Source organism: Gopherus flavomarginatus, chromosome 14, assembly GCF_025201925.1.
Source record: "Gopherus flavomarginatus isolate rGopFla2 chromosome 14, rGopFla2.mat.asm, whole genome shotgun sequence".
Classification (NCBI taxonomy): Eukaryota; Metazoa; Chordata; order Testudines; family Testudinidae; genus Gopherus; species Gopherus flavomarginatus.
In genome coordinates this window covers 2,505,250-2,627,145 of record NC_066630.1, presented here as the reverse complement: position 1 = coordinate 2,627,145, position 121,896 = coordinate 2,505,250, and the positions used below count along the sequence as shown (strand labels likewise).

At 52.2% G+C, this 121,896-nt stretch overlaps 3 protein-coding genes and 1 long non-coding RNA gene across 6 annotated transcripts in view; 2 read left to right on the top strand and 2 right to left on the bottom strand.

Moving 5' to 3' along the window:
* Positions 1-1,061: 1,061 nt before the first annotated feature.
* NOB1 (NIN1 (RPN12) binding protein 1 homolog) lies at positions 1,062-13,854 on the bottom strand. Of its 2 annotated transcripts, none has more exons than XM_050922298.1 (9): positions 13,752-13,854; positions 10,508-10,640; positions 8,541-8,674; positions 6,270-6,341; positions 4,154-4,297; positions 3,730-3,948; positions 2,758-2,855; positions 2,057-2,201; positions 1,062-1,734 (listed from the first exon to the last, which is right to left on the bottom strand). In XM_050922298.1, the coding sequence occupies exons 1-9, from the start codon at positions 13,851-13,853 to the stop codon at positions 1,465-1,467; spliced, it is 1,317 nt and encodes a 438-aa protein (XP_050778255.1). In that variant the 5' UTR covers position 13,854; the 3' UTR covers positions 1,062-1,464. The 2 variants fall into 2 exon arrangements, with proteins under 2 accessions (XP_050778255.1, XP_050778256.1); XM_050922299.1 differs by having other exon boundaries at positions 1,062-1,580.
* A 108-nt stretch (positions 13,855-13,962) lies between these two features.
* Positions 13,963-99,297, top strand: WWP2 (WW domain containing E3 ubiquitin protein ligase 2). Its single transcript, XM_050922312.1, has 24 exons — positions 13,963-14,060; positions 22,739-22,823; positions 24,783-24,930; positions 25,275-25,396; positions 34,489-34,626; positions 35,793-35,889; positions 52,699-52,817; positions 59,950-60,166; positions 71,572-71,661; positions 74,905-75,079; positions 79,372-79,426; positions 84,183-84,264; positions 85,021-85,149; positions 85,629-85,707; positions 85,818-85,889; positions 86,016-86,104; positions 88,550-88,709; positions 92,526-92,659; positions 92,977-93,117; positions 93,952-94,072; positions 94,555-94,659; positions 95,334-95,430; positions 97,231-97,303; positions 97,570-99,297. Exons 2-24 carry the CDS (start codon positions 22,754-22,756, stop codon positions 97,667-97,669), a joined length of 2,613 nt encoding a protein of 870 aa, XP_050778269.1. The 5' UTR covers positions 13,963-14,060; positions 22,739-22,753; the 3' UTR covers positions 97,670-99,297.
* On the top strand, positions 89,211-91,408 carry LOC127033983 (uncharacterized). Of its 2 annotated transcripts, none has more exons than XR_007769261.1 (3): positions 89,211-89,229; positions 90,608-90,670; positions 91,376-91,408. It is a non-coding gene; the product is annotated as an uncharacterized LOC127033983 (long non-coding RNA). The 2 variants fall into 2 exon arrangements; XR_007769262.1 differs by lacking the exon at positions 91,376-91,408 and adding an exon at positions 90,886-90,918.
* Positions 99,298-110,863: 11,566 nt separating the features above from the next.
* PSMD7 (proteasome 26S subunit, non-ATPase 7) overlaps positions 110,864-121,896 on the bottom strand; it is a 15,078-nt gene continuing 4,045 nt past the window's right edge. Inside the window, exons 3-7 of the mRNA XM_050922304.1 lie at positions 121,643-121,735; positions 120,492-120,589; positions 120,111-120,191; positions 112,294-112,385; positions 110,864-111,346 (exon numbers count right to left, since the gene is read on the bottom strand). Of these exons, the coding sequence (XP_050778261.1) occupies positions 110,908-111,346; positions 112,294-112,385; positions 120,111-120,191; positions 120,492-120,589; positions 121,643-121,735 (803 nt within the window). The 3' untranslated portion in view covers positions 110,864-110,907. The remainder of the gene's footprint in view (positions 111,347-112,293; positions 112,386-120,110; positions 120,192-120,491; positions 120,590-121,642; positions 121,736-121,896) is intronic.

Genomic DNA, 121,896 nt, shown 5'->3' with positions numbered 1-121,896 from the left:
GCTGATACCCAGATTAGCACCAGCATGTGGCTCTTGGTGAGACCGGGGGCTGGGTGGGGTGGTGGTGGTTAATAGGGAGGCTTGGTTCTGGGCACTCAGTGTCAAAACCTCTCCCCAGGATTTTATGCAAACAGTCACAACCTTTATTTCCCTCAACCACTCAGCCCATTCCCATCTGTCCCACTGCAGAACTGGGTGAGTCTCCAAGCCCTGCTCTACCTGAATATGGACCTTTTGCCTAATTTGCAGGAAGCTCTCCAGGGAAGGGAGCCAATGGCTTTATAACAGGTTCCTGAGGGTTCTGGCTGGCTGCTCATGATGCTGGTGCAGCTGTTTGCTCCAGTCTCACCATCTGGGAGTACTTGCCGAGTGTTTAAGATGTTAATGTGTCAAGGGTAAATATGAAGGAACAGACGTCAGCACCCAGCTTCTGCCCCTGGGTATGGGGCGAGGTTGCTGCTGTGGCACTGCAGGTAATGGCTATCAGGCCCAATGAGATGGGTGGCTATTGTCCATCCTATGCTGTGTGTACAGAGCACAGAATGTAGACAAGCTGCTTGGGTGTGTGCATGCAATGCTTAACTGTCAGTGGGGTTGTTCTTCCTGCAGTGAGACAGAAGATGGAGACGTGGCCCAGCCAGCACCAAGGGAAGCTGTTACCCCTAACTCTCCAGCAGGCTCCAGCATCAAACTATCTCAGCAGCTCACAGCTGGGAGCTGCAAGTCATGGAAAAGCATGTGGCTGCCTACTGCTGCACTCACTGGCTCCAGCAACAGCACGGGCAGCTGTGCTACCATGACCAGCAGGCCCCTTGTGCCTCAGTGTCAGTGGTAAGGGATCTGTAACAAGGACAATGTGTACATCAGACGCGACCACCCCGCTTGGTCTCTTAATGGGATCCTGAGCACCGGCTGCATTTCCAGCATCTTCAGGGAAGGGCCAAGTTCTACCCTTTACTACTTCCCACAGCTGGTTCAGTTCATACACATTGTGCCTGCACCTTATTGGAGTGTAGCCAACAGCTCCAGGCCCTTTTCAATTTGAAGTGAAACACATGGAATGCAATTCCCTTCTTTATTAAAAATGCTGAAGTGCCAGGCGTGGTTATACAGCTTGGGAGAAGCAGCAGGAGTGGATAACAGCCAGGTTTGCGTTCCAGATCCAGTTTGATGAAGTCCCACCTTCTTTCCTCCTGCAGCTCAGCATCCTCATCTCAGCGAATCACTTACCAGGCTCAATCCTGCTGCTCAGCCACAGGTGTCTCCTCGTTAGATGGCTGGCTGAGCACAGAAGCAGTGGCCCAAACCCCCTCTGAATCCAGCCAGCACAGCAAGTTTTGGAATTGCCCTGTGACAATTCTTATCCTTCTGAGACCAGACATGAAAATGTGGCATTGCTTATTGCCCGGAGTCAACAGCCCTTTCCTCATGATGCAGCCAGGTCACAGCGGAGTCCCCTCCCCTTCATCTCTTCCTCACAAACTTCTTGGTCGCTGCGTTGGGATTCATACGCCGCCGGCCCGCACCCAGAGCTGCATCCCGGATCTGCAGGTTGGCTGCACGGCTATAGATGTCATTTTCTGCGAAGGGAGAAACCCCTGCAATGTAATCTGGGTCAAAGACATTGGTTTTCTGCCTTGCTTTCCGGGAAAGCCGCTGCTGAGGAAAGTGCTGGTCCTCAACCAAGTGGGGGTTGCTGGCGTGTTTCCCCCCTTGGGGAGTAGGCAGTGAGTACTGTGGGAGAGAGTAAGAGTCGTTAAGGAGCAGAGTCCCCTTGCAAAGCCAGGATACTAGATGGAGGCCGGCCTGGTCCCTGTTGGTCTTAATCTGAGAAATTCCTTCCATGCAAACAAGTCATAGAACAAGTGAAACACACCCCTGTATTGTTTCACCACTGGCGTGTGAAAACATCCTCAGCAGGCCTCTGCGCCTGGGGCCCCAAGCCATTAACAGGAGACCAGGTGCTCTGATTCAACACTGCTATTACTACTAGGCTGTGTCATGACAGCAGACCAGCCAGTGTGTTGTGCCCAAGTCCCAATGATGAGCTACTCACCCGAAGCCCTCGTGTATTCAGGACTTTTGGGTTGCGAGAGAAGTGCATGTGGATGGTGCCATCAGCGCCCATGCTTACTGCAACCTTTTTCAGTGTCTTGTTGCCACAGTGCAGACAGAAGACCCTGGTCATGTCGGACGTCGTCCTAGAAAACAGAAGTGGCTCAATGCTCCAGTATCACAGGGTGGCTCCACAGGCTGCAGCACTCTCCACAAGCAGGATTCCAGCAACCAGCCCATCTGGGCTCAACATCCCAAACCCTGTTAAGAGGACGGAGCCAGGCCCCTGTGCACAAGATCCAGAAAGAGAAAAGCAACCCCTGGAGCTAGGTGATGCGCTGACTTCATGCACCTGTTTCTCATTACTGGAGTCTCAGGATCAAGGTCACATTCTGAATGAGTTTGAGTCCCAGCTTAACCCAGGACAGGCATTTATCCCCCAAATATACTGCACCACACAATTTGGATAAAGCAGCAGTCCCTGCCCAGAAGCAGCCCAGGACTAAGAGGATAGTACTGGTTAGGACTGAGATACTGGGGCTTAATTTTCTTGGGAAAGCTTCTTCCTGTCTGCACTCAGCTGTGTTGTTTAACATTTACATTGCACCACTCAGCTGGCTAAGCACCAATGACCCCCCAGCACCTCCCTGGCTAGAGCGACGCTGCTCTTCACTGGCAGGTTCCGATGCTTGTGACACGTACTTGAAGCAGCCATGACAGCGTAAGATGTAGCTTCTGGCTTGCCGGATCAGCATGCCATTCACTGCCAGCACATGGAGACCCATCTGGAGCAGAACATTCTGCAAGGAGAAGGAACAGCCATGGGGAAAACCCTGTAGGAGGAACCTCCAGGCAGCTCTTAGAGGCACCAATCAACCTACAGACAATGCACATTTACAGGATTGCAGCAAATGGCAGGCCTCAAACAGAGCCAGCTTTGTGGATGGCCTAAAGACAGTTCTGGGAGGAGTTGTATGGCTAAAGCAGGGGTGAGGCACTATTGCTCCCCAGTACAGCTAAAGACACTGACTGCAACCCTGGTGTCTTGTTACCGCAGTGTAGACAGAGTCCACAGGGGTCCAGCTAGGCCTGGAACCTCTCTGAGGCCAGTACCTGCTGCAGCAGAAGAAAGTTCAAGAAACCTGGTGTTGGGCAATTTATGCAATAAACTGCCCAGTGGGTGTGTGACTCTTCCTAACCCCTATTAGTTGGAGGTTATTTTATGCCCTAAAACCAGACATTGACTCTATTTACCTAGCTTGGGTAGGGCCATCTCTTCTTTAGAAGCTGACTAACTGAAATGCCATCTGCAGTGTGGCGACAGCCTTTGTTCGCCCCTTTTCTCATTGTGCAGGAAAGTGCATTACAGGGCAGTCGAGTGCAGATCTTTCTGGCATTTCACTCTTGTGCGGGGGGCTTTAGGCGTCTCCACTGACTCCATGTTAAAAACTGACCATTGATTCCTGCCCTTTCTGCCCAAGCCAGTGTCAGACCCAGGCACTTTGCTGGTTTGGAAAGCCCTAATGAATTACATGCCCTAGCTCTTCTCCTTTATCCGTTCTTTTGCTGACTTGCTCAGTGATGTCCAGCAGAGGCCGAATCTTCCCTTTGCAGAAGCCCTGCTGCTTTGGCTCCCATTCATCTAGGCAAGTTATAACTGCAGTCACTCCTTACCTGCATGGCAAAGTCTGTGGTCACGCAGCCAACCTGCACGTTGGCAGGAGCATCACCATGCCCCACATCCTGCTGGATCTGTTTGATGTTGTTGGGAGTTATCCAGCCTTCATTGTCATCACTGTCCCCTTCACTTCCATCCTCTCCAGCATTTTCCTGATCCTCCCCAGACTGGAGACTCACCGGTACCTCTGGGCTAATGGAAACGGTGTCAGCTTTCTGGAGGGTGAGAGACACTCGGTCAGTGTGGCCTATACAGCACCTAGGCAGGCGAGATGAGTGATGCCAGAGGAAGGGGGCACCAACATAACAGCCACAGGAGTGAGCCAGCAAGAGAATCCACAGAAACCAGGGAGCAAGGAGGCAGCAGTTGAAATGAGTTGGGCAAAGACTAGGGAATTAAAGAGCGCACACTGCCTCTCACCTGCAGCTCCTGCAAGTCCCCTTCAATGCTGGGCAGAGGGTTCCTCCAGTACAGGAAGGAGCCGAACTCTGGGCTCTCCTCTGCTGCTGCACGCAGGCCACTTTCAGATGCAGACAGACACAAATCTTCCTCCAGGTGCTTGGACTAGGTTTGAACAAATAGAAGTTAGTGGGACACATGAAAGTGCCTGCATGGTTGATCACTGGGGGGGAGGGCGTGGGGCTGGGTGTACGTGTGCGCCAACTCTGTCCCTCTCTTGGACTGCAGCTCCCTGGCATGGAAGGGTAGGGCTTTATTATGCACCGCAGGCTAGAGGCACAAATGAATGTGCCTATGTAGTAACATTGTTAATGTTCCTATTGTTAGTTAACTGTTCCCATTCTCAGTCAATTCCCCCAGGACATAAAACCTGTGCAAATGTTAAGGTCCCTACATTGCCAGAGTGATGTAGAGAATTATAAAGGACAGTAAGGAAGTGGTTCCCAAAATGGGGTTCGAGAACCCCTGGGGGTTCACAAAATGTTACAGGAGGTTCAGGGGACGGGGGATTCTCTAGTGGCGGACCATGCTGCCCAGGGTCCCTAGGGACAGCTCTGGGCCAGCAGCCCGGAGCCCCTGGACTTCTAAGAGCTAAGAGGATCAAAGCAAGCATGTCTCTCACACTGAGATTTAAACTTCAAGACTCCTTACAAGAAATGAAAAGGGAGGTGGATATTTTTTGCTGTTTTTAAAATTAAACAGGCAGCTAGTATTGTTTTTAAAGTTATTATGAAGAAGTAGTTTAAGCTTTGTTGTAACGTGTGTCGTTTGTCTGGACTGCTCAAGACCTGAATGCTTGCGTAGGAGGAACTTTGAGTTGGCTTCTTAAATACCTTCCTGCTGTTTCACATCTGATACTCCTTGATGAAATACAGGAGCCTAGTCTATAACAGGCTTATTCAAAATGATACAAGCTACGAAAGTGAGATCTTGGAAGACTGGTGCTGTTTTCATAATGTAATAAAAATACTGTAATTATAAGAAAGAACATAAGAATGGCCCTACTGGGTCAGACCAAGGGGCAATCTAGCACAGCATCCTGTCTTCCGACAGTGGCCAGTGCCAGGTGCCCCAGAGGGAATGAACAGAACAGGGAATCATCAAATGATCCACCCCCTGTTGCTCATTCCCAGCTTCTGGCAAACAGAGTCCAGGGACACTTAACAAATAGTGTGTAATAAGCATGTCATAAAAACAAGTTTTATATTTCCAAGATCACTGCTTTTATAATTTATACTCCGGTAAAAGATAAAATCCCTGGAAACATTCATTTTTAGGAGAGGGTTTGTGAGACTTGACATTTTAGTGAAAGGGGTTCACAGGTTGTTAAAGTTTGGGAACCACTGCAGTAAGGGAATCCTCAGCTAGAAAAGCATATGGGCTTTCTTGCTTTTTTCCTGTGCCAAAGTGGCACAATGGGGTTAGGTTACAGCTCAGGAATTATTTTACTTACCCATTTAAAAAAAAAAGACTTTGGGCAAATAAAACATTTAACAAACAGTCAATGTCAGGACAATCAAAACCAAGCCCTTCCCAAAGTACCCAGCCAGGTCCAGGCCAATGATTTGCAAAACTGTATGACTTTCATGTATGAAAGTCTGAGCAATTTAAAATGACTTTTTTTTTTTGGCTGTTTGGTGTTCTGTAATGTAATTTAAATGAAAAACCCTGCATTCCAGTTGCAATCCTGGAATTGGTCACCAAGTGTTTGTGACTTAACTTTCCTGTGTTTAGGAAATGCTGAATGGTTAGTTACTTTTTTCTGTACTGTAATTTAAATAAGTTACCAAAACAATTGAAACTGGTGTGATTATATTGCATTATTTTGACACAAAATATGCAGAATTTTTTTGCAGAATTTTGAATTTTTGGCGCAGAATCCCCCCAGGAGTATATTCTGCAATTGACTTGTGAAATTTCTGGACAAGTCCTGAACCGCCCTCTGCCTCAGTTTCCCCAGGATATAAAGATCTCTACCTACCCCACAGGAGAGGCTAAGCCTTCCTAAGTATGGAAGGCTCTTTTTCCCCCATGCTAGCACCTTTCATTGTAGGATACGAGAGCACTAAACAGTTACCCTGGAAGGGAGGTGGAACCCAGCGACATGAACAGGAGCCTCTGGATGCTGTATGGTGGAGCTCAGCTGAACCTGCAGGGGATTAAGAGTAAAGGTGAGTTTGGCAGGCAGAGCAGAATGTATGACTAGGGCTGCCCTGGGCTAGTTCCTAAGCCAGCAACACAGGGACGGCCTGGGGCATCTCTACAAATCCCTCCAACAATGGAGCTTAGTTGACTTTAACTGTTTTCCAAGCCAGAATGGAAGGTGTTGACTAGCAGGCAGCTGACTGCGCTTTAACTGATGGCTAGAAACAAACTGTTACAGCTCAGTGTTTAGTCCCCAGGATCTCTCAACTATGGAATGTTTACACTACAAGGCAACTTGGTTCATAAGCTGTGCCCCAGAACTTGCAGGTGAGGGATGGAGTGTGGGGGTGGAGGGCACACCTTGTGAATCCTCTTTGGTTTAAATCTGGGGTTTATGTAGCTCTGCTCTTTCATCCAGTATAAAGGAGCCAGAGTGACGTTGCAGATATTACCTGTAGTGTGGTCATAAAAAGTGACAGGCTTCTAACGGGTAAATCTTTGTGATTCCATAGTTTATTAACTGACAGCTGTTTATATGCATCACAATTATTTAATTTTTTGATCTATACATTCTATAGAAACTGGAATTATTTGGAGGCAGGATGGGGGAAAGGGGACTATAGCTATGGGGCCGATCCCGCAAGCTGTTTGTTCACCGTGGCTATTCGGGGGGGGGGGGGAAAGGAGGGGGCAGTACACGATCATGGAATTAAAGAACATATAACAATAGGTAATCACAAGGGGGCACAATTTTAATTCTGGCATGTTCTAACTTGTGTTTGAGTTTTACAATCTTAACATTCTTTAATGCAAGTTTATTAGATTACTCCGAGGGAATTCTGTGCCACTGCATGTGTGCATAATTAATAAGCTGTGCCTCTTTTTAATTTTTTTGCACAAAAAAAGTTTCTGCTAAGTTGCTGCTGTTCTGCCTTTTGCCCACCAGAGGGTGCTGTGCCAATAGAACACAGCAGCAGCTCCCAGCCAGCTAGGGGAAAGAGTCTGCAGAGCCGCCTTTGCAGCTGGCCAGGTCAGAAGACAGGGGCTGTGGATAGGGAGGGGGAAGTTCAGACTGGGGCTCATAAGGGGAAATGGGGGAGGACAAACTGGGGCACAGACTGAATGGGAGTGGAGGCATAAGGCCATGATGGGAGGGAGGTGCAGGGCCACATGGTGGTGGGGGAGGAGGTACAGAACTCCATAGGGACACAGGGTGGCTGGGTTGGAGTACAGACAGATGGGGATGTGGTAGAGCCCCAAAGGCATGGGGAGAGTGGATGTCTGAATGGATATGGAGGGACATATGTGCCTGACTGAATCTGAGACTAGGGGTCAGCCAGAGTCTGCATGGAGGAAGCTCCCTAACAGTCCCTTCCCACCCCCCACAAAACCTGTTCCATACATTTCCCACCCATACCCAACAACCCTCCAAGTTCACACCCTGGCTCCTTCCCAGCAATTTTCTTCCCTCTTTCTCATCTCCTCCATACCCTGACTCTTTCCAGCCTTGCACTGCTTCTGGGGGGTGTGGGAAAACCGTTTCTGCATTGTAGTTTAAATGAATTATTACCCAAAGTTCTGTATGAATACGCCTAATAAGGAATCTATTTGTCAAATGTTTTCTGAATTTTTTTGTTGTCTGTATTGTTACAGACATACTTGCTGACACATTTTGAAATAAATGACCAAAAATAATTAACATAAAAACTGGGTCAGACCAAAGGCCCATCCGGTCCAGTAGCCTGTCTTCTGACAATGGCCGATGCCAGGTGCCCCAGAGAGAATGAACAGGTAATCATCAAGTGATCCAGTCCCAGCTTCTGGCAAACAGAGGCTAGGGACTCCATCCTGGCTAATAGCCACTGATGGACCTATCCTCCATGAACTGAAACTGGTGTGATTATATTGTGTAATCAGATGTAATATTTTACATAAGTTCTCTAATGCAGCCAGATATTTCTTAAAACCAGAAGAGCTTTTTGGAGACCAGATAAAAAGGTGACATGGCACCAGGCCATGACAGTAGATGCAGACTGAATTTTACATCAAGAATTGGGATTAAACATCCCCCTCGCTTTTCTCATGACTATACACCCTCACCAAACACCTTTGAAAAGCCTATTCACTCATGAAGGCAGTAATCCTGAAGGACCTAACCAGCACTAGGGTAGTGGATTGGGTCTGTCACTCCAGGAGAGTTTACCTTTTTTTCTGGCTCTGTCTTCAGATGAGCCACCCCAACAGTCTCTGCCTCCAACTGGTAGGTCAGGGCTAGCACCTGAAGATCTGTGGCTGACAGACTGGGATAGTCACCTGTCTTTTTTGAAAATTCTGTCACTATAACAAAGGGAGAGTGCTGTCACTGGGGGATTCCACCAGGGCAAGTCCAACGCTTAGCAGACACATGGATACTAATGAGCGCTTTCACATGTTATACCAATTATATTAGACCAGTAAAAACCAGCAGGATCTTATTAAAGGAGACAAGACAAAGATGCCACATTTATTATGATAATTTGATTTATGACTAATAACTAATATCTTAATTCTTATACACACACACACACATTCACATTATACCTAATACCTACACACACCCACATTCATCAGGTGTTCTGCAGCTGCTGCACAGTTACCAGTCCTGAAGATAGCTTAAGTTCATGGCTTGATTTTGCAGCTTGGGTTCGTAGCTTGTGGCGGCTAACTGGCCAGGAAAGCCGGGCACAAGGCCGAGCTGGATCTCTGTTGGGCACGCACCGATGTTCTTCCATGTTGGCAGCAGAATGTTACCCAGAGTCTCTCATCTCACCCTTCTTTTTTATAGGCTTTTAGTTTGGATTCAAAGTCTATAGGTCTTGCTGTGTCATGCTGCCTCTGGGTTTAGATTGATCACCCATCAATTGCAGGCGTGACTTTCAGCCTTGAACCTGGCTTTGATCTTCCTTATGTTGTCCTTTTCTTTTTAGGGTGGATGCTTCTTACTTTGTTTAGGGCTGCTGTCTAGGTCTTCAGCCGTTGGTATTTGAACTTTATCTCATCAGGACAGGCTGGGGCTGGAGGTTGATTCAGTCATTCATACATACCTCATTCACACATCTAAACTAATAAGATTACAGCAGGGTTTGCAAAAATGAAGGTTGGAGGAAGCTTTTACAAAATGGAGTGAGTGTTTTAAAATGGGGTTTGAATTACAATATGGAACAGAAGTTACAGTGTAGGCAAGTGTAGTGAACGGTGAACAGAAGTTACATTAATAAAGTGAACAATTAAAAACAATTTAATTTATCAGTTCGACACACAGGCAATTAGAACTTTCAGAACAATACAAACACAGAGGTTGGGTAGGGGTACCTGTATAGGCTGCTCTGTCACTTGAACCATTCCCCTCTATTAAGAGGGTGGGGGCTATGGGAAGAATTCTCAAGGGCATTTTCTCTTTAAATCTCACCCTAAAAGCTTTTCTTGCAGGCCTCTGGGTAGCTCTATGTCAAAGGGTCTGTGCCACTCTATTAAAGAGCATTTATCTGCTGAGCTCAAGAATATTTGGAAAGAATCCAGACGTAGCATCACTTTTCTCTTGAAAAATGACAGTAAGGTTGTTTTAGGCTCAAGATGTAGATTTTAGTAGTAGCAGATCAAAGACTCCTACAATCTGTCATGCCTCTCCTCATCCATTACCGCCACTAGAATCATTTAGATGTGACAATGATCCCCTCTGTGGAATGTCTGAAATAAGTTCCATGAGAATAGTTTTATTTGAATGCTAACTTTCTCCCAGAGGGATTTCAACCCAAACGCCACAGCCCTGTGCTACTCCATGAGAACTAGGAAGCAAAAGTGATTAGAAACAGAAGTAAAACCGGACTATTCGGCTGTCCTGGGTGGGGTGGGAGATAGATTAACAGCATGAAGGGTGAGAGTATGATGGGACTCTTAAAACTGTTCATTTCAATCACAGGAGCAGGAGTTAATAAAGGAATGGGGCTTTCCTCCTGACAGTTGCTCTAAGACTATGGTTAACGGAATCCAGGCACACTTCCTATGACAAAAAAAAAATACCTATTCAGAGAAAAGCTGTACAAGTGCCAGGACGGGAAGGAAGGACACTGAGTTAGCAGCTGGCAGCTAAGCTAACACTCTACTAGTTGTCCCCGAGGCCAGCTCACCTACCTAGTTTAACATACTCAGGGAAGGGCTGTTTGAAGTGAAGCTCGTAGGGCAGCACGGCCAGTCGCCTCCTGGTTTCCTTGTCCCGGATTTCACTAACCACCTCCTTAATAGTGTAAACGTTTCTACCGAAGTCCTGTTGTATGAGACACACAAGAATTCCTGATATTAGGAACAGACAACTCACTCTGATTCCACGGCCAGAAGGCACATGGGGATGCCCATCCCCACAGATAGCACAGTGTGGTTCCAAAGCAGCCCCATACACAGTGCCCATCCCATGGAGCCAGGTGCTGAAACAGCCCAACCTCCCCCTGCCCCACAGATGGGAGAGTGGCTGCCAGGCTCAGGGAAGGCCTGGCTCCCCTGCTCGGGGAAGGCCTGGCTCCCCTGCTCTGTAGCTATTGCCTGAGACAGAAAGACAGTGTCTTGGTGGGGACACTGGATGATCAAGGCACTAAAGGAGCAGGCTGTTCTGAAGTGATTAGAAATCAAAGTAAAAACTGACTATTCTACTGTCCTGGGTGGAGTGGGGAGTAGATTAACAGCATGAATGGGGAGAGCTAAATGAATTCTTTGCATCAGCCTTCACTGCAGAGGATGTGAGGGAGCTTCCCACACCTGAGCTATTTTTTTAGGTGGCAAATCTGAAGAACTATCCCAGACTGAGATGTCATTAGAGGAAGTTTTGGAACAAATTGATAAATTAGACAGTAATAAGTTACCAGACCCAGATGATATTCACCCAAGAGTTCTGAAGAAACTAAAATATGAAATCACAGAACTATTAACTGTGGTATATCATCTATCACTTAAAGCAACATCTGTACAAGATGACTGGAGAGTAGATAATTGATACCAATGTTTAAAAAAGGCTCCAGAGGCGATCCTGGCAATTACAGGCCGGTAAGCCTAACATCAGTACCAGGCAACTTGATTGAAGCTATAATGAAGAACACAATTATCAGAAACATATATGAACATTATTTGTTGGGGAAGAGTCAACATGCCTTTTGTAAAGAGAAGTCATGCCTCATCAATCTCTTCGGACATGTCTATACTACCCACGGTTTCGGTGGGCAGCGATCGATCCAGCAGGGGTCGATTTATTGCATCTAGTCTAGATGCGATACATTGACCCTCGAGCGCTCTCCCGTTGACTCCTGCACTGCACTGCCGTGAGAGGCGCAGACAGAGTCGACGGGGGAGCAGCAGTTGACTCACTGCAATGAAGATATTGTGGTGAGTAGGTCTAAGTACATCGACTTCAGCTACGTTATTCACATAGCAGAAGTTGCGTAACTTAGATTGGTTCACCCCCTCCCCCCAGTATAGATCAGGCCTTAGAATTCTTTGAGAGAGTCACCATGGGGACAAGGGTGATTAGTGGATATAGTGTACTTTCAGAAAGCCTTTGACAAGGTTTCTCACCAAAGGCTCTTAAGCAAAATAAGTAGTCATGGAATAAGAGGGAAGGTCCTCTCATGGATCAGTACCTGGTTAAGAAACAGGAAACTAGACAGGAATAAATGGTCAGTTTTCAGAACAGAGAGAAGTAAATAGTGGGGTGCCCCAGGAGTCTGTAAAAAGGGATAAACAGTGAGTTTGCAAATGACATAAAAATACTCAAGATTGCAGTCTGCTGTGGACTTAGCTAAGAGTTACAAACGGATCTCACCAAACTGGATGAGTGGGCAACAAAATGGCAGACAATGGCAGATGAAATTCAGTGTCGATAAATGTAAAGTAATGCATATTGGAAAACATAATCCCAACTACACATACAAAAATGGGGTCCAAATTAGCTGTTACACCTCAAGAAAGATCTTGGAGTCAATGAGGGGTGGTTCTATAAAAACATTCACTCAATGTGCAGCAGCAGTCGAAAAAGTGAACAGAATGCTGGGAATCATTAAGAAAGGGTTAGATAATAAGACAGAAAATATCCTATGCCGCTATATAAATCCATGGTACGCCCACATCTTGAATACTGCATGCGGATGTAGTCACCCCATCTCAACAAAGATATGCTGGAATTGGAAAAGGTTCAGACAAGGACAACAAAAGATGATTACGGTAGGGAACAGCTTCTTTCTGAGGAGAGATTAAAAAGACTGGGCCTGTGCAGGGTGGAAAAGACACGACTCTGGAGAATGTGACCACGGGACGGGTCTTGACCCCCCGCCCCAGGCGTAGCTGGCCTGGGGAACCCCTCGCCGGGGCCCAAAGTATAAGTGGGTCAGAAGACGGAGTCGGCCGCTGGCACCTTGAAGACTAGCAGCTTTCAGCCGCTTTCGTGGGTAACCCCCCTTCTCCAGATAGCGGCCCCCGGCGGCTCTGTGGGCACAGACCAACCCGGCTCCCCCGAGACCTGGGGTCAGACTGGACCTCGGTGTGACGAACTGGGAATGTTCTTAAGGTTTTCTCTGAATACTGTGTTGGTGCCTCAGTGTCCCCATGGCAGTTCTTAAGTATCTGGCAGAGCAAAGGGCCAGTGCACCTAAATGCCTGACCCTCTGTCTCCTAGCAACTGATGGCCTGGGCCCCTCCTCTGCAAAGGTGCCAGCTGAAGGTGTTGGAGACAAAGAGGTCAGGTGACCTCCTGGCCCGGGAAAGGGGCTGAGCAGAGAGGAGGGGCTGGGAGGGGTTGTTAGTCTGGGGCTGGCTGGGGTCGAGGGTGGAGGGCAGACCTGGGGGGTCTGGCTCATTGCCCCCCAGAATGGACCCGGCCGAGGGGTCCGCTTCTCTGTACCTACAAGCTCTGTTTTAGACCCTGTTCCTGTCATCGAATAAACCTCTGTGTTACTGCCTGGCTGAGAGTCACGTCTGACTGCGAAGTGGGGGTGCAGAACCCGGTGGCTTCCCCAGGACCCCGCTGGGGCAGGCTCGCTGTGGGAAGCGCACGGAGGGGCAGAGGATGCTGAATGCTCCAAGGAGAGACCCAGGAGGTGAAGCCGTGTGAGCTTCTTGCCCTGAACAAGTCTGCTCCGAGGGAGAGGAGGCTCCCCAAAGTCCTGCCTGGCTTGGTGGGGAGCAGTTCCAGAGCATCGCCCGGGGACTCCGTGACACTCGGTAAGTTCCCGGGGGCTGGGCCTGCCCCGGCGCTGGCTGCCCCCAAAGCTCCGCACGGCGGGGGCCGGCCCAGCCCAGCCCGGCCCGGCCCAGCCCGGCCGTTCCCGCCTCCGGAGCTCCCCAGTAAGGCCCGGCGCGGGGAAGCGGCCCCCAGGCTCCGCCTCGCCGCAGGTACCTGGAGCGGCGCCCCGCGCAGAAAGGCCCCGGCGTCCGCCACGACGTGCTCCACCGCCGCCATCTTGGTCCTCGCGGGGTGCGCCGCGCTGCCCCACGGCATGCCGGGAGCAGTAGTGTTTGTGCGGCCGCGGTGCATGCTGGGATCGGCGCTGTTTCGTTGCCGTGGTGCACGCCGGAAGAACCAGGTTCTCTCAGGCCCCGCACGCAGCTGCCCTCGTGACACGTTTCCGGGCTGCGAGTCAGGTGGCGAGCCGGTGTCACATGATCGCGATCGCAGGAGCCGGAAGTGAAGGCGAAGCCGTCGCCGGTAAATATGGAGGGGGAAGGGGCGCGGGAGGTGGGCTCGGGTGCAGCTTGTTCCGCCCGCCCGGGCCCGGCCCGATTCCCCGCCCACGGGCCTCCTGCTCCGGCGAGTGTCGGGCCCGGGCAGGCCTAGGCGCCCCGCCGGGGGACGGAGGGAACCCCGGGCCTGGGAGCCGGGCGGAGCGCCCAGCCCAGCCCAGCCTGCTGGAGGGGCCGAGCCAGGGGCCGTTAACCGGACTGTCCTGGGTCCGGGTCCAGGGCCAGAGCGGCACCGGCTGCTGGTCGGCGGCCAAGGCCGAATCTGGGGCGCCCTGGGGGCCGCAGAGCGATTTCCGCTACCTCCGGTGCGATGGGGGAGGCTCTGCTACCCCCAGTGGCCACGGTGTTGGGGGCGCGGGGAGGTCTCGTCCCTTGTCCTCCCCCTGCAGCCTGTGGCTCCTCGGGGCTGCTGAACCGGGGTCTCCCTGCTGAGGTTTGTGTGGTGCCCCCTCCCGCCCAGCCTGCCGGCTTTGCTGTGGCAGGGGAGAGTCTCAGCGAGTCTTGGCGTCTCTGTGCCAGGCTTTGGGGCTGCTGTGCCTTCTAGGCAGCCTTGGTCCCAGCCCTTTGCTGAAGGAAGGGGTGGGCTAATAGAGAGGCTGTGACCCTCTCTCAGACAGGCAGTGAAAAGGAGCGTCCTGGAGTCTGAGCTCCATGGGGATAAGGTAGCAGTTAACACCGAACACCAGCTGACTGAGGCGGGTCCCATTTGAAAGCTTTAGTCTGACTAGGATACACATAGGCAGCTTGGCATCAGCATGTTGTATTGATCTCTCAGCCTCATGGCCTTTCCATCTCCTTGAATCTCAGCTGGGTTCTCCTTTCCCTTTGTTTCTCTGTGGTAGGTGAGCTCTCTACCTCACCCCAAAAGCAAATCACTCATCTGTCACTTGCTTTTCCTAATTAGTATGCATAGGTGGGTATTTTGCCAAATTAGGCTCTGCCATGCTTATTAGCCCTCTTTTCCCAAATATTGTGCTTGATCTGTTGCTGACCTTCATTCCTGGCTCAAATTCTATCTGTCTTTGGCCAGGGTAGCATTAGTTCATAGAGTATCAGGGTTGGAAGGGACTTCAGGAGGTATCTAGTCCAACCCCCTGCTCAAAGCAGGACCAATCCCCAGAAAGATTTTTGCCCCAGATCCCTGAATGACCCCCTCAAGGATTGAGCTCACAACCCTGGATTTAACAGGCTAATGCTCAAACCACTGAGCTATCCCTCCCCACAGAAGGAGTCTCCTATTACTCTGACCTCTGTTCCTCCATGAGAGAGCCACAGTCCTAAAACAGGAGTACTTGTGGCACCTTAGAGACTAACAAATTTATTTCAGCATAAGCTTTTGTGGGCTACAGCTCACTTCTTCGGATCGAAAGCTTATGCTGAAATAAATTTGTTAGTCTCTAAGGTGGCACAAGTACTCCTGTTTTAGGACTATGGCGCTCTCATGGCTGCTACTCTGAAACCAGTCCTAAAACAGTAGATGGTGCTGGTTCAACATGTGCATGAGTAGCTAGTAACTGGCAGCTTTGCAGTTCCTCTGTACAGAGCTGGGAGCTGTGCTGGCTGCCTGCCAACTTCTGTCCTATTTTGAGGCTAAGGGCTCCTCTTTTCAGGACTCACATGGCAGCAGACTTGGGGGAGGCAGCAGAAAAATAACTTAACGTCTTTCTTGCTTGTGGGCCCAATTTAAGAATATATGAACAGCCACAGAGGGTCAGACCAATGGTCAGTCTAGCCCAATATCCTGACTTTGATAGTATCAGTGTTTCAGGTCATGTACATTATAGGGTGGTTGGATTGATCCACCCCTATATTCCACTCCTAGCTTCTGGCAGTCAGAGCTTTAGGCTTGCCCCAAGCATGGGGTTGCATTCCTCACCATCTTGGGAAATAGCCATTGATGGACCTGTCGTCCCTGAACTTATCTAGTTCTTTTTTGAACCCTGTTATACTTTCATTGCCAGAGGATGTTGTGATGGCCAAGTTCCACAGGTTAATTGTGTGTTGTGTGGGAAAAATACTTTCTCTGGTTTATATTAAACCTACTGCCATTATTTTCATTGGGTGACCCCTGGTTTTTCTACTGTGAGAGAGGGTAAATAACACTCCCCTTCCCCCCCCATGTTAGTCATGATTTTATAGGCCTGTATCATATCCCCCTGATCCATCTCATTTCTAAGATGAGAACAGCACTCATCTCTCTAATCCAGGGGTAGGCAACCTATGGCACACATGCTGAAGGTGGCACATAAACTGATTTTCAGTGGCACTCACACTGCACTGGTCTGGGGAGCTCTGCATTTTAGTTTAATTTTAAATGAAGCTTCTTAAACATTTTAAAAACCTTATTTACTTTACATACAAAAATAGTTTAGTTATATATTATAGACTTATAGAGAGTGACCTTCTAAAAACATTAAAATGTTTTACTGGCACGCGAAACCTTAAATCAGAGTGAATAAGTGAAGACTCGGCACAGCACTTCTGAAAGATTGCCAACCCTTGCTCTAATCTTTCCTTGTATGGAAACCATTCCATAGCCTTGAACTTCTTTATTGCCCTTCTCTGAACCTTGTCCAGTTCCACTATATCCTTTTTGAGCTGGGGTGACCAGAACTGGGCACAGTATTTAAGTATTCTGAATCCTCAGATAGCTCCATGGCTGCTTCTCAGAGCTTCCACAGAAGTGGAATGAGTCCTGATTCATCTTCTCTATTTGTAGCCTTGCTGTTCCGAAACCCTGGGGACATCAATGAAATTGACACAAGGGGGTCAATTTAATTCTACTGTTCCTTGGGGAAAGTGCTAAGCAGCAAAGGCAGTCATTGGAGCTGTCTGCTGGGAGTGGAGGGGAGATGCAGCTGGAAGCTTGGGGAGTACTGGGGCAGCAGATATTCTTTGCCTCTCCTCCATTGCAGTAGCCAGGCAGCTTTTGAGTTGTGGTGGGGAGAGGGAAGAAAGGGAGTGAGGCCATCCCTCCTGGAAGCCGGTCAAGGTTTCAGATGTGACACTTCATTTACTTCCAAGCCAGAAGCTGCTCAGATTCCAGCCCTGCAGTAAGCAGGTGCTTGGGGTGGCCATGGGCAGGGGAGCACGCTCTGCTCTTTGGCGGTAGGTTCCTCACTCCCTCTCGGAGTGAAGGACGTGCTGCCGAAGACTGAAGTGGCGGCGGTAGAGCTCACGCCAATCGTGGCTTTTTTTGTTTGTTTGTTTGGTTTTTTTGCACTGCTTGGGGACGCAAAACCCCTGGAGCTGGCCCTGGTTGTATACCTGCCCTGGGCAGAGCCTGTGTATTCTGTGGTCATGGAATTTATTGCAGGCACCACACCCCACCCCAGCACTGTGCTCCAGAGTCTGAGTTCAATATGCAAATTTCTCTAGCCCCTCTGGCTGTGAAAAGCAGTGCTGCTGTCTGCAGGCATGGCAAGTCAGCTTGCATCAGTAGCCTTGAGAGTTGTGAACTGTCCCATTCATCTCAACAGTTCCTTAGCTTTTAAATCTACCAATGGCACGTTGATGTTGAGCTGTTTCACTGTTAATCATAGCAGCAGAAACATGCTCATTCCAATGTCACTTACTGTCTCAGGTGCCAAAAGCCCCCAGCTTTGCTCTGACATCTCTGGGCACTTACGTGTTCTCAGTAGAAAGCTTTGGTGCATGCTGAAAATGTAGCGGTGGCATAAAAACTATTGAACTTGGTTACCTCAATAGCTGCACTAACCCAGGTAATGCAATGGAAGAGAGAGGGTCAGGCAATGCTTACGACTAAGGTGACTAGGTGTCCGGTCAAAAAGGGACCCTGGTGGCTCCGTCACCACTGCAGACCGGGCCATTGAAAGTGCGGTCAGTAGTACTGCGGCGCTAAGGCAAGCTAGTCCCTACCTGTCCTGGGGCACCGCACTGTGCCCCAGAAGCGGCCAGCAGGTCTGACTCTGGGATGGGGTATGGGGCTCTGTGTGCTGGGGGTGGTGCCTGTGTGTGAGAGCGGCTCATGGAGCCTCCTGGCCCCCTTGCCTAGGACCCAGACCTGCTGGCTGCTTTCGGGGTGCATGCAGTGCCAGGGCAGTTAGGGAGCCTGCCATAGCCCTGCTGCTGATCAAGGTAAGCCTGTGCCCCAACCTCCTGCCCCAGCCCTGAGCCCCTCTCAAACCCAGAGCACCCTCCTTCACCCCAAAACCCTCATCCCTGTCCTCAGCCCAGAGCCTGTCACCCCCCCAGCCCAGAGCCCCTCCCACACTCTGAACCCCTCATCCCCACACCAAAGCCAGCACCCCCTCCTGCACCCCAACCCCGCCTAAATCTGCAGCCCCCTCCCACATTCCAAATCCCTCAGCCCCAACCTGGAGCCCCCTCCTGCACCCCAAACCCCTCATATCGAGCCCCAACCCAGAGCCCGCACCCAGCCGGAGCCCTCACCCCCTCCCACACCCCTACCCCAGCCCAGTGAAAGTGAGTGAGGGTTGGAGAGAGCGAGCCACCGAGGGAGGAGGAATGTAGTGAGCAGGGGATGGGACCTTGAGGAAGGGGTGGGGTTAGGGTGTTCGGTTTTGTGCGACTAGAAAGTTGGCGACCCTACTTCCGACGCGCCTTCAGGGCTAGAAGACCTGGGTTCCATTGTCCGCTCTGCTGCAGCCTTCCTGTGTGACCTTCTTAGTCACTTAGGCCTCGTCCACACCTGAGTCGTGTTGCACTTTACCTGTACTGCTATTGTCAAAGCAGTACAACCCCTTGGCATGTGCATGCAGGCAGATTTGTATAAAGGTGCTTTATAGCAGCAGAGCTATTCTGTGCTCAGATACTGCAGTAAGGAGGGGCTGAGCCTGGAAGTGTCTAGGATAGAAAGATACTGTGTGGATTGACTTCTTCACCTCCTGTGTAATTCCATGCAAGTTCTCATTCTGAATGTGCTAGGAGCTGCTGCAGAATGTCCACTACTGCAGCAGTGCACTGCTGAGAGCAGGCAGTGTTGCTGCGTGCAGCCTTCTTGCTAAACTGAAGCTAGGAATTCAATGCCAAATGCAGTGGCCTGTGCGCAGGCATTAGTTACGCATGTGCTTTATGCAGAGTAACTTGAATGGGATAGAGGGGCCAAAGCCTAGATCACAAGTGAGGGCCAGTTGGGTCCTCAGTCTTGTACATCCCAACCAGCTCATAACTTGGTGGCATTAGGGGTCTGCAAAGGGTTTGAACCTGGGATGAGATGCTGACTTAATATAAATATGTCTCCTTATCTAACCCTCTGCTCTGCACAACCACTAAAAAGCCCACAACGATCTCAGGGGAATGGAGGTTTGTCCTTGGCCAAAATGACCCCTTGCTTCTGTTGTGATGTGCCGCCTGGATGCTGTTTCCACCCCAGAGGTGGCTGTATTTTCGTGGTGCTCTGTGAACGTAGCTTGTGAAGTGCGTTGGGATCTGTCAGGGTGAACAGAGCTACAGACATAAAATGCTGTTGTAGTGTTGTCAGGCTGTTTCCTAAGTGTGCAAGTGCTGCTACTTGTGTTGGTCGTATGGGGCTATTTATAAAGACTTCTGGATAATCCAGGGTAGTTTTCACTTGCCTGAGCCATGCTGCAGAACTATCAATGAGAACAGAAAGATCCATGGCCCACAGAAAGAGCCACAGAAAATCCCAGTCTTTGGGACTTATTAGGGAGGGGCCATCCTGTGGGAGTCTTATCTGATGGGCTTGGGATCCAGCCAGTAGAGATCTCAGCAGTGAGCCTGGACCTATGAGGAGGCTGCCTTATGGAACTAAACCTTAATGAGAAAGACCTGGGCTGCTCCTGAGGGCTCCCGACACTCTCCCATGTGATGCTAGGCCCCTCATTTCCTCTGTAGTAACAGAGTATCACAGAATCATAGATGCATGCGTAGGACTGGAAGGGAGCTTGAGAGGTCGTCTAGTCCAGTCCCCTGCACTCAAGGCAGGACTATGTAATAACTAGACCAGAGGTTCTCAAACTGGTCCGCGGATAGTTCCCTCTAAGGTGCATGCCTAGGCGGCCGCACACAACACAGTGAAGGGCCACACACCTAACTAGTGGAGCCGCGCAGGTGTGGCTCCACTAATGAAGTGCCTGGACAAGATGCACATGTAAGGTGAGTTGGTGGCCTTGGTGGTAATAGGGGGTAGGTGGGAGGGGGCAGTGGGGTGAGAAGAGTAGGGTGGAGGGAATTTGGGACATGCAGGGCTGCAGCAGCCACAGAAAGAGGTAACTTTCCCCAGCTCCAGGGCTGCGGCTGCCGGGGAAAGATGGCCCTTCTTCCCAGCCCAGCTCGGCAGCTGCGGTGGGGGAGAGAGGGAGAGACCCCCCCCCCCTTCGCAGCGCCAGCTCGGGGGCTGCCACAGCGGGGGAGACAGAGCACATCCATCGCATTAGAAAAGTAAGACTACTGATATTAAAATATGAGTTGCGTGCTTTTGTTTGTAAAACAAAAAAAATTAATTATTAAGTTTTTTTTATATAACGCTTTTATCCAAAGCGGTTTACAATAGTTAGCTAACAATACAAACAACATTTGGAAAGATCATTAAGTGGTCCACCGAGACCCTCAGCAATTTTCAAGTGGTCTGCGAAAAAAAGTTTGAGAAGCGCTGAACTAGACCATTCCTTACAAGTGTTTGTCGTGTTAATCTTGTTTCTGTCGGGGCTTTCCTAAAGGATCCTCAAGCTGTTTAGTCACATACACTAGTCACGAACCAGCCAAATGCAGCCGCATCACTGTTCAGTGGTGTGGGGCAGAAAGTGAAGGCAACTGTATCCTCTTAACCCTGGGGGACGCCTCTCTCCCTGTGCCATGCTGTTAGAGTTATGATCCGATCACCCGTCATCAAAGGAGGGGCCTGCGGGCTGAGCAATTTCTGTACTTTGGAACGCTCTCCCTGAAAGGTCTGAACTAGCCTGAGTTTATTGCCCTTCCAGTTCCAGGCACTTTGCAAACCCCAGCTGCTGTGGGCATTGGCCACGGGCTGAGGGGAGTGGAGGTTGGGGGTTAAGCAGCCTGTGTCACTTGACTGGTGACTAAGTGAAGTTTGCAGGCTATGAGGAAGGGGAAGAGCTGCTGCTTTGGCTGGATCTACATTTATTCCGTGTTTAAAAGTCAAGGGCACGCAGAGCTTTCGACAGGAGCCCTGTGCGGTATGTATGAGACTGAAATGAAAAACCACCTGTTGAATATCCCTGAGTGTACTTATGGCAGTAGAATGTGGATCTGGAGTGGTTGTGCAGGGTAAAGGGTAGATGAGGAGACATCTTTCTATTAAGTCAGCATCTCTGTTCAGACTGGTGTGACCTCCTACTTTCATAGAATCTCAGGGTTGGAAGGGACCTCAGGAGGTTATCTAGTCCAACCCCTGCTCAAAGCAGGAGCAATCCCCAGACAGATTTTTGCCCCAGATCCCTAAATGGCCTCCTAAAGGACTGAACTCACAACCGTGGGTTTAGCAGGCCAATGCTCAAACCCCAGCTCAAAACTCCTGCCCAGACCAAAACAAACTGACAACTGGCCTCTTGCCAAAGGTGCCAGGGGCTCTCTAATGATCCCTGTTGTATTAATTTAGATGGAATAAATGGGCCAAAGGTGTTAACATAACCCTATCATTGTCCAACAAAAAACAGTGCTAAACAAGATATATAGAGACCTCACCCTGCTCACTTCCCGGCTAAAACGTTTTAACCTTTTATTAAAGAAAGAAAAGAAGGAAAACCAGTTAAGGGCCTGGGAATGTCAAGTATGAACTAAGGCTTCCAGCTGAACAATGTCCCTTGCTCCTGTACGCTGGAGAGAAACCCCCTGCCTGGTTCTCTTAGATGGCATCAAAGACGGTAGTACTGCACTGCCCTTGTGGGGAAAAGAGAAGCTAGCTGGGCTGGAGCTGCTGTTGTTGCTGTAGTCCAATCCTGGTTCATCCCAGGTGGTAGTTGGGATTTAGCTGGAGCTGGTCAGGGTGGCCATGTTATCTGGGTCCCACTCTCTGGTCCGGGCTGGTCAGGGCGTTTCTCAGGATTAGGATGACGAATGCCGAGAGTCCCAGGAGATGGTGAGAGTGGCAGCCATGATGGTGCAGCTCATTTCAGTAGCCTCTGTCTGTGCTTCTCTCTGCTCTATCAAGGACCCAGAAAAGGAGTAGGGTGTGGAATAGCCCATCCCTATATTGTTTGTCCAGCAATTAATCTTGATATCTGACACCGCAATGTTCGGTCGTTAATTTCTGGGTCCACATCTTCTGTTTTTACCAACCATGTTTTCAGCCTAGTGCTTGAATTATATGGCTCTTTATGGGGGCTTGTTTACACACACCCCCCCACATACACTCACTCACTCTCTCTCTCTGGCTCTCTTCCACTTCTTTAGAACGTTCTTTATGGAAAATAATTTGACCTACTTTGCATGGTAAATTCTTGAGCAGGCAGAAGTTGGAGACCAATTCTCACAACACCTGTAGAAGATGGCTGTGCCCATGCAGCAATATTGCTCCCCCAATACCACATGAAGGGGGTGGTTCACTGCTGGTCCATTGTTGAACTCCCGACCCACTGGGGTCTCCCATCCTGGTAGTGACAGGGTCCCTGGAGATCCAGCCCCGAGGTAGTGTGGCTGTAGCATGGAGCTGCACTAAGGTGTTGTGTGTCTGTTTTCCAGTCCCATGGTGATGACATGGCATCTGCTAGTTCCAGCAGGGCCATGGCAGGGCTGGCCTGTGAGAAGTCCCAGCTCACTGTGAAAGGTGAGTAGAGTTGCAGTGGGCACCCCGGGGGTTGTGAGGTGGGGAAGCGGGCACTCTGTCTAGGTCAGAAGCTTCTGGCCCTGCTGGGGAATGGGGATTTTCAAGTGTGGCTTGGCTTGTCCTAACTTCCTTCTCCAGCAGCCCAGGCAGCCTGTCAGTGACCACGTGCTCCCCAGAGGAGGGAGATTGCCCTAGTCCTGGACTTCTGAGCCTGTGGCTGGAGGGGAGTAGTTGTCGAATGAAGGCTGATATTGCACCAGTCCAGCCAGAGACGAGGTGTGCCCAGGAGAATGCAGGGTGTCATGCTGTCTGGAGCAGCCCGTGCCTGTGAGCGCCTACCTCTGGGGAGACTGTCAAAAACAGGACAGACACCCTCATAGGGTGCTCCACTCGCTGCTGGACTGGTGCCTTCTCCTGGCCACTCTGGGGTTAGCTCTTGAGGTCAACACCCCAGTCTGCGGTTTGCATGCTGTCACTCCAGCTGCGGTCTGCAGCTCCTCCGGCTCCAGGACCCTCAGTGTTGTCTTCGTGACTTAGCCCTCCAGCTAGGTGACCATGTTCCCCCTCCCGGGGTTCAGTCCATCAGCACTGCTAGGCAGTCTGCCCCTTCACTGCCCCGGCGCCACTTTCGCAGCAGCTAATAGGGGAACCAGGACTTGCCCTCATCTCTGGGTTCTCGTTCCTCCAGTCAGCAGTTCTGGGTTCGTGTCTCTGCCTTCCCTGGACTGCTTCCTACCTCTCCTGTTCCCCTTCTCTGTCTGGGTGTGCCAGCTCCCAGAACCCTCCTCCCTGCTGCCTGCCTTCCTAGCTGCCCCCAAACACTCCTCCCTCTTCCAGGGAGTGACTGCCCTTTCTCAGCAGCCCACTACCTAGCTTTACCGGCGCTGCCTGTTCCTGCACCCGGGAGCTTCTCTAATTAGCTGCCTCCAACCTAAAGCTCCCCTGTTTGCAGCTGAATTAGCTGACTGGGCCCACCTGGTCCGCTGAGCTGTTGCAGGGCTAGTGCGGGGATCTGACCCCATCACACCCCAACAGGTGGTGTGTTCTGTAACTAGATTTCACCAAGCCAATAACAAATGTGAACTTCTGAATCCTTATAAGTCTTACCGTGGAGAGACAGGAGCTGGCATCTGGCCCATCAGCGTCACACATGGACTTTACCCCAATGGTCCCGTGCAGCAGAGTGCAGATTAAAAGATGTCTTCTTCCTGGTGCTTCCCCCTGTTGGCAGCTCGTAGCCCCAGGCATGTGGAGAGTTGGGGGAGGAAGGATGGGGTCTTTCCATAGCATCCCCTGCTGTGAAGGGCTCATCCAGAGGAAAGCTGGTAACCAGCCTTCTAATCCCAGTCTCTGAGCTGGTCCTGCGGGCAGAGGCAGAGCCAGGGAGGGTAGCTCCTGGAGGGTGCATTCCCTACTGTCAAACCTTCAGCCTTTCGGGGCTTCCTCTGAAACTGGTGCTCGTGAACGGTGCCAGCCTGGAAGGTCTCCCTGCATGTGCCAGGCAATGTGAGCCTTGGGAGCTGGCTGGCTGCCTGCTCAGCTTTCCCCTTCGCCCTCTGTCCGGGCGCTGTCAGCGGTGGATGCCTTGGTCTCCGTGGCTTTAGGGGAGCTGGAGTGTGTGCAGAACTCTGTTAAGGCCACCAGGGGGCTCCAGATACCTGGAACTGCTTCCCTGACTTCTGTCTGCGCTTATTTTCACCGGCTCCTGTTCTTTATTCCCTTTTTGGGGTGCCCTTCAGGGTGGGGGGATTTCTGGGTCCCAGGAGGGGGCCTTGCCTTTCCCGGGTCTCCAGGCCATGTCTCCCTGTCTGGCCCATATGACCCGGCTGCCTGGAGTAAACCTTGGACCCTGGTTTCTTGGGCTGGCAGCTGCTGTGTGGTGTCTGGGCCTCTCTGGGTGGGGACAACTTGCCTATTGCCTGCAGCTGCGTGACTCTCTGCCTCTTCCCCCTCTCCTAGTTGTGTCAGTGAAGCCCAAGGTGCACAGCCGCCAGTCCCGGATCAACTCCTATGTGGAGGTGATGGTGGATGGACTTCCCAGTGAGACCAAGAAGACAGGGAAGCGGATTGGGAGCTCTGAGCTGCTCTGGAACGAGGTCCTCATCATGTAAGAGCCCCTGGGGACTCCAGGGGGCTGGGGCTAATGCAGGCACCCTAGAGCTGGCACTGAGCTCCCTACTTCTGCGCTGGGTCATGCTGCGTAAAGAAGCCTGGAACGTTTGCCACTGGCTGGAAGGGGCTTAGGGTGCACGCTGAGGTGTGCGGGTGAGAACACAGTCGCCAGATGGGTGCTGTGTTGGATGGAGTGCTAGTGGGGCCTAGGTGTCCCTAGGGCCTTGCCTTGGCCTCTTCTCTGCCCTCTGTGCCTGGCATGCCTGGTCCTGCTCTGCTAGGTTGGCATCAGAGAAGCAGGAGGGGAGATGACAGCCGTCCTCTTGGTCTGCCTTCCAGGAACGTCACAACTCAAAGCCACCTGGATCTGAAGGTCTGGAGCTGCCACACCCGGAGGAATGAGCTGCTGGGAACGGCTTCCATCAGCCTGTGTAATGTCCTGAAGAAGAATGGTGGGAAAAGTACGTATGCGTGGAAGCTACTCGGGGGGCCCTGATGCCTGGCCTGGCCTTTGCTTTCTTCCTGAGCTTAATTTCCCTGTCTGGAGAAAGCAGGGAGCGGCTTGTCATGGGGGCTGGGGCCTCCTCAGCTTCTGGCATTGGGCAGAATGCCCTGAGTGAGCGGCACCTGCCTTCCTGTGGTGCTACCATCTCACCAGCCAGCTCTGTCTGTTCCTGAGCTCACTCTACCTCGAACCTCCACTGTGGTCCTGCAAGATTTCCTGCCTCAGTAGGTGTGTGCCACGGAGAAGGAGTAGCTGAATCCCTGGCCCTGGGAGAGAACAAGGTGTCCTTGTGTGAGGCTGGGCGGTCCTGTTGGGCACTCGGGGCTAGTGTGTGATGGAAGCCATACCTTAATTGGCCAGGGTGCCACTGCCGGCAGGGAAACACAAACTTTGCAGCTATTTGCTGCCATTTGTGGTCACCAGAGTGTGGCCCGCGGTGGTGGCGGCTGCATAAAGACCTCCATTCAGGGCCTGGGCTGTGGTTGCAGCTGCGTGGGGCAGGAAAAGGTTTGCTCTGTCTCTTCCAAGCAAAGCTCAGCAGCTCTCGAAGGACAAACCTTGCATTGAGAGCCGAGAGGGGCCTCCTCTCCTCTGAGGGAGACAGCATGTAGCCAGACTCTCCCTTGTGCCAGGGGTTAGGCTGAGTTACTCCTGGGCATTGCCAGAGGTGAATGTCCCCAGCACACTCCCTGGGCAGCGTCGCCAGGAGCAGGCCCATGTACTCTGGATGGGATGGTGCGCTCTGCCCTCTGAATTGGGGGTGGGAATCACCAGGGGCTTTGTGGGACCCTCTGACATTCTGGATGCCTGTGACCCTGTCCCCCATGCATGGAGCTGGACAGTGCTGCTGGGCTGCGTGTGTTGGAGATGGTGGCTTGGTCTGGGTCTCAGCCTAGCAGGCCTGACCCACGGTCCTCAGCTGCTTCCCTGTTTGGCGGCCAGCCAGATGCCATACGTGTTCTCCTGGAGGTGCTGTCTGCTCGCGCCCTACCTATGCGCGCCCCTTTGCAGGGGCACAATCAGCCCTTTCAGTAGGCTGCGTCCCCAGGGGGCCATGTGGAAAATGAATGGAAAAGGCAACTGGCTGTTTCTGCTCATACTGAAAAAAGTGTCCAGTTTTTTTTTCCCCCTGACCTAGTGGGCTGTGAGGGGAGGAGTCTTAAAGCTACAGCACACAGCTGTGTCTGCAAGGGACTGCCTGGGAGCTGGAAGGTGCTCCTCTGAACTCTGGCCCAGAATGGAGGGCTCCGGGGCTCTCCCCTGGCTTGCCCATCCCCCTGCAAGTGTGGCTTCCCTGGGCTGAAGTTCCCTGGGAGTGCAGGGCCTTTGGAGAGGGGTCGTGTCCCCTGCTGGTCTGGGAGTGAGGAGTGGGTGGGGACAGGGCGGATCCAGTGCGGAGGTGCTGCAGTCACTGTGCTACAAGCTGGAATAGTGGCCACGGGGGCTGCCCCTGGGTCTGGGCACTGAGAGCTCTGCACAAAGTCGAGTTACTCTGGCTGTGTGGCGTGGGGCCCAGTGCCAGGCAGGTGTCCACATATGAGGGTGGGAATCTGAGCTGGTCACACTTACCCCCCACAGCCTCCCTACGAGGTGACCTGTGCTCCCGACCCAGTTAGTCCCACTGGTGTTCCCCAGCCGTCTGACACAGCCTAGGCCAGGGCTTGCTGTCCTAAGCCCACAAGCCAGCCTCTCCCTAGTGGGGGTACTGAAACGACACTCCACTTCTGCCACTTGTGCAGATCTTTGCAGAATGACCCTCCTGGTCCTTCCCTGTGTGCCTAGGTTAGCAGCGAAATAGTGAACTTTATTACCATTTAAATTATCGTTGTTAGGCTTCAGAGTCAACACACCACTAAGATGATTAGGGGCACTTCACTCCTCTCCAGGCTGACCTATCAGGCTGTCTGCAGACTCAGGCAGATACTGTGATAGTCACCATGTGGGTTCAAAGCTTTACCAAGGCTTTTTATAAGTTACTGATACGTACTTACAACCTTAACTGCATCTTAAAGTCTTTGGCTGGGTGTTTCCATAGTTTTTATTAGCTGCCAAGGACAAATGTTGGTCCCCTGGCTATGTATTCTCCAGCAGTATGTCAGTGTCATTCCCCCTCTACAAAGGTCATGGCAGCATGTCTAGATCTCCTGCATGCTGGAACTGTGCCCAAGCTCCCTCTGTCCCTCCAGATGGATGCTGGGAGCTTCAGAAACTGTAGGAAGAAACGGGCTTGTGTCTTTGGCAAAGAACCCGCCAGGCCTCGGCTTTCAGGCCAGGCAAATTGAATCCATTTGGCGCTAACAGACCAGGGTTCCTTTTCCAAAAACCTCATTTTTCAAACATGCTTCTCTCCCAACTGCCTTGGCAGGTTCCTCTGCAACGCTCTGCATGGCCTGTCCTCTGGCACGGTACGTCTGCGCCACAGCAGCCGGGGGGGACAGAGCGCTGGGGAAAAGAGGCCAAGTCATAGAAAACAAGTTGCAGCCTTCTGTGGAGCTGCTCCCAAGGGTCCTTTAAAACAGCTAATTTGCTATGGCCTAGCCCCCTGCCCCAGGCCTTTGCCGCTGTGCTGGAGAAGAGGCTCTTTGTTCTGATGCTGTGGTGACTCTAAGATGTGCTGCTGGTGCCGGGCAGGAGGAATGGCCCCGGGTGGCCTTGCTTTGGAGGCTTCATGGAAGCTGATGTGAGGCCATGCTGCCCCCCGCACCACCTTATGTTTGTACAATTCACTGAGCTGTGGACAGCAGGGCAAGCCCTGGAGTGCCTCGAACGTGTGAGGCTGCAGCCTGCAAATGAAAGCTCTTGTTTTTATTGCGTGCTGCTCAGGTTGCAAGTTACATCAACAGGCTCCTGTTTCTTGAGTGGCACCATCTGCCAGGATTTTACAGCTCCTGCAAAGCGCGCTCTTTGCTTTCCGTTCTGCACCTCAGGCAGAACCGCTGGAGCCGCAACCTCAAGGAATTTTTTCAGGAAGCCAGCAACAAACCCCCAGGCCTCTGGGAAGTTACAGTCGACCCCTCCTCATGAATGTGCTGTCAAAGAAGCTCGCTGAAGCAAAGGCTCTTTTAGCAGAGAATCATAAAAGCAAATCTGTAGCCTGCCTGAAATTAATGTTAAACAAGTCGGCTCTGTCAGCGCCTGTACAATAACTTTGTAAAAGCTGCTGTGCCAAACCGAAATGCCCCGGCAAAGGCCTTCGCTGAGCTTGCTTTGTGTTTCCTTCCAAATTCACTCCTGTTCTGCTCATGCTGCAGTGGGCCAGTGGGACTAGGCTGATATGCAGCTAACCCTGCTTTTTGGTGCATACCCTGGGCAGGGCCCAATTCTCTTTCCTGCGTGAAAGGCCACGCTCCCATCTCACTGCCTGTGGGCTGCACAGTGAAGGGGGGCCAAGTACCACCACTCTGGTACTTGGCCCTTCCATCCCCCATTCCTCTGTCATGCACATGGCTGTTCAGCAGGTAACCAGCTGCATCTTCTGAGGATGAGACGCAGGGGCTGGGTGCTTTACCCTTTGCTGCAGTGTTTTAGGACTAGTGGGTGATGGCCTCAGGCCACATCTACACTGCAATTAAAAACCTGTGGCTGGCCCAGGCTAAGAGGCTGTTTAATTGAAGTGTAGATGTTTGGGCTTGGGCTGGAGCCTGGGGTCTAGGACCCTGCCAGGTTTCTAGAGCTGCAGCCTGAGCCGGAGTGTCAATTAAACAGCCCCTTAGTCTCAGGACGCTGTCTGGGCAACCACAGACTTCAGGCCTGTTGTGATGTCAGCTCTCACCTGGTCTCCATGGTGTTACTGTGGCACTCGGCAACGTACACAGGTAAATTCTGGCTCCTCAGGTGCAGGTTGGCCACCCCGGGTTAATGGTTCAATCACAGGGTTTTAATGTCGTGCTGTCGAGAGCCGCAGGAGACACATTCAAGAGCCGCTTGCGGTTTGTGAGCCTCAGTCTGAGTATCACTGGTCTAAGGGATTTAGACCCGTTTTCCATTCAAGTGCTTAGCAAGCTCAGCATCTGCCGTTCCCTGAGAGGAGGTGGCTGGTCTGGTTTGATTACACTGGAATTGTTCTAGTTGAGGTAGGTCTGAGCACACAACAGTGTGGTAGGCACACCTGAAGGTAGGTAAATGGGCAGGAAATCCATGTATTGGAGGCTCCTGTCGGAAGGTCTCTGTCTAAGCCACCTTCCCTGTGGAGAAAAGGCCTCCAGGAGGAGCCCATCCCGCCCAAGCCCTGGTGGAAAGTTACCAGTTACCAGAGCTCCCTCAGTGTGGGCTCAACGCTGGAGCCTTTATCACACTTGCTGCTACCAGCCTTACTTCTTGGAACTGTAAATCCCATTAATGGGCTGGGAGGGAATTGCCAGCCAGCTCTCACTAAATGGGAGTGCTGATGCTGTGTGCAAGGCACTGGGAGCAGCTGAACTGAGACCTTATTCAGGACCTAATCACCCCTGGCCTCCTCCCAAAATACTAATAACCCCTCTGACATGCTGGCCGCTTGCTGGGACACAAGCTACCTTTGTGTTCACCCTTTGAGGGGACGCTCTGTTGGTGCAGCAGCGAGGTCCCTTTGTGCGTCCCGTGTGCCGAACGGGGACAGGGAATGGAAGGTTTTACTAGTGTTTATTTTCTTTTTAAAAAAAATAAAATAAAAAAAAGCTGGGTTGGAGGCAAGGAAGAGGAGGAAGCCGGCTGGGAGGTTCATGTTCACATCTTCCAGTTGGAGACACCTTGTCTTTGCTACTTGAGTAACTTCACACTTACGCTGAGACAGCCTTCACAATGAGGGCTTGTGTAGCCCGCAGAGCAGCGTGTGCTTTGCTGCTAGCTGCTCACAAAGGAGCGAGCCCTGGAGCGTGCTGGGCAGGCTTTCTCCACAGCTGGAGGGAAGCAGAGTTCTTATGGCAAGCAGTGACCGGTGAAAAGGAGTTCGCTGCTTTCTGCAGCACCTTCCATCTGAGGATCTCAAAGCACTCTGCACAGGCTAATGAAATGGTCTCCCCTGGGAGGCTCCTTTGTACAGATGGAGAAAGTGAGGCAGACCTGAGTGACTTGCCTGGAGTCATGCAGGGAGTGTGCAGCAGGGTCAGGAACAGAGCCCAGGGCTCATGGCTCCTAGACCTGTGTTTTACCCACAGGAAGATTTTCTGCTCATACTAAAAGCAAGCAGTTAGGAAAGGATTGTTCCGAGCTGAAGGATGCCAGTCAGCTACATAAAAACTTGAGGTGGTGCGCGCACAAAATCTGAGAGAGCATTACTCATCCTACTGCCCCATAGTGCCTGTCACCCCCTGCTGTCCCCAGGGGGCTGAGAGTTACAGAAAGTCTGTCAGAAAGGTGGGCCAGGAGACCTGCATGCAAATGGGCAGATCTCAGGCCTGGTTGCGTCCAGCACATGGGGTTTGTGGAAACCTGCGACAGCCATGGTGTAAGCAGGGGTCTTGTTCCTTCTGGATCTCAGAAGCGCCCGAATTGTGAATGGCAGAGTGGTTCAGGAGAGGAGGCCGGCTCAGTCTCGAACCAGGCTGGCCTGTTCTCTGCAGGGCTCTCAGACACTTTTGCCGATAGTAATACCCTCCTCAGGTCAGACGCAGCTAGAAGCCTGAGATTTCTTGTCAGACACTGGTTCTATTGCAAACAGATGTGTTGGAAAGCACTGCAAAGTCCAGGCTTCCCCCTGCCAGTGGGACCCCTCTCCTCAAGACAAGTGAAGCTGAGCTGGGAGCACCTGGGTCTGCTTGGCACTGGTGTGGGTTTGTCAAAGGACCCGAGTGCCCACAATTCCTATTGAAATCCATGGGCGCTGCAGCTGCTCAGGACCTCTGAAAATGGGGCTGCAGGATAGACAGTGCACCTAGCAGGGAGAGACCCCGAAGCATTTGTTGTTTGGCTCAGGCTTCAAGCCAGTGAGGAACTCCTCCAGCTACCCCCCAGATCTCCCCTTTCCTGGGTGAAGCCAGAGCAGATCAATTCCAGGAGCACCCACCAATATCTCCTAATCTGGCTCCATCTGTCCTTGCTGTGGTCCACTGTCAAGAGTCACCTGGGAACGTCTTATTCCTGTTTAGCTTTTCTGTTTTGCCCACCGTGGGGTCACCCCCTGTACAGACACTGAGTGAGTGACAGCGCCTCCCCAGAGCTCACAGCCTGATGCACTCCACAGGCAGCACTGCCTGCAGCACCGGGAGGTGATAAACCTGCTGCTGCTTTGGTCTGTCTTCCAGTGACTTGTTGCCTTTCCCTGGCTGCAGGGCTTGGCACTTAGTGGCACCAAATCTCATCCGAAGCCCTCGCTGCACTCCCCTCGCCACCTGGCTCTCTCCTCCAGAGGGCTCTCCAGCTTTGATGTCCTCTGCAAGTTCCACTACAGCTGCACTGACAATCTCCAAAACACCACCAAGCAGCTGCCCAAGGTGCTGGACCTGAGCGTGGCTGGGTGGTGAGAGCACGCCCTCCCCAGGATGGAGAGTGGCTGCTGGTACTGCACCTGTGCTTGCTTTAATACCATGCGATGCAGCGTTAATCTCTGGGAAGCTGAAATCCTTCTGGCCTGAGCTCCAGCTAGCTGGAGCAGCCACTGCCAGGTGCATTGCGGTTGGGGAAGAAGCAGCCCCTTGGGCTAGTTTGAAAAGCCCCAGGTCTCTCCCAGTCCAACTCCGGAGCTGGGTGTGGCCTGGGACGCGCTGGTCTTGTGATAGCCATTGACAGCTCCTGCATGTGCTGGAAAGGGCGGAGCTTCAGACAGGGACCTGGTTCAATTCTCAGCTCTGCCGTGGTCCACCTGTGTGACCTGGGGCAAGTCATTGATCCCTCTGCCTCCATTCCAGCTTCCTAGCTGAGGATGGTGCTGGGAGAATGGAGCCGAGGCTGCTCCTGGGTGAACCATGGGGACACTGGGCAGCATTCAGCCCACATGGGGGACCTCTCGGAAAGTTAACCGTGTGCACGCAGAGCTTGCACGCAAACCTGAGCTGTCAAAGGCAGGGAGCGCTGCTAGTGAGAGCCAGGCTGGAAGCCCAGGAACCAGCAGGCGCAACATGCGGAGCAGCTGTGAAAGCTTCTGCCTCTCTTAGCCCCTGCCAAGCTGCCTCATTCCTGAGCTGGAGACTGGCTGTCGGGGTACCAAGGGAGTGTTTCCCTCTCCTCCCACCACCTGGTTGGAGTCACCGGGCCCTGCCCTAGTGGCTACACCAGGAGGAAGCAGATTGCTAGAAAATGGTGCAGTTGTATCAGGATGAGTAGTTGTGTAGAATAAAAATATTATTTGAGCAAAGTAGTCGGGAGGCATCTGGGCTGGTGTCCCAGGCTGGGGCAGCCAAATGCTTGAGGCCTCCTCTATCTGAGCCGGGTGTTTCGAGCCCACTGGCCGTAGCTGGGCATTGTTGTTACTATTAAAATCCTGCCCCTTGGCAGGGACCTGGAGGCTGACTGTCATCTTGTCCTGGCTGGTCCAGTTCATCAAGAAGCCCCATAGTTTGGCAGAATTTGCACAGGCTCAGCTAGCCTGCTGTAGCAGGGGTTGTGGGAATGGGGGTGGTGGTGGTGCACAGCTGCCGCCTACCGTGTGCCTTGCTTTGGCTGGTGCTGTTAGCCCCTCACTCTCACAGGCACCATGGATTCGTCTTGTTGGTACGTGTGTAACGTAAGGCTCTGACTCCACCTTCTGAAGGGGTTGAGGGGATCTGCCCCAGGGGCCCAGAGGAACAGGGATCAGCTGGCTGACAGGCCTGTGTGTGAGATGGAGCAGAGGCCAGTTATAAGGGATGCCAGTGAATGTTGGCAGCTGCATGCTGTTCTCTTAGCCCCTGCTTTGTGCCTCCGCTGGTCGTTCAATTAGCTCATCAACTTCCTTTCCCCTGTACTGCCCTGCCCGGCTCCCCTGGCTCGGGGAGGGGAGAATGGAGAACTGTGTTTTCAGCTCTGGGCAAGGCTGAGGTGCTGTGCTCTGTGCCTGGCCACATTGTGCCTGCTGCAGCTGGTGGGACCTCGTCAACCTGCCAAGAGCCATTAGCTGTCAGATGAGGGGGGGAAGCAAAGCTGCAGGCCTGACGTGAGGCCGAATTGGGTCCTGCAGCCCCCTGGACCCGCGCACTGTGCTCTGAGGGCTGCTGTGCCGTGTCTCTAGTGTGCCCCTTGCTGGGGCTGGCTGGCCTGCCGGGCAGTCTCCAGAGGCTTGTGGCCAGGGCTGGAGCAGCCTGGCTCCTGTGGAGCTCGGCAGAGCGGGTCCTTGGGGTTGAGGAAGGGGATTTTCTTTCTCCACTTGCCTTGTCAGTCTCTTGGGTGGGGAGATGGTCCAACCCAAGGTGCTGCTGTCTGGTCTCCTCCAAAGTGACCGTGAGGGGCCCTCTCAAATGCTCCCAGAGCTGCGATTGGCTGGGCATGTGAGGGCCATTCCAGCACCCTGGTGACCTGATGTGTGCAGCTGTCGGTTCTTTCCGTGTTCCCAGCCACCGTCGGCCGTTCTCTTCTCCAAAGTGCCGGGCCTTTGCTGTCTGAATGAGTTATGATTACAAGCAGCTTGGTAGCTGGAGCTCTGCGCTCTGCTTCCACCGTTTCCCATACCCCTGAGATCCTGTCTTCTGTACTGAAAGCCACTGGGACCCCGTCTGGGTAATCTGCCTGGTATTGGTACATTGTGGCTTGCTCACAATGGGACGTGTACTGGCTCTGGCCCTTTAATCATCGGGAGGTAATGGCTTGGCTTGGACAGTGCAGGGGGAATGGCCCTGCCTCCTCTTGTGTGGGAAAGAAGAGGCCATGGCCCGTGGGCTGGGGACAGCCCTTGGTGGGAGCTGAGGGTCCGGCTTGGTTGGCTTAGCATTGCTGAGGCACTGGTGTGGTGTATATGGGTACTGGACCAGAGCCAGCCAGTGTCACAGCAGCTCCTGGCCCTGCTGGAAGCCGAGGAATTCATCTTTTCCTCCTCATGCCATGTGGCGAGAGCCTAAACCCCCATGGTGGGGGAGGGTGCGGAATCTAGAATTAGGTGAAACTTTTCAACTGGTGATGACTGTGGCTTGTCTCTTTCTCCCGGTCCCTCCATCTCCCCAGTGGAGAACACACAGCTGACCCTGAACCTGCAGACAGAGAACAAAGGCAGCGTTGTCTCAGGCGGAGAGCTGACGATTTTCCTGGACGGGCCAACTGTTGATCTGGGAAGCCTGCCTAATGGCAGTGCCGTGACAGAGGGTGAGTGCCGCCCATCTCCATGTGCAGGCCGCTGTTCTGAGCACGAGGTTGTGAGTGCAGGCGGTGGGGGGAGAAGGGCTGAGATCACAGCTGTAAGGACTTGTGAGCAAACATCTGAGAGCTAGGAGCCACCTCCTCTCCCAGGTAAGGCCCCCAGCTCAGCCTGGTAGAGCATCGTGCAGTCTGCCCAAAGGCCTGGCTCACCCTTGTGCTGATGGATTATCCCAAGGGCTAGTGGAATTGCCTCTGCCCTGGAGGGGAGCTGTGGGATCTGCAGGAAAAGGTCTCCTCCTCCCCCAGGGAAGTGAAGGGTGCAGCTGTTTTCTGGGGCCTCTACTGCTGCCTGGGTTCTGCATCCCCTCTCCCATCTCTCCTGGGCCTCGGGAGGCTGCGAACAGTTCGCTGTGAGCCTGGCCAGGCAGGGTTCCCTGTGGTGGGAGGGAGCAGAGCGGGATAATGCCTGGCAGAGTGAGGAGCTCAGCAATGCATGGGTGCGTTTGATATCAGGGCGTCTGGTTCTCTGTCATGTGCTGTGCTCGTTCAGCCCGCTCCCTGCCTGACATGAGCAGGGCTTCCTTGTGCTGCAGGATGTTCCCTGGGCTGATGCATTCACTGGCCACTTGTTCCAGGTTCCGAGCCACAGCAAGATACAGGTGGTATGAGAGAAAACCATCATACGGGGTGGCCTGAGAGCTTCGGCTTCTGAGAAGCCTGGAGAAGTGGGGGCTGCAGGTGAAGAATGAGGAACTTTGGCAGAGCTGTGTGTGCAGAGCCCAGGGCTGGCAGCGCTGACACTGGGTAGCCAGGCCTGGGGTAAAGGGGCATTGACAGAGTGGTGCTGTGGAAAGTAGCCTAACTCCACGGCTAGTAGCCCCCATCCCTTGGACCATCACTCTTCCAAATCCTCTGCAAGGCCCTGTGTGGAGACCCTCGGGGTATCCTGGGAACACCTGCCAATAGGTGCTTTCCCCAGGATTGGGGCCTTGATACATTGTATCAGATGCATTTGCAGGGTATTTTCGGCATGAGGGGCAAGTGTCCCCTGCATCCCAGTGTGCTGGGCTGTTCTCTCTCCAGATTCCCTCTTCGGGGGGCAGCCAGCCGCTCACGTGTCTCCTAGCCTGTCTCACACTCCTTTCTCCTTTTCCCACTTGTTTATTGTCCAGGGTCCCAGCTGCCTGGGAGGGATCCCAGCACTATGGCTCTGGCTACAGAGAGTAGAAACCAGCCCCCCAGCACAAACTGCTTTGGAGGTAGATCCAGGTAAGGGCCCCTCACTGATGACGCCTGTTGGTCCATTGATGGGAGCAGGAGGGGCTAGTTCTCAGATTCTGGGCAGGAGGCTGAGAAGTGAGGCTCAGCAGGAGCTTACAAAGGAGACCATTCAGTGAGCTCACCAAAGAGCATGCAGGATGTGTGTGGAAGGGAGGGGTGGCCCTGGCAGGGCTGGGTGGGGGAGCTGCCTGGCAGAGATGAGGCAGACGGGGTGGTCGTGGGGAGTGGAGGCTAGGAGTCTGCCTGACTGGGATGGCTGCCTGGCAGGGGAGAAATGACCTTATTGTAACCTGCCTCTGAGGAGGCTGTAGCAAATTCCTCCCCATGTATGCCCCCTCCCCTTGGACTGTTAGCCCTCTAGATATCCCTTTGTCTTTCCTGTGTTTGTACAGCACCCAGCACAATGGGGTCCCAGTGCCCTGTGGGCCTTGGGGCGCTTCCCTGGGAAATGCAGAAGGCTGCAGCTGAGGGCAGCTCGGGCTGGTTTACTCCTGCCCGGAGTTGGAAAAGGGCTCCAGCTGCGATCACCCGTGCTGGCTATGCCTCGCTGTCCTGTTCTGGCCTCGCTGCTCAGCTCCAGACAAATTATTTTGTTTTTACTGCCCAAGAAGTTTTTTTTTTTCTTGCGCTCCGGTGGCCAGGCCCTGCCAGGCGGCTAGGGGTGCGGAAGTGAAGTGGCTCTGCTCTGCTCTCTCTCACACTATGCCCGAGACCTGTCTGGGGCATGTTGATGTGCTGGCACGTGTGCAGCTTTGGCAGAGGAGGACGCAGTGAGGGTGCACTCTGCTGGCAGGCGGAGAGATGCTGTGGAAGGGGCCTGCTCCTTTGGTCCCCTCTAGCAGATCTGATCAGACCCTTATAGGCAGTTGCCCATGTCTGTCTCGGAGGCTGTGTGCAGCGTTTGGTTCCATACAGTAGGAAGGAGGCCTCTTTGCACAGTCTAGAGATCCAGAGGAGGAGCATCAGCCCCTGAGCTCTGCTAAAAAGCTGGCTTCATCCCTGTGTAATGTCTACATTTCCCTGGCTCAGGATGGGCAGGAGGCTCCCCGTGCTCAGCTCCTCCTCTGCTGGCCAGTGGGCACAGCTGCCAGGGGCAGGCCAAGGACCAGCCTGATGTTCTCTGGGCTTGTCTTATCTCTTCATTGCTTTGCTGTTAATGCTCGAGCCACTTATTAGCACTTTATACCCCCAGATCCTCCAAGCCAGTCTGACCCCATGGGAACCCACCCAAGGCTCCTGGCCAACCCACCATCCCCCTGTTGCTCTCCCCCTCTTTCCAAACCCACGTCTGAGCAGTGTCTTCTCTTGGTGGCCCCTTCATCCCAGTCCGCTGTTCAGCCTAGCCACGCCTCCTGCTGCAGTGTCACTCAATGGGGAAAGCGGCACAGTCTGAGGTTTCCTTGTTTGGAGCAGCAGAAACACCCATGGTTCAGGAGTGGGCTCGGCTCAGCCATGCCTGTAGCCTGCTGCCAGGATCCTGTATTGCTCGGTGTGGTTCCGTGCCATCTGCACTAACCATCCCTGCATCTAGCTAAGATTGAGTTGTAGGGAGGCAGAACATCATTACCCAAGCTGGAATACCCCAGCTCTCACATGGGATCGTTAATGAGCACAGAGGGCAAAGCCAGCAGCACAGCACCTCCCCACATCCTGCTGGCTGAATTGCTCACACCACTTCAGCACCTCTGGAGGTCTCCTGTCTACACGCTGGGCAGGCCACGCAGACGGGAAGAGGAGAATCTTGTACAGGCAGCTAATGCAGGTCTAGAATTCAGCACTAGTCAGGCACATGCAGCCACCAGGCTCACTTCCCAGCTCTAGATTCTCCTTAAGGCAGCACTGCCCCCTACTAACCGGGATGGATCACCCAGGCCAGGGTGCTAAACACGCAGTCGACCCAGGTCTGAGGCCTGGCCATCCAGAGTCAAGCTGCCTGCAGCCCTGACAGAAGAGCATCAATCTTAGGACCATGATCACCGCCTTAGCCTCTAGCCTTGTGTCCCTGGCTATGGAGCCCGGCCCCTGAAGCTTCCACTCCAGACAGGACTGGAATTGCTCCACCCTCATGGAAGGGGCAATGGCAGAGGTATGAGCACCCTCCTCACCACTCCTTGGGGCCCATGTGTACTCAGCACGTGGAAAAGGAAGAGAGAAGCCTGCCCTGAAGCAGCAAAGAGCTCAGCACCACCACAGTTCCTTTCAGAAGCCCTGTGCTTCTATGCGCAGGTTCTGCTGGCTCATGTGGACAGAGCAGCACCACCCTAATGTCTCAGCTTACCTGGTGGGAAGTGCTGGGATTCTCTTCCATGAAGAGACAGGCCTGTAAGCAGACCATCTGTAGGAGCTGCTGGACACCAGCCCCCAGCTGCAAATCTACATAGATGTTAAATCCAACCCCATGTTGACAGTGTGACACGTTTCCCAGTAACCACAGCTCCAAAGCAAGCAGCTTCTCCCCACTTCATGCCGCTCCAGAAGGCCAGGACATGGCCTCAAGCCAGGGAGAGGATGGCCCAGTGCCGCAGCAGGACACTTCCAAAGGAAACAAGCAGCTGCTTTCCCTCCTCCAGCCCTGGTCGCTTTGCCTCTCCTGCCCTCCCTGCATTTTCTGACGGGCTCCTGCTCAGGCCACACCCAGCCTGGGCAGTCTGCTTTCCGCCCAGCACAGGAGCCTGCTGCTGCTTGAATCAAGGCAGCGGCCTGGGGCTATCCAAGTTTCAGGAGCTGTTTGGAGGGAGCCCCTGCAGCCTAGGTTTGCATTGTTTTATCCAGTTACACACACTGCTGGATTCAAAGGGAAATGCCAGGCTCCCTCCACATGCACATCACTCCAGCTGAGGGAAACTGCTCTGGCTGTCGCAGGCCAGCCCCCAGTCTAGCACTCTTTCGAGGGGAAAGAAACTGCTCTACAGTGGGCCCAGAGAGGAGAGGCCAGGTGGCCCTACAGCCACTGTTGTGCTGCCTCAGAGGGGAGCAGGAGACTGCCTTTGGGGCCTGATGAGGAACCTCACTGCCCTTGCCGTGAGTGTAGAAAGAGCTCTTGGAGTCACTGTGGGTAGTTCTCTAAATACATCTGCTCCATGTTCAGTGCCAGGGTACGTCTTCACTACCGGCCGTATCGGCGGGTAGCAATCGATTTCTCAGGGATCGATATATCGCGTCATATCGATCCCCGAACACGCACCTGTCGACTCCGGAACTCCACCAACACAAACGGCGGTAGCGGAGTCGACAGGGGAAGCCGCGGACATCGATCCCGTACCGTGAGGACGGTAGGTAACTCGATCTAAGATACTTCGACTTTAGCTACGTTATTCACGTAGCTGAAGTTGTGTATCTTAGATCGATCCCCTCCCCTAGTGTCGACCAGCCCTCAGTCAAAAAATGAACAGAATGGTACGAACCATTGGGAAAGGGATAGATAATAAGGCAGAAAATATTGTAATGCCACTGTATAAAACCCTGGTATGCCCACATCTTGAACAGTACGTGCAGCTCTGGTCACTCCATCCAAAAAACATATCTTTGAATTGAAAAAAGTACAGAGAAGGGCAACAGAAATGAATAGTGTTATGGAACAGCTTCTATATGATGAGAGATTAAAAAAGCTGGGGCTGTTCAGCTTGGAAAGAGACAGCTAAGGAGGGATATGAGAGAGGTCTATAGAATTGTGACTGGTGTGGAGAAAGTGAATGGCAAAGTATTATTTACCCCTTACCATGACACATGAACCAGAGATCACCCAATTAACAGGCAGGAGGTTTAAAACAAACAAAAGGAAGTACTTATTCACACAGTGCATAGACAACCTGTGGAACTCATTGCCAGGGGATGTTGTGAAGGACAAAACTATAATGGAATTAGTTACATTCATGGAGGACAGGTCCATCAATGGCTATTAACCCATATGGTCAGGGACACAACCCCATGCTCTGGGTATCTCTAAACTTCTGACTGTCAGATGGGATTGGGCTGATTACCTGTTCTGTTCATTTTCTCTGAAGCATCTGGCACCAGCCATTGTCAGAAGACAGGATACTGGGCTAGAGGGACCACTGGTCTGACCCAGTATGACCAGGAGCTGGCTGGACCCACAGGGAGCTGCTGAAAAGCGCAGGCATTTGAAATATCCCTATGGTCCCCATGGATTTAGAGTGGGCCCCTGTGTGTGATTCACAGGGAGATGAGTTGTGAGAGGCAGGAGAGCCCAGAAAGGGGCAGAAGAGCAGTGCTAGAGCCGTGGGGCTGCGATGGAGCTGAGAGCAGCTCTGCTGGAGCTTGTCCACCCAGCTCAGGTACTGGGAGCTCTCAGCCTTGCATAGATCTGACTGTTTCTGGCCAAACCTGACACTTTGATCACTGGGCTTTGCCCTGGATCAAGTAGGGGGAGAGACTCTGATCAACAAAGTAGGACGGACAGAAATGGCAAGGGTGCCAGGTAGCCTCCTGTGGGAGAGCCGGCTGTACCTGCCCCGGCTGGTGCTGGAAGGCTAACTGCTCCCATCTGGACAAGGAGACCATTTGCGTCTGTCTGGTGTCTATGTGCCACAATAAGTCGCACGCTGCTGGGATATCAGGGGCCTGGCCTTCCTGGGAGCCTGAGTCCGATTCTCAAGTGCAAACGGCTTCACGCAAGCCAGTGTTTTTCAAACCTGCCGAGCCTGGATGTCCACAGATGTGCTGACATCTCCTACTTGCAGCCTTTGAGAAAGGCGCTCACGTGAGCACAGGTGAGCTGCCCGGAGAGTCAGTGGCCCAGGGCACCATGCCCCGGGGCTCACCAGCCCTCCAGAACAGCCTCCCTAGGGCTATGGAGAACAAATGTGAACCTCCAGCTTAGCCACTCGCTCCACTACAACAGCTAGGACACAGGGCCTGATCTTGGGCAGAGAACTGTCGGCTTCAGCCACACCAGGTAAAGCATCCTCTCTGCAATGATGAAAGTGCCAGTGCCCGACTCCACCCAGCACCCTGGGAGTGACTTCTGGGCTGTTTTTATTTCTCTCCCCACCTTCTGTCCAGTACTGCTGCCTGCTGCGTTCCACCTCGGAGGGGCTGCCTTTCCATGGCGGAGAGTGATTCCCGTGGGCATGTGAGAGCAGGTTCGGAGTCCGCAGTGGGAAAGGCTCTGTTTACATGTCAAGTGTTCTTTCCATGGGCTGGAGACCTCCCTTAAAGACGGGATGGGAATAAAAGAGTTAGTCTGTGCTCCTCAACAATTTCTGCCCTGTCTTCTCAAGGGGAACTGCTTGGTCAGGGCTTCCTTTTCTTCCCCAGCACAAATGGTGTCCTGGGCTTTGCTGGTAAACTTGGGGATAGAGTGTGAAATTCCACAGTTAACTGTGTGAAGAGAGAATAAAGAGCCAGTCATTTGCGCTGGCTCGGAAAGCTGGTGTCCTAGGTGTGGGGGAGCTGCTGCAAGCCTGGTATGCTGTGAGCGAGGGCCAGAGGTGGGGGTGGGGGAGTTGGTAGCTGTTACTGCTTGGTGTGTTGCGGGGCAGGAGGCTGCAGATTGCCAGACGGTACCTGACGTAATCTGGTCGTGGACATGTCACTCGTGTCACGAGTTCTGGTGCTCCCAAGGGCGTCTCCAAGCTAGGCCCAGGTTTTGCTATACCTGCTTTACGAGGGCTGACGTCCTGCTTAGTGATGGGCAAGAATCTTCTTGGAAGACCAGTCATTGCTCAGGTAATCTAGAGTCAAAGCCACTGCGTCTCTTGCCCCAAAATGTTGTCTAGCCTCCTTTGCGCTGAATTCGACACAGCGCTGTACGTGGCCACAGCACCTTACAGAGCACAGAACTTTGCAGTGGGATACGGTGGCGGAAATGCCAAGCAGGGCTTTGAACTCGAGGTTGTGGTCCCAGAGCAGGGGGACGATAGGCTGTGGGCAGCAGCAGCTGGGTATAGCATTCAAGGCTGAGCATCTCCTGTTCAGACAGATGGCCATGACTGGAGGGAGCTGTGAGAAGAGCGCTGAGGATGGTCAGGGGCTGGGGAAGAGAGGTGTGAAAGATGTGTGTGGCTCTGCAGTGGGGAGGCTGGTGTGAGAGGGATCAGAAGTTGGGTGGAGATGAGGTGAGTATCAGGCTGCGTGTGAGCTCTGCAAGGCTGTGGAAGGGTCTCCAAAGCGCGGGCTGGGAGCCCCATCAGGAGACACTAGCAAATCTAGGGAAAAGGCCAGCCTAACAAACCCTAGACTCTCCTCCAGATCCTGCCATCGCACAACTTCATGTAGCTTCTGGGCTGGGAGTGTGCAGCAGGCTGGCCCAGCAGCGCAGATCTGGCTTGCGAGCAGCACTCTCCTGCGGCCCTAGCTGGGCTGGGAGCAATTCCGCAAGCTCTGAAACCTTCCGAGGCCAGGAAGTTTTGCCTTTGTTTGTTCCAAGTGGATCCAACAGCTGAGACTTGGGCTAACCTGAGAGCTGGGGATTTAGAGCAGTTTGCAAAGGGCTGCGGCCACTTGGGAGGACGAGTGGCAAGGTGAACAGCATCCTTGTCTGCACCACCAGCTGGCTGCCGCCTGCTAGTCCTGATGGGAGCCCTCGGGTGGGCAGCAGTCCGGCTCCAGCTGCCATCCTCAGCACCATGCTGATTAAGCTGGCTCTGAGCAGATACAATGAATGTGATGCTGGAGCCAGGGAACAGGCTGTGTGCGGGCTTCCCATAGCGCCAGTCCCAGGGCAGGGGAACCCCTGTATTCGGGGGGTGTGGGAGAAGGGGGCCGTAGAAATCTAGTGTGGAGGAGGTTGATGTGTTTGCAGCCCTGCTGCTCCATCCATGCATGCTCTGCCTGATGCCATCCTGAGCGTGAGGGTCCGTGTGAGGGAGATTGGAGAGCCTGTGCACGTGGCATCCTTTTCCCAGTTCTCTTAGGATGGGGGAAGGGGTTTCCCTTCTCCTCACTTCATGATGCTGCTATGGGCAATGTACTTCTCTCTGCCCTGCAAACAGGAGGCCTCAGCCCCTGTCACCACCTCCTCCCTGTTTTCACAGAGCTCAGAGGAATTTCTCAGCTGTGCATTTCAGGTAGTGGCTAACAGCTCTGGGGGTCCCCATAGCATGTTCTCCAGAGCTGCCTGGGCACCAGGCCACTCGAGCTGTCCTGGCCTAGTGTGCCTCATGCCCGGCTGGAGCAGTTCTCCGGGGCACACTTTGCCCTTCTGTCTCCCATTCAGCTGCACCCTCTTTCTGCAGGCATTTCTCCCGTGTCGGGCTTTATATGTCACCCTGCTGTCCCTGGGCTGGGGCCATGGGGTTGTGACCACATTCGGGGGGGGGGTGTGAAATGACAATGTGCTTGGAGGAGATGGCACCCACTGAGTGGGTTTAACAGAGGGGCCTTGACACAAGCTCAAGGACTGAGTCCTTACTTCTCTGGGCCTGCCCCTGCCCTTGCAGAGCGGGCGAAGGCCAGGGCTCTGTCTGGGGGTTGGCAGTGTTCTGTTCTGGCTGTCTGCTGCCCCTGCTGTCTCATGCGCTCTGGTCCAGGAGCAATCTGACGGGCATAGCGGGCCATGGAGGAGTGACTTGGGTTTGCACAGATGGGAGCAACAGGGAGTCTGAACGCGTTCCTGACTCAGCCCGGCTTTGGCCTCTCCTCCCCCAGCTACTGGCAGGGCTCCGAGAGTCCATTCCCATCGAGTTCTCCCTTGCTTTTTCCTGCTCCTATTTTAAGTGTTGGTTCCCAGCTGCATCTCCACCACGTGGCCGCGCTCTGTTTGTTTCCAGGCCTCTATTAAAAGACAGTGCCCATGTGGGAGCACTCGTAGGAGGGCTGGGCTGGCAGGCTGGTTAATTCGGGCCTGGTAACCCTGTGTGGCCTGCTGGCAGCCTAGAAACATCCTGTTTTGGTTTCTAAAATCTCTCTGGGCTGTTTCTAGCTTGTCTGTATTGAGAAGGGCCCAGCATGCACCTGAGGCTGCCTGCTCCAGTGGGTCCAGCCTGCGCGGGGAGTGCCACCTCCTCCCTTCCCCCAGCTGGGCTTCGCTGTTAGCTCTGGGTAGGACATGCCCCTTGTCCTCGCTGCCGCCTGGCTTCAGAAGGGAAGTTCCTTTCCAAGAGAGTGCGGGGAGAGGTGTTGACTCCCTGCAGGGAGCCTGTTCCTCTTGGGGCCAGAGATCTCCCCGCATTGCATTTAGGGCAGTGGATTTGGTCCTTAGCCCTTTACAGCTGGCCCTCACTCCAGCAGAGCCCAGGCCCTGAGCTCAGGCCTTGTCTAGGCCAGGGTTTGGACTTGAGCGGTTTAATAGGTGTTAAAGGAACACTGCCTTGTCTACATGGTAGCTCATGTCTTCCAAACACTAATCTAGATCAGGTCTCAGTTTCCTGTGTTGGGTGAGCCGTCCCGGCAGCCTCCTTGGAGGTGGGCAGCTGGGGAGCAGATTTCTCGGAGCACAAGGGGTCAGAGCATTCCCCCCACAGCACGGGTGCACAGATCCCTGTGTTGCCCATCAGTGGGGATGGTGAGTTCCTTCTCCACCCACAGGAGAATTCTCTCCTGAATCCTGCCATGCTGGAGAGAGGCCCCAACCCAGCCCGGGTTCAGAGGGAGCTTTTTAAGGGGGGAGAAGGGGGGATTGTAATGAGAATTGTGGCCAGAGGCAAGGCTGTTTCTCCAGGGCTGCCCCATGGGAGGAATTGTGACTGGTCAGAAATGGGCCCAGCTGCTCCTGCTCGCGTTCTGACCCACCCGGCTGCTGAATAGAGCCGGCTGTTCTTACCAGGGGCTGATTTCTCTGTAGCAATCAGCTTCTGCTATTGCCCACGTTCCCTCCCTATCCCAGGGTCATGCTTAGCTGCTCCCCGCGGGGAGCAAGAACTGAACGACTGGAAGCAATTGTGGGCTTGTCAGCGCTCGTGTGGGGCACGATTGATGTGGCCCTGTGGCTGCCAAGCTGCCTTTTCCTCCCCGACCCCAGCTCTGTGCAGAGTCCCGAGCTGCCGGGACAGCGGGAGGGTTTTGCCCTTTTAAGGTGATAACTTGTCTGGACTCTTTCCTCTCCGTGCTCCCCACCCTCCCTGTGGAAGGGGCTGCTTCAGCAGGGCTCATTTGGGAGCTGTGCACTGCCGTGTGGTCCTGAGATGCCCGAGCCAGGTGGGAGAGAGTCCTGTCTGCTCTGCCTATCCCTTCCAGGAGGTCAGGACAGGGAGCTGTTCTCTGCCTGAGGGGTTCTCCCTGCCCTCATTTACAGAGCTAGCATAAGAAGACCGCTTGGAACATTTTTTGAATGCCAGGTTATTTCCACGGGTCAATGATTTCCGTTGCTCCCCCCCCAGCCTTAAACAGACATGTCTTCTGTGGCCACCAGAGCCTTCCAGGCTGCTCCTTGCCCCGGAAGGAGGGCTCTGTTTCTTTGTGGCTGCTATCCAACTCCCCTACCAGCAGGCCCTGAGCTCTGCCCCACCCTGCTCTGACATGGGCTTCAGCCAGCAAGGGTGAAGCGGGCCTTTTCCTGAGGGTCTCAGTGCTCTTCTGGGGCACATAATGGTGAAGGCACCCTGCACCTAGAATTGGGGACCCCGTTTGTCACCAGTTGGCAGCAGAGCTGGCTCGAAACTTGGATTGTGTCAGTGCAGCCCAGGGTTAAAGCTTGCTTAGGAAAAGTGGCAGCTGCCAGTGTTTTGCTCCTGCTGGAGGCCTCAGCTGGCATGTGGGTCTCTCCCCCCGTAGCCAGGTCAGTACAGACCGGATCCCCTAATCATGTTTGTGTAACTGCTTTGGCTGGTTCCTCTTTCTCCCAGCTCTGTGCAGCCAGAGGGCCCAGGGTACATTGCTTTGCATCCTGCTGCTGCTCCATGTACATTGATTAGTGTTATATTTCTATTATGGTAGCTTCCAAAGGCCCCCTTGGTCCTGGACACTGTCCTGCTGAGGGACGTGCTCAGCATGCAGTGACACCGAAGGGGTTAGGCAGCAAAGCAGATGTGATGGCAGGAGAGCTACACTGTAGACCCAAAGTGAACCAGGAACTGGGCATGTGTGTGTCTGTGACAGGATCTCTGTTGCAAGCTGTAGTGTAGACAGGACTTGCCCGAGGTCACACAGCAAGCCAGGAGTGGAGACAGTAATAGAACCTGTGAGTCCTGACTCCAGTCCCTTGCTCACCCAGGAGCCTGGCCAGAGTTGGAGACAGATCTGTGGCTTTGCGGCGCACCCATTTCTTGAGTCCATGCCTCCCTCTTGGCTGGCCAGCAGAGGCATTGTTCCTCTGACAGACTGGCTTCCTCCTTAGCCCTGTCCACGTGATCTCCTGATCTTCAGCCCATGTGCCACTGTCCTGCTCTCAGGCAAGGGGTGTGCCTAGATTCAAGGGCAGCTAGTCTGCCCTGCTCTGTCGACAGGCCTCTTCTCCAGTGTTTTTTCCTGATCTCCAGCTCTACACCTCACTGAAATGATGCTGCCAATGCATGTTAGTGCATGAGATGGGGAGTGTTGGCTAGAAGGCAGAGATTGATGGCTTAGGTGTGTCTCAGGCCTCTGCTGAGGAGGGGGGTTGATCCCATGAGCTCTGGAAGGGGCAGGCTGTATGTAAGTATTCCCAAGGCTCTGCCCCCTGCAGCGTAGTGCATCCCAGCCCTCCTGGTGTGCATGGCCTCTTTGCTTGTGCATGAGATTTTAACCTCTTGATTTGTGCGGAATGAAGAAGATGGGCCATTCTGCAGGGGTCTGTGCTGAGGGCAGAGGGAAGGACTCTGCCGGGGAGTTGACCAGCCATGTGTAGGAGCCCCCCATTTCCTCCAGCCAATGTTAATGCTGGTGCTCACTTGGGGTTGAGGGCCAGGGGCTGCAAATAGCCTCTGGATAGACATGGATCAGCCTGAAAATGAGCTGCTGCCCCCAAACATAGCTGCCAAGTGTAATGGATTTTATGAAAGTTATGTAATGAGATAATTTGCATATTGGCAAATAATTTGCATATGCCCCTAACTTGATCTTAAATGTGTGGTTTTATGATGAGTGAAATGTCAGCTGGCAGCCCCGGAGAATGAAGCCTGGTGTGTATGTACAGAGCCACAGCAGGGCAAGCTTCACATGCGCACTGCCCTGCAGCATGGCCCATCCCGGGAGGCGGCCACTCGCAGTAACAAGGCAATGCTGTCTCAGGGCCTGAGACCTACTAAACTCCTCTTACAGAGGGGCCTCAAACATCCATTGGATGGAACAGCTTTTCATCCTGGCTGAACTGACCTGAGCTCAGTCAAATCTAGAGTCTGTCTGTAGGAAACACTGCAAAACCTTCCTCTTGAAAACCCCTTTCCACCCTCACACCACTGCCCCTTCACCCCAACAACCGCAGGGGCCAAGGATGAAATCTAAAATCCCTCCCCCAAGCAGAACTTTCCCCCAGAAACGGAGATGTGCCCAAGAGCTCAGGGCGGTGGTGGAGCGCTCCCTGTTGCAGGTGCTCAGATACCAGTGGTGGGCAGCAGTACACTCCCAGTAGTATAAAACAGACAGAGAGCTGGGCTGGGTTCAGGATGAAGACTGATAGGTGAAAGCTGTGTAAGCCATCAGCAATGCCCTGAGGCACCTAATGCCCCAGCATGTGTGAAAATCAGAGGGGGTCCTTGTGATCTAGCACTGCCAGAGGGCAGCAGGAGAGTGATCGATGGGAGATATGTAAGCCCCAGGATGATGAGAGCCTTATACCTTGTACAGGGAAGAGAGGCTGCTACAGATTAATTAGAGCACCTGGAACCAATTAGAGCACCTGAAGTCAGTCACCTGATAAACCCCCCCTGCTTCAGTCAGACAGAGGAGTTGAAGCAGAGTGGTTTAGTGTTGGAGTGGAGAGCAGTTTGGAGAAGTGCTGTGGTGGGTCAGAAGACCAAGACCCTAGGTAAAGGGAAACCTGGCTTGCGCAGTCCAGGGGGACTCTACAGACACAAGGGGTTGGACGGAACTTGGCCCAAGCGGAGAGAGGGCAGGAAGCCCCACAAGCTGAAGGGCCAGAGAGGGAAGTAGCCTAGGGGAAGGAATTGGTAGTTTAAGTGGTTCACCGCTATCCCTAGGGCCCCTGGCTGGGGCCTGGAGTAGAGGGCTGGTCTAGGTCCCTCCCTCTCCACTCCCCTTTTATGGGACACTAGTCGGACAGTCGATACCCCAGTTCAGGGGTGAGAAATGGTGCCCTGAACCCCCACAAGAGGAGAAAGTGCAGGACCCATCATCATAATGCTGGCAATTTGCCACAGTCCTATATAAATATGGCACATTAAAAACCAGTGTAGTTAGAAAAATGTTAGGGTTGCAAAGTGAAACCCTCAAAAGTTAGGAAAAGCCAGAATGAAGATTCCCAGTGCTACCTTAACACTCCCTTGCATGCGTATATGTTAGGATAGTCTAGAACTCCATAGTCACACATTAGACTCCTAGAAATGTGGGACTTGGAAGGACCTCGAGAGGGTTTCTAGCGCCTTGCGCTGAGGCAGGGCTAAGTATTATCTAGACCATGCCTGGCTCGTGTTTGTCTAACCTGTCCTAAAAAATCTCCAATGATGGAACCGCAGCCTCCCTAGGTAATTTGTTCCAGTGCTTAATCACCCTGACAGGAAGCTTTTCCTGATGTCCAACCTGAATCTCCCTTGCTGTAATGTAAGCCCATTGCTTCTTGTCCTGTCCTCAGTGGTTCTGGAGAACAATTTATCATCCTCCTCTTTATTACACCCTTTTAGGTACTTGAAGACTGATAGCAGCCCCCACCCCCCTTTTTCCAGACTAAACAAACTCAGTTTATCAGTCTTTCTTTGCAGGTCATTGTTTTTCCCTATATCAGCTGTCAGCAGGGTTTCAGATCCATAGCACAGACCTCTGTGTGGCTGGTGCAGCCTGAGTGGGCAGAGGGGCAGCAGCGGCCTCTCTCATCCCTGTTCAGATCCTGCCCTATTCCCTTCCCCATTCAGTCACCCCAGCCTCTGGCTCCCCCATACCTCCTCAGGGCAGGCTCTGTGCTGGCTGAGTGCCTGAAGCCAGGTAACGCCACACCTCCAGCAGCTGCTGCAGGAGGAACTACATCTGCCCACAGCTCAGCCAAATGCATGACCTGCAGGCTGAGATGCAGACAGGTGTCACTGTGTGTGTGTGTGTGTGTGTGTGTGTGTGTGTGTGTGTGTGTGTGTGAGACAGACAGACAGACAGACAGACATGAGATGTGATGCTGGGCAGCCATGCTCTAAAAAACAGGCATAACCCAATGTAGCACTGCTGTAGGGCTGGGCTGCCTGTCCGCATGTCATCTGCTTGGTGGCTGTCTCTGCCCCAGGTGAACTGAATCAAGAGCTGAGGCTCATTGGTCAGGGGCGAGTGGCAGAGAAGCTATCTCCCACCTGCACTTCAAGCCATTTATTGGGGCACGAGTCCACTGCTCTATCTTGGCGTTTACCTTTCTGCCACGCATCCTTCTCCTCTGGAGAACTGGCAGGATTTGGAGGCCAGGGTGGGTGAGTGGCTGTGAAGATGGACAGGACTGCTCTGGTGCCTCTCCCTGTGGGGGAAGGCACTGGTGCTCAACCAACTAATCCTGTCCATGCTCTGGCACCAGCTCTACACCATGAGCCTGGCCTCAGGGATCTTGGCCTGGCTCCAGAGGGTAGTTCTGGGGTTCTTCTGGCCAGGACTGCACAGTGTCTCTTGGGGATTCTGAGTCCTCCCTGGAGGAGGGAGGATAGGGCCTGGTCTGCCTCTGCAGCTAGGTCTATGTCTTCTGCCTCCAGGCCCTGCAGAGGTTCCTTTATGGTACAGATAGTCCGGTGTGGAGCACATTGGCGCATGCCTTCCTCCACTGCTTCCGAGGGCTCCGATATGACCGGCAGCTCTTTTTTCTCGACCTGAAGGGTCTTCTGTGAAACCTCTCCGAGCTGCTGGTCTTCTACCAGGACCTCCTCTGGACCTGGAAACTGATCTCGGTGACCAGGTCTGTTGTGGCCACCACGGGGGTGGACCTCCTCATGGAGCCCCTGCTACACAACCCCAATCTACGTGTACAGGTGACGGAGTCACCCTCGGTGCCCTGGAGGCTGATCCTGGCACAACCAGAGACCTCCTGGACTATGACAGTGGGGCTGGGTGGATCTGCTAGCGCTTGGCTGGCGCATGGGACTCTACCCTCCTAACACCCCTGCGCATACTCCAGGAGGTGGGGCAGCCTTGTTGCCCACCTCTTGGGTTTTCCTTGAGTGGGTACTACGAGAGGGTGCTCCCCGCCCATCCCTTATCCCAGGGCCTCCAGACTTTTTCATCAGGCCCCTGTTCCGTGAGTCCCCTGTCTCCCTCCACTCCATAACCCAAGCCGGCTGCGCGCCCTGCAGCTGGTTCGCTTCCGAAATACGCCAAGGAAACAACTTTACATGCTTGTGCTCCACACATTTCACTTCCTCACCTTCATGTCCCACCCCAATGCCAAATGGTGGGGCTAGCTACCACCTGTGGAGGGTGAGGAGCCCTGGTGGGCCAGCCTCTATTCACCCTAGTCCTACGGCCTGCCAGGGATATTGGTTGGTGGCTCCTTCATGAAGCCACGAGCATGGGCCTGTACCTGGTGCAGTTCACCCCCATCCCTGATGCCTGCCCCTTTTGCTGTGTGAGGGAGAACCTGGCGCAAGCTTTTCCGAAATGCGCCAAGTTACAGCCCCTATTGCGGCTCCTCCAGAACCTACTGCTGAGGTTCAGGCTGCACTTTTCCCCAGATCTCTTCATATATTCACATCCTCTGCATGGCCCCACCAAGTCGTGAGACCTCCTTGTCAACTTCCTCTTGGCCCTGGCTAAAGTGACCATCTTCAACACCAGGAGGAGGATGCTGGACGAGGGGGTGCTCTGCAACTGTGGGACCTATTTCCGCTCCTCCCTGGTCTCACGCATTTGGGCAGAGTTCCTCTGGGGGGCATCTGCTGGCTCCCTAAACAGCTGTGAGCAGCAGGGGGCGCTGTCCGGGGTTCTCTGCTCGGTGTCCCCCTCTGAATCCCTATTTCTGAACCTAAAAAGAACAGGAGTACTTGTGGCACCTTAGAGACTAACACATTTATTTGAGCATAAGCTTTCGTGGGCTACAGCCCACTTTATCAGATGCATGCAGTGGAAAATACAGTAGGAAGATATATATATACAGAGAACATGAAACAGTGGGTTTTACCGTACACACTCTAATGATGTCCCTCTGCCATGTACATTGGCCAAATCGGACAGTCTCTACATAAAATAATAAATGGACACAAATCAAACGTCAAGAATTATAACATTCAACAACCAGTCGGAGAACACTTCAGCCTCCCTGGTCACTCAATTACAGACCTAAAAGTCGCAATATTATAACCAAAAAACTTCAGAAACAGACTCCAATGAGAGACTGCTGAATTGGAATTAATTTGCAAAATGGACGCCATTAAATTAGGCTTGAATGAAGACTGGGAGTGAATGGGTCATTACACACAGTATTTCCCCATGTTTATCTCCCCCCCCACTGTTCCTCACAACTTATTGTCAACTGCTGCAAATGGACCATTTTGATCACTACTACAAAAAGTTTTTTTTCCTCTCCTGTTGGTAATAGCTCACCTTAACTGATCACTCTCGTTGGAGTACATATGGTAACACCCATTGTTTCATGTTCTGTGTGTGTGTGTGTGTGTGTGTGTGTGTGTGTGTATATCTTCTACTGTATTGCATCCGATGAAGTGGGCTGTAGCCCACGAAAGCTTATGCTCAAATAAATGTGTTAGTCTCTAAGGTGCCACAAGTACTCTTGTTCTTTTTGCGGATACTGACTAACACGGCTGCTACTCTGAATTCTGAACCTGTGACCTCCACTCCCTTCCCTGTTGTTCTTTAGTTGTCCCCTGTGTTTAGTTGGATCCCAGGTCCAGTGGTCCCTCCCGTGAGGCTGGGGGAGGGGCCTTTAGATGTGGGTGGGCTTATGCCCGCCCACTTCCCAGAAATTCAATGTGGCCAGCAACTGGTGTCTGAGACCAGCCTTCCAGTACCCCGGCACCCAGCCAGCCTGCCCCCTTCTGCATGGGGAGTGGTTGGCACTGCGATTCCAGTGCTGCAGTGTCCCGTTGTCCTGTGGCTACTCACCAGTGGCTGGAGTGCGGCGCTAGGGTTCTCCTGAATCACTCTGCTCAGCCCTCCTGTGAGACATGCCACGTTTTCTTAGGCTGCAAGTGCAGGAGGCTGGAGTCCTCGAGTGGGAGGCTGCTCAGTGAATGAAGTTGGCCTGCCGTGCCTACGCACTCTTTGGGAATGGGAGTGTCTCAGGCATAGCAGAGGGGAATTGCGCCCGCAGGGACAGGTGGACTGAACTGAGCCTGGGGAGTTGCTGCATGACTGGGAAGAGGTGAGACTGGCTCTAAAAATGTCACCACCGCTGGTACGGAGAGTCCTGCTTTTGGCTTGGGGACCAGGACCAGATCCAATCCAAATTCAGGAACGGTAGGACTCTCCAGCACCAAATAACCAAGTGTCTCTCAGAAGAGACTCGGACTATTCATTAATATGTCTGTTAGTGCATGGTGAGCGAGGTGTGTGGAACTGAGACCTCTGAGCCCCTAATGCCCCACACCAAAGCCCACATGCTATTTCTCCTGGACTCCCCATTGCTGGGACTTGGACACTAGTGGCCGAGATGTGTCTGGAACCAGTGTGCCTGCCTGCCTCTGAGCTGGGTGTTTGAAGGGTGAGGAGCACAGTGGCATGGGACTCACTGGGAAGGCTGGCAGGATGCACCTGGAGGGAGCCCAGTTCTGGGCAAAAGGAACTGAGGCCAGCCTAGTCTCTGACCTGTTGTGTGTTATTGTCCCGCAGGACACACAGACATTCAGCTGGAGCAGCCAGACAGAACACAGGGAATGGAGACCAAAGTCCAAGCACCAGGGTTCGCCAACGCCATCAAGTCAAGAGTCCGAGCCCAGCAGATGGCACAGGTGAAGCATGGTACTGGACGGGGTCATGCTTGGCTTTTCAGGTAGCGGCTGTATGGCAGGCAGTGCTCAGGGCCTTGGCTAGTGGAGGAAGATGACAACCCGCTGTACGGATGCTTGTTGAACCAAAGCTATGTCTTGTTAACACACAGCATGGCCCATGGCTGCCCTGAAATTTTATGAAAACGTTGTGGAGTGTGGCCAAAGACTACTAGTCCCAGCGTGCAATACTCTAACTTGATCCAACCGGACAGCCCACGGTATGCACTGGGACTTGTGCTCTCCCTGCACTGCCATATTTAAGGGGAGAGAAGTTCCATTCTGGGCCAGGTAGGAGCATCCTTTAGGTTCCTTGTGAGTTGCCATTGTGGCCCTATGACTGAGTAATTGGAGCAGCTCTGCCATAGAATCCAAGGTCAGAAGGGATCATTGTGATCCTCTAGTCTGACCTCTAGTATAGCACAGGCTAGAGAATGGCCCCCAAATAACTTCTGGAGCAGATCTTTTAGAAAAACAGCCAATCTTCATTTAAAAATTCTCAGTGATAAAGAATCCATCATGACTTTTGGTAAGTTGTTCCAACAGTTAATTACTTGCACGGTTAAAAATTTACACCTTATTTCCAATCTGAATTTGTCTAGCTTCAACTTCCAGCCCTCGGATTGTTAGACCTTTCTCTGGTGGATTGAAGAGCCCACTCTTAAATATTTGTTCCCCATGTAGATACTTGTGTACTGTGATCAAGTCACCCCTTGCACTTCTCTTTGTTAAACTAAACAGACTGAGCTCCTTGAGTCTGTCGCTACAAGGCAGGTGTTCTAATCCTTTAATCATTCTTGTGGCTCTTCTCTGAACCCTCTCCAAATTATCAACATCCTTCTGGAATTTTGGGCACCAGAACTGGACACAGGATTCCAGTAGCAGTCACACCAGTGCCAAATACAGAAGTAAAATAACCTCTCTCCTTCTGCTCAAGATTCCTTTGCTTAAGCATTCCAGGATCACATTAGCTGTTTTGACCACAGTGTCATACTGGGAGTTCATGTTCAGCTGATTGTCCACGATGACCCCCAAATCTTTTTCAGAGTCACTGCTTCCCAGGATAGAGTCAGGCATTCTGTAAATATGGCTGACATTTTTTGTTCCTAGATGTATGTACACCTCTACCCCGATATAACGCTGTCCTTGGGAGCCAAAAAATCTTACCGCATTATAGGTGAAACCGCCTTATATCGAACTTGCTTTGATCCGCTGGAGTGTGCAGCCCTGCCCCCCTGAGCACTGCTTTACCACGTTATATGCAAATTCGTGTTATATCAGGTCGTGTTATATCAGGGTAGGGGTGTACTTACATTTAACTGTATAAAACCCCATATTGTTTGATTGACCTAGTTTACCAAGTAATCCAGATCACTGTCAGTGACTTCTCCTCTTCATTATTTGTCATTGCTCCAATTTTTGCATCATCTGCAACTTTATCATTGATGATCTTACGTTTTCTTCCAGGTCATTGATAAAACTATTAAATAACCTAGGGCCAAGAACCAATTCTCACTGTGGACACACCCATTTAATTATGATTCCCCATTTACAGTTACATTTTGAGGCTTATAAATTAGCCAGTTTTTAATCCACTTAATGTGTGCCATGTTAATTTTATACAGTTCTAGTTTTTTAATGAGAACATTGTGCAACGCCACATCAAATTCCTTGCAGAAATCAAAATCTGTTATGTCAATACTTCTACCTTTCTCAACCAAACTTGTAATGTCAAACTAATTTATTTTTTTATGACAGATCTATTTGCCATAAACCCAAGTTGATTTGCATTAATTACATTATCCTCCTTTAGTTTAGTATTAATCAAGTCCTGTATCAGTGGCTCCATGATCTTGCCCAGGGTTGATGTCAGGCAGAAAGGCCTATAATTACCTTGGCACAATATTAGCCTTCTTCCAGTCTTCTGGAAGAACTTCCCCAGTACTCCAAGACTTACTGAAAACCAGCATTAATGGTTCAGTGATCACCTCATCCAGCTTTTTTAAAACTCTTGGATGCAAGTTATCTGGACCTGCTAATTTAGAAATGTCAGACTTTAGTAGCTTCTGTTTAACATCCACCAGAGATGCTAGTGGAATGGAAAGAGTGTTACCACCACCACCATCTTCCCCGCCCCCCCCCCCCCCCCCCCCCACAATTATAGAGCAGCAATACTGTGACATACCATGGTACAGACCAGATCAGTGTGGGGCTGTGTGATCCCTACCCTGCAACCTTGGGTGCCTTACAATGCCTTGCTGAAGTAGCTCTCACCTGGGCCGCTCACAAACAGCCTTCCAGCATGCAAGCCACAGCGTGAGTGGCTCTGTAATTGCAGCCTGCCAGCCACACTTTGGCTCACACGGTAGCTCTCACTGCCGTTGGGTGACCCCAGCATTGCCCATCTCAGATTTCCCCCAGGAAAGGTATGTCCTGTTCTAGCCAGCCCTCTCCTGAACAGGACAAATATTTTGTCTCTTATTCCTATGATGGGATAATATGCCAGTGTATTATCTTAAGTAGTTATTCAGACACTTTTGTTCAAACATGCTGGATTAGATAAAACAGTAAAACAAGTTTATTAACTGCAAAGAGAGCTTTTAAGTGAGTACAAATAATGAGCCATAAAAATCAGAAATGGTTACTAGAAAAATGAAGATTAAAGGCTTACTAAAGCCTAACTTAACAAACTACATGAGATTCAAAGCAAAGTTTCTCACCACATGCTACAGCAGTTTATTGACGAAACTCTAAGGTCAGGACCCCTTCCCCAGAGTCCAACATCTGCTTCCTTTATCTCTTTAGGTGCAGTGGAAGCAATGGGCAGGGGAAGAAGGGGGGTGCTCTTCAGGTGTTTGTCCCTCCTTTTAATACTTTGTCCCCCTCTTGAAAATCATTTCCTGCTAGGCACAAGGAGACAAAGAGTCTATGTGGAAGGATGTTCCCTGCCAGCTTTCTTTGTTTCTTTCCTGCTTGATGACTCTCTTTACTGCTTAGATGCAAATTAAGCAGCGCATACATTCCTTTGCTTAGGACAGACCTGTTTGCCAGCTTCTCTTTGGGGAGGGCTGTGGGGTTTGGAACATGTGGTAATAACACCATACAGGGACGTCAGAACTTCACACAGTGTTGCCACACACATTTTACCAGGACAATATTGACCAGAATATTAAAAAATGATACCTCACAAGTGTATACAAAGATTATTACAATAGTGTCTAGGGTATGAATACAGGGATGTATTCTGTCACACATACTTATTGAAGACGCTGCCTTTTCTGCATTATTATTGATAATGTTACTGGTTCCATTTAGTAATGGACTAATACCATTGTCAGGATTCTTTTTGTTCCTAATGTATTTTTAAAACTCCTTATAGTCCTTAATTCTGCTGGCCATAAATTTCTACTTGTGTTCCTTGGCTTCCCATATCAATTTGCTACAATTCTGATCTTATTTATATTCATTGCTATCAAATTCCCCTTTCGTGTGTGTGTGTGTAAATTAATAATAACATAGAGTTTAAGGCCAGAAGGGAACATCAGGTCACCTAATCTGACTCCTGTATATTGCAGGCCATAAAATTCTCTATTACCCCTTATTGAGCCCAGAAATTTGTGTCTGGCAAAAGCATTTCCTAGATTTGAAGACATCAAGAGAGGTCTTTCTTTGGGAGTTTGTTCCAGTGGTTACTCACCCTCCCCCTTTTTTAAATAAAAATGTGCCTTATTTCTGTTTGAATTTGTCTGGCTTTGGCTTTCAGACATTGTTCTGCCTTTCCCTGTTAAATTAAAGAGCTCTTGAGTGCTTGGTGTTTTCTCCTTATACTCTGTAATCAAGTTAGATTACGCTCTCTAAGTCTCTCACTGTAAGGTGTTGTGGGTGGTTGTTTTTTTCTTTACCAGCCCTCAAGTGTTTTTGTGGCTTTTTTTCTGCACCCTTTCCAAATTTTCCGTATCCTTTTTAAAACATGGACATCACGCAATATTCCAGTATCAGTTTCACCAATGCTATGTACAAAGGAAAAATTCCCACTTTACTCACTACTCCACTTTCCATACGTCTAAGAGTCACATTCGCCCTTTTTGCTGGAGCATCGCACAGGAAGTTCATGTGGAGTTGCTTGTCCATTATGACCTCACAATCCTTTTCAGAGTCACTGCTTTCCTTTGTCTGACGAAGTGGGTATTCACCCACGAAAGCTCATGCTCCAATGCGTCTGTTAGTGTATAAGGTGCCACAGGACACTCTGACTGCTTTCCTTGTTCCTAGATGCATAAATTTGCATTTGTGTGCATTAAAACACATTTTGTTTGAATGGGCCCCAGTTATGAAGCAATCCAGATCACTCTGTAGGGTGGCTGTGTTGTCTTCGTTCTTTATCTCTCCAACAATCTTTGTGTCCTTCCCAAATGTTTTCAGCAATGGTTTTACTTCAGGATCGTTGATGAAAGTTTTCATAGTGTGTGGGTGAATACTGATCACTGTTGAACCCCACTAGAAACTCTCCCATTCAGTAATGATTCCCTAGTGACAATTTTTTTTTTTAAGGATAGTTCAGTTATCCAGTTCATGCATTTAATGTGTACTATATTGATATTGATCTCCTCAGCCAACTTTTCTAGGACTCTTGGGTGCAAGTTATCCAGGCCTGCTGATTTGAAAATATTTGTCCTTAGGAGATTGCAGTTAATATCCTTGTTAATTACTAATGGACTAGAAAGGACTACATCATTCTGCTTCTTTCCAAGTAATATTTATTAAACACTTCTGCCTTATCTGTATCATTATTAATAATTTCTCTCTATGTAATAATAATGGTCTATCCCATGGATTTTTTTTCCTTGACGTCTTTAGCTTCCCTTATAAATTTTCTGCACTCCATAACTTATATTGATTGCTATCTATTTCCCCATTTTTCCATTTGTTATATGTTTCTGTTTTATTTCAAGTAGCTGCCTTTGCATTGCCTCTGAATCAGGATGGGCTTTTTGCCAAAGATGTTGTCTTTTTGGATTGTAGAATTAGATTTTTGGCCGTTTAATAAACTCTTCTTAAACAACTCCCTATTTTCATTCACATTTTTCTGTCTAAATTTTTTCTCCAATCAATTTTGCTCAGAATATTCCTCAGCTTTGGGAAATCAACTCTTCTGAAGCACCAAGATTATATATTGCTCGTTGGGACTCTTCTCTCTTTGCTCATATGGATCCAGGTCATGATTTCTGATCCCTGTTACATACCTAACTTCTCTTGTTCCCTGGCCTGTAACAGACCCCTACCACTACTCCCTTCTGTTCTGTGTTAGGTAGGTCACTGATCCATACATATTCAGGATCCTGTGGTTCTGAGTTATCAGTCACTCTAAAACTGGTAATTGTGCCTTTAATGGAGAGTATCTCTCCACACATCTTTTACCTACTCTGTGCTTCCTGGACAAGTTGTAACCAGTGACTTTAACATTACAGTCTTGTGAATTGTCCCATCAGGTTTCAGTGATGCCAATTATATTAAATTTATTCTTGTCAGTGAGAATTTCCAGTTCCTCTTATTTGTTCCCCAGATTCCTAGCACTGGTATGTGAATGATTGAAAGGCTTCTCTTCACATTCTTGGCTGTATTAATTCAGTTTGTTCGCAACATGCTGAGTTAGTTTGTGCATTGTTTGCCTCCTTCTCCTGGTGGTGATAGTTTAGTGCCCTCCTGGCTGCCTCTGCTCCTTGCTTGTTGGGAAGGTTAGCCCGTGAGATGCAGGCTGTCCTGTTCGTACCGCCCCCGTCCCACTGCAGCGTAACCCGGCATTCCACAGAACTGCAGGCACAACATGGAGCTGTGGGGCGTTCCCGGCATCTGTAAAATCACTCAGGAACTGGCTCTCTTATGCAGTATGTGTCTACGAGCATCTAGGAATCTGCCTAGGGCCTACAAGTAACCTCCGAGGCTTAATGCTGTCCAGGGCCATGGTAACTCAGCCACTGCTTTGATTGCTGGGATTTCTACTGACTTACCCATTGCGTGGAAGCCATCTCTCCTTATGAATGAAGGGGTCTCCTGGGGGGACTGAGGTGCAGGGACTGGCTGGGGCTCCCTCTCCCAGAACTAGCCTTCGGTCAACACGGGCCACAAGCTGCTGCCTGTTTTCACTCTTGGAACCAGTCTGAAGCCTGTGGCCTGGCTTTGGTCATACGTTGCGCTTAGGGGAACCCACGACTGGATTCTGAGTCCTAGCAGACCACAGGCATCAAGGTGAGGGGCTGGTAAACACACACAGGGGGAACTGCCATCCTTCATGCTGTCGTGCATGTGAGCACATGTGCACAGTGGGATGCCAGGAGTGGCTGCACTCCTCTTCCCTCTGCAAAGGAGGAGGAGCAGCTCCTAGAGGCATGGCCTGTGAGGGAGTGGCAGGGAAGTGGCACTAGCTGCCCCTAGCAGAAAACCAGAAAAGGGCAGAGCTTTGGGCGGTGGGCAGAACCACTGGGTGGCATCTTGCAGGCTAATGTGCTGCCACTCCTCTCTCTTCCTCCCTGCCCTCCATTAGCTGCGAGGTTTGCTCCTTTCCTGCTGAGTATTCAGTGGAGTCCAGCAGTGTCGGATTTATTGGCATGTCAGATTTGCTGAGTCAGCCCTTCCCAAGGCCCAGGGCACCTCCTGGCAGGTTTTTGGGATCCCTGCTCCTCACCTGAATTAACACAGTGCCCCTAGAGCCGGGAAGTTTGCTGGCAGCCCGCAGGGGAAATGCTAACAGTGAGCGCCCTTGTTTCCCACATGCTCTGCTTGGTCCCGCCAACCCAGCCTGTGCAGACAGAGGCGGCGCAGGGGGTGGCAGCAGCTGGCAGAGGAACAAAGGCCCTAGTACTGCTCCCCATCCATGGGTGAACAGCGAAGCTCCCTTTGCAGAGGGCCGCAAGCTCCCTGTGAACCTGGGGCCCTGGGACGGAGTCTAATCCTTGCTGTTAGTAAGAATGGCTGTAGTGGTGCGTTTTCCCTTCTCCTCAGGAGGTGGGGCTGTGCATGTAGCCGGGCCAGCTAGATCTGCCACAGCTGCCTGTCTCTCCTCGCTCAGCCCTAATCTCTCTGCCCTCTGCATTTTCAGTGAATGGGGACTCTGCTGGTGCCACCGACGCTGAAGAGGAAAGGTCTGTGGTGGGAGTGACCTCGCCACCTGCGGCAGTGTCGAACGAGACCCCCAGCTCCACCGCTGCCATCCTTCCTGCTTCATCCCTCCCTGGGGAGCCAGAGGAGCCGGCCCCTGCCTCAGGCACCCAGTCATCTCAGGCTGCAGCACAGGCCTTGGAAGCTCTACCACCCGGGTAAGCAGCTCCATCTCAGGCCCATTCTGAACACGGTGTGGCCTATTCCCAGGGCAGGGCACCACGACGCTTGCTCCTCATGTGGCTGGGGTAGGGGGAGTGAGGCTAGCTCTGTGCAGAGAGGGTCCGAGGAACTTGAGTGGTCTGGGCCGTTGCTCTGAGCCTACAGGAGCAGCTGTGTTGGAGAGGGGGGCTCTGTTCTGCCAGGCTGGCTATGGAAACACAAAGGCACATGGGGCCTGTGGCACCTTCTGGAGCAGCACACACAAGCAGCCGGACTGTGACGGACCTGGTCCATGGACAGCATCTGTGGTTGGCTGTACGTTGGGACTGACCTTTCCTACCTCAGCAGGAGGTGGGCCAAGGCTGTATCCGTTTCACGTTCTCAGAAGCTATACACAGCAGCAATGCAACAAATCCCTTGCTGTCAGATCCCCAGGGGAGGAACTGCGCCTTTTGCTCTCCCTGAGCAGGACAGAAGTTATCTGTGATGCATATGTTACAAAGAGATGGGAAATTTCCAGAGAGCTCCTTTAAACAAGAGGGCCTGAACATTTTTTTAAAATAAACTCTTAGAAACATGTAAGGGTCCTGCTCGCCTGTCAGTTTGGAGGCGAGGGGTCTCACTTAGCTGGGGTCACCCATGCTAGCTGCTATACAGAGAAATGGGGGGAAAGATAGCTCAATGGTTTGAGCGTTGGCCTGCTAAACCCAGCGTTGTGAGTTCAATCCTTGAGGGGGCCATTTAGGGAACTGGGGTAAAAATCTGTCTGAGGATTGGTCCTGCTTTGAGCAGGGGGTTGGACTAGATACCTCCTGAGGTCCCTTCCAACCCTGAGATTCTGTTCTAGTGGGTCTGACTAGACAAAGTAGGCTGTCAGATGCACCCAGGAGGTGGAACCAGCGAGAGCTCTGTGCTTGGGTTTCTCTCCAGTCCTGGGCCTTTCCAGACTTACATGTAACAGCAGGAGGTGAAAAATCTTCAAAGCAGAATTTCATTTTCAGCTTCCTCCTGTCCCTTTAAAGAAAAGATGTGACTTGGTTCCTGCGTCACATAAAAATCTGCCTGTCCTCTGCATGGGCTGATGTCCTGCCAGGGATCTAAGACCAAGCATCTTCCTGTGTCTCCTGCTTGGCTCTGTGCATTGGAGATGACACCAGCTCCCAGCAGAAGAAATACAGCCTGCAGGGGAGGAGAACGTGGTGCTTGCAGTCCCCCCAGCAGTAGGGCAGTTGGGAGAGGGGCACTTTGGAAATAATGTAGATGTGTGAGCTGCAAGACCAGCGTGCAGCCCAGCCCAGGTTGCAGGAGAGCAGCCTGAGTGAAAGCTTTCTCTTTAATTTTGGGCCATTCAGGCAACACAGCAAGAGGGGGTTGTTAAAGGGGAAAATGGCCTGCATTTCCTGTGAGGTGAGCTGTTTGTTTTTCTTTGGCTAAGCCAGTGCCTGGAAGGTCAGGGCCTCGCTCATGTGTCAGTCACAGGTAATTAGTGTTAACAGCTCAGTGTGTCTTTGAGGGCGGGAGGTGAGGGTTACTTTCTCAGGGCTTGGGCTCTTCCTGTTCCCAGACAGCTGGAAAAGGTGCTCTGAAAAAGGTCTTTATTCCAGCAGGAGCTGGAGCCTCTCACTGCTCCTGCTGGTCAGACTGAAGATCTCCTCCTCGCCCGGGCAGACCTGGGCGCTGTCGTTCCTGGCGTGAGTGGCCTGTGACTGCCAGCCCAGCCCAGCCTGTGTGTCGCTCACAAACAGCATTATGGAAGGCCCTAAGGGTGCAGGGAGGTTTCAAGCCAGTGCTCTAGCATGTTCAGCTCTTCCAGCCACCCATTCTATGGCCTCGAGGAGCCACGCTGAGGATGGGCTAATTTGCTCTCCGTGTCCTGCCTCAATGGCATGTTCTTGCTGCTGTTTCTTTCTGTGATTTTGGAGCAGAGAATCCAGCATGTCAGAGGGAGAGAGGGCGGCAAATATTCAACCTGCTCTTTGTGGTGGGGGTAGGGAGGAGGAGGAACAGCAGTAGCAAAGCCCCTCCCATTGCACCCATTGACCTGCATGAACTTTAAGGGCCACCACACTGTAGTTTGGGCCGTTCCCTATCTGTACCCTGGGCAGAGGCTCTCCAGGGGGTAAAATGATTCCCCTTCTAGCTTGGGCATGTTATTGGTGTTACAGACTTGTGCTGTGCTAAGCTAGAGCGAACAGCCACTGGCCTGCTCGCACAGCGTGGAGCCCGGTGTCCTGCCCTGGGAGGGCGAGAGTGGAGTGTATTCTGGGGTCTCTCCTGTTGGTTCTGAGCACATCAGGAACCAGAGTTCTAGGGAAGGAGTGGCCAAATGTGAGACCTGCCCTGAGAGAGGCTAGATCGGCCTTTCTCCCCGCAGAGTTTTGCTCTGGCTTGGCAGTGCCCCTGGCTAAAATGAGGTGGGGGGAAAAGTGGAGGTACGCGAACCAGAGCAGGTGCAAGTGGGCTTGTGGGGGCAGGGGCTTTCTATTAGGCCCTGCTCTGGGGAGGCACATTTCTGGCTGTCTTACAACGCTGGTGTGTTCTGGGAACGACTTGGCTAGTGGTTTGGGGAGCAGCTTGCAGGCTGGAGAAGCAGTCAGCTGTGTCCATGTGGACAGCAGTGTCAGAGGACGAAGGGGGCCCAGACAGAGCTGGGTAGGTTCCGGCTTAGTAGCAAGACATTCCCATACATCGCTAAGCAGCGTGTGGATCAGCCACTTGGTGGCCGTGCTGTGGCTGGGGTGACTGACTGGGGAGGAGTGCGTAGCAGTTCTGAGGCTTGCTGCTTACAGGGGATTTGGGTCCCCACCCACTATCGAGCATCATGCCATTGCAGGTGGGTCCGAGAGCCTCCATGTCACTCTCACTGGCGTAGAATGCCCCAGGGGTTGAGTGCCTGTTGCAGGAGCCCGGGCTTTTCTACACACGTCCTTTGCTCCCTGTAGAGATGCAGTAGGATGATCTCCCCCACGTCCACTCCCTTCCACAGCCCTGAGGGGTCTCAGCACTTCCCAGCTTTAGATGCCTGGAGCTTGCTTCTTTCCCCATGTCTCACCACACATGTGGAATCTACAGAGGCCAGGTTCATGTGGGGATTCTGAGCTATTTATTCTGCTCAGATGACTGTCTCGAAACATCTGCATCAGATGTGGTGAGCACAAAGGAGTCTCGTGCACATGACTGGGAGTCTGTTTTAGGGGCTGGAGAATACTGGAAGGTGGTCTGAATAATTCCAGATCCAACAGCACCCAGAATTCATCCCCTTACATCCACCTGGCCTTACTCTTAAACTTGTTATCGTGTGATTAACTTGAAGGGAGCCAGGGCATGTGTGAGTATGAGAGCAGTTGCTTTGTAGAGTTGGAAATTTTTGAGGTGGGGACCCCACTTTAACACACAGGTTTCCCAGCTGGCTGATAATGGAATGGGAAGGCAGCTGGAGTCATCAACTCCTGCATCTGGTTCCTATCAATGATGATCCTGCGCTGGGGACGGAGAGCTAGTAGTTAACAGGGCTCTGTCTCGCGCACACAAAGAGGCACATTATGCTGTCTGGCAGAAGGGATGGTGCTGTGGTTTCTTACATAAAGCAAGGCATTTTGTTTGGACTGCGGGTTACCTTAGCACTGCCATTTCACACCGGCCACTGCTCCCCACAGCCACTGCCTGGTGCGGCCATTTCCTGCAACCAGAACAGAGTTACACTGGTGCACAGCGCAGGCAGGTGTGCCACACACTACAAACTCTCAGTGACAGGGTACCTGCGTAAAACCACAATCATCTTGCTCTTAGGAAGGGAGGGAAGACTACTGGTGATTTTCCACCAGTCACACACTGAAGCATGATTAGAGAGAGAGGTGCTTGCAAATAAATTGCCCACATTTCTTGGGGGAGTTTGTTTGACAGCTTCATCCCTGGCCGTGGGACTGAAGAATGGGCATAAGATGCAATGCACATGCATAAGCAAAACCCAGACACTAACTTCTTTGCAGCTGAGACTATGATTCTGTCACAGCACTTCGTTAGGATGTTGTTATTTTTCTGTTTTACCTCTTGTCCTGACTGTATGCTAGAGTAACAGCTGCAAGCTGCATTCTTATTGGCCCAGGAAACAGGCTCCAGCCAACTGAAATCTTTTTTTTTAAATTAAAGTACATTTAAAAAAAAATCTTTGAACAACCTGGTTTCTGATTGGCTGCGTTGATGTTTGTCTCAGCTCCTCCTGCAAACTGACAGTTGATTGTGCAGTGATCCCTATTATTGCAGACACAAATATGGTCTTGTGGAAGCTCAGATGTCATTGGGCCCTGGAAGAATACAGGAAGTAGTTTATTATCCACATTTTTCCATCTGTGTTGTAATAGTCATCCAATATCTGGGTTACTTATGTTCAAAGACACCCAAATCTTTGTTTGCTAAGATGCTCTTTTTGACATGCTCTTCAAAACCGGTCCACACGTGGTTGTCCACACATGGTTGTCCACACACAGTGGCTTGTCCTTTTCAATGACTAGATTGATGTGCAAACACTTCAGGTCTCTGAGGGTCTCCCTTTCTTTCTCACCTGGTCATACACTGTTACCAACTTCATTGCTGTAGAAATTGTGGCTTGTTAGGTACTGTCTCCCAATTTGCCAAGATCTCCAAAGCGGTAAGTGCCCTTTGTTTTGACAACACAAACAGGGATGACAGAGTCATCCTGTTAATGAACATAGAGCAGGAAGTATGTTGCAGAAATCAGGAGTGAGTGCGTCAAAAATTGCTTGCAGTTTTGCTGGTAATGGTGCCTGTTTCAGTCCACATGCTATCTGTGTGCTCCATTTTGGAATCTGTATCAGATGACCTAATTACTGTGGTTCCTTTGACACCAAGAGACTGGAAAGCTTGGCATGTACAATATGCAGAAGCATCCTTGTATCCACTTTCTCTTTAATATTGTACAAGTCTCAGGCTGCTTTAGCATCTCTACTGGTGATGGACTTTGGTACTTCACCATTGGAAGAGACTCCAGTAAGGAGTGTTTGTCCTGGAGTGCTCCTACAACCTCAGGTGCATTTGAATCATATATTCACAGAGGAATTTTACAGGTGACTGACTGCTTGTTGGATGCCACATTTAGAAACTTTAGAATACCTGTCACCTGGTATTGCATCCAACCTTAGATTCTGTCCGGCGCCGTCTTTCTGCAATTTTCGCAGAGTGACTATTGTCGTATCTGTCAAAGACTTGATTACAGAATTAGCTTTGTGAAATCCTTTTAGGACCTGCCTCAAATACTCAGCAGTCAATTCATCGAGGGTGTGGAATTTATCTCTAGCCATTATTGGTGTGACAGCCATCGCATCTCTGAGGTACACTTCTTTTGTGGCATGCTCTTAGCTCATGGATTCTGTCAGCTTGAGCTTCCAGCAGATGTCCTAATTTAGCATCTCTGTTCTTTTCATTGTTCCATCAGCATGAAAGAGTGACACAGGCATCGGTCCTACTGGGTGACTAAGAACAGTTGCCATTGAAACATCATCTCTGCATCTTTCTAAGGACAGGAAAACAGTTTCTGGATTGATAGCTGCTGTGATTGTCCCTCCCTTGCCAGACCTAAATTTGGTGGTCTTGGCCATGTCAGCAAATATTTTGATGCCAGATTTCTTGACTGAGTAGAAGAAGCTGCGTGTCCCATGAGAATCAAGTGCATCTCTCACAAATTTCTCCATTTGTTCTTCACCAGCATCTGCTGTTAGCTATAGAGACTCTTGTGCATCTGATGTTGCATTCTATCCAGTAGATATATTAAGCCCCTCTGAATACAGTTAAGGGTCAAATGGTTTGTTATGTTGTTGATGATGTGGCTGGTAAGAGGTATCTGTAACATGCTCTTCATTACTCTTCAGGGCAGAGGCATGGATTTGTTTGTGGACTGTCTACACTACTACATGTTAGGCCACTTCTTACTCCCATAGCTTTTGCATATTCACTCAGGACTTGTGAGGGTCCGTCTGAGAAGAGCTGGCTTCTTTCTTGTCAGTCCTATAATCCCACTGCTACCCTTTGCGTCTTTGGTGACACTTTTCTCTGTTCCCAGGTCACCCTAAATTCCACTGAAAGAACCAGGAGTCGGATGCACAACAAGTCCCCCAGCTTCAAAAGCACTGGGCACTCCTCCGGGGAGAGCTAGCATGTAGACTGGTATCCCCTGGTATAGTTGGGCCTCTCTGCAATAAAAAAGTGTGGCAGCATGGCACTCTGCGTGTTTCTTCACTCTCTTGCTCTGCATGGACATTTAGAAGCAGTATCTGCATAACCTGGAGAAAATGATCCCAGAACTTGAATGTAGCAGACTGGGCATTCGTCCATGTCTGAAATTCCTCCAGTCGTGGTAGTATATGCTGAGTCACAGCATCATTGAACTTTTAAATGACGTACTGTAAGGGCTCAGTGTCTTCAGACTCAAACACCTTTTGAATGTTAGCCAACCTTAGCCTCCCTGCTCATGACACCGAACAAATTAATAACGTTCCAGAGCACTCAGGGCCTCACGTGCTGGAGTCAAGCCACGCAGAGATCAAGCTGCAGACACATCAGGGTCAGCAAGAAGGTCTCACAATCCTGTGTCTTCCCAGAATTTTACAGTACAAGGAGGGAAACAGCACAGGGTGTGAAAACCACCCAGGCGAATCACGTTGGTACCAAATTCATTTCGGAGAGCCTGTTTATCACTTACTGAGCAACACATACAGCTGCTGATCCATTGTCTGAACAGCATGCTATTGCTGCTGCTGCTTCCTTCTATTTCGGCATTGTAGGGTACACTGTGGTCATCTCAACTGGTTTGGCATTTGCATTTGGTGCATATGCAACTGCTGTGTAGCTCCTCTTCTTGGTTGCAAGCGTGTGGTTGAAACTAGTCCAAAATGGAATCCCCCGAGTGTGAACAATATCAACGTCATTTGGCACTGGTAGGACATCGCAAGATAGTCATCTTACAAGACACCAGGAAAGATCTTGGGCAGTGTTCATTTGTAGGTGACAAAAGTTTATTTTCACAAGTACTTTCTCATGGGGAAATTGTTCTGGGTTTTTCAAATGCTGTGTACTGCATAAGAGATCTGTTTGTCCAGGGAGAATAAGTGACTTTTTTCACCCATTTCAGTGATATTTGCTGTGATGCTGGACTCTCTGCAGACTGTTCCTGAAATACCACTCTAGCCATTGAATGGAAGGTGTTCTTTCCATCATTGGTCTCTACATTGATGTCTGTATGATCATCTCGTTCATGGATGACATTTCCACCAACATGAAGTGGTACAATTCCATTTGAAAGGAACACACCTCCCTGGAGTCTTTCCACTTCAGTTTTTGCAGTGCTAGTGATGAACTTCCTCACCTCATCATAATTTAGGCAGAATCCATGAAGGTGTAGTCTATCAATTAAATTGTGAAACCCAAACTCATGGTGTAGCTGTGCAGCAAGACTTGTGTGCAGTGGTGTGATAATTTTATAACTGTTAAGTACTATCAACATGATATCGCGTTGATTCCCGAAAACACTATCAAACTACAGAAAATACTGCAAGAACTCAACACAAAAAGAAGCCAATTCAGACTGAAAATGAACTGCTCTGAAATGAAATTTATGCAGTCTGGGATGTCTTGCCAAAAGCACAAATAATAGTCAAGGGAGAACAAATAAAAGAAGTTGAGCAATACGTCTGTTTGGGCCAAGAAATTAACATGCACCATGATCAGGAGGGCGAACTCTTGCAAAGAAAGCAAGCAGGTTGGTGCGCATTCAGTTCTATCAAGGATGTCCTCCAAGGAAAAATCAACAAGGGAACACCCGCAAACCTCTGCAGCTCAACAGCACTGCGAACAATGTTGTACGGCAGCGAAACATGGCTGCTGGCAAAGATAGAGGAGCAATAATTGTCTGTCACGGAGTTGGTGATGGAAAGAATTCTGGGGATTTCAATCTGCGACCGAGTCTCCAAAGAAGTGATCAGACAGCAGAACGGAGCGCGGGACCTCATTGTTGAAAGCAGGTACAGTAAAATGTGATGGGTCAGGCATATAACTAGGCTTACTGACAATCGATGGACTGCAGTTGTCACCTAGTGGTATCCGCGGGAACTGAAATGACCACTCAGTCAACCTCCGAAGAAATGGGAAGATTTTTATTGTGAAAAGCCATGGCCACTCATAGGGAAGGAAGGCCAGGATAAGAGAAGAATGGAAGACATGTTGTGATTAGCACAATCTATACGAGGGCTAAAGGACCGATCGATCAAGGTGATCGTTTAAGTACGATGCACACGGTAATTGAGGCATCTTTTTTAAAATCTTCTGAAGGATGATATTTATTGCTGGCTGAATTGTGTGCCTCTGTATCTATCAACCAACGGAGAAACTCCACACCAATTGGGGCACAAAAGTAGCTACCTCTGTAAACTACGATCACCTAGCTCTGTGTAATTTGAGGCTTTCATTTTGGCTGTTTCCGATAGAAACAGCATTATACAAAACCACTTGTTCATTTTGAAAACATTTCATCAGGCTCACTTGCTGGAAGAACATCTACATGAATTGGGATGATTTAAGTTCCTGCTTCAGATTACTAGTAGCTTGGGTAGCATCAACTGATGTTGTGATGTTTCATAGAACAGTGGTAGAATTGCCTTGTCCATGCTGTTCATGTAATGAAATCGGAGAACCGCAGTGTTGTTCTAATCTTTCCTGCAATATGCTGCTGGAATAGCTTGCAGTTTCAAGGGAAGTGAGCTTTATATCGTTGAAGCAGCTTGGACTGGAGAGGAGTTTTCTTGTTGCACCTAAGAGACAGTCTTGTGATGGAATATTGGTGGCACATCATGTAAACTAGAAACTTCACCTAGTAGATACCAATACAATTCATCTCTCCTTGGATCTGCTGTCAATATCAGAGAATTCTTGCCAGTACTGGTGACTTTTGACGGTTTTTTGCATTCTTTTGATTTTTCTTGATAAAGAACACATTTTTCAAAGTTTATGAAGTGTCTTTGATGTAAGAGGCTTGTATCTGCCATGTCTTATATATTGTAACGTCCCTGTGGAGCTAATATTCCCAATTTATACTGTTAGCGTGACTACTGCCATTTTTCATTTTGTACAAATAGACATATTTGTGCTAAATTAGATATAAATTAGATTTTTGATAGTACGGTAATGTCCCTTTATGATTGAAGCCTAGTATAAAGCAGTGTATTGTCATCTATAACACAAATACTGACCTGTGGATAAGTGTCACTGAATTACAAGCTAGTTTCTAGACTATTTCAAAGCTTAGTAGGGCATGCATAGGCAATTACAAATTAAAATCTTGTACCAGGCAGACTAGATGCTACATTGTATATACAAAAGCTTACAAATGGATTAGTGTTACATTAGGAATTTATGTACATGTATATCTATCTACCCAATATGCAGTATGAACTATGGGCAGGCAACTGCTGCCGTGCACAGCCATCAGTGTGAGACTGATCTGGTCAGCAAATTTCAAATGAAAATAGCGAAAACTATTATAATCACTTATGAGATACTTTGACAATTAAAAATATACAATGTGAAAACATTTCATATTAGTGTATTGCAAAATGTTTTTTACCACTTATTAAATAGCTTCATTGTTTCTGGGGAAAAAAGAACAACTTGCCCATGCACAACGACTAGAAAAATCTTTTAATACATTGACTTTTGATAGCTTTGACCAATGAAAACCACATTAGGGTGTTGAAATTAATGTGAACAGTAGAAGCTGTAGTCATAGTCAGGTTGCAGCATTTCTGGAATTTTGTGAAAAATGACACTTTCTCAGAAAGCCTTTGACAAGGTCCTCTCAAGGATTGGTAACTGGTTAAAAGATAGGAAACAAAAGGGTAGGAATAAATGGTCAGTTTTCAGAATGGAGAGAGGTAAACAGTAGTGTCCCCCAAGGATCTGTACTGGGCCCAGTCCTAGTCAACATATTCATAAACAATCTGGGAAAAGGAGTAAACTGTGGGGTGGCAAAATTTGCAGATGGTACAAAACTGCTCAAAATAATTAAGTCCCAGGCAGCCTGTGAAGAGTTGCAAAAGGATCTCACAAAACTGGGTGACTGAGCAACAAAATGGCAGATGAAATTCAGTGTTGATAAATGCAAAGTAATGCACATTGGACACATAATCCCAATTATACATATACAATGATGAGGTCTAAATTAGCTGTTACCACTCAAGAAAGAGATCTTGGAGTCACTGTGGATAGTTCTCTGAAATCATCCACTCAATGTGCAGTGGCAATCAAAAAAGCAAACAGAATGTTGGGAGTCATTAAGAAAGGGATAGATAAGAAGACAGAAAATGTCACATTGCCTCTCTATAAATCGATGGTATGCCCACACCTTGAATATTGAGTGCAGATGTGGTCACCTCATCTCAAAAAAGATATATTGGAATTAGAAAAGATTCAGAAAAGGGCAACAAAAATGATTAGGGGTATGGATCAGCTTCCGTATGAGGAGAGATTACTAAGACTGGGACTTTTCAGCTTGGAAAAGAGGTGACACGGGAGGGATATGATAGAGGTCTATAAAATCATGAGTGGCATAGAGAAAGTGAATGAGGGAGTGTTATTTACTCCTTCTCGTAACACAAGAACTAGGGGTCACCAAATGAAGTTAATAGGTAGCAGGTTTAAAACAAACACAAGAAAGCCTTTTTTCACGCAATGCACTGTCAGGCTCTGGAGCTCCTTGCCAGAGGGTGTTGTGAAGGCCAGTACTATAACGGTTTTCAAAAGGGAGCTAGATAGATTCATGGAGGATAGGTCCATCAGTGGCTATTAGCCAGGATGGGCAGAGATAGTGTCCCTAGCCTCTGTTTGCCGGAAGCTGGGATTGGGTGACAGGGCATGGGTCACTTGATGATAACCTGTCTGTTCATTCCCTCTGGGGCACCTGCCATTGGCCACTATCAGAGGACAGCATACTGGACTAGATGGACCTTTGGTCTGACCCGGTATGGCTGTTCTTATGTTCTTGAGACTGGGCTGCCCTAGTAGTGGTGTCTCAGAGGGGGTTGAGATGTGTAGCAGGGGGAAAGGCTTGTGCTGGGCTGTGGGTGAAAAGAGGGCTTCAGCCTTCAGGGCTGTAAAGCTGCAGGATGTTTACTCAAGCCCCTGGGTAAGGGTGACGCAGTTGGTGCCTGTCCGCTCTTGGGAAGCTGCTGTGCTTATTTGCTGTAATGCCGAACATTCTGTGAGGTCTCTTCTCTGTTCTGGAGGCAGCCTTGGCCATTCAGGGATTCAGTTGCTTGGAAAGTAGCCCATCAGGTGCTGGGAAAAGATCTCCTGACCCATGAGTCATCCCAGCCACCTTTGTGCCTTTCTCTTCCAGCTGGGAACAGCGAGAGCTACCAAACAGAAGGGTCTATTACGTGGACCATAACACCAAGACCACCACCTGGGAGAGACCTCTGCCTCCAGGGTAAGACACTTTTGAGATACTTGTCAAGTATCAGAGGGGTAGCTGTGTTAGTCTGGATCTGTAAAAGCAGCAAAGAATCCTGTGGCACCTTATGGACTAAGAGACGTTTTGGAGCATGAGCTTTCGTGGGTGAATACCCACTTCATCAGATGCCATCTGAGGAAGTGGGTATTCACCCACAAAAGCTCATGCTCCAAAACGTCTGTTAGTCTATAAGGTGCCACAGGATTCTTTGCTGCTTGAGATACTTGGAGTTTCCGAGGGCAGAGGGGAGCCCCAGATAATAGCTGCCTGAATGGACTGGACAAACAGCAGGCTGCATGCAAAGGAGAAAACGGGGGAGAGAGAGGGTGGGAGAGACGCATCTCCATTTCCAGGCAGGTTGTTGCCTCCTAGGGATGTGGCACATGTTCTTATGCCAGTCCATACTTACTCGCCTCAGTCCCTTTCTATCTGTAGCTCCTCTGAGCCTTTGTTTTCCAGAGATCTCTCTGGTTCTCTGTTCCTCTCTGTGCCCCGTAAAAGCTGAAAGTGATAAAGCCAAAAATCATTGTTTTTCCCTCGGCTGCATTTAGACTGGGGTGACCCTAATCAGTGAACGTACTTGAAAAGCCAGAGTGCAATGTGAATGTGAAATAAGGTCTTTCCCATGTCACTTCCATACCCTTCATCTCTCCTACTTATATACAACACCTCCTGCTAAAACCGGACCTCTGCAGCCCTGCCCTGTGGTCTTGCCTGAGCTCATAGGCTACTCCGAGTTTAGACAGGCCCTTATGTGGGTGGGAACCCTCCTAGAAAACACCTGGTGGTGGTTGTGATGCAGTAGGGGGCTTCCCTCTTAGCACCGACCCAGTTCCCCAGCATGATGCTGGGTGGTGCCGTTGACCTGGGTGGGGAGAGGGAGGGAGAACTATGGAATCACCAGTGTCACTTCGTTTGGTGATTCTCCTTGGACAGCTCCTGTCCTCCAACTACTCAGCAACGCTACCAGCTTAACAGGACATCTGTAAAGAGGCACCATGGCTCCCATCATTCTCATGTCCCCTGGTGCTGAAGTCATCCTATCCAAAGGAATCCGTTTCCCGTGGAGTGAAGGTTCCAGTCTGATTGAGACTAGAGCTGCTGTGTAAAGCTGGCAGTGCTGGCTGCTCGAAGGGGAGGTGAAATGAGACTGCGGTGCTAGGACTCAGTGCAAAGTCACGGTCCTACCGGGACACGCTCGGCCACCACAGCTCTTGTAATCCTGTTCCCCCAGAATGGCTCTGAACTCCTTCCTTGCCTGTGAGTTTGGAGACCAGTAACCCCTGAAATGCTGCCGTGAGCCGAAGCCTAGCCCATAGCACATCCTCTGTTGATGCACTGTGCCCTCTGCTTTGTCCCAGCGCCTCAGACTGCTTCTGTCCTGCGGGTGTCGGAGGCAACTAAGCAACCCGCTCCACTAGCAGGTGTGGGTACCATAACCCCTGGGGCCCGTCTCTGACACTCCATGGGGAGGTGTTTGTTCCACTTCCAGCTGCTCCAAAGCAGCACAGCGAGAAGCACAGTACCAATGGGACACTGTGCGACCCAGCTCTGCAAGGCACAGAAATGCCACCATCTGCTTGGGCCTTGCTGTTCACTGAGTCTGGCTCCAAAGGCTCCACCAGGCCCTCTCTCATCACCAACCTCTGAAGACTTCCGGGGCACCCTGTGCCTGGGGTGGGGCAGCCCTCTCAGCAGCGGGGCTGCACTCCTGGCCATTGAGTGGCTATTCTTCCCTGGCAGGACTGAGTAATTGCTCTCCCTTGGGTCTAGCAGCAGGAATGGAACCTGAGTCTCCGGCCCTGGAGCCTCAATTCTAGTGGTTCTCTGGGTCTGCTTTGGTGCCAGCTGGGATGGGCTTGAACGTTCACCCCTAAGACTCTCAGAGTAAGAGAACTTGTGTGTCCAGGACACATGCCGTCCCTTTCAGCCTGAGAAGAGTTTTCCTCATGGGGCTTCTCTAGCACCTTGGGATAATCCTTCCCCATGGCTTTGTGGCCCTGTTGACCAGAACCTCCTCCTATTCCTTGCTAGGCTGGGTGATGGCCTGGCTGCCGGTGGCCAGTGATGGGAAGTAAGGCTGGCTGATGGCCTGGCTGCGAGTGCCCCATGAAGGGCTGTAAGGCTGGCTGATGGCCTGGCTGCCCGTCTGACCGTTGTGAAGGTTGATTTCCTAGGAAGGAAGGTATGTTCCACTGACATTCCTGGTCTCTGAGTTAGCAAGTAACCATGGTAAGTCGTGGCCAAGAATCATTGTCAGCCATGAGCCTGGGTGCTGCCCCAGGCTGAACCCCTCACAGGGTAACCACAGTCAGTAACTACGAGCTTGGAAAGCAGAACAGCATCTAGCATCTTCTGCTGCCTCGGGCCCAGCAGCAAGGGCAGTGGCTCAGGGCTGAATGGTTGGACCCGCGGAGAGGAGTTGTCCCACAGCTCGGCAGCGCTGGCGTGAATATGCAGGGGCAATCCTGGGGAGTCACCTCAGAACCCAGGTGGGTCCCGCACACCCCAGGCCTTGCACCGAGGGAGCAGCTGAGACCCTGTCACACACCGTGCATCCCTCTTCTTCAGAACCTTTCCTAATTAATACGTCAGCCTTCCCCCTCCGGCCGCCAGCTGTCATGATCACTCCTGCGATGCTGGAACTTTGTGCCAGAGAAGCCATTTCTCTGCTAGCAAGGGAGTTTTACATTCTTCCTTTGCCCTTTAAACATCTCCATCGTCGTCCTCCATCCTTCTGACCTGCCATGTTTGTTCCATCCACATGTTGCCCTCCAGTTCTCTCTCCAGTGCCCCTTGGGGGACCCCCTGCACATCCCAAGGGTCATTATGAATGCTGCTTCCGTGGCCCAGGGTTAAGTGGTCAGGCTGTATGCAGTGATGGCAGCGTGGGTTTGATTTGCTGTTATGCACTGCGCTGTGAGATCACAGACCATGTGGGCTCATTCCACGTCTGGGAGCAGGGAGATTTGCTCCCCTTTCTTTCCAGCCACACACTGGAGCACTCTGGAAGCTAAAAGTTTGTTAGGCTGAGCCCTGGGGAAAACCACAAGCATCTGCAGAACACCCCGACTAGCACGTACCAGCGGGTTAGCCGGCCCTGCTAATGGACAGTCAGCGAAGGTGGTAGTGTGTGAGCGAGTGGGTGTCGGGGCGAGCGGAGCGTCTGTACAGGGGGTGGTACAGTCGGTAATGCTGTCCTTTCTGCGGTGTTTCCAGCTGGGAGAAGCGAGTGGACCCCCGGGGCAGATATTACTATGTGGATCACAACACCAGGACCACCACTTGGCAGCGTCCCACAGCTGAGTATGTGAGGAACTACGAGCAGTGGCAGACTCAGCGAAACCAGCTCCAAGGGGCCATGCAGCAGTTCAGCCAAAGATTCCTGTACCAGGTAAGGAGAGTCGACATCTCCTCTTAAGGGGTCAGGTGGGTGGGACCGTGGAGCAGTTTACAGCAGCGTGTGCGGAGTCCATGCCCCACTCAGGGATGTTGGTTGTAGTTGTGGAATGATGAGTGAGGGTCTATCAGATCTGCTAACCAGTGAAGGTGACATGGGACCCAAACAGCCTTCAGGGTCTCCAGTGACAATACAGCCTTCTCCAGCTATGGCTTGCTAGGACCCTTCCCCATACTTCAGTCTGCCCGTTGTATTGGGCGCTTCTCGAGGCAGTTACCAACCCCTTCACCTAGTTCCAGAGCCCAGCACTCCTCAGAGGGCCACTCCAGCTGACTCACAGCCAGGGATACAGCACATGAGGGCAGTGATCTGCTCCACTCCAAAGACAGGAACTGCAGGAACGTCAGAGCAAGGGGTTGGAGCAGCTGAGAAGATCCCACAAACACCTCTGCTGCCTTCAAGGCAGGGAGCCAAGAAACCCTGAGGGAACTGGCATTCCCTTTTTAAAAAGATCCATAGAACTGTCGGGCTGGAAGAGACCTGGAGAGGACATCTAGCCCAACCCCCTGCACTGAAGCAGGGCCAAGTGAACCTAGCCCGTCCCTGACAGCCATTTGTCCAGCCTGCTCTTAGACACCTCCAGTGACGGGGATTGTACGGCCTCCCATGGAAGGCTGTTCCAGAGTGTCGCTGCCCTTAGAGTTAGAAAGTTTCTGCTAATATCCAGCCTAATGATTCATGTTGTCCTGAGCAGAGGCAGCAGGAAATGACCTCAGACCCCCTCCCTCAGGATGGGGTTGATACTAGCATGGCAGAGGAACTTGCTTTCTCCCTTGACTCCTCTGTGAGTTCCTGGGGCCGTCTCTGGAGTGTCATGGCGCTGTCCCGGGTGGGAGGGCTGCAGGTCTCTCTGCTGGGTGCCATGTCAGTTCTGGGAACTGAATCTGTGGCAGGAGAGGTGCTCGGAGCCCAGCTGGGCCTGACTTTTCCAGCTGGGGCTGTTCCATGCGGGAACCTGTGTTTAGCGAATGGCGTGGCTGGGCTCGGCCAGCGCTGAGGGCAGTGAGGTCACACTCTGTCCCAGGAGACTGGAAGGATCAGTTCCGAAGCAAGGTAATGTATGGGCGGCTCCCCTTCCTGGGTGCTGAGGCAGTGGCTGCCAAGCTGAGGCCAAAGGCCCCCAGGGCTAAGTGTTCTGCTCAGCAGGCACCTCCTGCTTTCCCTGCCTCTTTCCTTGGGCTTGAGCTGGACGAAATGGCCAAATCCTTGTTGGGGGATGTTGATCTCTCACCTAGCCCGTGGGGGAATGCAGCTGCTGAGCGCAGAGTCTGGGCTCTGGCAGCTCCTATCCCCTTTCAGCAGGACCCTCCCTGCTTATCACAAGAGCTGGAATTCAAACTTCAGAGTCAGATAGTGACTGGCCGGAGAAATCTGCGGAGAGGAGACTCTGGACGGGCCAGTCGGTCCCCAAACCCACCATCCACCCCTGCTGAGCACCCATGACCACAGCTGACTCAGCGCTTGTGCAGATCAGGCCCAGGTCAGCAGCTGGCAGGCCGCAGACTTAGCCAGTGGAGTCATCAGGCCTGTGCACTGACCTTTACCCGTCGCGCCTCTGCCCCCCAGTATAAGGACCTCCAACCACTCCCCTGTCAAAAAGCCCCTTGCTGAGTCCTGGATCTTACGGGGGCCTCAGCCCTGGGCAGCGCTGCTCTCCCAGGGCTCTGCAGGGGTGTGATTGTGGGAAGATGTGTGAGCCTCTCCCGGTTCCTGTGTCCACTGCTCCAAGCCCTCCGGTCTGCTCAGATGGCACGTGTGCCTGGGCCTGCTGTCCTTGCCAGGAGCAGCGGAGCGCTTGTGGGTGTGAGCATGGGGTCGGCGTGGGAAAACAGCCCCCCCACAGAGCGAGAGCTCTTGGGTGATGAACTTCTCTTCCCTACTGAGTCGAGCCAGGAGGCTGAGCAGTCCAGAGCTGTAGAAATGCCCTGTGCAGCTGGCCATGGCCCCTGAATCCAACTCGTGGTCTGCTTGCAGTGTTAGAGCGCAGAGCAACCTGGCTTCCCTGCTCTCAGCTGAGGGCTCCCGGGTCAAGGTGGTCTCTTCCTTCCCTTTCCAGCCTGACTTTCCCTTTCCTTCAGAGAGCTTGCTGGGCTGCCGCAGGCTTTACTGCCCTCCACGTGCCCATTGCTCTCAGCCAGGGTTGGCAGCTCTGGCTCCCAAGCGATGAGTGGGGAGGGGAGTCCATCTGTCCAGAGTGCTGCCTGGGTTCTGAGCGGGAGCCCCCAGAGCCGCTGCGCTGAAGCCATGCCACTCTTTGTGACACATCCCGGCCAGGACGCTGGGCAGGGCCAAGGGGACTTCACTTCATCAGGCTAAATCTGGAAGTGATGATACTTCTGCTTCCAGCGCTGCTGCCAGGAGTGCTGGCTGCTGCTCAGCTCCCATCCCCAGAGGGCCTTTGGCTGGAGCCCTCCTGGGCCTGCCTGCCTGTGTGGCAGGAGAGGCAGCTGGGCTAGGCTGGCATTACCTGGTCATGCAAGTGGCCAGGTTTCTCAGTATCGCTGGCCTCTGTCTAAGCAGCATTTCTGGGCTTCTCTGCCCGGCAGCATGGATGGGGACAGGGCTGTGTCCAGAAGCTGCTCTCTCGTGCTGGGCTGCGTGGCCCTGCCCTGGGGATTTTCCATAGGCTCCTGCCCTTCGCAGTCTTGGAGCATTTGCTGTGCTGATTTAACTGGGCACCATATTAGTTTTCCCTTGTGCTTCTGTGTCGCCCTTGGGAGCTGGGTTTCTCCCTGGCTCCTAGCAGCCTGGCCATTCCCCCTCGCTGTACATGTGTAGGCATTGTGGGAGCAGCGTGGGGACTGACTCCTGCAGCTTTAGGCTTTGCTCGTGTCGCGCTGCCATGTTTGTTCAAATCAGTTATTTTTAGGTCCCAGTGAGGTGATACCTCCGGACGTGACTCGGCTGGCTCTCTGGCAGGCTGCTCTGTGCGTCTGTCTGAGCAGGGAGGGGCAGCTGAGACAGCCTGCTATATGAGCCAGGATTTCTCAGCATGGCCATGGCCTGCTCACCCCAGTCCCTGCTCGGCAGATTGTGTGGGGAGAAGGGGCCTTGACTGCTATGGGTTCTGTTTGTTCCCAATCCCATGTCCTATCTCACCCCAGCGGGATTTCACATGGCCCCCTCGGGTTCACCTGCACCCTCTGACACAAGTGCAGTTCTGTTGGCAGGCAGCAGGAGATGCCTCGTGCCTTGCCCAGGGGCTATAGGCAGCCCCGTGGCTCAGAGTGGAAGCTGTGTGTGGACGTTTGTTGTTTCCCCGTGGGGTGGGGAAGGAGTTGGCAATGCCGTGGTGTTTCCCTGAGTCCTGGATGGGTTTCTGTGCATGGCACGCTGCTCCCTTCCTCAAACCAGTCAGCTCCGGATCCGGGGCCTGCCTCGCAGCGTGAGCCCCCAAAGCCCACACTTTAACGTTAGGAGGGGAAATGAAAAGGCCGTTTTAGTGACAATATGTTTCTTATTTAACACTGAGAAGTGTATGCTGAGCCCCCTACTCTCCTGAATCCTGGCCTGTTTGGTCTGGCGGGCCATCCCCAGGAGACCTCCCAGCAAAGCCAGGGAGGGGGGTTAATCTAAACAGTGCCAGGCCAGCAGCCCCCAGTTCAGGCTGCTCGGCTCGCCCTGAGTCAGAATAAAGGTGCTTTGTGCAGTGGACCTGTTGGGGGTGGGGACATGCAGGGGGCTCAGGGAGACGCCTGTCTGTGCAGGCATGAATGTTTCCTCAGTTGGAGCGCATCTCACACACTGCCGCTCGCTTTCACAGTTTGCTGCGAAGGGGGAGGCGGGGGAGGCTGCAGGCTGAGCCAGGAAGCGCTGGGCGTGGACAGGGCTTGTGGGAATGATTTCATTGGAAAGGCCTGCGCTATTTTTTCCCCTCTTGTGTGTGGTTCTTGGAGAAGGTTGGAGGTGTAACTGTGGTGGTGATATCAGTTGCCTTGGCCAGCAGGAGCAGAGCAGCCGTGCACAGCTGGATGTTCCAGCAAGCCCTGCTCCTCTCTCCTGCAGCCCCTGCTCCTGCTGCCCCGGCCGTGGTCTAGCTTGGGCTTTTTTCACTCCGAACGTGCAAGTTGTTTTTAGTTCCTTAGCAGCAAGCTCTGTTTCCCTGTGCTGAGAGATGGGGTTGAGAGGAGAGCGGGGAACCTGCCCCCACCTCCCTGCTCATCTCACTCCCGGCTCTTGATAATCTCTGTGTTGTTTTGTATTTTTGCCCCCTCTGCTGTCTCCAGTCGTCCGGCGCCCCGTCTGACAATGATCCTCTGGGCCCCCTTCCTCCCGGCTGGGGTAAGTACCAAGCCTTCTCCCCTCCTCTCTCACTTCTGCTGCTCACCTGGCACCACCCCCACTCCAGGGCTCAAACCCTTCCTGCGCCATCCGTCCCTTCCAGCAGCACCTTTCCGCTGGCTGACTGCTCTTGGGGGGGCGGAACCTATGTTCTTAGGGGCTCGTTCCCTCTGCATTATTGCTGGGGTGTGTGAGCATAGGGAAGATGACATTGTCCCACCGTCCATGCTGCCTGGGAGGTGGATCTGCCAGATATCCTCGCCAGCCTGGACTTTAAATCAAGCGTTTTGAGTCCAGAGGTGCCCAGCTCTCTGGGTTTGCTCCCTGTTGACTAAACCCAGCAGCAGCTGCCATTATTGCGTGAAGTCTAGGAGGAGTTGGAGAGGTTGGCTCTTCTGCCTGGGTCTGTCTGCCGGGGTAAGCTCCCCCTTTGCATTTGGGAATGGGAGGAAAGGCTCTGCCATGGGGGAAGGCCTCTTGCTGATGGTGTCCAGCAGGAAGTCTACATTGGGAATTTGCTGTGGTCCGTTCTCGGTGCTATTGCTTTCCACTGGGTTCCACCAGGCACCTACCTTTTTCGTGTCGCATCTGAACCAAATGATGCTAGTCCAGAGTGAGGTGGGTTGTGGGTAATGTGGGGATGGGACAGCCACTGAGTGGAGATCTAGGGAGTGGCAGCAGCGTGTGCCCAGGGGAGTATCCTGTGGTATCGGAGAGAGCTGGGCAGGAGCTGCTGCTGAAACTTTGGGGGATGATGGGCACGGATGGGGGACGTGGTCGATCCTGGGAGCGCTGGATTGGTTTGAAATGGGGTTTCTGAACCAGGGTGTAGAGCAGAGAGAGCCCTGTGTACGCAAGGGGGTGCCCTGGAGGCGCTGCTAGGACAGGGCAGCCTGTACAAGAGGGTGTTTAGCACGTGCCCCCCCCCCAGGTAACAGCTCCGCTGGGCGATTGCTCCAGCTGGGCTGAAACCTGGCCGAGGGGGGGGAGTTGGAATCACCCCCCTTACCCCCAGGGAATAATCAAGTTTGGGGGTTGTGGTTATGAAGCCGGGACCATGGGGCTGCAGAGAGAACAGGAGTCATTGCCTGGGTTTGCTGGCAGACGCCGTTACCACCGTGTTCATGGCATGTGACACTCAACCCTCCTTGAGGACAGACACAATACAAAGGTGCCTAGGGAGACTAGAGACGTGGGCATAGGCCAGATGCTCTAATAACCCACCCCACAGCAGCTGGCTGGGCGGGCGGGTGGCCGGCTGGGTATGAGTGCTGCCCCCAGCAAGCGACATGGAGACTTGGGGCTGCGGAGTGTCTGGGTCCGAGGGCCCCAGCGCCTAAGCCCCGTTAGTTGTAGGGAGATTGGAGCAGGGCTGCAGGGGCTGGAGGAGGGGTTAACAGCCTGCTGATGGGACTGCTGGTGGCAGCAGCTGTTTTCCTATCTTGACACCAGAGAAACTATCAACAGCTACTTGGGGTGTGAGCCCCAGGGTGGGGGGACCATAGAGTGTGAGCCAAGGAGAGGCCACGGGGTGAGAGAGAAGGAAAATGCAGGGTGGCTCTTGGCCCAGCATCCTGGCAGTCAGATGCACCAGGCTGTCAAGGGGGCAAGGTGGAAACCCAGCTGCTTCACTCGTTTAATACTGTCCTGGGCAAGACACCTGGCATGAGCCCAGCCCTGACCCTAGTTGATGAGCTGGACTTAACAGCGCTTCCCCGTCCCTGACACCTGAAATCCTTACCTTGCTGGCTTGTGTCTTCTCTGAGGGAGCCCCCTTGAATTCCGTGTGTAGTACAGGCGGGCAGGGGAGTGGGCTGTGGGCTGGATGACTGTGGGCTGTGCGCTTACTGGGCTCTCCCTTGGACTGTCAGCTCCTCCATGGCCCCACCTGAGCGAGGCCCCCAGCCCCAGCCCCAGGGCTCTGGCTCCCAAGCGATGAGTGGGGAGGGGAGTCCATCTGTCCAGAGTGCTGCCTGGGTTCTGAGCGGGAGCCCCCAGAGCCCTGGGGCTGGGGGCCTGGCTCAGATGTGGGCTGGGTGACCCCAGGGCCCCGGGGTGGTGGTCCGGCTCAGGTGGGGCCATGGAGGAGCTGACAGTCCAAGGGAGAGCCCAGCAGGCGCTGCTGCATGCAGGCGGCTCAGGACAGCGCTGGCTCTGTCAGGTTTCTGGGTGCTGCTCCCTGTAGCTGCTGCGGTGCTTGGACCCTGTGCAGGAGGGGCATTGGCCTGGGTCACTTGAGGGGTTCCAGCAACTCTCAGCTTGTAGCACTAGCCCGAAGTAAGGCCCCTGTGAGCGGAGCAGGGGCTGCGGGCAGGAGCTGGCTCCCAGGTGCTCTGAACCACCAGCCCTGGCCTAACTGGCTCCCTGCCCCCTGCTTCTGGCCCTGATTTATTTCCAATAACTTTGTGGTCTCAGTGAGGAGAGTCTGGCATGTCCTGGGTTGCTCTGTGCATCCGGCTGAGAGCGCGGTCCAGTCAAAGCCTGCAGCGTGGGAGCAAACGCATGAGCTGCCTTAGCATCCAGGCGGGGAGGGGGAAGGGAGCCTGCTTCCAATTAGCACTACAGCCTGAGCCACCCTCCAGGAGGTGCCTGGGACTCCAGCTCAGCCTGGAGCAGCGAAGGGCAGTGGGAGGGTGGGGAGCTCCCAGGAGCGGGAGGTGAGCAGGGCCACATGCTTAGCGTGCTGCCACTCCAGCAGCTGGGCCTCTCCAGGGAAGCAGCAGGGCAAATGCCGTGACTGGGGAAACTCAGCTCTTCCCTGTAGTCTGTGCAGGAGCAGGCAGGGCTGGTGGCCCACAACAGGGCCAGTGCCTTGAGGGTGCCCGCGGGCAGGGCCTCCGTGCAGCGTGGCTCGGGGCAGGGGTACCTGGGAGCATGCGCAGTTGTGTGGGGTGTGCGTGTCTGTGTGTATCGGGAGGCGGTTATGTCTGTATGTGACGGGCAGTGAGTGTGTCTGGGTATAGAGGAGAGGCAAAGTGATGACGAGGTGTGTGTGAAGGGAGGGGTGTACCTGGAATATAGGTACATATAGAGGTGTACCGAGGGCTCAGGAAAGCTGTACACGGAGAGCTCTTTGTTTGGGTGTAAAAGCAGCAAGGAGTCCTGTGGCACCTAATAGACTAACAGACGTTTTGGAGCATGAGCTTTCGTGGGTGAAGACCCACTTCATCGGATCCGTGCATACATATTACTCACCGACGAAGTGGGTCTTCACCCACGAAAGCTCATGCTCCAAAACGTCTGTTAGTCTATAAGGTGCCACAGGATTCTTTGCTGCTTTTACAGATCCAGACTAACACGGCTACCCCTCTCATACTTGTTTGGGTGTGTGTATCTCGGTGTGCACCCTAGTGGGGGTCTGTGTGTTGGGGAGTAGGTGGGTGTGGGGGAGGCGTGTGTGGAGGAGGGGTGTGTGAGGGGGTGCATGCAGTGGGGGAGGGATGTGGGTGGAGGAGAGGGGTGCATATGCGGTGCATGCAGCTGGGGGGAATGTGTGTGTGGGGGGGTGCATGCGGCCAGGGGGAAGGATACAGGTGGGGGGCAGGGGTGTGTATGCAGCTCATGCAGCGCGAAGGGGAAGGGATGTGAGGGGGGTGCCTGCGGCCAGGAGGAGGGATACAGGTACGGGGGCAGGGGTATGTATACAGCAGGAAGGGGAAGGGGTGTGAGGAGTGTGCATGTGGTTGGGGGGGTGGGGGGTATGTATGCGGCGCAGGCAGCAGGGGGCAGGAGGCGTGTGCATGCGGCCGGGGGGTTATGTATGCGGCATATGCAGCGGGAAGGGGTGTGAGGGGTGTGCATGCGGCTGGGGGGTTATATATGCGGCACATGCAGCGGGAAGGGGAAGGGGTGTGAGGGTGTGCATGTGGTTGGGGGGCGGGGGGTATGTATGCGGTGCAGGCAGCAGGGGGCAGGAGGCGTGTGCATGCGGCCGGGGGGTTATGTATGCAGCGCATGCAGCGGAAAGGGGAAGGGGTGTGAGAGGTGTGCATGTGGCCGGGGGGGGTATATATGCGGCACATGCAGCGGGGGGCGGGAGGCGTGTGCACACCCATGTGGCAGGACAAGGCTAGTTGCAGCACTCTTCCCAGAAACCGCCCATCCTGTGTCTCTGCTTCTCTGTGCCCCGGCCCGGCCCAGCTCAGCTCAGCCCAGCCCAGCCCAGCGTGCTCAGGGTGTTGAGCTCTGTGTCAGGCACCAGAGCCCACGAAGCGTGGGCAGGGACCCTGCTTTGCGGGATGTTGTCCGTAATTGCTGTTGTTCCTTCTCATGCTCCATTTTCCCCAGCCTTCGACCAAAGATTTTCCCTAGTGCCAAGCTGCGGGGGCAGGGGAATGCCATCCCTTTGCAAGGAGCGGGGACCCAGGTGATCCCCTGCTCCTGGGGAGCTGAGAGTTACAAAAGGCCCTTTCAGCATCCAGCCTGTCTGGTGTGCGCTGTGCCCCGGGTGTGACTGCGGTGCATGGAGATTTCCCCGCTAGCTCTGACCTCACTAGCCTCAGCGCGGCTGTACCAGCCCACCTGCACCCTGGTCGTCTCGGGCATGGCTAGCCAACGCTGTAGCCATGTGGCTGCTTCATCCCTGCAGCGATCAGGCGTGTCTACTCGAGCTGCAGCCGCAGCTGTGACCGCAGTGTCACCATTCCCTGAAAGGCAGGAGGCCAGCGCCGTCCCCTGGACTAGTGCAGAGTGGCGCGAACCGGCCGGAGAGGTCAGGGTAACTCTCTCTCTCTCTCCCCCCATCTTTCTCGCTTAGAAAAGAGACAGGACAACGGACAAGTGTATTACGTGAACCACAACACGCGGACCACCCAGTGGGAGGATCCTCGCACGCAGGGGTAGGGCGCCACCTTTGCTTGGCTAGGTCACGCTCTGACTCGTGGGCCCCTAACCGCAACAGAGCTTTGTGCTAGTAACCCCACGACTGAGAGCTCAGGATGTCGGTCCCAGAGCAGTCCTGCAAACCGACACCTGCCGGCAGGGGCCCTTGTGGAAAAGGCAAGCGCCAGAACTGCAGCAAGGCAGTGCCTAAGCAGGGGGTGGGGGCACACTGGTTTCCCCTGGGAATCTTGTCTGAGACCATCTGCCAGGAGGCAGCCATGGCCCAGGCCCCCACGCAAGGGGAACAGTCTGGGCTGGTTTGGGCAGAAGGCACTTCCCATGTAGGCCCCCTGAGGTCCCTGTCCCCTCCTACTGCATGGCTCTGTGCTCGGGTTCGGTTCCCGCCCCACGCTGGGCCACTGCAGCCAGAGCGAGTCCTGGGGGTGTCACTGCGGTGGTTTGGGGTGCTGTGCTGTGCTCCCCATTGGGCACTTCTCCTGGGAGATGGCTGGAGTCCGTCTCCTGGGCTGACATCAACCGGGGCAGGGCTCCTGGCCCAGGGCTGAAGCAGGTGTCTCCCAGGTCCCCACCAGTCCTGCAGCATGGAAGGGCTTCCTGGGCTTAGGGGAGCAGCACAAGGCGTGAGGGGCTCGGGGCCAGGAGCTGCTCTTGTTCTCTGCCTGGGGGTGCCGGAGCAGGCCATGCAGGGGGAACAGGACCCTCTTGCCCCCAGTGTGCCATGTGTCCAGGAATCTTTTCCTTGTGCTGGGCAGGATGATCCAGGAGCCGGCCCTGCCGCCTCGCTGGGAGATGAAGTACACCAGTGAGGGGGTGCGCTACTTTGTGGATCACAACACTCGCACCACCACCTTCAAAGACCCGCGCCCCGGCTTTGAGTCTGGGTAAGGCGCTTCCTGCCAGGGCCCCTCCTCCTCCTCTGACTGCCGCGTGCTGCTGGGCAGAGCTGTGCCCCGTCACTTCTGTCCTCCACTCTACCTGTGGTTGGCTTGGTAGCCTTGGGCCACTCACTCCCCCCCCATCAGCAGGGGCGAGGCTCTCAAAAGGCCCTGGGAAGATACCAAGTGCCACTGTTAGTGCAGCACCCTGGGCACCTCCAGTGTGGCCTGGGGCCCTGGGTCCGAGTAACCGATGGCTGGTGGTCGTGCCGCCCCACTCCCTGATACGGGCGCGCTCACGCCGGGCTTCTGTTCCCCTAGTGCCTCTCTGTGCAAAGGCTGGCCAGGCCCAGCCACAGAGCAGGTGGTGGCTGCTGTGTTGTGGGGGAGCTCTCCGGGCTGGGGCATGGCTCCTGGAGGAGGTGGCTCTGCCAGTGCACGGGGCGGGAGGTTCTCAGCCAAGGCCCATGTGTTTGCTCCTGTAGGAATAAGCAGGGGGGTTCCCCTGGGGCTTATGACCGAAGCTTTCGCTGGAAATATCACCAGTTCCGCTTCCTGTGTCACGTGAGTACTGGGGAGTGGGGCAGGGAGAGGGGGCTGGAAGGGGTGCGGGCGGCTCACTGGGAGGGCAGAGCTGTGCTGACTCTGAGCCCAGTCCCTGTGTTTGGTTGCAGTCAAACGCACTGCCCAGCCACGTGAAGATCAGCGTTTCCCGGCAGACGCTCTTTGAGGACTCCTTCCAGCAGGTGAGTCCCTGCGCAGGGAGGCCACAGGCAGAGCATGGCACCCTGAAGGGGGCCGTGTAGGAGGGTACCAGGGATGCAGGAGCCGGGCTCCTGTGGGTGATGAGTCCCATCTTTTCCCCCTTGTAGATTATGAACATGAAGCCCTATGATCTGCGGCGCAGGCTGTACATCATCATGCGCGGCGAGGAGGGGCTGGACTATGGCGGCATTGCAAGGTGAGTCCTGCTGGGCGAACAGGCGCCTGTGCTGCCGCCGGGCAGCTTGCCGGGAATGGGGCCCAGGGAGAGGCTTGGGGCATCTCGTGTTCCTCTCCCAGGGGCCTGCCAAGCACTTGCTGTGACAGAGAAGCCCAGGGCACGTCCTGCTGGGTTTGAATGAGAAATGGCCTGAATCCCGTGTGCACCACAGTAACAAAACAGAGCCAGAGTGCCCCACACCGGGCTCTGCCCGTGCCCTTGGGGCTGGGGAATTGGGGCGGCTCTGCCTGTGCCCCTGGGGCTGGGGAATGGGGGGGAGCCATGGTGGGGGGGCTCTGCCTGCACCCCTGGGGCTGCAGTGCGGGGGGCTCTGCCCGTGACCCTGTGGGGTGAAGGGGCTCAGCCGGGGGCGCTGGGGAAAGCCTCATGGTGCAGTGTTGGGTCAGAGGAGGTGTCTGTGTCACTGCTGGCCCCAGCCTGCCTCTGCCTGGGTGCTTGGCTTGGTGCTAACTCTTCTTCCTCCCCCCGGCTCCCTGGTGTCCTCGTGTCTGTAACACCCCAACTGCACCTTCTCCACGGTGACCCTGCTCCCATCTCTGGCCCGTGGGCTCCTGCTCTGTCTCTCTCTGTGTCCTGCCAGTGGTTTTACCCTATGGTAGGTTACGTCATGCTGTTCTACCACAGGGTAGAACCACGGACAGGATACCGGGCGCGCTCTGCGTTGGAGGACGACTCGTCTCCCTGCGCTGCTAGGGAGGACCAAGGCAAAGACCACGTGCCTCTCCTGTGCTTCTTCACAGAGCTAACTAGCCAGGAAGGGGTAGTGTTCCCTGCACGGGAGGGAGCCACAGGAGACGAGGCTCATGGGGGGAGAGGAAGCAGAGACAGGAAGGGCACACAGGTGTGCGTGTGCTCTGGGGCGTGGGTAGGGGTGTGTGGGTGTGCGTGTGTATGTGCTCTGGGGGCGGGCCCGTGTGTGCGTGCTGGGCTTGGGTGTGTGAGCGCAGGCATGTGCACATACGTGTGCACCTGCTCTGGGCGTGGCCAGGTGTGTTTGCAGGCATGTGCATGGGGGTGTGTGTCTGTGCTCTGGGCGTGAACAGGCTGTGGTGGGCGGTGTCTGTGCTCTGGGCGTGGGCAGGCCGGGGAGGGGGGTGGTGTCTGTGCTCTGGGCGTGGGCAGGCCGGGGAGGGGGGCAGTGTCTGTGCTTTGGGCGTGGGCAGGCTGGGGTGTGTGTGTCTGTGCTCTGGGCGTGAACAGGCTGTGGTGGGCGGTGTCTGTGCTCTGGGCGTGGGCAGGCTGGGGAGGGGGGTGGTGTCTGTGCTCTGGGCGTGGGCAGGCCGGGGAGGGGGCAGTGTCTGTGCTTTGGGCGTGGGCAGGCTGGGGAGGGGGGTGGTGTCTGTGCTCTGGGCGTGGGCAGGCCGGGGAGGGGGGCAGTGTCTGTGCTTTGGGCGTGGGCAGGCTGGGGAGGGGGGTGGTGTCTGTGCTCTGGGCGTGGGCAGGCCGGGGAGGGGGGTGGTGTCTGTGCTCTGGGCGTGGGCAGGCCGGGGAGGGGGCAGTGTCTGTGCTTTGGGCGTGGGCAGGCTGGGGTGTGTGTGTTTGTGCTCTGGGCAGGAGGGGGCAAGTGTCTGTGCTCTGGGCGCGGGCAGGGGTGGGGGGGCGGGTGTGGGTGTCTGCTCTGGGTGTGTGCAGGCTTTGGGGGGGCGGTGGGCAGTGTCTGTGCTCTGGGCATGGGGGGGGGGGGTGTGTGTCCATGCTCTGGGCGCAGGCAGGCTGGGGGGCCGGGGCGGTGTCCGTGCTCTGGGCATGGGTATGGTGCACTGGGGGTGTGCAGGCATGTGGGGGTTGTGTGTGGGTGGGTGGTGAGTGGGTGAGTGTGGTGGGGACAGGCAAGCAGGCAGGTGTGTGTGGCTGGTGGAAGTGTGCAGACCTGGGCAGGGAGAGGTGTGTGTGTAGGACAGGCGTTCTCTGGGGCCCCTGGCACCCCCACTGGGCCATGGGCCGATACCAGTGAGTGCTGGGCGCACCAGGGCCCACGTTCACTGAGATGCTTTCCAAGCTGCTGTCTCCTAAAATGCTTCCCAGGCTACATGTAGCAGTGCTGAAATGCAGCTGCCTCTGGGATAGAGGCTGGCATGGGATAGTGGGAACCCCCTGCCCGCCCCGTTGTCTCCGAAAGGGTCAGGACTGTTCAGTCTGCACACAGCAGAGCCGGGCTGGTGTGTCTGGGGTGCTGCGGAAGAAGGGATGCGCGGGTCGAGTGAAGCCGTCTGGGCTGCTCCCTTTCCTCAGGTGAAGCTCTTGTATGCAGGGGCCAGTGGGCCCGGGCCCAGGCCCCCCTGCCAGCTGGTCTCCCGGAGCCCTGGTCCTGCTGCCTGGAGAGCAGGAGTGGAGCGGCTGCAGCTCTGCCCTCTTGGGGGACCGTGCACCCCCGTCACTGCGCTCTGGTCTCTCGTCCCCCAGGGAATGGTTCTTCCTCTTGTCCCACGAGGTGCTCAACCCCATGTACTGTCTGTTCGAATACGCCGGGAAGAACAACTACTGCCTGCAGATCAACCCCGCCTCCTCCATCAACCCCGACCACCTCACCTACTTCCGCTTCATCGGCCGCTTCATCGCCATGGTGAGCGCCCCGGCTCCGGGCGGGAGAAAGGAGCCAGTCAGTGAGGAGAGCAGGCCTGGCCCCACGCATGGCGAGCGGGTGGGGCCCTGGGTTTGGATGGGACGTAGCCACTTCAGCCCGAAAATGTTCCAAGCCTTGGCCCCGGAGGCTGGCTGGCCCGGGTGGGGTGTGCAGGAGCAGCTGGTCTCTGTGCTGGGGGAGCAGCTGGCCGCTTGTGGGGCCCAGCCTCGACATGGGGAGTGGGGAGGGCAAAGGTGACTCCATCTCGGAGGCCAGGACTCGGAGCGGAGGAGCCGTGTGCTTCGCCGGCCTGTGGGCTCCAGCAGTTCCGCAGCCTCAGGAACAGCTTGGGGGTCAGGGTGCACTGTGAGTGGGGCGGGGGGCTCTGGGGTCTGTGTCTGGGGTGGTGGTGAGAGGGCTGTCACTGGGGGGCTGTGTATTGTGGGGCCAGAGTAGGGCCTGTGTATCACAGGAGGCACATCGGGCTGGCCGGAACGGGTGGGTCTGTGTATCAGAGGAGGTTTGCGGGGGTGTCCAGAGGGGTGTGTGTCTGTGGAGGAGGTTCAGTTGGTGGCTAGAAGGGTGCAGGGGGGTCAGTCTGTGTATCGGAGGAGGATTGGGGAACGGGGTCTGTGTGTCGGAGGAGGTGGCCCGAGGGGGGTGTGTGTATTGGAGGAGGTTTGGGGGGGGGTGTCTGTGTATTGGAGGAGGTGGCCAGAGGGGAGGTCTGTGTATCGGAGGGAATTCAGAGGGGGTGTCTGTGTATCGGAGGAGGGGTATGTGTGTGTATTGGAGGAGGTTCGGGGGGGGTTGTGTATCGGGGGTGGCTGTGTATCAGAGGAAGTTCGGGGGGTCTGTGTATCGGGGGTGTCTGTGTATCAGAGGAGGTGGCCAGAGGGGGGGGATTGGTGTGTGTGTGTGTATTGGAGAAGGTTGGGGGGGTATCTGTGTATTGGAGAGGGTGTCTGTGTATCGGAGGAGGTTCAGGGGAAGGGTCTGTGTATCAGAAGAGGTGACCAGAGGGTGTGTGTGTGGGGGTGTGTGTGTGTGTGTGTGTATTGGAGGAGGTTGGGGGCGGTATCTGTGTATCAGAGAGGGGTTCTGTGTATCGGAGGAGGTTCGGGGAGGGGGGGGTCTGTGTATCGAGGAGGGGGGTCTGTGTATCGGAGGAGGTTCGGGGAGGGGGTGTCTGTGTATCGGAGGAGGTGGCCAGAGGGGGGATGTCTGTATTGGAGGAGGTTGGGGAGGGGGTGTCTGTGTATCGGAGGAGGTTCGGGGAGGGGGTGTCTGTGTATCGGAGGAGGTGGTCAGAGGGGGGATGTCTGTATTGGAGGAGGTTGGGGAAGGGGTGTCTGTGTGTATCGGAGGAGGTTGGGGAGTAGGTGTCTGTGTATCGGAGGAGGTTCGGGGAGGGGGTGTCTGTGTATCGGAGGAGGTGGTCAGAGGGGGGATGTCTGTATTGGAGGAGGTTGGGGAGTGGGTGTCTGTGTGTATCGGAGGAGGTTGGGGAGGGGGTGTCTGTGTGTATTGGAGGAGGTTGGGGAGGGGGTGTCTGTGTGTATTGGAGGAGGTTGGGGAGGGGGTGTCTGTGTATCGGAGGAGGTGGTCAGAGGGGGGATGTCTGTATCGGAGGAGGTTGGGGAAGGGGTGTCTGTGTGTATCGGAGGAGGTTGGGGAAGGGGTGTCTGTGTATCGGAGGAGGTTGAGTGGGGGGGTGTCTGTGTATCGGAGGAGGTTGGGGAGGGGGTGTCTGTGTGTATTGGAGGAGGTTGGGGAGGGGGTGTCTGTGTATCGGAGGAGGTGGTCAGAGGGGGGATGTCTGTATCGGAGGAGGTTGGGGAGGGGGTGTCTGTGTATCGGAGGAGGTTCGGGGAGGGGGTGCCTGTGTATCGGAGGAGGTTCGGGGAGGGGGTGTCTGTGTATCGGAGGAGGTGGTCAGAGGGGGGATGTCTGTATTGGAGGTTTGGGGAGGGGGTGTCTGTGTGTATCGGAGGAGGTTGGGGAGTGGGTGTCTGTGTATCAGAGGAGGTTTGGGGAGGGGGTGTCTGTGTATCGGAGGAGGTTCGGGGGGCGGGGGGTCTGTGTTTCGGGGGTGTCTGTGTATCGGAGGAGGTGGCCAGAGGGGGGATGTCTGTATTGGAGGAGGTTGGGGAGGGGGTGTCTGTGTGTATTGGAGGAGGTTTGGGGAGGGGGTGTCTGTGTATCGGAGGAGGTGGCCAGAGGGGGGATGTCTGTATTGGAGGAGGTTGGGGAGTGGGTGTCTGTGTGTATTGGAGGAGGTTTGGGGAGGGGGTGTCTGTGTGTATTGGAGGAGGTTGGGGAGGGGGTGTCTGTGTATCGGAGGAGGTGGTGAGAGGGGGGATGTCTGTATTGGAGGAGGTTGGGGAGGGGGGTCTGTGTATCGTGGGGGTCTATGTATCGGAGGATTTGGCTAGAGGAGGGATGTGTATTGGAGGAGGTTCGGGAGGCGGGGGTCTGTGTTTCGGGGGTGTCTGTATCGGAGGAGGTGGTCAGAGGGGGGATGTCTGTATTGGAGGAGGTTTGGGGAGGGGGTGTCTGTATCGGAGGATGTTGGGGAGTGAGTGTCTGTGTATCGGAGGAGGTGGCCAGAGGGGGGATGTCTGTATCGGAGGAGGTTGGGGAGGGGGTGTCTGTGTGTATTGGAGGAGGTTTGGGGAGGGGGTGTCTGTGTATCGGAGGAGGTGGCCAGAGGAGGGATGTCTGTATTGGAGGAGGTTGGGGAGTGGGTGTCTTTGTGTATCGGAGGAGGTTTGGGGAGGGGGTGTCTGTGTATCGGAGGAGGTGGCCAGAGGGGGGATGTCTGTATCGGAGGAGGTTGGGGAGGGGGTGTCTGTGTATTGGAGGAGGTTCGGGGAGGGGGTGTCTGTGTATCGGAGGAGGTGGTCAGAGGGGGGATGTCTGTATTGGAGGAGGTTTGGGGAGGGGGTGTCTGTATCGGAGGTGGTTCCTGGGGCCTCGCCCGGCTGTACTGCGGGGATGTGCCCAGCTCCTTGGCTGCCACCCCAGTGTTCCAGTGGATCTGCAGCTTTGGGGACTATTTTTAGCCCCAGCAACGTGAGATTTTCCAGCTGCCCAAACCCAGCGTGACTCCCCTGTCTCTGGTGGCCTGAGCCCAGTCTCCTGTCCCCATGACCTGGGGCTCAGGCCTGGCGGGGGCTGAGGCTCCGAGTCCCCTGGCTCTGGGATCAGCCCCTCCATGGTGCCATGCTCATGGAAGCTGGTACATTCTTCTCAGGTCTCCCCCAGCCGCCCAGCCCTGCTCGGAGCAGAGCCGGATCCCCATAAACTCCCTGACTATTAATCACCGCTGGGCTGCTCCAGACAAGCGTCTACATTGTTTTTGGCTGCCTTAGCCTTGTGGCTTCTGGAAGCCAGGATCCAGGGCGGTTTAAACAAGTGCTCTTCATAGAGCTGCAAAGGGAGAGGGAGACGCCATGGAATTGGGGGTGGGAGGGAAGTTGGGTGCTCTGCACCCCCGGCTCTGCAGGCAGGACTCCTGTGCTGCCAAGAGAGCTGCCCCTCTGGGACTCAGGGCTGGGCTGTCGTCATGAGGGGCCACATTCTCCTAGTCACAAGCCTCTGGGCCCTGTCCCCTGGCCAGCTGTGCTTGGTGGTCCCAGGAGGCTCAGTGTCCCGCTTGGCTCAGTGGCTAGCCTCAGGGTCCCCGGCACGCGAGTCCCTCAGCCACCTGGCAGGAGTGGAAGAGGACCAGTGTTGGGTGCTTTGGTCGCTATGTTCTGCTGCCAGCTGTCACTTTTGGCAGTGTCCGTGACCAGGGTGTTCTCTCCCACACAGGCGCTGTATCATGGAAAATTCATTGACACTGGCTTCACGCTCCCCTTCTACAAACGCATGCTTAACAAAAGACCCACGCTGAAGGACCTGGAATCCATTGACCCTGAGTTCTACAACTCCATCGTCTGGATCAAGTCAGTGCCTCTCCCCTGCCAGCCCAGGGGCCCTGCTTTTCTAGGGGTGATGGGGTAAAGTCCCATACAGGGTGGTCTTCGGCCACACGCCAGGGCTTGGGGTGCTGAGGATCTTGCCTCGGGCCTGGTGTATCAGACCCACCAACGTGTGCACGTGAGCCTGTGAAATCTCCAAGCAGCTGCAGAAAAGCCACCCATCCCACGGCATGCAGGGTACCCATAGGGAGTGCTGCGGCCCTCATCCTGCCAGATCTCACTGTGCCAAGGCCTTGCTGGGTGCAGCCAGGCTCACGTTCCTTGTGTCGCTTCTCCCCCAGGGAGAACAGCCTGGAGGAGTGTGGTTTGGAGCTGTACTTCATCCAGGACATGGAGATTCTGGGCAAGGTGACAACACACGAGCTGAAGGAAGGAGGGGAGAGTATCCGGGTGACGGAGGAGAATAAGGAAGAGTATATCATGTAAGTACCAGTGCCTGGGCTCTCCCCCTACCTTGGCATGGAGTGTGGGGCTCGGGGGCATGGTGCTGCTGCTGGGGCTACTTAGCTTTGACATGGACAGCAGGCACAAGGAGATGGGCTGTGGGCTGGGTGGCCCTGCCCCAGCCCTGAATGCTCAATCTGGCTCTGGTGGTAGGGGCGGTTTTGCCAGCACTTTCTGAGAGGGGAGGTAGAGCATTGGGGGAGGTTCTTATCTCATAGACTTTAAGGTCAGAAGGGACCGTTATGATCATCTAGTCTGACCTCCTGCACAAAGGAGGCCACAGAATCTCACCCACCCACTCCTGTAACAAACCCCTAACCTATGTCTGAGTTATTGAAGTCCTCAGATTGTGGTTTAAAGACCCTCTGCCCCAGGCCCTGCGGCTGCAACCGCTCAGCTGCCTGTCCACCACAGCTCTGGGTGCTGCTGGTTCTGGTGCTGCTGAGTTGGGCCCAGGCAGCAGAAGAATCCCCCAAACCTGGTTTGAGTTGGTGCATCCCTTGTGGACAAGCGTTGCTAGCGCACCCACGACAGCAGGTCTCTGTTCCCAAAGTGCCCTCTGCCAACAGGGACCTCAGAGAGCCACCGCTCTGGGCTTTGGGAGGCAGGAGCACAACACAAGAAAGGATCGGGAGGAACCTTGAGAATTTGCCAGGCTCCTCTCCCTGCACTAGCCCTGCTGCTGGCCAGGAGCATCAGAGGTTCAGACAGCAGGGCTGGCGGGATCCTGCAGGGCTCTGGGTGTTGGTTGTGGGTACCATGTCTGAGGGCTTGGCTGGGGTGCGCCCCGGGTTGCATGTCTGCCCTTTCAGGCTACTGACAGACTGGAGGTTCACACGGGGTGTGGAGGAGCAGACCAAGGCCTTCCTGGATGGCTTCAATGAGGTGGCACCACTGGAGTGGCTGCGGTACTTCGATGAGAAGGAGCTAGAGGTGAGTCAGTGAGTGCTGGGTCTCCGCGCCCCTGGCTGGGTGAGTCCCGAGCATTGGTGCTCGCTGTCCCACAGCAGAGAGGTCCTAGCATCAGCTGGGGCAAGAGGGGCTGCTGGCTAATGACCGAGAGAGAGAGACATGCACGCCCGCGTGCGTGCACACTCAGGGCCTAGTGAAAATACAGTTTGTATTTAACTCTGCTCCTGAAATGCGGCACTGTCGGGGACATTATCCGGACACAAGCTCTCGTGCCACCTGCTGGAAGATGTTGGGCCTGTAGAGCAGGTGACCTACTGCCAGGCTGGAGACTTCCTGCCAAGCCCCTGACTTCTCCAGTGCCTGGGGCATGGGCGGAAATGGAACCCCGCTGCCTAGCCCGACCCTGGAGGAATTGTGCATGTGCCACTCCAGCCGTTCTCCTGCGTAGAGTGCAGGTGGAGGAGTCTGTGGCTTGGCTGCTGACTTGTCCCCTGGTTCCCTAGCTGATGCTCTGCGGCATGCAGGAGATGGACATGAGCGACTGGCAGAAGAACACCATCTACCGGCACTACACCAAGAACAGCAAGCAGATCCAGTGGTTCTGGCAGGTGAGCCTGAATGGCACCTGGGAGCCATCCTTGGCCAGCGAGCGGGAGTGGGGTTGGGTTGCAGGATCAGTCTGGCTCCACTGCTCACCAGCCTGCAGGCAGAATGAGCTGAAACCAAGCACATCTCCAGCACGAGGGCTTTGGTCGTAGCTGGCAGCGGCTCCAGAGTTGCTCAGGGCAGCAGGCAGCACTTAGTGGTCAGCCTGTTTCCAGCAATAGCTGCTGCTCTGGGGGAGGCAGGATGGGAGACGGTGACAAAAGAGGCTGGAAATAAAGCAGCCCCAGTTAGGTGCCTCTTCTCAGTGAGTGATCAGGACAGAAGGGGAGCAAACTGGTCCTCAGCCAGGGCAGTGTGGGGTAAAGCCTGTGCCCGGGAATGACAGCAGGAGACTCAGGGTCGGGTGCGGAGTCATCTTTCCGGAGGATTCTTAGGCTGGGCGCTGCTCCCATCCCGCACCCCTGTGGATTGTAGATTAAATCCTGCAGCCTCAGCGTCTGGAGGACGCTCTGTGTTTTTTGCGATTTGGTTTCCTGTTGGAGCTGGCAGGAGCCACCGAGGCAGGAATGAGAGATGTTGCCCCAGGCCCCCCAATCCCAATCCCCATTGCTGAAGCCAGGAGCACACAGGTGATGGCAGAATCCCCGTCTCATTGCATCTACTCTGTTGGTTGCAGGTGATTAAGGAGATGGACAATGAGAAGAGGATCCGGCTTTTACAGTTCGTTACAGGGACCTGCCGCCTACCAGTTGGAGGATTCCCAGAGCTCATTGGTATTTATCTCCCAGCTGCCCCAGGGGGCACAGGAAGGGGGCGGGGGGATAAAGGAGAGAGAGACTCGCGATAGTCCAGTGGTGTGGAAGGGCGGGGAGCAGTGGGGGGCAGCGTTATGACTGTTCCACTCGCCTTTCCGCGGTACAGCTCAGAGCATATACAAAGGCAGGGAAGTAAGCGAAGGGACAGAATCCCCCCAGCGCTCACGTTTTTAACCAAATGTTATACTGTACTAGGCCAAATGCCTTACAGCAGTCGGATATCTGTCAACACGGTTATCTTTGCCAACCAAACCTGTAATCTCATCAAACAACGGGAGCAGTATTGTTCGACAAAAACGAATTTCCATAAAACCAGGCTGCTTGGAATTAATTACGCTACCATCATTTCATTCTTTACTGAATGGCCTTTCCATTATTTTCATGGAATTGATGTAAACCTAGTCAGCATATAGTTACCCAGGTTATCCTGTTTTCCCTTACTAAATACTCTCTCATTGGTTTTTTTCCTAGTCCCCTGGAATTTCCCGTGTTCGAAAATTTGTTAACTATCAGTGGCTCAGAGAGTTCCTCGGTCAATTGTTTTAAAACTCTTGAATTGAAGTTATCCGATCCTGCATGTTTAAAAATGTTTAACTTTAGCCTTTGCTATTTAACATCCTCCCTTGTTACTGTTGAAATAGAAAGTATTCCATTATTACTGTAAGCTGTGTATATTTCATGGAGCTGTGAATATTCCTTAAACCTACTGAGCATAGATTTTTTTCACTGATCCCTTTAGCCTCCCTTATCAGTAGTCTGCATTTCATCACTGTTAATTTATAGTCATTGCTATCAACTTCCTTCTTTTTCCATTTGTTATATATTTAGTTCTGTTTTAACTTATTAATCAGGATATTTTTTAATTGAAGAAGCATTCCTTTGTAATTGTGAAATTGTGTTTTGTTGGGTATTAAGTTTTGTTGTCCTAGACAACTCCCTATTACCTTCCATGTTTTGTTTAAATTGTTTAAATTTTGCTTTGTAATCATTTTTACTCATAATGATTTTCAACTTTCAGCCCAAAGTACATGTATTACTGGTCAGGACTATATACTGTTTACTTATAACAAATGTAATCCACCATGACCAGTTTCACCTAGGCAACCACAATTTTTATTCAGTGATCAGTTCATCTTCAGATATCAAAATGAGGTCTTATATGGAATTACCCTGAGCTGGTTGCAATATTTCTTGAGTTAGAAAATTGTCTATAATTTTTAGAAACTCCAGGGACATTTCCATCATGACAGCAGGAGACCTCCAGTGTATATCCCTCAGACTGAAATCCCCCATGACAAGTTTTTCTTCCTGCACATTATATGTAGCTGTTTAAAGAGCTGTTAGTCCTGCTCTCTAGTCTGGTTTGGTGATCTCGGACGGACTGCCACCAGTAGCCCAGCTTTGCCATCGCATGCCAGATGAGTGGTCTGTCTAGTCCAGCATCCTGTCAGTGGCCAGTACCAGCTGCTTCAGAGGAAGGTAGAAGAAACCCCTTAGTGGCCATTTATGCACTAACATACCTATCAGGGAAATTTCTTCCTGATCCCAGGCAGATAATGTTGGCTTAAGCTCTGGAGCACAAGAGCTGTATTACCTGATAAGGGAAATGTTTATATAAATCCCTACTGAGCTCTTTGCCTCAGTGAGATCTTGTAGCAGAGTTCCAGAGGTTCGCTAGATGTTGCGTGAAGTTTCCTTTCCAGCTTTCAGGGTTTCCTTTCCTGTAATGTAACGAGTTGTTCTGTTTGTGACTGACAGGCAGTAATGGGCCACAGAAGTTCTGCATCGATAAAGTTGGCAAAGAGACGTGGCTGCCCCGGAGTCACACCTGGTGAGTCTCATTCCTCTTGGAGCAGGTGGGGGTGAATCCAAGCAGTCTCTGTGGGGCTGCCCCTTGCTTCCTCTCAAACCAGTTCCACCATGGGCTTTGCAGGGGATGTGGCCACAACTTCTGTGTGCTGGGGCCAGCTTATGCATCTCAAATGCAGCCCCCGAGCATAGCTGAGAGAGCAGGGAGATGCCCCTGCCTCACGAGCGCATGGGGGCGGGGGAAGGGGGAAATTGCCACTGCATTGACAGGCTTTGTTTTCTCTCCAGCTTTAACCGCCTGGATCTTCCTCCCTACAAGAGCTATGAACAGCTGAAGGAGAAACTGCTGTATGCCATTGAGGAGACAGAAGGCTTTGGCCAGGAGTAATGCTGCTTGCTCCTTCCCCAGCCCCCCGCGGCCGGCCCAGGGCAGAGCAGCGTCCCAGCAGGCTGCATGCTGGATGCTCTGACTCTCAGGGCGGGCAGAGAGCGCCCGTCACTGAGCAGTTTATCTCCCTCCCTCCCTCCCTGGGAGTTTGTCTGTCACTCTTGTTCCTGGGTTAGGCTTGTGCCAATGCAGCCCAATGGTGGACAGGTCGCCCCCCCACCTCCAAAGCGAGCCCAAGGTGTAAATGGGGAGATGGACACAAGAGCGGCCCATATGCCACTACTGAGGGGGAATGAAGCGAAGGGCTGGGAGGGGGCTGAATCACTGGCCCCTTGCCACGTGGTGCCCTCCTGGGGGCCGGATCCTGTACAAGTTCCAGTCACTATCCAACTGCAGCCCAGTGTCTGAGCTCCAGATCTTGGGGTCTTTGGGCCGGCAGCAGGGACCCCCCAAGGCTGGGCAGTAGTGAAGACACCTCCCTCTCCCCGAGCCACTTTGCACCAAAGAAATGTGTGCAATCGTTACCTCTGCCACCTGGAAAACGGGCACTGACTGAATGAAAAGCAGAGAATTCGGAACAAACCCAGTGATTTCCTGCGGCGTCTTTCCTTTGTTAGTGCATGGAGCCGGTTAGCTGTGGCCCTGCGTCCCTTTGGATTGGGGCTGCTCGTTGCAGCCGCCAGAGGCCAGAGCTCGGAATGGCCCGAGACAGCAGGGCTGGGTGGGCACTTCTGTCTGGGGAAGCTCCTGCCAGGGTCTAGGGCTGGACAGGGCTTTTTGGAGTTAGCTGCAGTCAAAGAAAGAGGGAACTGCTTTTTAAGTGTTGTTTTTCACTTCTGTTTTCCCTGGTGTATCGATTAAAGTAACTAGAGCTTCTGCTCAGGTGGTCCTGAGTAGTGATATCCAGGAGCCCAATCCTGCCCCCAACAGAGGTAATGGCAAAACTCCCCTTGCCCTTCAGCCGGCTCCTTCCCCCCAGTGAGCGGGGGGCGCCCTTTTCCTTTCAGCTGTCTCTGCACAGGATGAGTGTGGCTGGGAGCTCTGCCCCCAAGGAGTGACCAGTGGGGAGGGCCGCCCCGAGGCAGGGCAGGCGGGGGCGTAGGCCTGTGCTTTGATTTGCGAGTGTGTGTGTGGCCCCTGGGCTCTTTATTTAACTATTTAAATGGAATGTCTTGCTAGGTGGTGGTGATGCTCTTTAATAGGATCCTAGAGGCTCCGCTGGTGTTTTGTACAGACAATGCGCTGTTCTCTCACGCTCTGGTCCTGTAGCGACTGCAGCTGAGGGCTGTGAAATGGGCTCTGTCGCCACTGAACCCAGCAGAGAGCTTTTTAAAGCAGTGACCCCTCCCGACTTGCCCTGCGGCTGGCAGCTGAGTGCCCATGTGTGAAGAGCTCCTGTGGCCTTTGCTCTGTTTGTGGGTTCAGGTGGAAACTCTTGGCCTGATTCTCCTGTCACAGACCGCGGTGGAGTTCAGAAGCTCTTGGAGTTACGCTGCTGTAAGCGAGGGCAGAATCCAGCTCTCTGCTGTTTCCTTATTCTACAGCCTCTGCCAGCCGAGGCTGCTGCCACAGAGAGTTCACCCTTCCAAGGCCTGAGGACAGCAATGGCCCAAGTGTGCTGTGTGCGTGGGGGGTGGGCATCTGTGTACATAGCTGTATATAATGAAGTCTGTGGATACAACAAATTGCAATAGCTTTTGAGCGGTAACCTTGATAGTTTTGTACTGCACCATCCTGCCTCAGTGATGCCAATTTCTTGTGCAATAAACGATCAGCAGCTGCTTGGGGGTTTGCGTGTGACTCTGTGAAGGTGGCAGATCAATACAGTCCTGTGAAGAGAGAGGTTCTGTGCAGGGCTTAAATTCTTACAGAGTATTTCCCAGAGCGCCCCCCAGCCCCAAAATGCTATAAAAACTCCAGGGGGGTTGAAAATATTTGCCAGAGCTCTGCTCAGCACAGCTCCAGCTGAATTTAACCCTGCTTCTGTCCCCGTCTCTCTGAGCAGCCGGGGCCCAGGGGGATGCTCCCAAGGAACAGAGCACAGCCCCCTGGGGCATGCAGGATGCAGTGTAAAGTCATGGAAGTAGGAAGGAAACATTTGTGGCCCCAGTACTGGGAACTCAGGCACCCTCATCACCATAGGACCTGAGTGCCTTCAGGGACAGCTGGCCTCTTCCGGTGCCATTCTGCGTATAGGACACGAGATGGAGGGTAGCGCCTCCATTGTGCCCACACCCACCCCGACTGAGGCTGGGCGGGGGCTTTGTGGAGAAGCGGGGGGTGGAGGGGCTGCTCTGTCACTAGCACGTAGTACTGTGGGACCCCTAGGTGTTGCTATAAATCCTCCACCCCAATCCTCAGCTGGCCATGCTCCGCTGTGCCCTCCCTGCCCGGATCCAGCAGGGGCTGGGAGGCTTTCAGAGCTGAACTGCCTGGGTGGAACAGAACTCGGCGCTGGCCTTGCATGTGCAGTTGCTCATTGCTCTGTTCTGCAGGAGCCATGGTGAAGGGAATGGGGGAGCTGTCTGGAGGGAAGTGTGCATCCCCAGCAAAGATGGGGGGTTATGGAGGCTGCTCTTCCAGGCTTGCTCAGAGAGGGGAGGTGGTTCTGGCATCACCGGAGTGTCGGGGTGAGGAGGCTCCCATCCCAGGGGCTGCAAGGAAAGAGACCACGCGCTGCAGTGCCCCATTGTGACAGCCTGGCTCATCTGGGCAACTGCAGTGGAAGGGGAGTTTGAGTTGCCCCTCAAACGACTAGGGGCGTTTGCTTGATGCTGCCTAAGCCCATAGCATTGGGCAAATGAACAAATCATCTGCTGGGGCCTGGCCTATAGGAGAGTGTCATCCACCCAGGGTCCTGCAGAGACGCAGGCCCTGGAGCCCACAGCAAAGCTAGGGTCTGAGCCCCATCAGACTCCTGGCCTTTAATGTCTCCCCACCCCAAGTCCACTAGCTCCTGCTGGGCCCTGGGGGCAAGAGCTGGCACGGATGGGCTGTGTGCTGGAGGGGTTCAGTCCAGCCTCTGGGACACCTGATGGAGTCCAGGAATGGTTGGCAGTTCTGAGCTGGTATTTGGATGGTGGTTGCAGCAGGGTAGGGTGGGATGGCTTGTTATGGGGGAGGATTTTGCAGCAAAGGGAAGGGTGGGAGCGTTGGGGCAATTTCCCTGCTGAGGATCCTTGTGTTCAGCATCTGAGGGCCAGGCCCTTTCTGGGGCTAAAGGGCAGCGCGGTGAATGGAGAGGAGGGGCCAGTGGCTTTGATAGTTAAACACCTTCAGCTTGGAATACAGCCAAGAGCCAAGTTTGCTTAAGGACACAGAGCTGCAGTGTTCACGGGAGAGAAAAGCTTCCTGGTGCCCCAGCAACAACCAGCCCAGTGTCAGCCACAGAGACCCCACATCCCCCAGGCTTCCCTTGCTCCATCCCAGACTGTGCTCGGGCTTGGAGCAGGATCTACCCAGATGCCCATTTTTGGTGAGTAAGTGTCCGTATGGGCCACGTGTGCAGCGAATGAGCCTGCACTGCGGCCCTCCTCCCCCGCTGCCCTGCCAGAGGTGAGGCTGATGGCTCCTGAAAGGCTGTAATTGATGGGAAGGTGGTACACGGCCGCCTTTATATTCCAGAGAAATGAGCTACCACCCAGGGGCCTGAAGCACAGCCACCAAATGCCCGCCCAGTGACTGCAGTCTGGGGCAGGAGACTCCCAAGGCACCTGGAAAAATTCAGACAGTATAACACAGCCAGGACTTCGCAGAGCACGAACAGTGACAAGTTCCAATTTCAGACATTCACAGAGTCCAAGGCCAGACTGACCTGTATCAACAGGTCAGAGACCTGCCCCAGAATAACACATAGAGTAAAGGTTTTAGAAAAATAGCCCACCTTGACTTACAAATTGCCTGGGATGCAGCATCCACCACGAGCCTTGGTAAATTGTGCTAATGGTAATTACTCTCCTAGTTAAAAATGTATGCCTTATTTCTAGTCTAGCTTCAACTTCCAGCCCTCGGATTGTTAGACCTTTCTCTGGTGGATTGAAGAGCCCACTCTTAAATATTTGTTCCCCATGTAGATACTTGTGTACTGTGATCAAGTCACCCCTTGCACTTCTCTTTGTTAAGCTAAACAGACTGAGCTCTTTGAGTCTGTCGCTACAAGGCAGGTGTTCTAATCCTTTAATCATTCTTGTGGCTCTTCTCCGAACCCTCTCCAACTTATCAACATCCTTCTGGAATTTTGGGCACCAGAACTGGACACAGGATTCCAGTAGCAGTCACACCAGTGCCAAATACAGAGGTAAAATAATCTCTCTACTTCTCCTGAGATTCCTGTTTATGCATCCCAGGAGCGCATTAACCCTTTTGGCCACACTGGCAGCTCACGTTCAGTTAATTATCCACCACAACTCCCAAATCATTTTCAGAGTCACGGCTTCCCAGGCTAGAGTCTCCCATCCTGTAAGTGTGGCCTGCATTTTTTGTTCCCAGATGTTTACATTTCGCCATCTTAAAACACACATTGTTTGCTTGTGCCCAGTTTACCAAGCAATCCAGATTGTGCTGACTCAATAACTGGTCTCCTCATCATTTACTGACCCCAGTTTTTGTGTTATCTGCAGACTTTATCAGTGGTGATTTTCTGGTCTCTTCCAGGTCACTGTTAAGAATATTAAATAGCACAGGGCCAAGAACCAATCCCTGCAGGACCCCACTGGAAACACACCCACTCAATGACAAGTCCCTGTTTACAGTTACATTTTGAGACCTATCAGTTAGCCAGTTTTTATGCCATTTAATGTGTCCCACGGTAATTTTATATTATTCTAATTTTTAAACAAAATGTTTTGTGGTACCCAGTCAAACACCTTGGCTTAAGTCTAAGTGTACTATGTCAGTATTAGTAGCTTTAGCAATCAGATTTGTAATCTTGTAAAAAAAAAAATTATAAAGTTAGTTTGACAGGATCCATTTTCCATAAAGCCATGGCTTTGCATTAATAACATTACCATTCTTTACTACTTTATTAATCAAGTCCTGTATCAGTTGCTCCTTTATTTTGCCTGGGATCGATGTCAGGCTAACAAGCTTGTAATTACCTAAGTCATCCTGGGTTACCCTTTTTAAAAATTGGTACAAGAGCAATTTTCTTCCAGTCTTCTTGAACCTCCCTGGTGTCCAAGACTTATTGAAAACCAACATTAACAGTCCAGTGAGCTCATGGGCCAGCTCTTTTAAAATTCTTGGATGCAAGTTATCAGGACCTGCTGATTTAAAAATGGCTGACTTCAGTAGCTTGTTTAACATCTGCCAGCGAGACTAGTGGAATGGAGCGAGTGTTATCAACATATGATGAGACCGCACCACCTGTTTTTCCCCCCAAACACAGCAGAACTCCTCTACCTTTACTGCATTATTATTGATAATGTGATCATTTCCATCTAGTAACAGACCAGTGCCATTGTCTGGATTCTTTTTGTTACTAACATATTTCAAAAGCTCCTTCTTGTTCTTAACTCTGCTGGCCACTGATTTCTCCGTGTCCCCCTTGGCTTCCCTTATTAATTTTTGACAATTCCTGACTTCTGATTTATATGCATTACTATCAACTTCTCCTTTTTTCCATCTCGTAGAGATTTTTAATTTTTTTTACTGCAGCCTTCACTTCCCCTCTAAACCAGGTCTGGTTTTTAAACCAGCACGGCCTTCCTCAATTGTAGCTTTTTTGGGCATCTAGTAAGGTGTGTTCTTAAATGATTCCCAATTATTATTAACATTTTTCTGATTAAATTCTTCCTCCCAGCTGATTGGGCTCTTAATTGTTTTCAGCTTTGTGAAATTGGCCCTATTAAAGCCCCAAGTATATACTGGTATATTACTGATCTAGATGTTATTCTACTTGCACATTATAAATGTGACCAAATCATAATTGTTTGTACCTAAGCTACCATTAACTTTTAGTTCCATGATCAGTTCCTCTTTATCTGTTAGTACAAGTTTAATAAAAAATTCCCCTGTACTGGCTGCAACTCTGAGTTTGGAAATTTTCATCTATGATGTGTAGACATTCCAAGGCTGTTTTAGTACTGGCAGCATGACACCTGAAGCATCAAACTGAATCCCCCCAGCTCATGAAAGGTTTTTTGGTAAACACAGATAGGCGTGTAAGGGAGGCAGCCACACTGTTCCCTAGGGTGACATGGTCTGCAGCAGACATCAACTAATACCCCATCTTGTGCTTTATCTGTTAGGACATTAAGTCATAAATATCCAAGATTATTTTCTTCAGAGCGGTCAGTGACCTGGAAACAGCTAATGCCATTGTTGATGGAGTGCCATTCCCCTGTCCCTTTTGACCACTGATCCTTCCTAAGCAGGTTATCACCTTTAAAAGTCCCACCAAAGTCTCACTTGGTGAATCATCCCACAAAGGTCCAGTAATAGCAACTGGATTGAACTGATGCCCATAAATGTTGTTCCCCTCCCTTTTGTCTGTTTCCCAGACTTCTAGCTTAGGGCTACAGGCAATTCAAGAATCTCTTCTTGCCATGTCCTTTGGTTCATTGATTAATTTTGTACTTCACATCTTCCCACTTTTTACCCTCCCTTTTAACCCCTTCCTGACTCCTCATTGTACACGCACACACAAAACCCTTTACAGCCAGTGTAAGGAGTGTGGGTGTGGGGGAGGGGGGAGGAGAACTAATCAAATTGCCTGCTCTGGAAGATCCATAGCAAAACCTCAGACACAAAGGGAAAATAATGTTGCCTTCAAACGGCTCGGACCTGAGAAGTATGATTATTATGGATGGTTTGGAGACGGTACTAGCTAGTGGCCACAACCTAGGTGCAGCACACAAACAAGAACATACTCTAGTATTTCACAGCACCCAGAGGTAAGTAAGGTGCTTCACAGAAAATAAATGCAAAGAAGGTCTCTGCCCAGAGTAGCTCACCATCTGTGTGCTGGGTTTGACGTACACAGAGGGTGTGAAGGGCACTGGCTGCACACTTACTCAGAAGAAGTATTTGCTGCTCTTGCAGTTTCAGGCTCATTAAGGCAGATAATGCTACAGAAAAGAGCCTGGTGGGAGTGGTTTGAACATGGTGACAACAGAAGCATAGTAGATAGTCTGAAAGGCCCGTCTAAGTACAGAGCTGAGAGAAGGCAATCGAGGTGGATGCGGGGGGAGGGGGAACAAATAATGGGAAAGCCCATCTTTAAATCAATGCTGGTACCATAGCACAGTGTAGTCACAATCCCTTTCTCTGTAGCTGCTTGCTCCCAGCTAACTCTTCCCCCTGCAGGGGGCGGGGCTCTTATAGGAGCTTTTTCCCAGCATGCCTGGGGCTGACTCTTTAAATTTGGCACAGCCAGTCAGCTCTAGCCCTTAAACAGCAATTTGGGTCATTACAGCTGCACCTCCCTCCTGACCAGTGAGTGGCCTGAACTCCTTTGGTTTCTTCTGGGTCCTGTGGCGATAACATGTTCAGCGCAAAGCCTGTCTCTGCTGTGTGGACAAAGTCTGTGTGTGCAATTCAGGCTGGGAGCGGTTGAGGGAAAGGGAGGTTCAGAGGCAGGTGGGGGATGGACAGAGGGAAAGCCAGCCAGAAGTGGTCTGAGGAAAGCAGCAGGGATGGTGAGCCCAAACCGAGAGAGAGAGAGAGAGCCAGCCAGCCAGCCAGCCCGCAGCAGCAGCTCAGGACTTCATTCCCATGGCAATAGCTTCTGATGCTGTCTTTCTAGAGGGCTGCCATTGCTGGTATGCGTAAATGGCTGCTTTGTGCAGAACTTGGGCTCCTAGTAAGCGGCTGTGGAAGCCCGCTGGTGGGCACAGTTTGGCTATGTCTGTAATGGCAAAAGCCTGTGCCCACTGCCTCTGCTGCAGGGCTGGGGCCCAGAGCTTTCACAGCAAGGAACCCAAGAAGGAGATGTGAGCTTCAGTATAAACCCCCTGGAAATGGGGAAGCAGCCGGTGCCTCACTATTATTTCACATCACTCCTGCGATAGCAGCTGAAGGCTTCCTCAAAGCTGGGGCTCCATTGTGCTGGGTGCTGCACAGACAGAGGAATGACACTCCCTGCCCTGAAGCACTGACACGCTAACCTAGAGCTTGCGCTGGAGCAGGGGAGGCAGCTGCTGGATGGATTTGGAGCCTGCTCCTGTGGGTAACCCAAATCTTTTCCTGAAAGTGAGGATGGATAAGTTGTGCCTCAGGCGTTGTTGGAAAGCCCATGCTTTAACTGAGACAGCATTTCCATGGCGTGTAATGTCCCTCTGTGAGCGGTGCTGCCCTGCACTAGCCCGTCTTGCCAAAGCTGCTTGTGCAGCACGTGCGTGGTGAGACTGAGGTCGTGCTAGGTATCATGACATCACTCAGGTGAGCAGCAGGAGATCCAAAGGGGAAAGAAAAACAGAAAGGTCTCAAGCCCCATTGCTACAAGAAGACTCAGGTCTGGAGAACGAGGGTCAGACGTGAATTAGTTCAGCCATTCAGACTGAATTTCCCCCCTCTATTAATGTAGTAATTGGCAGAATTTGCAAACTTGCCTTCTGCACTAAAGCTGCCTATCCTGGCCCAATCTATTGTCATGCTAAGAATGAGTCAAAAAAGCCATGCCAGGGCTCGGTGACTTGATTGAGTTCCACGTCAGACTCTCCGCCACCCCTCCAGCTATGGGAAGGCAGTGGCAGCTGGCAAGAAAACTAACAGGAATTCATGTCACTTTTCATCGCTGCCCTAGCACAAGCCATGACATCACTTTCACACGAGAAGTGAGTTAAGTCCAACTGTGGTCTGGCAATTAACTCGCCTGCTAAAAGCCTCGTCTGGATGTCATTAGCAGCTGATGTGCCCCAGGCCTATCCCCTTGGAATGCACTGAATCCAATCATGACAAGAAAAGATTTTCTGAAGTATTTCCTCTGTAATTACAAGGCCTGTAGTCAGAGGCTGAGGGTTTAGTTAAGGCTGGCACTAAATTGAAGAAAACAGCAGAGCTGGAATCCTGCAGCTGTGGGAAGCAGGAAGTAAGATCCCGACTCCAACATTGGTCAAAGTCAGCGCTCCAGCTCAGGGAAGGTTTTTTTCCTAAACAAGTTAAGCCCAGAGCCACAAAGATATTTCACCTCCCAACACCCACTGATTTCAATAGCTCTTAGGAGCCTAAAGACCTTGGAGTTGGGCCTTAATTTTTAATCCAGTTGCCTCTCACCTCTACACAGACTGTTTCCACTGGAGGGATGGCACAGGCAGCTGGTTGAGTCACTGGTGGCAAGATGGCATTCTTTTAATAACACACACTGTAGCCAATAATACTAAAAGCAAAGGACCTTTTATAGGAGGTTCAGTACAACATGCATCCTTCACTGGTTGATTTAAAGCTGAGCTGAGGGTCCCTCCTATGTTCACTTTTGAACTGCAGTACATTTAGAGCAGTCCAATGCCAGGGTAGTGGGAGAAAAGCCAAACTTTTTTTAGACCCCCTGGTTGAAGTTTGTGTTCCTTTCCTGCATTGCGGAAGCTCAGTAGCTGTTGGTTTAGTTTCAGGAACCGGTTGATGGGATTGATCTGAATGGTTCCTAGCTAAACACCTCGCCCTATGCCCCTTGCCCTAGGATGGATAAGGGGAGCAACTCTTGGTAAGGGTGTTTTTTTAAAATGCTGCTGTTCTAGTTTCAGGGAGTTCAATATTTTCCCCTGGTTTCTCAGTAAAAGCTGTAACACAGGACACCTTATTTTATGCATGGTCTCTGGCCTATACAGAGCTGGCAAGCTAATGAATATTCCTGGTGGTTAGTGGCAGGGCAGGAACATCTTGCAGTGAGCCGTGGTTTCCCAAGCGCTCTCAATGAAATTAATATTTTAGGCCTCAGCTGTAGTGCAAAATGCTCATAATGTAATGTTACAAATGCAGCTTTAGAACTCATCTGGCAAAAGGGTGAGGCTCTGCTCTGTAATCTGAGGCTGGCAGATTCACTGGGGAAGAGGGATTATAGCTAGTTTGGAACTGCTTCCTCCCCAGGACATTCTAGAAAATCCAGTGCTTTTTTTTTTAAGTCCCCTTGACAAAGAGCTGGGGCTGCTGGCTCTCACTGCAATCACGTCAGCAGCACCTGAGAGTTAAGAGGCCAGTAATGGGATTTTTGTGCGTTTTTGCATGTATTTGCCCCACAATCAGTTTTGGCTGGGGCCTGCAGACTGATTTTTAGGTTATTCTATAAGCAAAAGCAAAGGGATCTTTTAAAGGCTTACATTTCTTTTTAAAAACCAATGTTATGAAGAATTATGAATCTCTGACATTGCAAACAGCTGTAAGGGCAAAAAATAGCCAAGTCACAGCTACGGTTGCTGGACACACCTGCTTTATTTAGGTAGGATCCCGCCTTGCACTACTGGAGCTCTCCCTCCATTTAATGTGGTCAGGAAACAGTGCAAACACTGTCATCTAGTGGTAGAGAACCACCAGCCATTGAGCCTTGGCAACCCCAGAATGATTTTAAACACAGAGCTAGCAGTATTATTTATTCGGGGGCGGGGAAAAACGATGGCCAGGTGTGAGTTGGGGTTCAGTGCTTAGGTTTAAATCCAGACCAAGACTAGAATGCAGGGGTACTAAAACATGAGATTTCAACCAAAAAGTTGCAGAATTCTCACAAGATCAGTGGTGCTCATGAAATTACCTCCATCCTTTAAGCAGTCAGCACAGAGATGCATGCTCCACAAACACCAGTTTTCATGGTGTTCTTCCTGTGAGGTGTGTTCACAAGAGCAAGATCCATTAACTCACTGAGAATGGGCCACAGCCTTCTACTGGTGATGGTTTGCAGCTCCTGCTTGCTTAGGGCAGGCTTGAGTAGTGAAGATTCCCTACTTCACCCCCTCTTCTTACAAAGCAAGTGGTAAAAGTATCTTAAGTTATTGCCCAGTGGAATTTTGTTTTTTTCAGTCACAGAAGGTCTCACTCAATTTCTTACTCCTTCACAGCCAAGGGTGGGTATGGGAGGCAAAACCCTTTATCAAGAAAGGCTGGGGCCCTGGGTAGGGCAATGCTGGAGGCCTGGATTCACTTCCCTGCTCTACCCACTCCCCCTGTGACACAGCCAAGGTCTCATCTCTACAGTGATCCCTGCTCTGCCTTCCAGGGCTGGCTTAATAACTGGGGGGTCATAGGGCCCTATGGTGATAGGGCCAGATACACACCTAAGGAGATTCAACTTGACCTGGTTCACCACACAGACCTGGGCTGCTACATAAAAGTACATTGAGCATTTATTGCCGCCAAATGGTGTAAAACTACCATGGTAACAAGCCAGTTTAATTTCTCCTAGAAAGGGAAAATATTCTATTACACAATAGCAAGTGAATCAGAGTCAGGGTCAGTGCAAAGTCTTGATACTGACTTTGGCACTTGAGCTACCACAGTGATGGATGTTACATCTACAAGGGGCCTGGGAAACATGCTTATTTTTACATGGCTGCAGCTGAAATCAGTGAGTTCTGCCTGCTGAGAGCAGGGCATCAACAGGTTTATGATCTTACCAGAGCTCTAAGGCAGCATTTTCCATCTCTGAGTCATCTGAAATAGGCCATTCAAGGATCTTCTGGGACCAGGACTGGCAGTTTGAGGTCTTCCACCTCGAACAGTTACCCTGAATGAACTTAAGCTATTTAAGAGAGACCTGTTCCCTGCTTCTCTTTTGTTGCAGCAGCTGCTTCACTTAAACATGTTCCTGCAGCAACATGACCCATGACTGAGGAGAGCTAAATGCAGCAATTGTAATGACACGAGTTGGACGTTTGAACATGACCAACTCTCTTAGAGGAAATGGTGATGCTGTCTGACAGGCCACCTGGGCAAAGGTTGCCTAGGCTCACCATCAGTCAAGGGAAAGATAGTGTAGTTGGCCAACATGCGCTTCCATTAACCCAGATTCAAAGTAATGCATCTAGAGGTGCCTTTATTTCCTAGAGTCCGCACACTTCATTTACAGGAATGTAAGACAATCACCCTCTTTCATATAGAAATGCAACACCTGGAGCCTATAGATCCATGCAAGGAATACTCCTGCTTGAGCTCAGCCAATGCCCTCATCTTTAAGGTGGAGTCCTGTAATCCATGGCTGCACTTCCACAAAGGGTTTGGAGCTGCATAAGACCAACCTGCTGGCTGCCGCTCCTCCTCCTCTCACTGAGGAAGGTAGGGTAGCAAGGAGGCACCAGCCCCTCTGAAGAAAGTGACTAACATGGGTGAGCTCCCCAAATTCACAATTAACTTGCCCGGGTCTTGTAGACTCCATGCCAAGATGGAATTTGTACTGTCATAGCCTCTGGCGCCCTTGACTTGGCGGGGGCTCTTGTCCTGAGCACTATACAGATGTAGTAAGTGGCCCAAAGAGCTTTGTGCTAGCTGGCAGTATGGCACCAACTGCTCTAGAGCTATTTTGCTCATCTCAGCACAAAAGGCACAAACCCATCTCATCCTCACAGGCCACATCCTGTGCTCTCATCCTGTTCAGCATCTTTCCTCCTGAAATGAGATTCTTGTATCCTAAATTCCTCATTGCAGCACTAATAAAATCAGCCCCAATTTGGCTTTTGGGATTAAAAATGACCAGAAGTCAGAGTTACAAACCAAACCATTTAATCTTCTCTTGGAAGTAAAACAGTATAGGAGCCCAACCTCAAGATCTCCTGGGCAACAGGCTGGGCAGGTAAATTCATCCTCTGTACAAGGCCCTCAAGCACAGATCAGGAGTGACAGCAGAATGCAAGATGGCAAGGAACAGCAGGGTCATGCATACAGTTTAGTAGTTTTACATACTACATGGTAGTAACCCCAAATAGCCAGTAGACCCTAATCATGAGGGAAGGAGACAGACAAGCATCTTGGGACACAAGATTTTACTGGCAGCAGATGACAAACGCTGCACTTTACCTTTGTTTGTTCCTTCCTCCCTTCACAGCGCTGAGGACTGAAATGACAGGGGCTTTCCATCCCAGTAGTAAGACTGCCTGCTCCTTATTAGAACTGCCAGTTTGTGTGGACTGAATCCCCTTGTTCCGTGTATCCAGCTATCTGCCTGTATGATGTAAGAGCAGAGGCAGCTGCTCTGAAAGTGCCTCCCAAGACAGGCAAGAACAGAGAACTCTGATCACTTTAACAAGTGAAAAGAACCTTCCAGCAGCAGAGTGATTTAGTTTACAAGATTTTAATTTACAAATAAAAAACTACACTTTTCATTTTTTCTCTTTTTTCTCCTCTTTCTTGCCATCACTCTTCTCTTTGTCTTTCTCCTTCTCATCTTTCCTCTCCTTTTTGCTTTCCTCCTTTTCCTGACCTTCCTTCTTCTCTGCATCTCTGTTGGCAATCTTGTTGTTGATGAGGTTGTGCAGGGCAACCACAGACCGGATAAGAGAAGCCAAGTAGACCACCACCATCTGGTCATTGGTCTTCAGGTAAAAGGCCTTGACAAACTCCTGCAGGTTGACATCTGGCAGCAGGTTGAAGACATCCTGAAGCTGGTAGATGATCTGGTGATTGATGGGTAGTTTGCCCATGGCCACTTTCTCTAGGTAGCTCCTGATATCCAGAAGTTTGGAGTTCAGTCCCTTCAAACCATGGACCTGGTTTGTGATACGCTGGGACAGAGTGCCCACTGTTGTGTCTTTAATATCTCTGAAACACCCAAAATAGGAAGGAGAAGCCTTAATGTTAGTTTTCATACATTAATTTATTTTGGAGCTAGAAAGATCTATAGAAGGCTGCTTTGAAGGGTAGTTGAAGTAAAATTTTACAGAACACTTCACAGTGAAGATTCAGAAAAAACTAATTTACATTGGGTGCATTAGAAACACCTAACATAGATTTGATAAAGGTCACCATATGCTCTCTTTGGACTGAATATTTTTTAGGAATACTAGTCTGATGGTTTGAAGATAACGAGAGGACTCCTGGGTTCTATGAGAGGCTTTGTCACTAACTCACTTTGGAGACTTGGGCAAGTCACATCTCTCCAGATTACACAGCTGTAAAATAGGTATAATTGTTTAACATCACAGGGGCCTTCTGAGACTTAACATTTCACTGAAGGCTCTGAGATTTACAAATATAAAGAGTGAAGGCAAACCAAACCAAAATTTCCCTCTGACCATTTGTAAACAATGCCTTTCTGCTCTTTGAGTCCTGAAAGGTCTGCCCAGTCTGTCCCCAGATAATTTTGCTCTCCTTTCTGACAGGTGGCTGTTGCTGTCACAGGAGCAATATGAACATCAGTATTAAATGGAAGTCTTTCTGAACCATGGAGTGTGACTCTACATTGTTCTGAAGTATCTCGAGCTATTTGCTGGAGTTCAAGGAGCAAGGTGAAACTGATGTTTGACTGTTTTTTTTTTCAAAAAACAGTCGAACATTTCACTAGAAATGAGTTCAGCAGATTCTATATTATGCAGTATTGCTGAATTAATTTTATCTAAACAGGTTAAGTGTTTAAGTAGCACGTAACAAGGTCCTTGTTTCTTGTATCATATCCCTGGGCATGGAGCTGGTGTCAGCAGTTGTTAGATGGATAAAATGAGCTGCCATCCAACCACTGATGAGATTTTTCATTAAAATAAAGCTTTTACCGTAACAAGTGTTCAACACCAACTTCCTCTGCTTCCTCAGCTCCAATTTCACTGGTCACATGTTCAAACGTCTTGGAGGTTGGCGTTCCATCCTTTGTTGGGATACAAGAATGGGATGGTGACAAGGTTAGAAATAGGGAACAGATGATGTGTGACAGCATAACTTCAAATGCTTTGGGCACAGGTTTTGGGCACTGTGCCTGTGAACAGTAGAACTGCTCCAATGAAACTTCAAAGCAAAGAAGGTTTATTGGAAGCTGGATTTGTTACAAGCCAAAAAGCACTGTACACTTTATCCAGAGCTATGTCTGGCCTGCTTCGATGAACAAGTGGAACATGCATGATAGGAACAGGATCAGAAACAGCCTGTGAGGAAAACCTATCAAAATGGGATAGGAAAGACCCACACAGTCCACAGATATGGTGAAAACTAGTTCATAACAGAATCCCCAAAGTATATGAGGTTTTAAAAAGGGAGACTAAAACTGATATTCTTCTTCGAATGCATGCTCATTGATTCCAGTTAGGTGTGCGCGCGCCGCGTGCACATTCGTTGGAAGATTTTTACCCTAGCAACACTCGGTGGGTTGGCTGGGTTGCCCCCTAGAGTGGCGCCGGATATATATACCCCTGCCGACCCAACGGCCCTTCAGTTTCTTCTTACCGCCCGTGTCGGTTGTTGGAACAGTGAAGTGCGGCTTAGCTGATCTCCACCTCCCTAGCTACTCGTAGTTCTCTTACTAATCCTTGTGTATATAGTTATAATATCTATAGTTGTAGTTAGTTTTACTCGTTCTACAATATATTTAGTGTTTGTAGTTGAGAGGGGTTCGAGGATTAGCCCCTTCCCCGCAGCCGGTACCAGGGCCCATGCCCGGTTCACCGGGCTTCAAACCGTGCTCGGCCTGCCACAAGCCGATGCCAATGGGAGATCCCCACGACTCCTGTCTTAAGTGCCTTGGGGAATCCCATCTCTTGGATAAGTGCCGGAACTTCAAGGCCTTCAAGCCCAGGACGAAGAAGGAGTGGGACTTTCGTCTCAAAACAGCTCCTGATGGAGGCAGCTCTTACTCCTCCGCCCTCGGCACCGAGCGCCGGACAGTCCGCAGCAGGCAGAAGTGTCTCTGGCACCGGATCGCGTTGATACCACTAAGGCCCCTCGGCACTGACCGTCACCGGCACAGATGTCTGTTCGGCACTGTTCCCTCTCCCCACGGGTTAAGAAACATAAGACTCCTGCTGCTTCCGTGCCACCTGCACCACGGTCGGAGCACCCGCCTAAATCGGACCGCCCAGCACCGACACCTGCTGCAGCACCGCCAGCTTCGGCACCATCGATTCCGGTCCCGCAAGGGCTGTCAAGTCCGGTGCCTGAAAGCTCCCCAGCACACGCCGTGGTTGAGCTCATTATTCCCTCCCCGCCAGAGACCTTTTCCACGGCGAGGGAGCTGACAGCGCTGACGGAGTCTGCGCCGCCTCAAATCCCCAGCACCGCTGGTGCAGGTTATACAATCAGTCGGCAAGCCTGCCCTGCTGAGACCATCCTCTGTCGGCACCGAGAGGCACCGATCACAATCCCACCGGTGCTCTTGGTCCCGTTGCCGATCCCAGTCCCGACACCGCTCGCAGTCCCGGCACTGCTCTCCATCTCGGTACTGGTTGCACTCGCGGCACCATTCAGCATCCCGTTCACCGGCACGGTACTCTCGGCACCGATCTAGCTCCTGGCACCACGCCTCTTGCAGCCGCTCTAGACGTCGAGCTTCGAGATCCCGGTCGACCTCCTGGCACTGCTCCGGTCGCAGGTCCCGGTCTCATTCCCCGTATGGTGCCCGGTACCGCTCTCCAGTACCGCACAGAGAGAGATCTAGAGATGGAGACTCTTCCCAGGGCTTTTCAGCTCCTCTGTGGCCATCTCGACACACATCTGTGTCATCTCATGTGGACAGTGCTTCCTATGCACAGGACCGTGACTCAGATGTGCCCAGCCGAGTCTTCCAGGAGACCCAGGCCCAAGAACAAGGACCTCATCAGTGGTCATTCTGGACACCTTGGGCATATCACCAAGCCCAAGGTGTGCCTCCAGTGCCATCACGCTCCGTATCATCGGAACACCAAGTGCCGGAGGCGACTGTCAGCTGCCCGCCTCCTGTGGGTACGCAAGAAGCTCCCATGCACTCAACAGACCCTCAGGTTCCACCTGAGCCTGATGTCGCCCAAGAACAGGAGCCCACGCAGGACCCTCTTGTCCCTGGCCTTTCCTCTTCCTCCTCTCCAGATGAAGAGGTAGCGGGGACATCCTCCTTGGGCCCTCCTCCAATTGACCTGAGGGCACATCAGGACCTCCTGAGACGCGTAGCCCTGAATATAAATCTTCAGGTGGAGGTGGTCCTGGAGATAGAGGACCCTGTGGTGGATATATTGTCAGCTGACACCCCCACAAGAGTGGCTTTGCCATTCATTCGCACGATCCAAGCAAATGCCGATACCATCTGGCAGTCTCCAGCCTCTATTCCACCCACGGCCAGGAGAGTTGAGCAGAAGTACATGGTACCCTCTAAGGGGTACGAGCACATGTATGCACAACAAGGGAGGAGGGTGCACAGTCAGTCAATGAAAGGGAGCACCATGGCCAGCAAGCTCTGGCTCCAAAAATCAAAGGAGGCTAGGCGCATGGACTTATTGGGCCACAAGGCATACTCTGCTGGGGCCCTCCAACTCAGGGTGGCAAACCAGCAAGCCCTGCTTAGCCGGTACAACTATAACACCTGGGCAGCAGCTGGAAAATTCACAGAGCTAGTTCCCCAAGACTCCCGTCAGGAGTTTGCTGCCCTTTTGGAGGAAGAGAAGAAGGTGGCGAGAACTTCTCTCCAGGCTTCGCTGGATGCAGCAGATGCTGCAGCCAGAACTCTGGCTTCAGGAATTGCCATGAGGTGAATATCATGGCTTCAGGTGTCAGGCCTTCCACCTGAACTGCAACATACCTTCCAGGACTTGCCCTTCGATGGCCAAGGCCTATTTTCTGAAAAGATTGATCCTAGGCTGCAAAGCCTGAAGGACAACAGGGTGATCATGCGCTCACTCGGGATGCACACACCGGTGACTCAGCACAGATCCTTCCATCCCCAGCCTCACCGCCCTTACCCCCTGCCTAGGCCACGACAGGACTTCAGCAGAAGGTGCGGCCGAGGCAATCGCAGACGGCAGTCGGGACCCCAAGGGGGTCAGAATCAGGGTCCCTCCAAACCACCCGTGGGACCCAAACCAAACTTTTGAAGGCACGCCCGAGGACAGCATACACCAGTTGTTTCCCAGGATCCTTCCCCTCCTTTTTACAACCGCCTTTCCCTTTTCCTCCCTGCGTGGACCCAACTAACTTTGGATCGTTGGGTCCTATGCATGGTAGAATTCAGATACCACCTCCAGTTTATTTTGCCCCCTCCCTCCCTTCCACCTCCCATCCCTGTCCCTCTTCAGGGACCCCTCTTATGAGCAATTCCTCTTGCAAGAGGTACAGACGTTCCTTGCCATGGGAGCTACAGAGGAGGTACCGAAGGACTCGAGAGGCAAGGGGTTCTATTCTCACTGTTTCCTAATCCCCAAGGCGAAGGGAGGTCTCAGACCTATCGTAGACCTGCGAGGACTCAACAAGTTCATGATAAAGTTGAAGTTCCGCATGGTATCCCTGGGGACCATCATCCCATCCTTGGATCCGGGAGACTGGTATGCCACCCTCGATATGAAGAACGCGTATTTTCACATTGACATTTACCCTCCGCACAGACGGTACCTCCGGTTTGTGGTCAACTGTCCCTCCGCACAGACGGTACCTCCGGTTTGTGGTCAACTGTCAACAGTTCCAATTTACGGTCCTTCCGTTTGGCCTCTCTACAGCCCCATGGGTATTCACAAAATGCATGGCTGTAGTCGCCGCCTCCCTCCGTCGTCGGATACACGTCTTCCCATATCTCGACAATTGGCTCATTCGAGGGGCTTCCGAGAACAAGTCACCCGTCATGTGGGCATTGTCAAGGACCTATTCGAGCAACTAGGCCTGATGATCAACAGAGAAATCCACTCTGGTTCCCACACAAAGAATAGAATTAATTGGGGCCATTCTGGACTCCAATCTCGCCAGGGCCTGCTTACCACAGCCTCGGTTTCAGGCGATGGTATCAATAATACAAGGCCTACAAAACTTCCCGACAACTTCGGCTCGCACTTGTCTCGCTCTCCTGGGTCACATGGCTGCCTGCACGTTCGGGACCAAACACTCCAGACTACGTCTCCGTCCCCTTCAAACTTGGCTCTCCTTGGTATACTGCCCAGGCAGAGACAGTATAGACATGATCCTTACGATCCCCTCGGTCATCCTAAGCTCCCTGGACTGGTGGTTGACGCCCTCCCTGGTCTGTGCAGGGATGCCATTCCATCCACCTCAGTCTTCAATGACCCTCACAACGGATGTGTCATCTCTCGGCTGGGGTGCTCACCTCCAACATCTCCGCACTAAAGGCCTTTGGTCAACTCAGGAACTGGCCTTGCACATCAGTGTGAAGGAGCTGAGCACAGTTTGCCTTGTGTGCCAGGTGTTTCAAGGGCAGTTACAAGGCCGTTGTGTCTCAGTGTTCACAGACACCACAACAGCCATGTTTTACATAAACAAGCAGGGAGGAGCACGTTCCTCCCCCCTTTGCCAGGAAACTATTCAGCTCTGGGACTTCTGCATAGCCCACTCGATAGACCTGATAGCGTCTTGTCTCCCAGGGGTTCGGAACACTCTGGCGGATCAACTCAGCAGATCCTTCCTGTCTCATGAGTGGTCGATTCGTCTGGAAGTTATCCATTCTGTTTTCCGGAAGTGGGGCTTTCCCTGCATAGACCTCTTCGCCTCCCGCAAGAACAGGAAATGCCAGACATTCTGCTCCTTCCAAGGTCTCTCCCAGAGCTCGATCTCAGATGCATTTCTGATACCATGGACGAGCCATCTGCTTTACGCCTTCCCACCGTTCCCGCTGGTTCACCGGGTCCTGCTCAAGCTCCGCAGAGACAGAGCCCACCTCATCATGATCGCTCCAGCCTGGCCGAGGCAACACTGGTACATCATGTTGCTCAACCTGTCGATAGCCAACCCAATCCCTCTACTTCTTTGCCCGGACCTGATAACTCAGGACCATGGCAGACTTCACCACCCAGACCTGCGGTATCTTCACCTCACAGCATGTTTACTGCGTGGTTAAGCCAGTCTGAGTTACATTGCTCTGCCTCAGTCCAACAAGTGCTCCTGGGTAGTAGGAAACCTTCCACTAGGTTAACATATCTGGCCAAGTGGAAGCGCTTCTCCTGCTGGTGCGACCAACATAATGTTATTCCCACCGAGGTCCTGGTCCCTACTATCTTGGACTACTTATGGTCTCTCAAACAGCATGGCCTAGCTGTATCTTCATTGAAGGTGCACCTGGCGGCCATCTCTACCTTCCACCCAAGGGAGAGCGGCTGCTTGGTCTTCTCTCACCCCATGGTTTCGAGGTTCCTCAAGGGCTTGGTGCGATTATACCCACAAGTGCGCCGCCCCGCCCCAACTTGGGATCTCAACCTAGTTCCAGCCAAACTTATGACTGCTCCCTTCGAGCCGCTAGCAACCTGCTCACTGCTGTACCTGTCCTGGAAGACAGCCTTCCCTCGTAGCCATTACATCAGCAAGACGAGTTTCCGAGCTTGGGCTCTCACGGTGGACCCCCCGTACACAGTGTTTCATAAGGACAAGGTACAGTTGTGACCACATCCGGCCTTCCTCTCTAAAGTGGTATCGGCCTTTCATATCAACCAGGATATCTTCCTTCCGGTCTTCTTCCCAAAGCCACACTCATCGTGCTGGGAGCAACAACTGCACTCCCTAGACGTCCGTAGGGCGCTCGCATTTTATATTGAGCGAACAAAGCCCTTCCGTAAAACACCACAACTCTTTGTCGCAGTGGCAGACCGGATGAAGGGCCTACCTGTGTCCTCCCAGAAGATTTCACCTTGGGTGACATCGTGCATCCGCACCTGTTATGACTTGGTTCATGTTCCGATGAGCCACCTTACCGCCCATTCTACCAGGGCTCAGGCTTCATCTGTCACTTTCCTGGCTCATGTACCCATCCAGGAAATATGTCGTGCAGCTACCTGGTCCTCGGTTCACACCTTTGCGTCAGATTACGCATTTGTACAACAGTCCAGAGATGACGCAGCATTTGGATCAGCAGTTCTACATTCTGCGACATCTCACTCCGATCCCACCGTCTAAGTAAAGCTTGGGAGTCACCTAATTGGAATCAATATGAGCAAGCACTTGAAGAAGAAAAGACGGTTACTCACCTTTGTAACTGTTGTTCTTTGAGATGTGTTGCTCATATCCATTCCAAACCCACCCTCCTTCCCCTCTGTCTGAGTAGCCGGCAAAAAGGAACTGAAGGGCAGTTGGGTCGGCAGGGGTATATATCCGGTGCCATGGCGGCGCCACTCTAGGAGGTGACCCAGCCGACCCACTGAGTGTTGCTAGGGTAAAAATCTTCCGATGAACATGCACGCAGTGCGCGCACACCTAACTGGAATGGATATGAGCAACAGTTACAAAGGTGAGTAACCGTCTTTTCTTTAAATTAATCTAGAAAACTGGATAGACATGCCACTGGAAGTCAGACAGGGAGAAGGTCATCAACAAAGGTACTTTAACGTGCTGCCTAATTTCTAGTGCACATCAGTTAAACTGAGGCAGATGTCACTAACCCACAGAAATGCTAGAGACAGCTGAGGTGATAACACCACCACATTATTCTGTATATTAATGCTCCTCCCACCACTTCATCTGTACCATTCTTCTTGATGAGGCTCAATAGTTTCCAGGTAGTTAATTTGCAGGGCTATGTACTGGAGAGTGCATGTGTATGTGTGCGATCGAGTGCCTTGGTGACTATTTTATTTGAAGATGGGACCTAGTTATCTTTGAGACTTGTATTAGTTTTTGTTGTACCATGCTCCAGGCCCAGTGGGGACCAACAGCTATAAGAACAAAAGTTCACAAAACCAGAAAAAATACCCTATAGATTTAAGACTGGAGAACCTGGGAACAGCTGTCTCTCTCCACTATGGGTCTCAAACAGATAATGACAGGACAAGTTCGGTTTTTTGTTTTTTTTTTAAATATTTCTGGATTCTGATTTTAAAACTATCAAAAATTAAATCTGGACAAAAAGTCACCACTGATTCTAGTGTACAAAATCAGTGGTGACAGATGAGTGATTAACAAAGATAGTAAAGTCAACCTTGCGTAGTTAAACTAAGCTGGTGAAGATGAGGTGTGTGATTATTCAAACTATTGCTGCAACAAGCTGATGTGTATCAGATGTATCATAAATGCACACTCCATCCTGCTGCTTTTTTCATGGGTGTGGACAAATAGTAAAGGAGCAGCATTCTAAATCGATACAGCTAGCTGAAGTTGCAAGAACCTGCAGAGCTCCTTGGTTTAAGCAGGGAGAAACTGCTTTTCAGGAGTGATGGAGGACGGATAATTTTGGTTCAATAAGCTGAAATTTACAGTTGGGGTTCAAACACTGATTTAGCAGGTTTAAGCTGAAAGGCAAAAAAACCCTAGTGAGCAGACACAATGTTATCTATTGAACTGAAAAATCCAAACTGATGTAGTAAAAAAGGTACCCTAAAGGACAAGGCAACACGGTTTAACTATCTATTCCTTAAAGCACCTCTTTTCCTTTTGCAGGAAACCCCACAATAGTCTGAAAATGACAAATACTGAAATGTTCAACACTCACATCATGAACTTCTTCAACTGAAATATAGGCTTCTGTTGGTAGCCCCAGGTCCTTTGGCTTTACATCAATAATTACCAATACCTGGTGGAGAAACACATATTAGACAAAACCTACTCAAGAACTAGAAGAAACAGGTTGTGGCCAACCGCTAATTCTCTAGCAATGACAAGTTTGTTATTCAATCAAAGAGGTTTCTAACTGCAAGCAGAGGAAAAATGTCTGCCACTCTTTAAACAGAGACTGATCCGCGTGCTCTATTCTCTTTACATCAACCATGTTATATCTTACTACATTTCATGTCACTACTGCAAATTGCAGATGGAGCTGGAAGGGACTGCAGGTTCCCAGAAGGTCCATAAACAGTTTAAGTGCATTACTTACAGAATTAGGACAGTATCTTTTCATTAGTTCATTGATGGCAATGTCATTCTTGTGTAGTTTGGGGCCTGTGTGGTACCATCCAACAATTCTTTCCCTAGCTGGGAAAAACCAAAACAATTAGAATAGTCAGAATCTGAGGGTACTGACAGGAAGATAGTTCATAGAGGGGCATAAAAGTGCTCAAATCCAGGTACTGCCTGAGCCTGTGTTGTGCCCAAAGTTCTCAAAGGACATCAAGTAGAACTCCCACTTCTGCTTTACAGACACCAGTAAAGGCCTAAATGCTTTGAGAAATTAAATTGTTGCTGTACTTTGCACTACTTCGCCTCAGATTCTGTGCTGGTGGAAGGCAGTTTAGGAATGGAAAATGGAGTAGGTGATGGCTGAGGGCATATGAAGGTTGGGAGCTGAACGAAACATTTAGATTCAAAATTTACTGGCAAATCTGGAAAACAGGGCTTCACAGGAAGGTATTTGCTAAATTGATTTTTGTGCCTAGACACTTCAATAATGGGTGCATATGAGATATAATATAATGCTGCATTTAATCTTGGACAGCACAGGCGAGCCATTTGTGCATCACCCCAGACAACCCAAACTACCTTAGCAAGAATTATCCCGAAGTTAGAGCTGGTTTATGCAACATGGCACTTTTGAGCACACAGACTGTGGGGCTCTCTCAGAGACAAAAGGGGGTCAGTGTGGCTTTTGACATCCCGCTGCACAAAAGTTCAAAGATAAGCTGCAAGATCTGCACTAGGCTTGAGACTCAAATACTTAAGGAATCATAAGAACATCAACAGTCTAAATAAGAGTTTTTCCCAGGGCTGGGAATGTTCACAGGGGAATTACTGTAGCGTCTCCAGATTCAGCCCTCATAATCTATAAAGGTCTCACTTTTCTTTATAAAACAAAACAGAAAGGTTTATCAGTTCACCTGATTTGTAATTCAGATGTCTGCACTCATACGAGGGAAAGGTGGCAGAGGGAAAGGAGATTCTGGCGGAAGGGATCATAGTATCAGGGTTTGAATTTCTTATAGCTATTCAATCCCCAAGATCACCACCTCAGTTCTTGGAAGTACAGTGCTACCAGAAGACTTAGAGAGTGAGTTTCTAGGCAAATATCAACCACTCACAATGTGCACTTACCATTGACTTTTTTAAACATTCCATACATGTTCTCCAGATAATCATGGTCTAGAAACCACACAGAATCATCTTTATCATCCTCATCGAAAGGGACTGGGAACAAAACAGTTAGTTCAATATTTAGTAGTTCAAGTTTCATCCAGCCTGAAAACTTTCACAGAAAAATCACATTTTTTCCCAGCAAGTTCTTGGCTACAAATGAAAAAAAATAATAATTTTTTTCCATTTTGATTGAATACAACTGTTCTGCTATA

Coding starts and splice junctions, on each gene's coding strand:
- NOB1 (XM_050922298.1), bottom strand. CDS start 13,853: ATGCCGTGGGGCAGCGCGGCGCACCCCGCGAGGACCAAGATGGCGGCG. Junction 8,675..10,507: donor CCCTGAGTATGTTAAACTAG/GTAGGTGAGCTG, acceptor CCTTTGTTATAG/TGACAGAATTTTCAAAAAAG. Junction 1,735..2,056: donor TGAATACACGAGGGCTTCGG/GTGAGTAGCTCA, acceptor TCTCTCCCACAG/TACTCACTGCCTACTCCCCA.
- WWP2 (XM_050922312.1), top strand. CDS start 22,754: ATGGCATCTGCTAGTTCCAGCAGGGCCATGGCAGGGCTGGCCTGTGAG. Junction 34,627..35,792: donor TGGCAGTGCCGTGACAGAGG/GTGAGTGCCGCC, acceptor TTTATTGTCCAG/GGTCCCAGCTGCCTGGGAGG. Junction 71,662..74,904: donor GAGAGACCTCTGCCTCCAGG/GTAAGACACTTT, acceptor CGGTGTTTCCAG/CTGGGAGAAGCGAGTGGACC.